We start from the raw sequence: 144,179 nt of genomic DNA, 5'->3' as shown, positions 1-144,179 counted from the left end.
ATAAATTAGTATCAAGGATGACAGTGCAGTTCTGTTGAAGCTTATTCAATCTTACAATTGATTATCTTCAAAAAATGTGAGGCAATAGATTGTCCCTTCGGTCCGCTAAGTTTTCTCTGGGGTTGGGCAGGAGTTGGCAAAAAGCTTGGGCATGTGGATGGCTATTCATGCAAAGTGTTTTAAGAGTTCTCTGCCCAAAAAGAGCTTGCCCACCTGCTTTTATCCTACTCTGGCCTCTGAAAGTTTTGCCATTTTTTTACCTCACAGGATTATCACCCTCAAATTTATTGCCAGATACATGTTATCTGAGAATAAAAGAGTTTAATCTATCGGCACCCGTGAAGACTAACATGAGGGAGTTTATGAAATTAGTCACTTGATACATTGCAACAGCCAATAGAGCTGAAATTGGGGGTGATACGGCTGTCATCAATTACAGCCCAGAGAAAGGAGCTGGAAACAATACAATCTATGGGTGCCTTTGAAAGAGCATGAAGATGATGAAATGTCCAAAAAGGTAACAAAGAGGCGACCAGGAGCTAGGAGAAGGATGTCAAAGAAAGATGAAACAGTGAAAGTTGAAATTCGAGGGGTAAATTTTCTTAGCGTTAAATAAAATGTATGCAAGGCAACACAATTCTTTTAAAAATTTAAAAGTCCTATGGATGGCTTCCATAGGTCTTTGTCAGGTGGGGGTTTGCCCATTTTTACTACTGTCTCAAGGATTACCCACAATATGCCTGCAGGAGCAAGGGTCTGTGTCTAGATTCATTTTCACATCAACTCCAGAAATTTGTGCCACTCGTTAGGCTAGTGTTTCATGATGAGGTAGCAACAACACAGAACCAAACATCTCTGCCCCTCACCCCCAGCGATCGGCCATCATGGTACAGGAAGGAGATTACTAAGGACAAGGAAGTGGAGTTTTCCTTGGCTCTTTCTTCTACTGTCTCCTCTTGAGACAGTCTCCTCTCTACCTCACGCTCTGCCTCTCGATTGGACACAGGTGTCTCGTGCCATGGCCCCTTTCCTTTCCTGTCAAATTCTTCTCTTAAAAACTGAAGTTGATCTGTTTTGTTGACATAGTAGGAGGTTCACAATATATTTGGTAAAAAAAAGAAAAGAAAAGAAAAGAAAAGAAAAGAAAAGAAAAGAAAAGAAAAGAAAACTATTGAAGAGCTATAAAACTTTTTATAAGGAAAAGTAGAGAGAGAAATATTTACAAAAATGTATGTCGAGAGATTCCATTTTTATTATGAATGGTGAGTAGAGCTATCCTGTAGAGTGATGTTAGGAGCAATTTTTCCTTTATTTTTTATGGAGGTGGGGGTACTTGATGATCCATCCATTTTCTAATTATGTAACATAGTTATGTTACTTTCATATTTATTGCCCATATTTTAAATAAAGGATTTGTGTCAGATTATTTATAACATCCGCGAAGATTTTATACTCATCCATGCATTCATTTGTATCAATATTTAATGACCACAGATTATATGGCAGGCCCCTATTGAGACCATGAGTTACTTCCCCTGGGGCTTTGCCATTTACAGCGTATCTAACAGGAGCTGAGACAGAGTTCTCCGCAAAGGACTCTACTCAGAGCTCTGAAATCCTACCACACAGGTAGCAGCTCAAATCCGTGCTCTTGATCTTGTGCCGGCGCTGCCTTGGCTGCGTGTCAGCCAAAGGCCAGAGCCCCAGGTGACAGTTTGGGGATTTTTCTCCCTAGTAATTGTGTCTCTTCTTGCTCACTGGATGTTCTGTAAATTCAATAAGCACAAGCCGTGCTCTTCATAATGATTTTTTTTTCTGTGTCAGCAGCTACAGGTGCATAATGTGCATCGAGCAATAATAATACCCATACAAATACGTTGTAGAGCAAATCTATAATCCAAATCTTTGGATTCCGGGTCTGTATAAGGATATTGTATTTTTCTCTTCTACATTAAAAAGGAAGCTACAACACTCCACCAGGCAAAGTAGCAATTAAGAAACAAAATAAATAATTTGGGGGTTCAAAAACCCCAATCCAGGTCTCCAGAGAGGGAAACTTTATCCATTAGTTGGTGCTAATGAGATCCTTGCCCTCTCTACAGGGGAACTGTTCACAACCACAAAGAAAACTTTTGATCAGCTGAAGTTAGCTGTCAAACAGAAATGCACATACACTATTCGGGTTTTTCCACCATAGTTAAATATGATGCTAGAGAAGAAAATAAAACAGTTCAAATTTTTTCAACCCGTTTAACTAGAAATACAGCAAGAAACATGGGAAGGGAGGGAGGGAGGCAAAAAGGAAGGAGAAAAAAATATTGTTCCTCTACAGAAACAAGCCAGCAAGAGAGCAATCAATTCAACTCAATATCTTCTAAGTAAAAAATGGGCAGAGTTGTCTGCTCAGAATAATAGCCACCGAGTCAATTTATTCCTAAGTAGTTCAGCTTGAAGCAAATTGGCAAGTCTCGGGTAATGGGAAAATTGTGAGCCATAGAAAAGCCTGCTTTAATATTATCTTACATTGTTCATATTAATTCCTTTCAGTATCAACCATCATGGAACTCCTTATTACAACCATACCTCCTCTTCTGAATTGCTGAGTAATAAGTTTCACATTAATTTACTCCCACATTCTCTCCAACCCAGTCACTTCCCCCAGGTAAAAGGGACGAGGCCCGAATTTCATATAATGATGACTCTTGGAATTGCCAGCCCGTGACACTTTTCATTCACAGAACAAGAGGCCCCTCCAGCTCAAGTTCCAGATAATGTTGTAGGCTGTGGCCTGGGGTGCATTCTCTTCCTCTCCCAGGGGACCCAATACACCCACCAGCCCCTCCTAAGGAAGCAACCCAACAGCCCAAACATCTGCAGATAATCAAGGTAGCACCTGGCCTCAAAATGGTAAACCCGAGAAATGAAACTAGAAGTTCAGGGTTACTGTCAGCATCGTTACAGAACACCAGACGTGCACATCCTGATCAGGCTGGGAAAACTTTGCACCCTCACTGGGGACATGGTATTTCCCCCTCCAGACCTCAAATTTTAGTGTAAAAAGGACACTTAGATGAAATAAAGGAATGTTTACAAAAGGGTCGGAAATTCCCTTCTCACTCCTCAAATTCTAACACTCCAGCCCTGAGCTCACACATCTCTACACACCATGTTAGCTGTGATTTGTAGTCATGAAGTTGCCCTCAGTAATTATGACGGCCAATGTGAAGCATATGCAGAATTTAAGCAGCCCCATCCATGCATTCCTTCTCAAAGAGAAATAAACCATACCACACAAGGTTTAAAAAAAAAAAATACCGGGAGGAACAAGGAGACGAGAAGATAGTTTTTGGCAAGAAATTCAGAGTGATTTGGGACAGATCAGAACCTGCAGTTTTACAGTTTCTCGCTATTCTGCTGCTCGGTGCCTGCCTTGTTTTATTCCTGATCTGAAATTGGGTTTCTGAGATATCTTCCAAGCATAAAGCTGATAAGCATTACTTGGTAGATTTCGGCCTAAACTCAACAGGAGAAAAAAAGTCCAATTAATGTCATCAATTACACAGTGGTATTCAGAAGAAAGATTCAGATGGAAGGACTGTTACTTGCTCCCTGTCCTTACAGACACAGAGAAAAAGGGGAGGAGGGGGGATTCCATTGTGTCTGTTCCCCGTGAATCATGCCTCACCTATCCTCATAATTCCCTTCAACCGACCATTCGATTCAAGGTCCTATTCTTCCAAACAGGAAATGATAGAATCTGTTGTTTCTTAGCTGTTTCATCTCCTGGTTAAAACTCACCAATTGAAGGGACTGCCAAAAAGAAGTTTCTCTCCCTGGGCTTCTCCGGCTGGGTTTGCTCAGATCTTGCGATGTCTTCTTACTGGTTCTTTCCAAAGCAACCTCTATCACCGGGCACTTCAGCTGCTTTTAAACGTTGTCAAGTGAAAGGTATTCATTTTCTAGACTTTCCTACTCTCTCCACCCCTCTGCTGAAAGGACCAATCATATCTTTGGAAAAAATAATCTCATCTTATTGAATTATGAGGAGAGATGCAATTTTTGGAAGCTTCACTTTTTGGTGATTAAAAAACCTGCCGCAGCTACCTGGCCCTTATATTGATCAGAAACTAGAATAGCGCTGTTTGCTGACCATGCTTTAAAACATCATATACTCGCTCCTGCTCTTCAGTTTTAAACATCTCATCTTTTAAAATCAAGAATTAAATCCTAAAGCTTTTGTTAATTGTTTGTGTTCTTAGGTCCTTTTTTGTTTTAATCAAAACGTACTCTCTTTGATTACCTAATATAATTGCTTGAGAAAGACCATGAAAATAGGAAAAGAGAAAGTCACACATCATTTTGTACTGACACACTGTGTCCTGACCTGGGTTACAGCCCTAATGGTAGTCAGGATTGAAAACGAGGCATTGGCTCTTTGACATTAAGCAGCCACGGGATCTTATGTCTAGCGCTGAACGAGTTCGCTCACTCCCATAAGAGGCACCGCGTTTAGCGTTTGCCATGCATTGTTCCATATGACACCGCAACAGTGCTCTGAGGAAGGTTTTGTTGGTATCACTTTTGTTGTCAATGAGACTACTGAGGTGCAGAGATATTCCGCACCTCCACAAAGTCATATCGTTCAGCTCCTAGTAGAATCTTGTTAAAGGTTGGCTGACTAAATCAATGAAGCCCTTAACTACACATACCATTGTTTCAAATAAGTTTTCATGGAGAAAAGTGGGAAATTCTGTTAAAGAAAAAAAATGTAACATGTCAATAAACACAATCATTTTAGACAAGACTTCTAAAAGATAAGATGATTTCAGACCAGGTCCCAAAAAGAAATATTCCCAGATTTTCCAATATAATCTGTTTTTTTTGGGGGGGGGGGGGGTGGGGGTAGTTATTTATTTATTTTAGAGAGAGAAAAAGAATATAAGCATGTGAGTAGAGGAGGGGTAGAGGGAGGGCAAGAGAGAGCGAGAGAGAGAGAGAGAGAGAGAGAGAGAGAGAGAGAATCTTAAGCAGGCTCCACGCCCAACACAGAAACTGACACAGAGCTCGATCTCACGACACTTGAGATCATGACCTGAGCCAAAAACAAAACTCAGGTGCTTAACCTACTGAGCCACCCAGTTGTCCTCAATATAATCTGTTTTAACTATCCTATCCTATCAACACTATAATTGTGCCTTTCCAATCATATGTTCTCATTTTTTTATTTTAACTTTATTGAGGTATAGCTGACATACAAAATTCTAAGATATTTAAAGTGGACATCATGGTGATTTCATATGCATAGTGAAAACATTCCCCTTCACTCAGTTAACATTTCCATCACCTCACACACACACACAAATATATATATACATATATATATATATATATGCATATATATATTTGCTAAGAGAATAGCAAATAAATATATTTGCTAAGAGAATAGAACCTCAATGGTCTCACAAAAAAAAATATGTATATGCATATATACATATATATATACATATATACATATGCATGTATACATATATATATATTTTTGTGTGAGACCATTGAGGTTCTATTCTCTTAGCAAATTTCAACTGTCTACTACATTGGTATCAACTAATGTTTTACATTAGATCCTCAGGCATTATTCATCTCATAGCTGAAAATTTGTACCTTTTGCCAACCTCTTCCTATTTCTCCCAACACCCAGCCCTGGCAACCACTTTTTTAATCTCTGTTTCTATGAGTTTTGTTTTGCTTTTTTTTTTAGATTCCACATATAAGTGATACCATCAGTATTTCTCTTTGCCTGGTTTATTTCATTTAGCATAATGCCCTCAAGATACATCCATGTTGTCACAAAAGCATTTCTTTTTTCTCAAGGCTGAATAATATTCCATTACATACACACACACGGTATGTGTATACCATATATATACACATACATATACACTTATATGTGTGTGCATGTGTGTGTGTGTGTGTATAGATAGATAGATTGATTGATTGATAGATAGATGTCACATCTTGATCTGTTCATCCCTTGATGGACACTTCACCTGTTTCCATATCTTGGCTATTCATATGATCCCATTTTTTCAAAGACTCTTGTAAGTCATGCTTCAATTCATCTCTCATTCACCCACTTATGCTTCACCTGGAGCTAAGATACCTAGCTTTCAAAAGCCTGGTCTTAGAGGACAAATTTGTCTTTCTTGGAATATGCGATTTTTTTTTATTTAAAAGTCATTATGTCTCTGGGGAGCCTGGGTGGCTCAGTTGGTTAAGCATCCGACTTGGGCTCAGGTCATGTGAGTTAGAGCCCTACATGGGGCTCCGCACTAAAAGCGCAGAACCTTCTTCTGATCCTCTGTCTCCCTCTCTCTTCCCCTCATGCTCTCTCTCTCTCTTTCTTTATCTCTCTCTCTTTCTCTCCCCCAAAATAAATAAACATTTAAAATCATTCCTCTCAGGGTGCCTGTGTGGTTCAGTCGGTTAAGCATCTGACTTCAGTACAGGTCATGATCTCAATGGTTCCTGAGTTCAAGCCCCACGTGGGGCTCTGTGCTGACAGCTCAGAGCCTGGAGCCTGCTTCAGGTTCTGGGTCTTCTTCTCTCTCCATCCCTCCCCTGCTTATGGTCTGTCTCTCTCTGTGTCTCTCAAAAATAAATAAACGTTAAAAAAAAAACTTAAAAGCATTCCTCTCTTTCATTGTCTCACTGTTTCTCTGCCTCTATTTCTAAAACAAAACACACAAAAAAGTCATTATGTCTCTCCAAAGAATGATGTTGGAATGAGAATAATGAAAAGATGTTTAAATGATGGCGGCGGGGGGGGGGGGGGTAGGTACAGAACAGCACAAAGAACATTGACTTCCCTGATTAGTCTGCAGATGCTCTGCTAATGCTAAACTACTATGCCTTGCGTATAAATTCAGGCTCAGCAAAAAATGAAATCTCTGACCATAGATTCAGCAGATCCAAGTTCCAGGGTTATAGTCTATATGACAAGTTAACTAATGGTTACAGAAAGTCAGAGTTAAGTGACTCCTTTCCTTTCAAGGAGAGGCCCAAATATCGGAATTCCAAGGAAGAAGACACCAATTGTTTGGAAGATGTTGACGTCATCTATGCAATATAATAGTGTCCATATGACAAAAAGGGTAAGATTCTCTCTTTAAAAGAAAATAATATCAGTTTCTCCACTTTGAGCCCAGGATATATGCTGGGTGCTCAGGATACAACTGTAAAAAAAGACAAAGTTTATTCTTGCCTGCACAGAGCTTCCATTTTAATGGACATGCGAGGTCACTACACAATTTTTTTTCTCCGAGTTTTTATTTAAGTTGCAGTTAGTGGGGGGGTGGGGGGGTTGTGGCTCAGTCGGTTAAGTGTGCTGACTCTCGATTTCAGCTTAGGTCATGATCTCACAGGCTGTGAGTACAGGCCCCACTTTGGGCTGTGTGCTAACAGCATGGAGCTTTCTTGTGATTCTCTCTCTCTGTCTCTCTCTGCCCCTCCCCTGCTAGCGCCCTCACTCTCTTTCTCTAAAAATAAAGAAATAAACTTTTTAAAAAATTAAAAAATAGTAATAAAAATTAAACTCCAGTTAGTTAACATACAACGTAATATTACATGTAGAATTTAGTGATTCATCACTTACACAGAACACCCAGTACTCATCACAAGTGCCCTCCTTAATCCCTATCACCTATTTAACCCATCCCCCACCCACCTCCCCTCTGGTAACCCTTAGTTTTTTCCTCTATAGTTAAGAATCTGTTTCCTGGTTGCCTCTCTTGGTGTTTCTTTCCTCATGTTCCTCTGTTTTATTTCTTAAATTCCACAAATGGGTGAAATCATATGCCCTTTGTGTCTCTGATTGACTTATTTCGCTTAGCACTATACTTTCTAGCTCCATCCACGTCTTTGAAAATGTAAGATTTCATTCTTTTTTATGGGTGAATAATAGCCTACTGTATATATATATATATATATATATATATATATACACACCACATCTTCTTTATCCATTCGTCAGTCAATGGATATTTAGGCTCTTTCCATACTTTGGCTAATGTTGATAATACTGCTATTAACATGGGGATGCACATACCCCTTTGAATCGGTATTTTCGTATTCTACTACACAAAAATTTTTAATTACAATGGGACAAGTACCTACCCAACAACCATTAATAGGAATTTAAAATGTCTCCAAAATCTTGTGGCAACAAATCTCTATTTCTGAAATAGATAGGCTAAGGGAAGTGAGAGGGTATGCTTCCTAAGGGTACTGAGGTTGGTAAAAGCATTACACCCAGCACAAAGGTCCCTTTATCAGATCAAGCACCCCCTGTTGGGACCTCCAGTATCCACCCAAGACAAGAACGTGTACAGTGCGCATCTACACATCTCAGGGTCTGTCAAAAGCATCCCAATGCCACCACCAAGACAAGAGTTTCCAACATCTGGTCCGCTAAACTGTGATCCCCTGTTACAAATTCCCTAATAATCTCGAACTTCTCCTTTGCAAACCTGGCAACTACCTTTTTCATGTGTGTCTCTTGTACCTGACAGGAAAATTCATGAGAACAGAGACTATGTCTCTTGATCATTGACAGTGTTCTCAAGGCCACGCATAGTAACAGAAACATACTCTGTAGGCATTCAGTAAATATTTGTTGGATGGTGAAAAGGGGGAAGGAGAAGAGTTCTGCGTTAGAATTAGAACAAGAGGTAAGGCACCAGGATGACATTGCCGAGATCCTCTGCAGTGAAAGATCCTCTCCAGTGTTCACTTGTCCCCTCATGAAAAAAACGAAAGAGTAAGAATCTGAGTTTACTTTTATCTCTTCTCTCTTGCTTCTAAATTCTTCAGATGATTAGTCATGGTGCTATTTTTCTGATCCTTCAATACAGCTTTTTATTTATAAGCTCTGTGTTGAGCCTCGGGCTCCAGAGTTTGATAAAGAAAGATATTCTTGGGGCGCCTGGGTGGCGCAGTCGGTTAAGCGTCCGACTTCAGCCAGGTCACGATCTCGCGGTCGTGAGTTCCAGCCCCGCGTCAGGCTCTGGGCTGATGGCTCGGAGCCTGGACCCTGTTTCTGATTCTGTGTCTCCCTCTCTCTCTGCCCCTCCCCCGTTCATGCTCTGTCTCTCTCTGTCCCAAAAATAAATAAACGTTGAAAAAAAAAATTAAAAAAAAAAAAGAAAGATATTCTTGTTTGTTCATTTTTCCTTAATCTCCTCTGACTGTCATTGACTCACCACCAACACTCAAGCAGATGGTTGCAAGTTAATGCTGCATCCCTGGAATTAAACACATTAACTTGGGCATCAAGAAAGATGTAGAGGGGCGCCTGGGTGGCGCAGTCGGTTAAGCGTCCGACTTCAGCCAGGTCACGATCTCGCCGTCCATGAGTTCGAGCCCCGCGTCAGGCTCTGGGCTGATGGCTCAGAGCCTGGAGCCTGTTTCCGATTCTGCGTCTCCCTCTCTCTCTGCCCCTCCCCCATTCATGCTCTGTCTCTCTCTGTCCCAAAAATAAATAAAAACATTGAAAAAAAATTAAAAAAAAAAAAGAAAGATGTAGAATTGTTCCTCCATTTAGATAAGGAAAGCAATCACTGTAAAAATCCATCTCAATAAATGTTCCTTTCATACAGAAAAAAAAAAAAAAACTATGCAAAAACTAAACTGAGGTAATCCAACTAGTCGCTTGAACTACAATAAATAACATATCTAACAAAATTTTATTTTCACAATGTTAGCCTGGATTCAGTTTCTGGAACCATGGTTTTGAAGGATTCCTTCCATCTTAGTTGTGAAAAAACTTGAATTTATCTAAATCATTTCAAGGGATGTAATAATCATTTCAGATATCCCTGCCCCATAACAAATTACTTGATAAATAAAGTAGTACAACATTTAAGTCTTATGATAGTTACCTATTTTTCATTTTTTAATATTCATTTATTTAGACAGAGAGAGAATGAGGGAGGGACAGAGAGGGAGGGAGAGAGAGAGAATCCCAAGCAGTCTCTGCACTGTCAATGCAGAGCCCGATGCAGGGTTCAATCTCAAGAACGATGAAATGATGACCTGAGCGGAGATCAAGAATTGGACGCTTAAACGACTAAGCCACCCAGGCACCCCATAGTTAACTATTTTTCAATTTTTATTATTTCCTCTTCAGAAATAATAGCCTTCCTTTCTGTGGCTGGAAGGTTCATGTCACAGACATCTTCAAGGATTTCCCTCTCACCTCCCATGAGACTATAAGATTCCTACCTCACTCTAGCCAATGACACGTTTATGATGTGTCCTTCCCTGGCACTACTTTCTGCCTTGAGAGTTTCCACGTGTGACCCAGGGAGGAAGAATCCAGGCTCCCTGAGTTGAAGAGATGGAATTGGTAGGTTAAAAAGCAGAAAAACACCATCTCCAATGAGGAGGTAAATCAACCAATCAAAACTGACCCAGATCTGAGACAGATGTTAGAATTTAGCTGACCAGGACACTTAAACAGTTAGTATGACTGGGTTCATATGTATGAAATATATATCTATGTTCAAAGGTTAGCTAGAGGCATGGAAAACATAAAATATAAAAATATCTCTAACCAAACTTCTAAAAATGAAAGCTACAATGAGATTAAAAAAACAAACAAACAAAGAACTCTGGTTCAGAGTAACAGTGCATTAGACAAACTAGGTCAGAAAAGACAGGTGAATTTGAAGAAAAAGCAATAGAAACTCAAAATAAGGCATATAGAAAAAAAAGAATTTTGGGGCACCTGGGTGGCTCAGTCGGTTGAGTGGCCGACTTCGGCTCAGGTCATGATCTCACGGTCCATGAGTTCGAGCCCCGCATTGGGCTCTGGGCTGACAGCTCAGAGCCTGGAGCCTGTTTCCGATTCTGTGTCTCCCTCTCTCTCTGACCCTCCCCTGTTCATGCTCTGTCTCTCTCTGTCTCAAAAATAAATAAATGTTAAAAAAAAATTTTTTTTAAAAGAAAAAAAAGAATTTTGAAAAAATTCAAAGTCAATAGGCTGTAGGACAACTTCAAATGGCCTAATATATGTATAATTGGAGTTGCTTCGGCAAGAAAATGTTCCAAAACATAGCAACTGATTTTTTTTTAAATTTGAGTGAAACTCTAAACTCATAGAGCCAAGAAGTTCAACAAACTCCAAGTATAAGACACACGAAGAAATACTACATCAAAGCAATCACAACTGATTTTCTTAAAGCCAGTGATTGTGAGAAAATTTTGGAAGCAGACAGAGAAATAGGGCACGTTGTACACAGAAGAACAAAGATAGGATAATAGGAAATTTCTCACTAGAAACAAATGCAAGAGCAAAAACAGTGGAACAGAGTGTTCAAAGTAGTAAGGGGAGACGGATAGTATTTACCCCGAATTCTATGACCAGAGAAAATGCATTTCAAAAGCAAAGGCAAATAAAGACATTTTGAAACATAACAAAAGCTGAAAGAATTCAGCAGCAGCAGACCCACACTACAAAAAATGTTCGAGGAAATCTTTAAGGTAGAAGGAAAATGCCAGATTGAAATACGAGCCTACAAAGGAATGAAGAACAACAGAAATACAATTATAGCATAAATGTATGATACTTTTCTTATTATTTAAATCCCCTAAACATTTAATTGCTTAAGCAAAAATAATAAAAATGTACTATAGGATGTATAGCATATGTAAAAGTAAAGTGAATGACAACGTCACAAAGAACAGGAATGAAGAAATATAAGTATAATATTGTAGGGTTCTTACACCATATGTGAAGTGTCTATCACTTGAAGGTAGACTATGACCAGTTAAAGGTGTATATAATAATTCTTTTTTTTTTAAATTTTTTTTTCAACGTTTATTTATTTTTGGGACAGAGAGAGACAGAGCATGAACGGAGAGAGAGGGAGACACAGAATCGGAAACAGGCTCTAGGCTCTGAGCCATCAGCCCAGAGCCTGACGCGGGGCTCGAACTCCCGGACCACGAGATCGTGACCTGGCTGAAGTCGGACGCTTAACCGACTGCACCACCCAGGCGCCCCTGTATATAATAGTTCTTAAAACAACCACCAAAATAACAAAACAAAGAGTTGCAGCTAATAAACCAACAAAGGAAATAAGAAGATATCATAAAAATAGAAGAGGAAAGGAGGGACAAAGATTAGATGGTGTCTTAGTAAATGTTCTCTAGATAAACCGAACCAATAGGGTCTGTGTGTGTGTGTGTGTGTGTGTGTGTGAGAAGGAGAGATTTATTTTTAGAAATTCACTCACATGATTCTGGAGGCTAAGCAGTCCCAAGAACTCCAGTAGGCAGGCTGGGGGACCAGAAGAGTAAATGATATAGTTCCAGTGCGAGCCTGAAGACTGAGAGCCAGGGGAGCTGATGATGCCAGTTTCAGTCTGAATCCAAAGGCAGGAGAAGATTGAAGTCCCAGCCTGAAGACATGCCATCTTCCTCTACTGCAGGAGGACCTTTGTGATCTATTCAAGTCTTCAATTAATTGGATGGAGCCTATCTGCATTAGGGCGGGCAATCTGTTTTACGCAATATACAGATTCAAAGGTTGATCTCATCCAGAAATACCCTTGTAGACACACCCAGAATAATGTTTACCCAGATATGTGGTACTCTGTGGCCCAGTCAAGTTGACATTAGCCATCACAGATGGGACAGGTGGAAAACAAATAATAAGATGAGAGATATAAACTTAATCATGTCAATAACCACATTCAGTGTAAATGGTCTAAACACCTAAATTGAAAGTCAAATATTGTCTGATTGGATAATAAAGCAAAAGCTAACTATTTTTTGCCTACATGAACTGTACTTTAAATATAAAGACATAAATAGGTTAAAAAATTAAAGGTCAAAAAGATATATCATGCCAACCAATCAAAAGAAGGCTATTGTGCTTATATAAATATCAGAAAAAGTAAATTTCAGAGCAAAGAAACTTACAAGGAATGAAGGTCACTTCATAATGATAAAGGGTTGAATTCGTCAAAAGTACATAAACACATAATTGATAAAGAAGTTTCTCAAATCAGTGACTTACGTTTCTATCTTAAGAAACTAGGATGAAACAAGCAAATATAAACAGAAGAAAGGAAGTAATAATAAACATGAGAATCAGTGAAATAGAAAATAGAAAAACCATAGAGAAAAAACAATAAAACCAACAATGGCCATTAAAATGTTCCCTGAAAGAAAGAACAGTCCGTGGAATTGTGTATCCAATGGCATTTGCCTCATTGAATGATTGAACAGTGGGAGGAAGAAATTTATAATTATGAAAGCTTAGCTCAGTGATTTAAAACTTTAACTGAACATTAGAATCCCTTGTCAAGCTTGTTAAAATGCTTGTACCTGGGTCCCACTGGGGACTCTAATTCAGGTCTCATTATGCATACTTAAAGCACCCCTTGTGACTCTTACGAACACACATCTCATGAGGTAATGAGATAGAGTTCTCCTAAAGCAAACAATTCCCCAGAAATGACTATGTGTAAGCAGTAACAAAACATCAAAAGAGTAGGAAATGGAAAGAGCGTTAGACCCTTCACATCACAACATGCCCCAAGTCATAGCATAAGATGCTATCCATGACTCCCAAGAGGAGAACCCAGTGTCCTCCAGGTAATTGCTTAAAACATGATGTGATAGAATGTGAAACACAACTAACCAGGAAATCATCTACATACATTATGAAATATCAGTAAGGGCCTGCATGTTCTAAAATAATGAGAACAAAACAAATTTCTTATCAAAACAAACAAAGATCCAACAGTACCTCACGGAGAAATTTATCACAACTACCCAAAGAAAATTTCTTTCACCCGATGAGTATGACTAAGATGATAGTTAAAGAACAATGGTGATGATGATAATAATTCTTACTGGTTTTCTTAAGATTTTATTTTTAAGTAATCTCTACACCCACCGTGCGGCTTAAACTTTCAACCCTGAGATCAAGAGTCACACACTCTGTCAGCTGAGCCAGCCAGGCACCCAAATAAGCCCTACTGTTTATCGAGTGGCTGCCCTATGCCCAACCTATACCTGTGTGAGTGTATGCACATGTATGTAGGAAGAGAGAGAAGGACTCTATTTGCTTAATAGTGGCGTTTGCCTTGTGAGTATGAGGAAGGAAACAGTCCCAAAAGCTAAGTTCACAAGCATTTTCCACCCTAGATCAACAAGCCAATTATGCCCATCACAACCATATTTTAGGTTGTTAAACGTTATTATTGCTTGCTTGAACCACATAAAATTCCATGAACTATCCTGGGTTATCAGTTTAAGTCCCAACAGGGAGGTGGGGTAGGGCTGTTCCATCCAACAATCCAAAGAGGAGCTTCTAAAAGCACTCACAGAAGATGAAGCAAGGGTGGCCGGCACCCCAGCCACCAGTCTTGATTCTGTACAGCTTCCTGCCCAATTGAAGCAGCCAGGAACATGGAATCCAAACGGGCTGACGTGTTACTGGGCACACGCATGACTTCCAGTGCAAGTTCCCAGCACATGTGTGAATATGCCGAGTGTGGTGAATAGACGAAACATGAAGCCTGTCAGATAAAACAATTTTTTTTTAACTTGAAAAAGAGCTGTGTGGGTGTGTGTTTTGAAGGGAATTTGTAGAAGTTCTCGTGGAATTGGCTCTTCAGAGATTTGTAAGGAGCAAAGTGTAGAAATACTTCCCTTCACAGAAACTTTCAAAGAGGAAAATAAGGGAGTGAAGTAAATTTTTTTTTAAGACATAGTTATTTTAGTAGCAACCGAAGTTTCCATTCAGGCATCATTGGAGAATCCCTCAGGTGATACTTCTACTCAATGAAAAAATGCTATCACAGGGGTGCCTGGGTGGCTCAGTCGGTTAAGCACCGACCCTTGACTTTTCGGCTCAGGTCATGACCTCACAGCTTGTGAGACTAAACCCCGCATTGGGTTCCACACTGACAGCACAGAGCCTGCTTGGGATTCTCTCTCTCCCCCTCTCTCTGCCCCTCCCCTGCTCTCTCTCTCTTCTCTCTCTCTCTCAATAAGTAAATAAATATTTTTTTAGTGTTATCACATAATGACAGAATTTTTTAAATCTATCAACTCTCAAAATTTATTTTCTTTCTTCTTTTTTTTTAAATAATTTTTTAACGTTTATTCATTTTTGAGAGGCAGAGAGAGAGCATGAACGGGGAAGGGGCAGAGAGAGGGAGACACAGAATCTGAAACAGGCTCCAGGCTCTGAGCTGTCAGCACAGAGCCCGACGCGGGGCTCGAACTCACAAACTACGAGATCCTGACCTGAGCCGAAGTCGGACGCTCAACTGGCTGAGCCACCCAGGTGCCCTGAAATTTATTTAAACCTCAAACTTCCCAACTTCTCTCTTGTCAATCAGGGACATAGCTATGACAGCCAGTCAGCTAATAACAGTGGGTGTCATGAACCTTGACATAATGACTTCTAAACAATAGATTTTATTTACAAATTTTACATAAACTATTACTGCTGTTCATCATATATCTTCCACACCAAGTGAAATGCAAACATTTTTTGCTTATTCCTGTTTTCTAGTTATATTCTCTACATTGACTATAATTTTGTAACAATGTATAACATGAAGAATAAAATATAAGAATAATCAAGAAAAGTCTCTACATTCATACCTATTGATGTGGGCGTGTGCATCACAAAACCTCTTCGATCAGATCTGTGTATCTTTTTACTCTTACTTTAGACAATTCTAACAAGCTTAGTTGTCTGGTTTCCTTGATTGCAAGACATTAAAAGTACAGAGATAGCATAATGTCCTCAAAGTCCATCCATGTTACAGCATATGACAGAATTGCCTTCTTTTTTGAGGCTGAATAATACCCCATTGTATGCAGATACCACATTCTCTTCATTCACTCATCTGTTGATGGACATTTACATTGTTCCCAACTCTTGACTATTGTGAATAGTGCTGCAATAAACAATGGAGTGCAAACATCTTTTTGAGATCCTATTTTCAATTGTTTTGGATAAATACTCAGACATGGGATTTCTGGGTCGTACGGTAGATAAGGACAACTACTGCCCAATCACTTATGTGAGGCTCTGAAGTAGTCAACTCATAAAAGCAGAAACTACAATCGCGGTGGCCAGGGGGGCTGCTGGGAGGTGAAAATGAGGAGCTGCTGTTCAATGGAGATAGTCTTTAAGTCATGCAAGATGAAAAAGTTCTAGAGATTTGCTGTACAATAATGTGCATTTAGTGTATAATACTATCCTGTACGCTTAAAATGTTAAGAGGGTAATCTTATGTTATGTGTTTTTACCACAATAAAAAAGAGTACAGAGGAAAACTAGAGACCCCAGAAACAGAAGTGGTTGCAACAGCTACTTTGGAAGACAAGTTCGTAGTTTCCTACAAAACTGAACAAGCTCTTATTAGATGAACCAGCAATCACACTCCTTATTTACTCAAGTGAGTTAACAACTATTGTCCACATAAAAACCTGCACACAGGGTGTTTATAGCAGCTTATTCATAACTGCCAAAACTTGGAAGCATCCAAGTTATCCCTCATTAGGTAAATGGGTAAAAAACAACAACAACAACTGTGGTACCTCCAGACAACAGAATATTATACAGCGTTAAGAGGAAATGAGCTATCAAGCCATGAAAAGACATGAAGAAAATGTAAATGCATATTACAAAGTGAGATAAGTCAATAAAAAATCACACACAGTATGATTCCAACTATACGGTATTCTGGAAAAGGCAGGGCTATAGAGACAGTAAAAAGATCAGTAGTGGTCAGGAGATATGGGGAGGAAAGGAAGAATAGAGCACTATGGATCGTCAGAGCAATATAACTAGTCTGCATGATCCTAAAATGGTGGATACATGTTGTTGTACGTTTGTCGAAACCCATGGAATGTACAACAGCAAGAGTGAAACAATGGATTATAGATGATAATGAAGTGTCGATGTAAGTTCAACTGTAACAAATGTACTTCTCTCATTGGGGATGTCGATAGTAAGGGAGGTTGTGTCTATGTGGAGTCTGAGGATATATGAGTACTCTGTACTCTCTGCTCAATTTTGCTGTGAACCTAAAACAGCTCTGAAAAAAAACTGAATTTGTCAATTAAAAGAAGACATGATTGCAGGCCACCAGCCAGCAAGGGAAAGACACACATATATAGTATATATTATATATATAACATATATAAATATATATAATATATAGTATATATTATATATATAACATATATAAATACATAATATATATAGTATATATGTTATATTTATATAATACAATATATAATATATTATATATTATACATTATTATATAATTATTATATATTATTTATATATTATGTACTAATATATAAATAATATGTAATATATATTATATATAATACATATATAATATATATTATATATTATATATAATACATATATAATATATATAATATATATTATATATAATACATATATAATATATATATAATATATATATTATATATATAACAAATAAAGAATTTTTTAGAAGATTAAGATGCAGGGATTCTTAGGGTCAAGATAAGCATTTCTGCATATGGTGACAGCACCTGGGATCATCGGTGTTTTCTAGCACAATGCAATAAGGAAATGTTAATATGCATGATTATGATCTTAGTAACTACACAAATATTTATTAAGCATTTTCCAGGTGACAAATATTGAAGGGAGGGAAGATGTGGCTTATGATGATGTCAGTCACAGATGCTTACCTCGATGGGCTTTTAGTCTGGGGAAGGTAAAAAATCACGATGCGCAGTACAATAACTACTCAACGTAGAAAAGTTCCATCGCCATAGTTCCAGTGACATAAGTTAGACACTTGGGATCTCAGCCTCACACGGTCTGAGACAGTTTAATAGGCAAGATAAACTCACATGTGGGAATCTGAAGGGTAACTAAGATTTAAATAGGAATATACTGCAGTGGTTGTAGGCAGAGCTTCTAGAGTCCTAGTTGCTGGCTTCGAACTCCAGCTGCACAACTTCCTCGTATGTGCCTGTGGGCAAGTTTCTTAAGATTAAATGAATTAATGTAGGCAAAAGGTTTAGAACAGCACAAGGAAATGTTTGCTGTCAAAATTTAAATAGGAAAAGAATGAGGATTAGTGATTCCAGAGGATATATACAAAATGAATAATAAACACAATCATGTGGTCAGGCAATAATAAACAACAACCGTGTGTGTGCATCTGCCCGCACAGGTCTGTACACTGAAAATAAGTCTAACACTATAGAGAAAACCTCTCAAACAGAATGGTCACAAAACAAATAGCAATTGAGAAAATGCTCTCAGAGACAAGTGCATGATGGGTTCAAATAACAGGTCTGGCCGAGTGACCTTAAAAAAGATACTAGAACTCTCTAAACCTCATTGCCCCAGAGGCAAAATGGAAAAAACAATACCATGCCTACATCACAGAATAATTGCGAAGAATAAACGATATTTGGCCTGTAACACACACTTTTCAACAAAATTATGTAAAAATTTCTGGCTACCTAAAGGAAGAAAATGTCTTTATTTAACAACCACTTTATTTAAAAGACCTCTGAAATATATTTATCTCCTTTTGAGACTGAATAGACCCAGAAACCTCTTATCTTGTTGTCTAGCTAGAATATGACTTTTGTCAAAGACATGATCACTCTCTGCCTTCTCATATGCTGCAACTGCTTTCTGGAATATTCATCCTCTGTCCCCCAAAACCAGATCAGTGTCACCTATACGTATCACTCCATTCTTATCCTCATACTCCAATAGAAAGTCACTCATTCCTCATTCATTTCAGTTCTCATGGTTCCTGTGCCAACCACGATTAAAGCACGCATCCCATTGTATCTCAGCTAATCCCCTGTGCCCTTGCTGACCCCATGTTACTGTGTAATTCTTAAACAGAGAATGTTATGTTCATCAGGTTTGTATGCTTCACACTTTCACCTTGCCTGCCTCCTAGGAAGCATTCCCCCAAAAAAAGCATATTGAGTTAACAATAATAATAATTTAACATTTCATACTATGTAATACACCAGGGTCCTCATTTCCATTCAACCCGATCTCTAAACCTTCATTGCTGACATCTACATATTGTACGTACATTATAAACTCATGGTCGGAACTCAAGGACCTGAGTGGTTAGGTTTTATGTGAAGAATTTTACTCTAATTGCCTTCTGCTGATTCATCTAATGTGCAAAATGGAAGTTAGCATTTGGTGTGCGACAACTTCCTTAATTTACAACCGTAGACCCCGAGACAATTATTAGCATGATGTCATGGGGGAAGCATTCCTGGAAAGTGATGTTACTCATTCTCATCACCAATTTACCTTTAAAGGTTGAAATCTCAAGCTCATCATTATAGATATACTTCCCAAGGCAATCACCTTGGGATGTATTGACTTTGCCCTGTTCTCATTCATTCTCAAGTAATTCTTTTCTCCTAAATAAACTAATCAGAGTCCAGAGGGACATTTACTTACTTTTATTGTGGCACTATTTTTTACATTAAAAACCTAAGATCCCATTAGCTGTTTGGTCTCTGTTGGTTCTGAGACAAATTCCAATATGTGGGTAGGAGGGTGACTTCCCCCACCACGTCACCAAGCAATCCACCAGATACCGACAAGGTGCCTTACAATTCAAACCAATTCTGTTAGTATCTATCCAGAAACAGTATCAGATTCCACAGGTAACGGGTCGCTCCTACAAGACTGCTGCTCCCCCATTGCCCCCCTCAACCTCAGAGGCCAGTTGAAAGCCAGGTTGTTATCTGCATGTGGGACCAACCCACAGCAAACTGGAAATCCCAACAAGGGGTAGTCCTCCTCAGGTTGGGTTAATTTGCTAGAGCCGCTCATAAAACTATGAGAGACATTTTACTTACTAGGTCATCGTTTTATCATAAAAGGAAATAACAGCCAGATGGAAGAGATGCGCCGGTGCAAGGTATGGGGCGAGGGCACGGAGTTTCCATGCTCTCCCACAGCTCGCCACGCTCCCCAAGTGTGCACGTGTTCACCAACCAGGAAACTCTCCAAATCCTGTCCTTTTGGAGTTTTATGGAAGCTTCATGACATGGGCATGGTTGATTAAACACTGGTCATTCGCGGGGCACCTGGGTGGTTCAGTCGGGTGAGCGTATGACTTCGGCTCAGGTCATGGTCTCACGGTTGGTGAGGTCAACCCCCGCGTCGGGCTCTGGGCTGACAGCTTGGAGCCTGCTTCTGATTCTGTCTCCTTTCTCTCTCCCTCCCCACTTGTGCTCCCTCTCTCTGTCTCTCAAAACTAAATAAATGTAAAAAAAAAAAAAAAAATTTAAACACTGGTCATTCGGGGCCACTCTCCTCTCCTGAGGGGGGGAGGGGGTTAAGACTGGTCACTCCACTGGCAACCAGCCCCCAACCCTAAGTCAAGTCCAAAAGCCACTTAATTAACATTACAAAAGATATCTTTACTTGCTCTCATTACTTAGGAAATTCCAAGGTTTTTAGGAACTCTGAGCCACAAATAGGAATGAAGACCAAGTATATATTTCTTATTTTAAATCACAATCAGAGGTCACAAATACCATTTCAATGAGAATCCAATTAAATGAAGCTCTGGGTCCTTTTCATACCGGTTTATCTGGTATTCTTTTGGAACTAAAATATAAATTAATTTATTAAAGGAACTATACCTTCCTATTAAATTTCTTTTTTTCTAGTTATTACTCTGAACTGTAGCGATCATTTTTATCACTCTTTTGCAAGCTCACCACCCTTCCAAAAAAAGGGTAACCCATAAATCCAATAGGAGATAAATGATTAAACTATGGTACACCAATATCATGGAATACTGGGGGCTATTAATTGGTATTTATGAAAACAGGATACTTACATGAAGAAATGCTTAGGATGTAATATTATACATACAAATTAAGCTTTTCAAGCTTAATAAATGCTCATATGTCACAAATACGTAAATGAAAGTTTGTGGAAGCAAATGTAAAAGGTTGATTCTAGGTGGTAAAATTATGGGTGTTTTTTTTTTTTTTCTATTCGTGTTCTATTTTCCCAAATATCTTATACTCTCCTATTGATTTTTAAATCAAAGAAAATACTCGGTGCCCCGGTGGCTCAGTCGGTTAAGCTTCCGACTCTTGGTTTCAGCTCAGGTCATGACCTCGCAGCTCGTGAGATTGAGCCCCACACTGGGGAGCGGAGCCTGCTTGGGATTCTTTCTCTCCCTCTCTCTCTCTCTCTGCCTCTTCCATGCTTGCTGTCTCTCTCCCTCTCTCTCTCTCTCTCTCAGAAAACAAATAAATAAACTGAAAAAAATGTTTTAAAGAAAATGTTTTTTTAAAATGAGGATGGAGATTTCAGATTATTATTCTGAGAAATCAGAAGAAAGTAATTTCTCCCAAAATGATTCCGATAATTCCCCAGTTCTTGCTGCATTGCTGTCTTCTGCTATATGGCCTCAAATGTGTTTTCCGGTTGATTCTCACCTCCTATTGAAAACCTATAGTGCAGTCACCAGGTATCTCACTGCTTGGTAATTACTGACCTGCTTTTGTGCCTCTAAGCTTTTGCACATATAGTTTGGTCTAGAATTCTTTCTACCATTACCCTTATAATCCTACATAACATTCAAGAGCTACCTCCTTCATGAAACCCCTTCAGCTTGCCCAGCTGGAGATGTCTTTCCCCAGTCTTGATAACTTCCTGTGCATTGCCGCCTCTATGCCTCACTTTTTGCTTGCGCATTTTTCCTATGCCCTTCCCCCATTTCTCCCACGTCGACCCTCGCACATCTATGCACTGATCGTGGGCAGTGAGTTTGTTCTGGGAGAAAGCCTGCTAGAAGAGTGACGCAGCAAGCTGACTTCTTTCTTAATGTGTATGATGGTCCTACTTTGTTGAGGAGTAATGTGCTTATTCCAGGTGGAGGAAAACAGGCTGAAGTTACTCGGAATGAAATCAGTAACAGCAAAACCCATATGATTGTCTCAGGCTCCGTTGTTCATGGGGGAAAATCCAGAGCCCAGGCTGTGAAGCAGGAGGAAGCTCGCCGGAGCCCTCCTTCTTACCCTACCTCCCTCAGATTCTCGGGCGGCAAATTTCAGGAGCGTGTCGCCCTGATCTGCCACTCTTGCTTCTTCTCACCAACGCTGCTCTTTACCTCCAATTCTCTGAGGACTCTTTCCAGTGTCTGTTCCATCACGATCTGCTCTGTTTCTGTTGACCATTTCCAACTCCTCCCCTTTGTTCTGTCTGTCTCCAGCATTGATGACTGCCTCATTTCTTAGCCCCTGACAGTCTGCAGCAAAAAGTTTCCTCAGGTGATGCAACTCTTTCAGCCAGTTTTAAGTCATCAGGCTCTCAGTGGTTTTGTGCCCTCAAAAGGTAATCCTTAGCTTTGAACTTTGCATCTGTTCCCTTGAGGGGCAGTTCTCAGGTCCCATAGAACCTGAATCTCGAAACATTCAAAATGACATTTCCTAACTGACTTCTCAGAACCTGGACCAGTCTCCCAAATAAAATATATATCCCTTCACTCACACTCCCAGGAATCAGACCCAGTTCTTCCACAAGAACCCTTCCCCTCTCCTGCATGTATGCATCTTAATTCTTCTAGTTTCCAAGAACATGACCTGAGCCCAACGTGCCCTTTCTATGTTTCTCTCTTCTTCTCCCAAGCCCTCTGGGGTCCCCAAGGAGAAACAAAATACCTGAGGTCCTGCTGTTACATTCTAGGGTTCTTGAAGCAGCAATGTAAATTTAGCCCCACAAATGTTCAAGGCCATCTGGAATATAGACAGCAATTGGGCTTCTAGAAGTTTGAGGCCGCTGTACATTGACAATATAAGAAATTAAAAAGGCAAATATTTGGAGTGGAAAAACAAAATCCTAACCCTTCCTGAAGTTTCCTAACATGTAGAAATCAATTATTTATTTGCTATTGAAATTAAGGACTAAATCATATTTTTAAAAGCTTACAGAAATGATGACACTGTATTCCAGGTACTTAGAGGTTCATTGTACTATTGTCTCTACTTTTTTCATATATTTAAATTTTTCTAGAATAAAAAAGTTTATATATGTGTATATTCACATACACATATACACACATAACTACTTATTTAAGAAAATTGGACGTCAAAGAATCTATCACGATGAAATATGAGAAATAGAAAAAAATTTATGCATATGTTTGTTCCTCATAGCATTACTTCAAATAATAAAAAAGTAGAAAAAATCTAATTGGGCACATTCATACTCTGCAATTAGTAAGATATGTAGTAGCATATTATTTAATGAAACAAAAAAATATTTGATATATTGCTAAATTTAAATGAGTCAGATTATAAAAAGTATATATGGGATTCCATTTAGTCAAAAACCAAGATATGTATATAGCAGAGATAATGACTACATAGATAGATAGATAGATAGTCAGCTCAGACTGTCATAACAAAATATTATAGACTGAGTGGGTAGCTTAAACAACAGAAATTGATTTTCCACAGTTTTGTGAGGCTGGAAATCTGACATCAGGTTGTGCCAGCATGGTCAGGTTCTGGTGAGAATTCTCTTCCTGGCTTACAGGCAGCTGCCTTCTCACTGTGTCATCACATGACAGGAAGAGAGACAGAAAGCTCTCTGGCGTCTCCCTTAGAAGGGCACTAATCCCCTCAGACCAAGGTCCTGCCCTTATCACTTTACTTCCCAAAGGCCTCTGTCCAAATGCCATCACGGTGGGGATTAAGGCATCACATATATATTTTGGGTGGACACAAACATTTAGTCCTTGGAATACATGAATGTTAAAAGTAATTATCTGGAAGATGAATGACTTATTTTAATATTTTCTGAGTCTTCTACAGTGGCTACAACAAATAATGTATCGTTTATATAATCAAGAGGGAAAAAATCTATAGCAAGTGCTATTTTCTGTGGCTTAGAAAGGCTTTTGCTTCCAGCTATAAAGGTTTAACGTAGAGAAAACCAAATCTACTGAGAATAACTAGGGAAGTTTATCAAATACTAAAAAAAAAAAAAAGAAGAAGAAGGAGAAGAAGAAGAAGAAAGAAAGAAAGAAGAAAACTCTGAATGCAAGTATCAAAATGCTACCCAGACAGCCAGGATTTTATAGGCAGAGATCAAACCTTCTTCAATGTTTTTCCCTATTTGCTGGTTCATAAGTAATACAGGCAAAGAGATAGAAGCTGAGCAAAACTTGGATAATAGAAGAAAATCTGAGTAGACTTTCCAGTGGTTGGAAAGACATATTTCGAGCTCAGGGCTACCAATTCAATCAGAACTTGAGCAACCAAAATCCGATAGAGAGGAAAAGCTCAGAAAAGTGAACTTGACATCTATGGTCAACAAAGAGTACTTGCTAAGAGGCTAATCTCAGCACAACCATTGGCAATCTCATTGTGGTGAGCAGATAAAAACTGGAGTTTACATCTGTGCTTCCTTGAAGAGATAAACAATCCGAGGCTTCAGAAGAACTGCATCCTAGAAATTAAGGTCTTTTAAAAAACTGAAATAAAACTTAGAATCAATTTAAGCCCTGGGTAAATTAAGATGATCTGCTTTTTGGAAGTAGAAAATAAGCATCCAGAACCTCTGGAAGAAAATAATCATCCAGAACCTCTACAATATTTCATACACAATAAAAAATCACCAGGCATACATATGTAGAGAAAAGAAAAGCCATAGGATAGATGATAAAAATACAGGGATACAGGATATTGGAATTAATGGACAAAGTCATTTTAAAAAACAACAACTGTGATTACATGTTCAAAATTTAATAACAAGATAAAGAACAAGAGAACTGGAATCAATAAGAAGAGGTATAAAATGGAAGTTCTAGAACTGAAAAATATAATAACTGAAATTACAAATGCAATAGATAGGGGTGCCTGGGTGGCTCAGTAGGTTAAGTGGCTGCCTTCGGCTCAGGTCATGATCTCACACTTTGTGGGTTTGAGCTCCACATCAGGCTCTCTGCTGTCTGCTCGGAGCCCGCTTGGGATCCTCTGTCCCCCTTTCTGTCTGCCCCTCGCTCACTTGTTCTCTCTCTCTCTCTTTCTCTCTCAAAAATAAGTAAATAAAAATTTATAAAAAAGAAATGCAATAAAGAGCAAATTAGATACTAACATTGCCTCAAATATTTAAAACTGACAGAATTAAAGGGAAAAAATAAAGTTTCCCAATCATAGTGAAAGATCTTAGCATACTCTCTATTTTTTTAATTTTTTTAAAGGTTTTTTTTTTAAATTTCTTTTTAATGTTTATTTATTTTTGAGACAGAGAGAGACAGAGCATGAATGGGGGAGGGTCAGAGAGAGAGGGAGACACAGAATCTGAAGCAGGCTCCAGGCTCTGAGCTGTCAGCACAGAGCCCAACGCGGGGCTCGAACTCACGGACTGCGAGATCATGACCTGAGCCGAAGTCGGCCGCTTAACCAACTGAGCCACCCAGGCACCCCAGCATACTCTCTATTTTTGATAGAACATGCAAAAAAAGTATATAGAACAACTTAGAATTGTGCTGTCCAATTTATTAACCATGAGCCACCTGTGTCTATTGAACACTTGAAATGTGGCTAGTATAGGTATTTATCCAAGGGATACGGGTATGCTGTTTCAAAGGGGCATATACACCCCAGTGTTTGTAACAGCACTATCAACAATAGCCAAAGTATGGCAAGAGCCCAAATGTCCATCGATGGATGAATGGATAAAGAAGATGTGGTATATATATACAATGGAGTATTACTCGGCAATCAAAAAGAACGAAATCTTGCCATTTGCAAATATGTGGATGGAACTAGAAGGTATTATGCTAAGCAAAATTAGTCAGAGAAAGACAAATATCATATGACTTCACTCATATGAGGACTTTAAGACACAGAACAGATGAACACAAGGGAAGGGAAGCAAAAATAATATAAAAACAAGGAGGGGGACAAAACATAAGAGAAATATGGAGAAAAACAGAGGATTACTGGAGGGTTGGGGGGAGTGGGCTTAAATGGGTAAGAGGCATTAAGGAATCTACTCCTGAAATCATTGTTGCACTATATGCTAACTGACTTGGATGTAAATTAAAAAAAAAAAAAAAGAAAGAAAGAAATGTGGCTAGTATAACTGAAGAATTGAATTTTTCGTTTTATATATCATTTGAAATAATTTAATACAAGTTTTATAACCAAACGATGATAATTTTTGTTGTTGTTAAACACAACTGTGTTTTGGTAAAGCTGCATTTCACCTTTAACTGTTGCCTTAAGCAAGATATTATTGCCGTGTATAGTAAATGTGTCAGGTGTTTGGTTCACTTCTAGTATAATACATGAAGATATTGATAGAGTTGGGGTCAATGAATTGGTTAAGTTCGAATGATGGTTTTCTGTAGGCCAATGTAACATTTTAATGTGTTTATTTGAATATTTGATGGAGACAGTAATAATTATTATAGATTGCATCAGTAATTAGTTCTAATGTAATTAAATTATTTTTTACTTTAAAAAAGTCAGCAAGAACAATTTTTTAATTTAAAATTAAGGCATCTTACAGGAGCATCTGGGTGGCTCAGTCAGTTAAGCATCTGACTTTGGCTCAGGTCATGATCTCGTGGTTCATGGGTTCGAGCCCCACGTGGGGCTCTGTGCTGACAGCTCAGAGCTTAGAGCCTACTTCCAATTCTGTGTCTCCCTCTCTCTCTGCTCCTCTCCCACTCATGCTCTGTCTCTCTGTCTCTCAAAAATGAATAAACATTAAAAAAAATTTTTTAATAAATAAAATTAAGGCATCTCACAGAGGAATAAATGACTGTAGATGCAGAAACCAATGTTATAACTAATACAGTAACTTTTTAAAAAATGGGAAAACAGATGCTGCAAATTTCACAATAAATGGCAATTTTAACTTTTTATGACAGAACAAAGGAAAAAAGCTGTTTGTTGGATTTAAAAAAATGTTGAAAGATAAAGTGAAGATATTAAGAGACATGTTCAGCATTATATAAGAAGTTCACTTTCAACAGTCAAAAAAGAATTGGCAAAATTAGCCACTTGAAATCAGAATTGAATGTCCAATAAAAAGTGTTAAACGATTTTTAATAGGAGCTAGACTTGTAACTTTGTCCAGCTATCAAGCAGCTGAGATTTTGCACAAAATGGAAAATCACTTATAGAGAAATGAGAAAATTAAAATTTTAAATATGGAAATTTAGCTAGAAAACTATTTACACAAAGTAAAAGATCTTTGATTAAGCCACCAAACCATTGCCCATAAAATACAAGACCATAAAATGCAAACACTTTTCTTTAGCTTTAGATGAGTGATACGACTCATATATAACAGATTCTGCCCAATTAATGTTTTGGGCATGTATTGTCTCAAAGGACTTTCCAATTAAAAAAAAAAGTTGGAAATTCACAGCCTAAAATTCTGTACTGATGGCATAGATATCCTTTTTCTTTAAAATGTTTTTAAATGTTTTATTTATTTTTGAGAGAGAGACAGACAGAAAGTGAGCCAGGGAGGAGCAGAGAGAGAGGGAGACAGTAGATCTGAAGCAGCTCTGCTCTGACAGAAGAAAATCCAATGTGGGGCTCGAACTCACGAACTGTGAGATCATGACCTGAGCCGAAGTTGAATGGTTCACTGACTGAGCTACCTGGTCACCCCAATATTCTGAAATCTTTTACATCTGTCAAAGAAAATTTTCAATTCAGTATTTAAAAATTAGTTTCTGCCACAGCAGATAGTGCTCCAGTAACTTTAGATCAAAAATCCATATTTATTGGAATTTTAAAGAAGAGATTCACGCTTTCTTCATTTATTCATTGTAATAGCATACATATTGAAAATCTTTGTGCTCACCTTTCTGAAAGAGTCTCTATGATGCATACAAGTTGTTAAAATTGTTCAGGGTGTATATATATATATATATATATATATATATGCAAATGGTAGGATTCATTTATGACCTACTGAAAGAAATAAAAGACAGTGAATTTAATTATCTTGTGTTCTTTGCCAATGTTCATTGTGGAACACAAATGTTGATTGTATGATTAACTCTAATTCAAGATTTCCTTGAAACAAAAGGAATGCCTTTCAAATACCCCATAATCAAAGACAAAAATTTAGGAGTGTGATTTATGTTTTCTCACTGATATCACACTGCATATGAATGAGCTAAATTTTCAGGTTTCAACAGAAGAAACAGCTTATTGTAATCTAGCTAAAAAAGGTATGATCATCTCTGTTAGTATCACAACTTTACATGATACAAGTCAGTAATAGTTTTACACATTTTTCTAACATGAATTAACATACAGAAGTTTTAATTGTAATCAACACTGTTATATAAATTGGCTGCAAACACTAAAGAAAATTTGAATGATGCTTTCCTGGTGTTGATAAATTTTAAATTGCTTTTCAACTTTAGCAATATGTCTTTGAACTAATATTAATATCATTGAGCTGTCACAAAAGTTAGTAAATTTCTTATGAAACTTGAAAAGATATGGTTTTGAAAATTACATACTTTTACCTCAAAAGTTAAATCAAATATTCTAAAACAGAGAAGCCAGTTTTGTTGAAATTAATATAAATATGAAAGAAAAATTATTTTTTGGCACTTAATTAAGATATTGAAAACTTTTAAGTTTGGCTGGAACAACCTAGATATGTGAGTCTGTATCCATTTATTAAACAGTAAATTTGTGAAATCTAAATAAGGATCAAAATCTAGCACTTGCATTGAAATGTGCTATAAATATCAATATACATCAAATTGGAGGATAAATATGAAAAAAATCTCATTAATTTTATACTAATTACACATTTAAATTATGATGTTTTGATTATATTACATTAAATAAAATATATAATTGAAATTAATTTCACCTATTATTTTGTTTTGCAATGTGCTTACGAGAAAATTTTAAATAAGAATTATAAAGAACTTATCAAACTCAACACCCAAAAAACAAACAACCCAGTTAAGAAATGGGCAGAAGACATGAATATACACTTTCCCAAAGAAGACATCCAGATGGCTAACAGACATAAAAAAATGTCCAGCATCATTCATCATTAGGGAAATACAAATCAAAACCATGATGAGATACCACCTCACATATCAGAATGACTAAAATTAACAACACAACACAAGAAGCAACAGGTGTTGGTGAGAATGTGGAAAAAGGGGAACCCTCTTGCGCAATAGGTGGGAATGCAAACTGGTGCAGACACTCTGGAGAACAGTATGGAGGTTCCTCAAAAAACTAAAAATAGAACTACCTTATGATCCAGCAATTGCACTATTAGGTATTTACCCAAAGGGTGCAAAAATACAGATTTGAAGGGGTACATGCACCCCAATGTTTATAGCAGCATTATCAACAATAGCCAATTACGGAGAGAGCCCAAATGTCCACTGACTGATGAATAAAGAAGACGCAGTATATATACACACATGTATATACACATGTATATATGTATATACATGTGTGTGTATATATATATATATGTGTGTGTGTGTATATATATATATATATATATATATATATAATGGAATATTACACAACCATAAAAAAGAATGAAATCTTGCCATTTGCAATGACATGGATAGAGCTCTAATGTACTATGCTAAGCAAAATAAGTCAGTCAGAGAAAGACAAATAGCATATGATTTCACTTATACGGGGAATTAAAGAAACAGAACAGATGAACATATGGCAGGGGCAGGAGAAGATAAGAAAAGGAAACAAACCACAACGGACTCTTAATGATAGGGAATAAACTGAGGATTGACAGAGGGAGGGGGGTGGGAGATAGGCTACATGGGTGATGGGTATTAAGGAAGGCACTTGCTGTAATGAGCACTGGGTGTTGTATGTAAGTGATAAATCTCTGAATTCTGCTTCTGAAACCAATATTGCACTATGTTAACTAAAATAAAAAATTAAGAATTATACACGTGGGCCACATCATATTTCTATAAGGACTGTGCTAACATAGATTTGAATAGCAAGAATGACCAACTTCACCTAATTAACATGTATAGAAGACCGCATTCACCTGCAGAACCCACAGATTTTCACGTGCATTACTAAAATTTATCATACACTGAGCCCTCACGCTAGTCTCAATAATTTTCCAGAACCAGAATTACCGAAAGTATGTTCTAAAGCTTATGAGTATACTTGCTGTACATTTATAATAGTGGAGGAAAAAAAGACAGAGAAAAAAATACCCAATGCCAATATAACGCTCAAGGAAACAAAAATATGCCAGGTGGACATAGATTACGCCATCATTAAAATGGAAAGTATGAAGAGCATAATACAAAGTTACATATGAGAAATAAACTTTGCATAAGAACAGAACTCAAAGTAATACATATACCTACACATATGTAAACAGTATGTATTTTTCAAATAACTATTATACAAAAGGAACTTAAAGGGTGTTTTTGATATTTTTTAGGGAAATTGTTAAAGACTATTTTAAACAATTTTTTAAAACATGTTTTTGATTAGGTTGGAAAAATGGGATCTTACCTAATGGTATTCCTGAGTCACACAAAAACTGAAAGACACGATAGCATCATGAGCAGCTATAATTTAAATGTTAAATGTTCCAATTAGACATTTTTTAAGTTCAACTTAATTTCTAATGGACACTGGTGAGACTTCTGAAATGATCATTCAGTATTAACCTACAAAAACCAGAACTTTCTACCCCTGGAATATAATAATGGGATTTGCTCTGTAATAAATGCATTCACAAAGTATCACGATTCATAAATGGATAAAACATATTTTCTTTAATTTCTGGGTCAATTGGTGGGTAGTTGAAAGGGATTTTCTTTTTTTTTTCCTTCTTTATTTCTTTTTTAAGAAAATAAAACAGACACTACTTTTAGAAAAAAAAAATGAACCATTCAGGTTCATTTGGGTTCAATACATGCAGAGATAGGATAGGAAACAAGCCATTATAGAAACTGACACTTTCCTTTATATTTGCACGTTCAGTACTTGTTTCACAAAGACCAAGAATGTGTGAATATTGTCCACCAGTTGGCTGATTTAGAAGAGCTGTGCTCTCCAAAGTCACTAGTAGCCTAAACTTTTAATTGGACGCTAAAAAAATATCACTTGCAGTAATCAGAAAGTTCAATATTATAAGTAAAAAGGATAATAAGCAAGAAGCCATCAAAAAGCTATATTTATTTAAAGGGAAAAGATTAAATTGGCTTACTAGGGAGAGTAAAGTGAATGTCAGTAAACTTCCCCAGAGAACAGGCTCCCATTAACGCATTGGAAGAGTCTTTGTAGCAAGAACCAAAGAACACTTTTCTTCTTTCCCTGTGACTTCAGGATGGCAAAGAACATGGATTTCTCTGTTTTCTAAATTTCCCTCCAGCTGTCCTTGCTCTATTATCAATGTTTTTCTAGCCTTATTTTTTTTATGTGTATGTTTCTTTTATTATCTTCTTTAGACTACCTCAAATTCTTTGTGGAATAGTATGGTCAATTGGTGAAGAAAAATTTCACAATAAGTGAGTTGAATATATATTAAATTTGCCTCTTTTCCTTACTGTCAAGAGCCTGTAAAATAAACTATTAGTTCTGCTTCTCAGGAAACATTGTTTATTTTTTTCTCTTCTTATCTTGACTTATAACTTATGTTACAAGTTTAGAAATATGGTGATCATCACCATTATGGCTGATGCCTCCTCTTGGATTCATTCATTCAATTCATATTCACAAAGATAAGATGCTTAATTGGAAGGTAGTATACCATGGAGAGTGCTGTCCTGGCCACTGTCTTCTGTGCCGGGAGGGTGTCAGCACTATGGCCGACTGGCCCTATGCATATCCCTTACTCTTCACTCCTTTTGGGGGCTAAGCATTAGGTAAAGAGGCAAGGGTAGGGGTGGGGATCATTGAATAGGCAGTCCTCACAGGTAGACTTACGGAATTGGAAAATGTATGCAGAAGAGTTGGCAAAGAATGGAATGAAGATATGCTCACCAGCACATCACAACTGTGGATGTTGTGGATGTGGATGTGGAAAACTGAACCAGATTTCCAGTGAAAGAATGAAAAAAAAAAAAAAAATCACAGGGGAGACAAGAATCATTGCTGCTGACTTTCAATCAGAAGATAATAAGTGGAGGGGCACCTGGGTGGCTCCGTGGGTTAAGCATCCGACTTCGGCTCAGGTCATGATCTTGCAGTTCAGAGTTTGAGCCCCTCCTCGGGCTCGGTGCTGACAGCTCAGAGTCTGGAGCCTGCTTGGGATTCTGTGTCTCCCTCTCTGTCCCTCCCCCACTCATTTGCACGTGCTCCCTCTCTCTCTCTCTCTCTCTCTCTCTCTCTCTCTCTGTCTTTCTCTCTCTCTCTCTCTCTCTCTCTCTTTCAAAAATAAATAAAAGTTTTTTTTTAAATTTTTAAAAGAAGATAATTAGTGGAGATTGGTGTTCCGGTCAAGAATGCAGGAATGTCATATGAGTGTTGTGAATATTTTTTGTATATTCCTAATTTGTAATTCCTAAATAGTAATAGTGTTTCTGTTTATAAAATGGCCTGATCAGTGCTGCCTGGCATAATAGAAAGATCTAAAGGGACAACTCCGAACATCTTTCTGCCAGGGATGTGTGGGTGGCTCAGTCAGTTGAGTGTCCGACTCCTGATTTTGGCTCAGGTCATGGTCTCATGATTCCTGAGTTTGAGCCCTGCATCAGGCTCTGCGTCGATGGTGTGGAGCCTGCTTGGGATTCTCAGTCTTTCCGTCTCTCTCTCTCTGCCTCTCTCTCTCTTTCTCTCTCTTTCTCCCAAAATAAATAAATAAACTTTAAAAAATAAGTATCATGTTTTTAAAAACTATCTCTGCTAATGGCATGTACCAGTTCCATTAATTACTATCTACTCCTCAACCAGGATATTGTAGACTTCTTTTCTCAGTGGTTCCAGGAAGAGCCAGAACATCTCTTTGCAGTGTGTCATGTCTTTCTTTATGCCCTCAAAATTGACTAAAAAAGTCACTTTGTAACCTCTCTTCGAAAGCATTTGTAAGTCTAGAATTAGTACAGTAATCCTGCGTTCCTGAATCAGTGGATACCTGGGCCAAGTTACCATAGGACCAGAACTCTCATCCTTACCTTCTTGGATTTCCATACAACTTGCTATGAATTTGAACAACTCAGCATGGACTGTTTACCTGAAGAAAGCCCAGCAGACAAAAGATTTGACAACTGCATCAGGCTAATTGACAAGATGCCCCCACCTATGCTCATTCATTGAAAGGCACAAATGCTTCTCTTAAATCTTTGATGATCATCTTGATAGCCAATAACCCGGCTACAAACCATCCATTGAGAGGAGATCAGAAGTTACTTTTTGGGCTTCACATACGTATGCTGAATACTAGCTAGATTTTTTCCAAAGTGTAAAATATATCCTCATATCATTTATAATAGCAAGAGCAGTGTAAATAAATGAATTAATATTAGCAAGAACAGCTTAATGCAAAGAGACATAATTATACCAAATCACAGGACCAGAGTCAGATATGAGACTGACGCCCTGCCTACTGCGCTAAGGAGGCACCTCGGAGTCACATATAAAACTTGGTAACTTCATCAGATCTGAAATGTTAAAGATCATTTTTCATGTGTTTTCTCTGAAACATACTAAAGTCATGGCCAACTACTAATTTTTGTCTTTAATGCTTTAAAGTAATAGAAGTGGGTGGGCTGTCCTTTAAGATCCCTGTAAGGTTTTTTTTTAAATGATGCTCTATGAGGGACACCTGGGTGGCTCAGTCGGTTGTGTGTGCAACTTCAGCTCAGGGCACGATCTCACATTTCATGAGTTCGAGCCCCACATTGGGCTCACTGCCATCAGCGCAGAGCCTGCTTCGGACCCTCTGTCCCCCTCTCTCTTTCCCCTCCCCCACTAGCAAAAATAAATAAAATTTTTTTGGAAATGATGCTCGATGAAAGGGAATAGCTATTTTCAGATATCTGTCCATTTTCATCCCATTATGGTTAAGCAGTGTAACTATTGGGTGTTGCTGGGTTCCCTATGTTCTGGGCTGTTGAAGATCATTTGAAAACTCTTACCACGTCAAAATGCAGAATTTAAAAAAATTAAATACTCTATTCGACAGTCCAAAGAAGGTGAAAAGGCTTCCATCTTAAAAATAAAATTGGAAAATATCCTAAAATAGGAAAGTTTGACTTGCGTTCTTGTTTGGTGGGCAGCGTGTACCGAAAATTGACTTTAAAAATATTTCCATTAACTTTTTATTAAAATAAGCATTTGAGGGAAGTTGATACGGCAGCTCTTTTCCTCAAAAGTAGTAACCTATTCCTTGGGGCGCCTGGGTGGCTCGGTCGGTTGAGCGTCTGACTTTGGCTCAGGTCACAATCTCACGGTCCGGGAGTTCGAGCCCGGTGTTGGGCTCTGTGCTGACCACTCAGAGCCTGGAGCCTGTTTCAGATTCTGTGTCTCTCTCTCTCTGACCCTCCCCCGTTCATGCTCTGTCTCTCTCTGTCTCAAAAATAAATAAACGTTAAAAAAAAAAAAAGTAGTAACCTATTCCTTTTTGGAATAGCATCATGTTTGGTCCATGTTAGTGTCCAGGACTCTTACTCAGTAAATCTTGGTGGTAACTTTGCCTAAAAGATCTTTAAGATTAAGGTCTGTGTAGGTAATAAAATATGACCAAAGCCTACAGAAGTAATTTAAATTAATTTTACATGTTCTCGTTCATGACAGAGAACAGCACTGGTTCTGTTATTTTTTAAACGAATAAATGATTTTTCATAGCTTTAATATTTCTTCCCTCAGTGCTGATTCCTTTTTGTTTTTTTAATTTTTTTAATGTTTACTTATTTTTGAGAGGGAGAGAGCAAGCCAGGGAGGGGCAGAGAGTGAGAGAGACACAGAATCTGAAGCAGGCTCCAGGCTCTGAGTTGTCAGCACGGAGCCTGATGTGGGGCTCGAACCCACACACCGAGAGATCGTGACCTGCACTGAAGTCAGACGCTCAGCTCACTGAGCCACCCAGCTACCCCCTTCACCGCTGATCCCTAAAGAAAGAAACCATTCTTTGTATTTGATGGACTGTTTTCAGAAGAACGTTAAATGTACAATAGTTGTCTAAAATTATATGTTTAGAAGGGAGTAGCTTAAACACTAGCTGTCAGAAGTCTGAAAAAGAGCAAAGAGGACCGACTGGGTCTGGAAAGCCAGGTCTGAAAATTGCTCGTCACATTCTGAAGCTGTGAAGAAGAAATATTTCCACCCTGGATTACAGAATCCCATTTACAATTTTAGAATACACTTGAAACAAAGTGATAATAAATAAATAAATAAATAAATAAATAAATAAATAAATAAATAAAAATGGCACTCTAGGGGCGCCTGGGTGGCTCAGTCGGTTGGGCGGCCGACTTCGGCCCAGGTCATGATCTCGCGGTTTGTGAGTTCGAGCCCCGCCTCAGGCTCTGTGCTGACAGCTCAGAGCCTGGAGCCTGTTTCGGATTCTGTGTCTCCCTCTCTCTGACCCTCCCCCATTCATGCTCTGTCTCTCTCTCTCTCTATCTCAAAAATAAATAAACGTTAAAAAAAAATTTTTTTTAAACGGCACTCTATAGTTTGCATACTTACATGGACTTAAACCTTCACAGAAGTAGCTAATGGCATGAGAAGAATTATAAAACACTCTCTTGTTCCTGAACCGTGAAACCCACTGAAATCTGCTTTCTAGTGACTAACACATATTCTTACCAGAAGTTTAAATGTATGAAATTCTTGAAAGACAGATGATTTGCAAAGATAAACAGGCCAAAATACGTATTGACCCTGGCAGCCACGGATAGCTCCACTGTGCCCCTGCTACAGAGAAGCAGTGTGCCTGAACACTCTCTTGTTTCTTGACTGTGTTAGTATCACTGACGTGACATAGGCTACTTTCATAGCAGTAATGATATTGTAGAATTAGCTACTAACTTCCTCTACCTTTTGACATTGATATCAGTAGGGGTTTTTTTTTTCCCTTTATTGAGATATGCAAAACATTGTACAAGTTTAAGCTATGCAACATGCAACATACAACTTGATGTAGAGATCATTCGTTTTTTGATTGAAGATAATGTAACCAAAATCAGATAAACAACCAAGACATGGTAATGAACTAGGAAATCAGACAGAGGTTCCACCTTCCAACCATGTGACTTTGGAGATGCTTTATGATGTCACTAAATCTCAGTTTCCTCAGAAGGAATTCAATAGGCATTCCCTTTTGCTTTACGTCTTCAACAATGCAAAACTCCCGACGAAAACTTTTCTGAACTAGCAGGACATGAAGATTAGTACATTTCCTAGCAGTTCTGTAAACATGTTAGAACAGAGAGTCAAATGATGTTTTATCTTCCATGATAGACTAAATTCTAACTTCCCAAAGATGCCCATGTTCTAATCCCAAGAACCTGTGGATATGTTCTCCTACATGACAGAAGAGACTTTGCAGATGCCATCACTAAGATAAAGGATTTTGAGGTGGGAAAAGTATCCTGGATTAACCAGGCAGAACCAATGTAAACACAAGTCTTCTTAGAAGAGGGGGACAAGAGGATCTGAGAAATAGAAGCTGTAGTGACAGAAGCAGATCAAAGACAGAAAGATCTGAAGACGCTGCACTCCAGCCATTGATGATGGAGGAAGGGGATGCCAACCAAGGGCTTCAGGCAGCTCTAAGTGCTAGAAAAAGCAAGGAAACAATTTTCCCCTAGAGCATTCAGAAGGAAGGCAGCCCTGCTGACACTCTCATTTTAGGACTTCTAACATCCAAACTATAAGATCAGACATTTGTTTGATTTTAAGCCACTAAGTCCCTGGTAATTTGTTACAACAGCAATACATCTTTCAACATTAATTCCATTCAAATAATTCCACACAGGATGATGCAACATTCTACACAGCTGATGAGGGAAACAAAGGGGGAAAAAAACCATGTAGTTTAAATTAAATCCCCTTGGGGCGCCTGGGTGGCTCAGTCTCTGACTTCAGCTCAGGTCATGATCTTGCAGTTCACAAGTTCAAACCCTGCCTCGGGCTCTGTGCTGACAGCTCAGAGCCTGGAACCTTCTTTGGATTCTGCGTCTCCCTCTCTCTCTGCCCCTCCCCTGGTCGTTCTCTCTCTCTCTCTCTCTCAAAATAAAATAAGGAACATTTTTTAAAAATTTAAATTAAATCCGCTTACAGCTTGCAGCCCACTGATAGATACCTGCAGCGGTAACATTCCTCAATGAGTTCACGGATGCCTTAATGCCTTAATGTTTACATTTCATTAAAAAATAGAAGCAACCTTATCTTGACAATAGCTACATTTTCGGGTTCCTGTAAGACCCTGCTTTCAGCATACAGAAATTCCTTGGAAACTAACATGATCTCTATCCCCACCCTCCATCCCTCCACTAACTTAAAGGTATATCATCAGTCCCTCCTCACAAGCCCAGTGCAGCTCCGTCTGCCCACGGGTCCTCCCGTGCTCTCATCAAGTCACGTGTTTGCACCAAAGATGTCTCAAGAATTCTTTCTTAGCCATTTGCTCACAAACCCCACTTCATAATTTCATCACTCGTGGTTAAGTTGTTGAAAGCAATTGGCAATATATGTCAACAGAGTGAAAATCTTTGCATTATTTGACTATTTGACCCAGGTGTACCACTTCTAGGCCCCACCCCAAAGAAATAATCATAAATTTGGAAATTTTCATCATAGCATTATTTATAATTTTTTTTAAAATGGAAGTAACATAAATATCCAATGATGGGGTGTAGTTACATAAATGGTGTAGCTTGTAAATTGTATATGAAACATTATACAGCAATTTAAAATATATTCAAAGAAATGCTAATGACATAGGAAAATAATTATGGATTAATAAGAAACATAATAACAACACACAATTTTTATGAAGAGTACATATCCTCACAGCATCTTTAAGGAAATATCTGAATAGGAATCAAATGACAATCAGTAGAAAATACAATAAAATGTAGAAAATACAATAAAATGTAGAAAATGGTTATCCTCTAGCTGAGTAATTTTTATTTTTGAAATAAATATCTTTGTTTATTTTCCAAATTTGCCATAATGAGCATGGATTACCTTTACAATTAGTAAAAATAAATGTAACATTATGTTGTCAACCCAGAATTCAATATGGAAACAGATGACTAATGAGAAAAGGACCCCCTGATATATAACAAAAGGAGCCAATCTGAAAGGAATCAAGAGGGTTCACTCCAACAGTAAACACGGGTCACAAACATCTCTCTGGAAAGAGGTCGTACACGTTCCTGACACCCCAGCTTCCACAGCTGTCATCTGCGGAACGGGCCTCTGGATTGCCGAGCTTCGTAGCCAATGGGGCTTGCATTCGTGAGTCCCATTGGACTGTAATAAATAAAAAAGCGGTTCTGACTCCAGGCACGTGCAAGCACTTGCGGAAGCCATGCCTGTAGGGCTCAGTGTAGAAGCAGCAGGCAAAAACACCAATCTCCCAATCTTTCCCTGAATGAGGTTTGAATGAGGTTGATTTACAGGCTGCTGCCTGAGGGTCCACTTCTAATCTAGCACGCATCGCGGGGTTGGCCATGATTCTCTCCGGAGCCCAGAGGAGCCAGTGGACACGTCTACCACCTGCTCACTCCAGCAATAAAACCAAGTTGCCAGTATCTCCCTTGAAGGAGCTTATTCACACACCTAGCACCCCAATTTTTACAACTGCTGCCCAAGGTACAGACCCCCAAATTACATAGCTCTGATAGCCAATGGGGCTTCCATTTGATTCTTCCGGGTCTGTAGCAAACAGAGAACCAGTTTCTCAATAAAAGAAGGAGCACCTCCTGTGGCTATACACTGGGGCCCAGCCCAGAAGGAGCAGGCAAAAACACGCATCTCCCAGTTGCTTTCCGGAAGCAACTTAACTATCTACTTTTCCAGCTGCTGCCTGAGGGTGTGGCATCTAATCAGCCTGCATTGAGGGGCTGATTGAGATCCTCCCCTTCGGAACACTGGCAGATCTTGACTTACTCCCAAATATGGGGAGCCACAAAGAACAAAGGATGTAGCTCGGACCATCACAAAAGTTTGAGAGACAACCAGGAACTCAGTCAGGGGTGACGGACAAGGTTCATCTCCTACATGACACCAGTCTGTCAAGATTGAGAGAGGTGGCTGTTTTTGTCTAATGCTCAGAAACCGGTGCAGTGAGTCAAGGAAAACACAGGAACAGGAGAATATGTTCCAAACAAAAGACCAAGGTAAATCTCCAGAGACTAATCTCAATGAAATGGAGATAAATGATTCACCCAATAGAGAATTCAAAATAGTGATCATAGAGATGTTCACCAAGGTCAGGAAAACAACGCATAAAAAAGTGATGATTTCAACAAAGAGAAAATATGAAAATGTACCAAACAGAAATCATAGAGATGAAGAATACAAGAAATGAACTGAAAAATCCAATAGAAGGGTTCAACAGCAGAGCAGATGAAGTGGAAGAAAGGTCCAGCAAATTTGAAAACAGGGCAGTAGAATCCATCCAATCAAAGGAGGAGAAAAAAAGAATGAAAAAGAATGAAGATAGCTTAAGGGACTTATGGTACACCATCAAGAGGACCAATACAGGCATATGTCACAGAAAGAGAAGAGAGATGGGGGGGGGGGGGGGGGGGGGTTGGGCAGAAAGCTGATTCAAACACATAATGGCTGAAACTTCCTTAACCTGAGGAAAGAAACAGGCATCCAGATCCAGGAAGCACAGTTCCAAATAAGACAAATCTAAAGATACTCATAACGTAACGCATTATAATTAAACTGCCAATTAAAGACAAAGAGAGATATTTATTTATTTATTTATTTATTTATTTATTTATTTATTTTTGAGAGAGAGAGAGAGAGAGAGAGAGAGGACAAACAAGGGAGAGGCAGAGAGAGAGGGAGACACAGAATCCAAAGCAGGTTCTAGGCTCTGAGCTATCAGCACAGAGCCCAACACAAGGCTCAAACTCAAGAACTGTGAGATCATGACCTCAGCCAGAGGAGGGGTGTATAAAAATGTAGAGCTTTTGTATGCTAAGTTAAGTTGTTACCAGTTTAAAATAGACTGTTATAACCATAAGGTGTTTTATGTAGTCCTCATGCTAAGCACAAAGCAAAAACTTACCATACATATGCAAAAGATTAAAAAATTTAAAAATAAGTAATAAATAAATGAATAAATAAATAAATACTCTAAAGAGAAAGGAATCTAAGCATATGACTACAGAAGATAATCAAATCACCAAGGAAAATAGCAAGAAAGGAACAAAGGAACCAGAAAACACTTAACTAAATGACAATTGTGATTTCATACATATCAATAATTACTTTAAATGTCAGTAGATTAAAGGGGGAAAAAAGAGAGAAAGAAGCAAATCATGAGAGACTCTTAAAGATAGAGAACATACTGAAGATAGGGGGATAGGCTAGATGGATGACGGGCATTAAAGAAGGCACTTGTTGTGATGAACACTGGGTGTTGTATGTCAGTGATGAATCGCTAAATTCTACTCCTGAAACCAATATTGCACTCTATGTGAACTAACTAGAATTTAAATAACAATTTGGAAAAAAATAATTTTTTAAGAACAGAAATTAAAATATACAAAACTGTCAATGGATTAAATTCTCCAGTCAAAAGACTTAGAGTGACTGAAATGATTAAAAACAAAAACAAAACAGAAAACAAAAAACAAGACCCAAGTATACACCAATAAGAAATTTGCTTCAGTTTTATAGACACACATAGGCTTGAAGGGAAGGGATGGGAAAAGGTATTCTATGCAAATGGAAACCAAAACAAAGTAGAGGTAGCTATACTTCTACCGGACAAAATAGACTTTAAGCCAAAAAAGAGATCATGATATAATGATAAGGGGTCAATTCATCAACAGGATATAGCAATTGTAAACATTTATGCGTCCAACATTGGAGCACCTAAGTACATAAAGCAAATGTGAATAGATTTGAAGGGACAAAGGGACAGCAATACAATAATCGTAGGGGACTTTGGTGCCCTACAGGGGCAATGAATAGATCATCCAGATAGAAAATCCAGAGGGAAACATTAGACTTTGGTCAAAGAAGAAATCAAAAGGGAAATTCAAAAAAATACCTTGAGACAAATGAAAATGGAAACAGAGCATAACAAAACTTACAGGGTGCAGCAAAAGTAGTTCTAAGAAGTCTATAGTTACAAACACCTACAGTAAGAAACAAGAATAATCTCAAATAAATAACATAACTTTAGAGGTAAAATAAAATGAAATGAAAGGAACCAAGAAATAATCTCCACATTAAGAATTACAAAATAATTTGAGGGCACCTGGAGCCTGCTTGGGATTCTCTCCCTCTCTCTCTCTCTCTTGCTTTCTCTCTCTGTCTCCCTCTGCCCCTCTCCCTTACTTGTGTGCTTGCTCTCTCCCTAAAATTAAAAAAAAAAAAAAAAGACTTACAAAATATTTTTAAAACATAGTGGCACCTTATTAGTCAGGGGACTAGATAATTGAAGACATTCAATTTATATTCTTACTACTTCAGAGATATTAACACGTTTATGGTGGAAATATTTGGATAATGTATTATGCATTTCTACCCATCATTAGATTAGGAGTAAAAACAAATGATTTGTAGGATTATTTGATATTGGACACATCATTTGAGATTTTTGTATTTCTGATTCCTTACCTGTAACCTACAAATAAAAATTTATACTCTGGCTACCATTCAAGGTTTTTGTGAGAGCCAAATATATATTAAAGCGTTTTCAAAACTGTAAAGTACCATACAGAAATAAGGAATGTTAACTCTTAGCGGTGCCTGGGTGGCTCAGTCGGTTGGGCGTCTGATTTTGGCTCAGGTCATGATCTCCCAGTCTGTAGGTTCGAGCCCCACATCGAGCTTTGTGCTAACAGCTCAGAGATTGGAGCCTGTTTCGGATTCTGTGTCTCCCTCTCTCTCTGCCCCTCCCCTACTCATGCTCTGTCTCTCTCTGTCTCTCAAAAATAAATAAATGTTAAAAAAAAATTTTTTTAAGGGAATGTTAACCCTTATATCCTAGGTGATTCGGGGCTTTTGTAAATACCAACATTTTTTGGATACTGGTGTGAACGACGTCTCATGAATTGTCTAACTGCTCAGTGCTTACTTGTTCTTCACTTCATAGGCCAACACACCATGGTTTTGTGAGTTCTAGAAGTCTTCTTTTTAGAATCTAGGCTCTGGTTATTAAATACATTTTAAAAAGGATCGAAATTAATCTCAGCAAAGGACAGTAGGTTAGTTTTACTCATTTCACCAGGAATTACCTACAGCCATTGGACAGTGGGGAATGGTTCAGGCCTGGAGGATAGGTGATAGGCAGCAGGTAGGAGCTGAATGCAGAGGATTGCAGTTTATATGTACGTGTGTGTATACACATACACCCTTCATTTTTGTTATCAACATTCTAACTATATTTCAAAGGGAGCGGTTGTCTCTTCTTTAAAAGAGTAAATGCTCTAGGGGCACCTGAGTGGCTCGGTCAGTTAAGTGTCCGACTCTTGATTTCAGCTCAGGTCATGATCTTTCAGTTCATGAATTTGAGCCCCACATCGGGCTCTGCGCTGACAGTGTGGAGCCTGCTTGGGATTCTCTGTCTCTCTCTCTCTCTGCCCCTCCCGTGTGCGTGCTCTCTCTCTCTCTCAAAATAAACAAATAAGCATTTAAAAAAAAGAATAAGTGTTCTATTTTCTGTATAATTAAAATTTGATTGCAAATTTTAAAATAGCCTATCCTGTATTCTGATGTCGGAGAAAAACGTAGGCTCCGATTTAGTGTCCTGTGAGACTCCTCTTCTCCACCCAAGTTCAGGTCTCTCGTGCTTGTATTTCTTCCACACAGGTGGACTCAGTTCTGAGAAGAGCAGCTATGAGAAATATAAAACCGTCACTGACTCCTTGGGAATATTTTATTTGCACTTTTCTGAGTCATTTTGATTCACACAGGTAAGAGTCAGGGTTTAAATTAGGCAATTTCTGGCTGGGCAAGGTATACTGTTCCTAAAATGGAACCTGGAGAACGGAGGTGTGACCGTAGTGTAAAATGACTCATCAGCAGCCACAATTAGACTTTCTCAATCGCCTGCCAAGTGCCCGACAGGCCTGGGCACACAGCCCCTGTTAAAGGCTCCCTTGACTTCTGGTAATCTTCTTCAGTTACTGAAAACTATTGATCCGGTTTCCACAAATCTCGATGTTAATCGGCTTGTCCTCAAGCATCCCCATGGACACCACAGACCAACTCGACCTGTTAAATAAGCCGAGTTGATTCCTATTAATATTTTCTCTCTTCTAAGTTAAGGGGTTAGACACCACCAACTGAGGCAACTTTTAATTTGTTCTAAAATAGGACAAACGTTGCCAGATGACCCATTCATATGAGTCCCTACATTTGACAGTGATTCAGCAGTATAAATTAAGAGAGATTGGCGGTACAGGGCAAGACCCAGATTGGGGGGAAAAAAAAATCACAGGAGACACAAAATGGGCCATATGGGTTTTAAAATCAATGAATTTAAATCCCGATCGATCACTTTTTAGCTATTCGTGATGGTCTCTTACAACGCACGTATAAAATACAACTATTCAGTTCTCAATATATTCATCTTATGGATGCAGGAAGAAATTTCCGTTACGGCACATCGGCGTCTGGCTGTTGTGTATGTATTACCCGCATAATAATGATAAAATTAAAACTCAAAAATGCCTCCAGGAAAATGATACAAAGAATCAGAAATCAATCTCTGGGTTTTAGTTTTGTTTTCGGCTTTTGACGTGCTGATACTTTATGAAAGTCAAACTCTAGGAAAATAATAGAAGACAGATTTCAACAATATCCATTGTAGCCTGCGCCCCTCAGGACAACACTGACTTTATATGCGATTCTTTCCATTGCTTTCTAACTGAGTCGGCTTCAAGGGCAGACAGTGTTACCCCTTTGTTGTGTGTCCTCCAGCATCCTGAACAGTGCTAGGCATGCAGAGGACCCTCAGCATCAATTGTCAAGAAGGAACTCAGAGTTCTCTCGTTCTCGGTACCTTTGAACACTTCCGATGACAGTAATGTAAATTTACTCCTTTCTGCAGATACCATCACTTGAGTGGCCCTCTCTAAGGGAGCTTAACTCTGTCTCCTGACCTGTGGCTACTCAAACTTCATACTTTATTGTTGTGGAAACAAGATGATGCCTTCAACCCTTATTATTATGGGTAAAGAGAGCTGCAGTCGACATTACACCTGCTTCTCCAGGAATCTTCCAGGACATCAGTAAGGAGGCAGACCGAACAGACACCCTTGGTGTAATGGTGGAGTATGGGAGAACTGACATACTTGGTCTAAGAACATGCCTCCCTTCTACCTACCTACCCACTCCCATCATCAAGGAGAAAAAGGCAGTTCCAGACACCCACCTTCTCCAACCCTACATGGTGAAAGTCTCCCCCCAATCCCTCCCTTGGGTCCACACTGTTCACTTCATCTCTGTTTATGAGAATTGCCTCAAAATCCCCAAACCCCAAAGTCACCTCTTATCTCCCACACTAAAGTTCCATAAGGCCCTGTGTATCCCCAGTTCTGTCCATCTCTGTCACCTCTGCTCTGATCCCAACATCTTTCCACCGTGCTGCCTAGATTCATGACAAGTCATAGAGAATAAATCCTCTCTCTTGTCATTCTCTTCTCCAATGTTTCCTCGCCTTTTCGTTCCAACACAAACCTGGTCCTCGGGGGGATATCCTGAGGTGCCGAAAACTCCAGTATTGGCTGCTTCCCCCAGACCTGGAGGGGAGTAAGTGTCCTCCTCGCCCATGCCCCAACCTCCATCGCTGCCTTCTGGCCACTTGCGTCTCTTCAATTCTGAATCTCACGGTCACCGTCATCTATTGATGCCATGTCATCCGTCATTGTTTACCAAGGATTGCCTCGCTGTCTTGGTCCTAATCCCTAGTAACTTTAATTCACGTGTAGTAGAGAGGTCCTTTCCCTGGGTCACTCCCATGGCAGAGCCTAAGACCTCAGCATCACCATTATTTACAGAGCTGTACAACCTCAGGTGGGTATCTCTCATCTCTGTCCCCTGATGCTTTGTGTCAACCATCCTTCCACCCCATTGACAACTATCATTAATTGATTCTTTTTTTTTCTTTTTGAGAGAGGGAGTGCAAGTGGGAGAGAGGGGCAGAGGGAGAAAGACAGAGAGAATCCCAAGCAGTCTCTGTACTGTCAGCACAGAGCCCGACGTGGGGCCCAAACCCATGACCTTAGGATCATGACCTGAGCCAAAATCAAGAGTCAGACGCTCAACCAACTGAGCCACCCAGGCACCCCCGATTCACTGATTCTTAAACCTCTTTAGTATTCCTCATCTTCTTGATGGTTTCACTCCCCTCCCTTCCAGGCTGACATGCCATAGTCCATCCTTGACCTGCACACTCTGCTCCCTTCTCCATCTCTCCCTTGCTCCCGCATGCTTGGCAAGCCACAAATTTGATTAGAGCCCACTCACTGCCTTCTCTGCCCTCAACCTCTTTCAGCGTAGGACCATGAAAAGCAAGTAGCTCCTATATGCTGCCTGGCAGCCAACAGACACCCCACTCATTCTCCAAAATGAAAGCGCCGTGCATTCTCTCCTCCCAAATTCCCACACCTTCTTCCCCATCTTCCCTCTCACCCAATGACCTTTCTTCCTCTTTCTCTGAAAAACTTGAGGCAACCAGGAAAGAACTTACATAAAATCCTACCATCCCTGCTGCCCACCCTTCAGCATCTATAGTCAATGATGCTGTCTTTGTACTTGCTATCAGATCTGCTACTATCTGAAGTCAACCCCAATCTCTACATACTGGATCACACCTATGAGAAGTGTTATATTTGCCACCCACATTGATATTTCCCAAGTGCAAGAAGCTTCTGAGAGAACTCCCAGTGGACATTTCATAGCATTTTGGCAGACAGGAGATTTTACTATTATTCTTAATAGAGACAACAGATCGAGGAGAGCCAACACTTGTGTGAGCCTTGCAACTGACCGTGGGCAGCTGTAGTGGAAAGAACATTTGTTTAGAGTTTAAATGTTAGTGCTGAATCACCTTGAGAAATGTTCCAGAGTCAGAACAACTTGAGCTTGAATCATAATTCTGCCACCAATTGGTTGTATGCTTTGGGAAAATTATGAAATAGCGAAGGTTTTTTTTCAGTGTCATGTACATGATTGCTCTGCCTCGTGTATTTTATGGAATGATTCATTGAATCACATAAAATGTGCCTTGTATGTATTCCTTTCATGTTGGGTTTCTTTTTCCTGTTTTGATTTGTTCATTTTTTTAATATGGAAAACATTTACGTGGTTTAACTGCTACAAAAAATTATAATATCATTTCCGCACTGTGGGAGGCAAAAGAATGCTCACTCCCACACCTCTCACACACACCAGAAGATGTCCGTGTCTCAATCCTTGGAAACTGTGAATGTGGCACTTACACGGAGAAAAGGCATTACCCATGTGATTCAGCTTTTTTTTTTTTTTTTTTTTGAGACAGAGAGAGAGCAAGAGCATGTTGGGGGGGGGGGGAGGGGCAGAGAGAGAGAGGGAGAGAGTGAATCTTAACCAGGTTCCATGCCCAGCACAAAGCCATACACAGGGCTTGATCTCACAAATGTGAGATCATGACCTGAGCCAAAAATCAAGAGTCAGAGGCTTAATGGACTAAACCACCCAGGTGCCTCATGATGAAGGCTTTTGATACAGGGAGATCAGCCTGCGCTGTCTGAATGGACCCAAGGTAAACTAAAGGTCTTAAAAGTAAAATACAAACAAACAAATAAAAAAAAAAACTGCAGTCAGAAGGAGATATGACTACAAGAGAGAAGGTCAAAGTGACTCCACGGGACATAGACTTAACCCATTCTTGTTGTCTCTGAAGATGAAAGAATGTCTGGGATGTGGGAGCCTTGGGAAGTTGGAAAAGGCAAGGAAACGTATTCTCTCCTAGAGCCCCCAGGAAGGACACAGCCCTGCTGACATCTTGATTTTAGCCCCTGGAAACCCATTTAAGGACCCTGGCCCCCAGAATTGTAATATAATAAATTTATGTTGTTTTAGGCAATTAAATATGTGGCAAATTTTTATAACAGCTACAGAAAAGGAATACCATGCCTGTTAAATTCAACCCATTCCTCACTGCCACCCCACCTATCAACCGTATTTCCTACTTTCTTCTTTATCTTTCCCATGGATATATTTTTAAAAATATATATGTATGTGTTTACTTTAAGTTTTCCTTCTTCCTTATACAAAGGACACTGAACTATATAGAAACTCTGCCCTTTGTTTTTTTTCACTTCTATATATTCTTGGGGGCTGCTTTCCCCTGCACAGTTGTCCAGGGAGAGGGTGTGCCGTAGTTCATTCAACCAGCCCTTTATTGATTAACATTTGGGTTGACTCCAATCTTTTGCTAATACAAATGGAGTTTCAATTAATAACTTGGTAGGTATGTTGTCTGATATTTGGGGAAGTGTTTCCGGGCACCTGAGTGGCTCAGTCAGTCGAGCTTCTGACACTTGATTTCAGCTCAGGTCATGATTCTCACAGTTTGTGGATTCAAGCCCCATGTCAGGCTCCATACTGACAGTGAGGAGCCTGTTTGGGATTCTCTCTCCACCACCACCCCTCCCTCTCTCTGCCCCTCCTCCACTTGTGTTCTTTCTCTCTCAAAATAAATAAACTTCGAAAAAAATATAGTTGAGGAGGTGCCTCATCACACTAAATTCCTCGAAATGGCTCTACAGGGAAAACAGTAAACACACAAGTACTTTTGTCAAATATTGCCTGATCTTCCCCTACATCCAAGTAGAGGTCATACTATTTTTTATTGCAGCCAGCAATGCGTGAGAGTGCCCATTTCTTTACAGCATCACCAAGAACATGTGTTGTCAAACATTTGTATGTTTGCCAGTCTGATCTTTGGGAAATGGTATCTTAGTGTAGTTTTAATTTGCATTCCCCTAATTATGAGTGAAGGTAGGGCTCTTTTTCTTATGTTTAAGGACCCCAAGTTTCTTTATCTGTAAATTCTTTTTTTACATGTTTGTTTACTTATTTTGAGAGAGAAAGAGTGAGAGTATGTACAAGCAGGGGAGGGGCAGACAGAGAGGGAGACAGAGAATCCCAAGCAGGCTCTGTGCTGGGCAAACAGCCCAACGTGGGGCTTGAACTCAGGAACGGTGAGATCATGACCTCAGCCAAAATCAAGAGTCAGATGCTCACTGAGCCATCCAGGTGCCCTTATAAACTGTCTTCTTAAATATTTATCTCATGTCTTTATTTTTTCTTCCCAATTAAAAAAAAAAAAAGTCTTTACATATAATGGAAGTTAGCCTTGAACAGAACTATCTTCTATTCAGTGAAGTACAATTTCTTTAATAAATCATGTCCTTTTTATCTACCTTCTTCTGAATCTTTGATGCTCTTTTGTGTCATTAGAGACTTTTGTTCAATCGATTCCTTTGTTCCCTTCACCTCTAGGCCTCAGGAGACTTGTCTCACCGCTATGTTTCTCTGTTTCCCCCAGACCAGGGCCTTCCTGAGATTACTGTTCCAAGTCACCTCCCAGACTCTTCCCTTTGGCTGACTCCCATTTCCCATTCTCTGCTCACTGGGCTTCAGGCTAGTTGACCCCTGCCCTTTGGGGTCAAATCCTAGTTGACACGATCTGTCCTCTTCTACCACTGAGACCCACTGCCTGTTGGTCTCTTCTGTGCAAAGCCTTCTTAACCAACCTTTCTAATGCATGCTCTGGAAACGCCTTGCTGTTCTTGAATGAATATTTCCCTAGTGGTACATAAACTGAAGATTTGCAGTACTGTCTCTAATTATGTGATAAATGCGGGGTAAGAGGTGATTTCATTTGGCCTCCTTGTGGATCTGTATGATTTGATGGTGGGAAGGGGATGTGAAAAGACATTGATATTTACACCAGCACAAACAAGACCTCTGTGTGTGTGTGTGTGTGTGTGTGTGTATTAAGATCTAAATAAGTGTGAGCAGTTATCATTAATTGTATTAAATAGAAAACACATGGAAATCTGAAGAGTAAGTATGGGGAAGCCTGGATTGCTATGGGCAAAAACAAATAAAACTGGATTCCCACCTAACATCATATTGCTCAACAGTGAACTATAGATCAGAGTTTCTTAACCTTGACACTATTGACAGCTGGGGCCAGGTAATTCTTTGTTGTAGAGGCCATCCTGTACCTCTAGATGCTAGTAGCACCCCCAACTCACACAAATCATGGCCATCAAAATGTCTCCAAGACCTTGTCGAATGTCTCCCATGAGGCAAAATCACACCCAGTGAAGAACCACTCTGATAGGTGGAATAAATGCCTGAAGGTAAAAGGACACCTTTGTGATCTAGAGAGACAAAATAATTTCTTTAAACAAAACTTCAAAAGCACAAACGTAAAGCGGAACATTCCTCAATTTCGTAACATCACTTAGGTTACTTTGTTGGCCACTAGACTGTGCGGGGAAAAGAACCAAATCCGAAAGGACCATTTTAGGCAGTTCTTAGACTAACTGAGGTGTCCAAATTCACACAGCAGGCAAATGGTGGAAAGAGGATTCAGTGGTGGGAGCAGGTGTGTTGTCTGACTTCACACAGATGCTCTGCACCTCCACTTGCTCCTGGTTTCTGGAAAGTTAATATAAGGAAGGTTATAGGCTGGTGAAAAGACGAAGAGAATTAAGTCTGCTCAAATCCCGAAAGGTTTCCTTAGAATAGGTTAACATGATTAAGTTCAGCCTCAAGACTCAGGGGTCTTTATAAAAGTTATAATAATATTATAATAAATTATAATAAAAGTTATGAAAGTTATAAATAATTTGAAAAATTATGATGGAAAGATCTGAGCATAATGTGACCATGTATTTATACCAGCAGGAAGTGACCCACGGCCTATGGGAAAATTGGACTTTTGCAATGACTAGCAGAAAATCAGGTTAGAAGATAAGAGGGTTAAAGCTATGCTTTTGCAGTTGAGTCATATAATCTTTTTTTTTTATTATTGTTTATTTTTAAGAGAGAGAGCACAAGCAGGGGAGGAGCAGAGAGAGAGAGAGAGAGAGAAGGAGACAGAGAATCCGAAGCAGGCTCCAGGCTCCGAGCTGTCAGCCCAGAGCCCAACACGGGGCTTGAACTCACACACTGTGAGATCATGACCTGAGCTGAACTCAGATGCTTAACCGACTGAGCCACCCAGGCGCCCCTGTAGTTGAATCGTATAAAAAGGCCCCAAGGGAAGCAGCTCTTGGGACCATCTGAAAAGGGCCCACTATCCAAGATATAGGTCCTGCTCAAATGCCACAGCTACCAACATGCCTCTCCAGCCTATAGGGACCTTCATAGAGCCTCAGCCAAAGACCTGCATACCCTGTGGGAGGGTGGATTCGCCCTCCGTCATCCTCTGCTCTGCATGCCCCACTACCTTGCACTTTCCTTGTTGTAGTAAAAAACACACCTCATAAAATTTATTATCTTTTACCATTTTAATTTTTAACTAAGATTTTATTTATTTTTTTATTATTTAAATTATTTTAATGTTTATGTATTTACTTTTGAGAAAGAGAGAGCAAAAGTGGGAAGGGACAGAGAGGGAGAAGGAGACAGAGAATCCTAAGCAGACTCCAGGCTCTGAGCTGTCAGCATAGAGCCCGATGCGGATTTCGAACCCACAAACTGTGAGATCATGACCTGAGCCGAAGTCGCCTGCCTAAGTGACTGGGCCACCCAGGTGCCCCTAAGATTTTTTTTTCTTCATGTTTATTTATTTTGAGATAGAAACAGCATGAGTTGGGGAGGGGCAGAGAGAGAGGGAGAGAGAGAATCCCGAGCAGACTCCACACTGTCAGCACAGAGCTGGATACGGGGCTCGAACCCATGAAACCATGAGATCATGACCTGTCTGAAACCAAGAGTCAAAGGCTTAACTGACTGAGCCACCCAGGTGCCGCATCTTAACCATTTTTAAATGTACAGTTCAGCAGGGTGATGCATATTTACATTATTGTGAAACAAATCTCCAGAACTTTCTCATCTTGCAAAACTGAAACGCCATGCCCTTTAAATAACAACGGCCTTTTCCCCCTCCCCCTAGCCCTGATGGGTGCTTTCAATTCTTCTCACATTCCCAGTAACACTAATGTTTCTGGGCGTTTTTAACAGGAGCCACCCTAACAGGGTGGTTTTTAACTCAGCCATGCATGCTAATATGGGCCCAGATTTTCCCTATAAGAAAGGTTAAGGAGGGGTGCCTGGGTGGCGCAGTCGGTTAAGCGTCTGACTTCAGCCAGGTCACGATCTCGCGGTCCGTGAGTTCGAGCCCCGCGTCAGGCTCTGGGCTGATGGCTCAGAGCCTGGAGCCTGTTTCTGATTCTGTGTCTCCCTCTCTCTCTGTCCCTCCCCCGTTCATGCTCTGTCTCTCTCTGTCTCAAAAATAAATAAACGTTAAAAAAAAAAAAAAAAGAAAAAGAAAGGTTAAGGAGTGCTTTCGGGTGGAAACAATGCTATATTTTCACCATATTTTATATGAGTTTGGAAAAGTGTTAGTTGTCTATAACTAATATCGGGAGAGTCAAGGTCTGATAGACTTCATGGAGTAAGGTTTGAGTGAGAGAAAATTACCCCCAGCCATCTGCTGTCACCATCGCTGGCTAATGCTTCCTAGGAAGGTCTCAACAGGCTGCCTATTTTCTGTCACATGTCCTTGCAATAAAATGCAAGTTGAGGTCCTTTTTTCACTGTATTATTTGGCAATCCAATGAATCATTTCAACCTTTTTAAAATCATTTGACCAGAAACCACAGCTTAGTGCCACGCTTGGAGCACAGCACTTGTATTCTCTTTAGGAAATAGCTATAAGCTGAGGTCATTTCAAATCATTTACTGCAAGATTTCAGCCACCAGGTGGCACCTAAGTGTTCTATTTTTTTAATTTATTAAAATCAATTTTCTGCATTGTTGGTTTGCCACATTTTAAATTCATTTAAATTCATTCATGACTATATAGTCATTATATAGTCATTATTTATGATTATATGGTTACAGCTACCATATTAGTTTTTTATTGCTGCTATAACAAATTACTACACATTTACTGGTTTAAAACAATACAATGCATTATCTTACAGTTCTGCAGGTCGGAAGTCATAAATGGGTCTCACTGCGTTAAAATCAAAGTATCAGTGGGCTGCATTCCTTCTGGAGGCTCTAAGAGAGAATTCATTTCCTTGCCTTTTCCAGTTTTTAGAGGCTGCCTATTCTCTTTGGCTTGCAGCCCCTTTTTCCATCTTCAAAGCCAGCAGTCAAGAATCTTCAGATCTCTGATTCTGACCTCCCCCTTCCACTTATGGGAACCCTTGTGAGGATCTGGATATTCCACCTGGATAATGCAAGATAATCTTCTTAGCTCACCTGGATTAGCAAATTTCATTCCATCTGCAACTTTAATTCCCCCTTGCCAGGTAACCTAACATAATCTCAGGTTTCAGGGAACAGAACATAGATCTCTTCAGGGTCCTTATTCTGCCTACCACAGTTACCATATGTTCTGAAATTTCTCTTTTTTTTAAAAATTTTTTTTAATGTTTATTTATTTTTGAGACAGAGAAAGAGCATGAATGGGGGAGGGTCAGAGAGAGAGGGAGACACAGAATCCAAAGCAGGCTCCAGGCTCCGAGCTGTCAGCACAGAGCCCGATGCAGGGCTCGAACTCACAGATCATGAGATCATGACCTGAGCTGAAGTTGGACGCTTAACTGATGGAGCCACCCAGGTGCCCCATATGTTCTGAAATTTCTAATATGCCTTCATTTTTCATATTTTGCCCTGTCATGCTCAAGTCAAACAGTATGGTCCACATCTGACCATCAGATACCACATCTGAATACTCTGGAGTATTCAGAGGATCAATGGATAAATGGATGGGTGGATGGATGGATGGATGGATGGGCAGATGGATAGATAGATGGATGCTTGGAAGGACATGCAGACAAGTGTAAGACAAGTGTAGTCAATGTTTTTTACACACACAAACGCGTTTTAACTTCATAACTTTCCTTATCTCATTTGGAATTACAGACATGAATCATTACCATGGAGTCAAACATCAAATTCTTAGCTTTCAGTTGTGAAAAACCTAGTCTGTGGATAAAACAGAAAGATTTAAAATAGTACATGAAGAATTTATTTTCCAATTTCAAAATGGGTTTATTCCATCCACAGAGTAAATTAGGATTCTTCTGGGCCTGAGAGAGAGAAGAGATGGAGAAGAAGGAAAGTCATTCATTCTTATAAGATGTCTGAGTCCTAGGCCCTGAGGTTAAGTCCTAGATGGACAGATAGTGTGGAAAAAAATCAAATGAGGGGCGCCTGGGTGGCGCAGTCGGTTAAGCGTCCGACTTCAGCCAGGTCATGATCTTGTGGTCCGGGAGTTCGAGCCCCGCGTCAGGCTCTGGGCTGATGGCTCAGAGCCTGGAGCCTGTTTCCGATTCTGTGTCTCCCTCTCTCTCTAACCCTCCCCCGTTCATGCTCTGTCTCTCTCTGTCCCAAAAATAAATAAATGTTGAAAAAAAAATCAAATGATAAGTGTGGGGGGTTCAAGAAAAGAAATACTTTGTCTATAGTCCCACCTGAAATCTTGGAAATTGAAGCCTCACAAACATTCCCTCTGCTATCCTGGCAGAGAGTGTGGAGCAGGCATGGCTATGAAGTTGTCAGAAGGGAGGGATAAGGCAGCCTCTCTATGTTTCCCATGACTTCAGAGAGTCATGGGACCATAACTAAATCCTCTGCTCACAACTGAGGAAAGGGCATGGAAATTAGGAGAAGGAGAAGAGGAGAAAGAAAGTGGGACAAGCCATATGGCCAAGAACCAGATATATTCACAGAAGTCTCAGCAGATGCCAGCATGGAGGATGACTTATGCCCAAGGACCAGATGGTACACAATAGAAGCCAATATATGATAGAGCATGCCTAAGAGTTCAAGGTTTTCTTTCCATTGATGTATGAAGCTGATGGAAGTTTCTAGAACTTAAATGCAATCTCAGGAAGATAGGAATGGGGATGGGATAAGGAGAATATATCCTGAACTGATTGAAATTGGCCTAGAGGGAATAGTTTACCTTAAATGGATATACATATATAAATATGGTTTATATGAAATATAAACTATATACAAATCATGTATAATATATAATAACATATATTTTTACTCAAGATGAGGCAATGCCCCAAAGGAAGATTAAATTGTGATTTTTAAAAAAGCTATTTCTGGTGCAGTTGAGTACGTGGGTTGAAACTATATGTCTATTAGATGTGAATATGTATTAGATAGGTAGACAAACATACCTATCAAGTCATATATCTCAATTTTTTGTTCAAAATTATGCAATCACATTGGCATGCTAAGTGAAAAATGATATACTGGAAAAACTTTGTACTAGCTAAAAAAACCTGAATTTTGATCCTCAGTCACTATCCCTAGCCTTCTTTCTGTAGCCTTTACCCTCTTCTTCACTGAAAGAAATGATGATTTTTTTTCATATTTCTACTGGTCAATAAATATCAGCCATGAAGTCAAGAAGTTACTTGGAGGAGTACATATCTAATGTCCATAAACCTGAAGATTTGAAGTATTTAGCCTTATACTCTATGAGTCTTAATCTTATATATTTCCATAATTGCCCCCACTAATACTTACCCAGGTTTATTTTTTCTTTAATTTTTTGTTATGTTTATTTATTTCTGAGACAGAGACAGAGCATGAGTGAGGGAGGGGCAGAAAGAGAAGGAGACACAGAATCAGAAGCAGGCTCCAGGCTCCAAGCTGTCAGCACAGAGCCTGATGCGGGGCTCAAACTCATAAACTGTGAGATCATGACCTGAGCCGAAGTGGGTCGCTCAACTGACTGAGCCACCCAGGCGCCCCACTTACCCAGGTTTAAAAAGAAAACAACAGGAGCACCTGGGTGTCTCAGTTGGTTAAGCGTCCAACTCTTGATTTCTGCTCAGGTCATGATCTCACGGTTCGTGAGATCAAGCCCCGCATGGGGACACGGTTGGTGTGGAGCCTGCTTGGAATTCTCTCTCCCCCTCTCTTTCTGTCCCTCCCCCACTTGCTTGTGCTCTCTTTCTCTCTCTCTCTCAAAATAAATAAATAAATAAACTTTTTTAAAAAAGGAAGAAAAAACTAAAAAGCGAATATCAGGATTGCCATATAGAGTAAGGCATCAGCATTAATGCTCAACTAAAGACAATCTCAAGGAGAGTATTTACTAAGATAAATGATAGCGTGCCTTTCTCTGAAATGGGGGCTGGGTGCTACTTTGTAAGACCCCAGTAATTCTGACCTCTCCAGCCTAGTAACAAAGTGAGCATTGGATTTACCCAAAGTTAACCGTTACTTGATTCTGTAGCCCCTATGGGAACTATATAGGCCTCATAGCAGCATAGAGGGGACACTAAGGAGGTTCTCAAGGCATTATGTCAGTGTTGACTGCAAAAAAGAGAAGGCTTGAGAAAGCTTTTTAACAAATGCAGTCTCTCTCTCTCTCTCTCTCTCTCTCTCTCTCTCTTTCTTTCTGTCTCCCTCCCTCCCAGGACCCTCCCTCCCTTCCTCTCTCTCAAGCTTCTGAGGTGTTGTCTGTGCATAAAGGAATAAAAAATAAACACAAAGTGGTGCTAACAAGTCTTCTGTGACCTATGCGGAATAGAACGAAACCCTTACTAATAGATGAGTCATAGATAGAAGCTCTCCTATAGCTACACGGATCCAACTCTTAGCAACTCTGGATGCCACCCACTCTTAACGCTGGCTGACATCAGAGTGTAGGCCGCATAAGGGCCACTACTGAACAAGACTCAGTTCTAATATGGTAAAGACAACAGAAACTTGTGAAATCAGTCAAAGTGTACCCTATGACGCCCTAACTATGCTTCATTTATTCAGATAATGAAATAATACGAAAACAGTAGGGCAAGAAAAAGAAATAAAAGATCTAAGTATTAGAAAAGAGGGAGGCTGTCTTTATTTGCATATAACTAGATTGCATATGCAGGAAAAAAAATCTAAAGATAAGCCATTAGAATATGTGAATATATTCAGCAAGGATTCTGGATATAAGAGTAACAAACAAAGATCAATTTTTTTCTTTCTACCTAACAGCAGTTATTTCTACTTAACAATTAGAAACTAATACCTCAAACTAATACCAACAATGTACAAAAAAGACCACACCAAATGCCTAAAAATAAATATAACAGAAAGATGCAAGACGCCTACACAGAATATTATAAAACATGTAGAGAATTTAAAGAAGACCCATGGGAGCTCCTGGGTGGCTCGGTCGGTTGAGCATCCTACTCTTGATTTCGGCTCAGGTCACGATCTCATGGTTCGTGGGTGCAAGCCCCACATTGGGCTCTGCACTGACAGTGCAGAACCTGCTTGGGATTCTGTCTCCTTCTCTCTCTGTCCCTCCACTGCTCTCTAGCTCTCTAAATAAATAAATAAATAAATAAATAAATAAAATATTAAAAAAAAAAAAAAACTTATAAAGAAGATCCATGGACCAAAAGCCTAACATGGGAGGATGAACTCCGCTAATGAGTGAGAAGGCACCATCTTGCAGAGCCACTAAGTCTCTCCCAGGTCAATGGAAGTCCAACCAGAAGTCAGTCGGTTGTTTTCCTGTGAATCGACACACCGTACTTAGACCTGGGGTCGCACAAGATGAGGGTTACTAGTACGGCAAAGTCAGGCTGACCTGGGCTCTAAACCCAGCTCCACCCCTTCCTGCCTGTGTGATCCGGACCAAGTTACTTAACCTAGCTGAACCTTACCTTCCACGTCTATAAAGTGGAGACAACGTCTCCCTCGTAGGGTTTCGAGAATAAAATGGGCCAATGTAGATAACATCTTTTGCAAAGTTATCCACTATTAATATTTTCTAGTGAACTATCTCTTTCCTTTAGTACGCGATAAGCTCCTTGCAGGTGGAGACTGGGTTTGTTTTTTTTTCCCGCAATCATAAACACAATGGAGATGCTCAGCAAGAGTTAAAGTAATAAATGTATTTGGAAATATTGAAAAGGGAAATAGATGGCACTTCGAGCAAATACTGGGCAAGAAGGCGTTCCTGTGGAAGGTCAGGGAGGTTTCTGGGTAATGGGCAGAATTAGTGGTAAAGAACATCTGGAAACAGACATTGGCTATGGTCAGGGAGGAGCTAGAGGAAAAGAGAAGGTTGGAGAAGGTTTGGAACTAGGTGGAGACCCAGCTTTATGTGGGCCTAAGGTCAGAGAAGTCTATCAACACAGGGCACAGGCTTGTTATTAGGCCTGCTACACTGTGGAAAGGAGGTCTCAGGAGAAATGTGGACCCCAGGTGCCACGACTGGGGCACATGGTCAAAAACAAAACAAAACAAGAAGACCTGTTTAGTTACTATTGAATCAGCTTGTTGACACAAGGCTTCTTTCCCCTGGATTAAGAACAAAATCAGTCCTAAAGCCTAAAGCCCGTCTGATCCTAAATTTTAAGATCAGGGGACCACAGTTAGGAGAAAACACCAAAGTCCAAGTAGGTCCATCATGTACCGGAGAGCCTTGCTACCAACACTGATTAAGACATAAAATAATACGGTCTTCTTCTGTTTTTCAAAAAAATCTATTGGGGAGAACTTGTTATTTTTAAGAACTTCTCTACCGAGCTCCGTTCTGGGACAGGGCTAGAAAGCAATAGCAGCTTGTGAGGTGGTAGGGATAAGGATTAGAAGGAAGAAAAAACTCTTTCTTGCAGTATTCGGAGACCTCAGTAGAGAAAGCTAATGGGGAAGGAGAGGAAGCAAAGCTGGGCTGGACCCACAGGGAGTGAGCAGTCATCAGATTCCCAGAGTTCACAGGGGCTGGGTAACAGGTGCTTGACCTGAACCGTGAGCCCTAAGGAGTCTAGGATACTACAGGGGGCAGCAGCCAAACATGCCTGGCAAGGACGATCGATCCCAAGTGGCTGACCAATGAAGCAGGGCTCCAGCCAGGACAGAGGAACTGTCCAGAGAGGAAGTCAGGGCTCTGGTCCTGCAAGGTGGACAAGAGAGTAGGGAACAGTCACGGCACGACAGATGTTCGTTAAACCTGACACCGCTGATCTAGGGGATAGAGGAAATAGAACAGGCTAAGACCCTCAGGACTCAGGACTCATCCTTGGCATACCTAACCCAGACTGATAGCTGCAAGTCCCATGCCCTAAGCCCCAGAGTGCATGATTCTCCGAGCGTGCTTTCCAAAATGGTTGGACTTAGCTTAGACGTGGGCACAACTGAACTGAGAAGTAAAAGGCTTCAGTATCATAGCGACAGAGGCTGGAAGGCTGGGGCTGGAGCGGAGATCCTCTACAGATGGCACAGGTCAGAGGTGGCCCCACTGACCCCAGTGGTAGCAGAAGTAAGGAACCTGGAGCCTGCAGCTTGGGCCACCGTTCCAAGGTTGAAAGGCAAATATTTGCTTATATTTGAGGCACTTGTCTCCGAGTTCCTTTTAGGCATTGAGAGTCAAGATTAGAGGGGAAAGAAACCAAAGACCTGCGGCCTTGGGCCAGAAAAAAAATGGTGTCTTGAGGCTCCCAGTAACATGGTCCAGCCCACTTCCTGGGTCTGGCTTCCCTGTGGGAATATTATTGCCCATTGAAGTGCTGTGAGGAAGGACGCTTGGGTGGCTCAGTCAGTTAAGAGTCCGACTTCGGCTCAGGTCATGACCTCACGGTTCGTGAGTTTGAGCCCCGCGTCGGGCTCTGTTGCTGACAGCTCGGAGCCTGGAGCCTGCTTTGGATTCTGTCTCTCCCTCTCTCTCTGGCCCTCCCCTGCTCACATTCTGTATCTCTCTCTCTCTCTCTCTCTCTCTCTCTCTCTCAAAAGTAAGTAAACATTAAAAAAATATATTTAAAAAAAAGAAGTGCTCATGAGGAAGAGAAATAGCCAAAGCATTCCCCTTGCTTCTGAGCCTCTGACAACAGTTGGTCAAAGACATGGAGATTTGGGATCACAGCCAACCTTCTTTCCTCTTTGTCCACAGTGACAGGTGAGGAAACAGATGAACAGGAAGGTTGACTTTTCTTAGGTCCCATGCTTTGTAGCACACGGGTGCTCTCAAGAGCTCATAGCAGGTTCGAGAGCCTGAGTTTTTCCTTGTTTGTCTTTAGTATATAGTCGCTCTAAAAATCAAGAAAAGGACTAGACTGCTTTCAAAGTGGCCTCACTCCTCGGGTAAGCAACCACATCCCAAAACACGTTGGGTGGCCACATTCAAGGTCCACGTTACAGGGTCCTAGAGCAGCCCGCAAGGTCATTGACTGGCAGCTCTCTAATTATGGCTGAAGAACTTGAAATGTGTGGATCCCAGGTGACTTTGGCTGCCGTGGGCTTATTAAGAAAAAAGTGACACTTCCTTTCAGAGGGCATGACCTATCATTAAATGTTAGAAAATTTTCCCCAATTCATTCCCTCAGTCTACCTTGCGGAAGGCTCAGACTGGCAAATACTTCAACTTCCTCTTCACAAAGAACAGCATTTGTGCATCAGTAACAATAGGAGACCGTGTGTGATGTCATTGGTCACATGTCCGGGAACACAGCCGCTGAGACAGAGGTTCGCTTGCATGAAATTTATTGGGGAACGTTCACGGAAACACCCATGAGGGACTAAGGGGAGCTAGAGAGGGCAGAGAGAGGATCAAACTGTGGTGCAGTCACAACAGAGGCCTCCGCTGATCCCACAGGAAGTCTGGAGGTAGGTAGCCCTTCAAAACGTTCCCAATTTAGGCAAGGGGGCTGGGCCATGCAGCATCACTCAGTCTTTAGATGCAAGTGGATTCCTGCATGACCTCCGGGGAGGCAGGGCACCCTTTGCAGGGCACCGTGAGAGAGGAACCTTGCTGCAAGCCATCAGCCAGCAACATGCCTGGCGGCTGGAGGAGCAAATGTCTCTCTCAGTCCTGAAGGGAGAGTCCCAGTGGTGCACCGCGGCATCCACGACAAATGCTCCCTTCAAGAAGGTACATGGGCGACCCCTTTTCACAGCCAACCTTTTGCAGAATGGCCTCACATAGCCTTGGTCTATACCCACTCCACTAGCTGCTCTGATACTCTTCCCCAAATATTAGGATTAGATTTGTCTTAAGTAAAATCTGCCCCATTGTTGGCACTGTGTTATATTAATACTTCATTCTCCGTATGACACTATAATGATGGATACATCTCGTTGACCATACGTCCAAACCCATAGAATGTACAACACCAAGAGTGAACTTTAATGTAAGCTGTGAGCCTGGGGTGATTATGATGTGTCAATGTAAGTTCATCTGCTGTCACAAGTGTAGTGCTCAGGTTAGGGATTCAGTAATGAGAGAGGCTGGCCATGTGTGGAGACTAGCGTGTTTGTGGGAAATCTCCATACCTTTCTCTCAATTGTGCTGTGAATTTAAAGTTGCTCTAAAAAATTATCTTTTTTTTTTTTTTTAATCTCTGGGCATGTGTATTAGTATGCTAGGCGTGCCATGATACAATATCACAACATGTATGAGGCTTAAACAACAGAAATTTATTTTTTTCACTATTCTGGGGACTAGAAGTTTGGGATTAGGGTGTGGCAGGGTCCATTTCTTCTGAGGCTTCTCTCCGTGACTGGCAGTGGCCACCTTCTCTCTACATGTTCCTTTGGTCTTGCCTCTGTACTTATCTGTGTCCTAATGGTTTCTTCTCATAGGGACACCAGTCGTGTTCGTTTGGGCCCACCTTTATGACCTCATTTTAACATAACCATCTCTAAAAAGGCCCTATCTCCAAGCAAACTGAGGAACTGGGGGTTAGGACCTCAACGTAAGAATTTTTAGGGGTGGGGCGCCTGTGTGGCTCAGTTGGTGAAGCATCCAGCTTGAACCCAGGTCATGATCTCACGGTTCGTGAGTTCGAGCCCCACGTCGGGCTCTGTGCTGACAGCTCAGAGCCTGGAGCCTGCTTCGGATTCTGTGTCTCCCTCTCTCTCTGCACCTCCCCTGCTCATGCTCCATCACTCAAAAAATAAATGAACATTTTAAAAAATGTTTAAAAAAAAAGAATTTTGAGGGGACGCAACTGGCCCAATAACAGCATGTGGGAAGGGCTCATACTTTTACTACCATCCTGTAGCTAGAGAAACTGAGCCCAGGCTATCGATAGCTCTGCACACAGCTCATGTTACCCATGAACTTCTTAACTGTAATGAAGTGTAAAGCCGCCTCTCCCTGAAGAACCCTCAGTACATTCATTAGTTTTAGCACATGGAGTGCCCTTACTGCTAATCTTCCACAAAGCTCGCTTTGAATTGTGGAATTAAGTGACTAAAATCATTCAAGAATGGAATTTACCTGGGTGGCTCAGCTGGTTGAACTTCCGACTTTGGCTCAGGTCATGATCTCATGGTTCCTGAGTTAGAGCCCCACGTCGGGCTTCCTGCTGTCAGCACAGAGCCTGCTTCAGATCCTCTGTACCCCCCCCACCCCTCCCCCACTCATGCTTGCTCTCTCTCAAAAATAAATACAACATTTTTAAAAATAAATAAATAAAAATTTTAAAACAAGTGGAATTTATCTTCTCCATTACTCTGAAAATTATTGTTATCCCACACAGAATCCTTCACTCTCTTGCACCGGGCTCCGGATCTAGTTTTGATTTTTGTTCCTGAAGCAGATCACTTGCTCTGAAACCCTGCCCCATTCTTATCCTATGACTGGGCCAACCCACTAGAAAGACATTTGAAGCTCTCTTCCAGCTCTTGCTCTCGAGTCCAGTGAAAATCCTAGCATACAAGCCCTTGATTCCACTTCTCCAGTCCACACCCCCACCCCACCTGCTACACAAAGCCAAAAGCACCTTTGGAGAAAAGGCAATGTACTCACACTTCCATCCCCAGATGAATAGAAGGATGGGGAAGGGGAACTAACTTTTCTGAAGTTCAAGTCTCCCATCTGTTAAGACACCGAGGAAGGTACTTTCACAGACATCACCTTCTTTGCTGTCCACGATACCATAAGGTACAGTTTAGATTACCACGACTTTAAGGATATGCATTTTATGGAGACCCCTGAAGGCTAAATTACCTGCCCAAGTCACCCCTTAGATGTAGAAAGGACAGAATTGAAACATACATCTGGTTGTCTTCAACACCTGTCTTTTTTCCACTGGTCTACTCTGCATATGTGTAAAGGGCATCCCAGAGCCCCGGTCCACACCTATTCTATCCAAAACTCCCGGGGCCAAAGGCTAAGATATTTACAGTCCCTACTCCCTGAAGGTCACAGCCCATGCCTGTGTCTGAACAAAGGTTCTATCCACTGTCTTAAAACGTCTTCTGTACCTTGATTGTTTCCTGTTTAATGAGTTTCAACATCCTTCATGTGTTTTATCAGCTAAAATGTTTCCTGTGCTGGCTTCTCAGGTCCTGCCCTCAGAACTCTTTAATCTTAGCAAGCCCCCTCCCATGGGAAGTTAAGGGAAAGGGACAGGATACGAGTTCCATTCTCTGGCTGCTTCTTTTAGTGCCACTCCCTGACTGACTATGTCCCAGAGATTCTGTATCTCTCTGGAAACCAAGGCCCCAGTCCCTAAACAGATTGCTACCTTTTGAGGAGCTGGGATGGCAAAGCAAACACCAAATAAAAGCCACCCCTTCTGTCATGCAAACTTTCAGGCACACTTCTAAATGAAATGAATGGGATATGGGAAGGTGGAAGGGGTGATAAAATATCACCTGGCCACATAATGAAGTTGAAAAATGGATTTCTCAATGGAAGTACAACCATTTAGTCACTGAGTTGTGTTCCAAGGTGAGCATTACCAGCAGGAGAAAATTCCTAGGAGAAAATCTGTCTTTGAGCTGAGCTGCTCAGGGCTAAGATACTTCTGCCTAAGATTCTGCCTGGATGTTGGCATATTATATCCCGAATCTCACGTTTCCCATAAGTTTTGTGGGTCTTATTGCCAATTTTGCTTAGTGTGGTGATTTTTCGAAATGAATGTGTTCTGTTATTGCACAATTGGCTACTCGTACCACAGTTCCATTAACAAGATGGAGAGCTTGGGAAAATAGGGAAAAGAAAAGAGATTAAATGCTACTATCATGAGGAAATTATTAATTTGACCTTGACACAATACCAAATAAATCTACCAAACTAAAGGCAATCATTGGGCTTGGAATTACATGAAGCTCTGGAATTCCTAAATCTCGGGGGGTTGAGAGAAGTAAGAAGTTGTTTCCATAATGGCTAGAGTCAGAAAGGAAATATGGTCAAAAAAATAATATTCAGGAAATTTGATAAATCTGGAAGTTAGGTTCATGCCCCTCATTATGAATAATTTATTTTAATTTCAGGAGAGGGGCACAATTTCCAAATGACTGAGATTTTTCATCACTAAAATAATTGCTGTTCGATTTGAAACCAGTACCTGTCCCGGTTCCAAACTACCAACACTAAAGGCTCTGAAAGCAGGCCTGCAAAGAGGTACTTGTTTGTGTGTGTGTTGTGGAAAAACAATGACTTAACAGGTCTTTATGACTTCTGCTTTGGTCAAATTGCACTACTCATGTCCACGTGGCCAGCTTCAGACCTATTGACTTGTTGACTGTTTAAAACCAAAATTGGCGATAAAAATATCACTGAGCATGTCTGAAAAACAGTAATGCTGTTTACCAAGTTTTCCCGGGTTATCACCTTGTAAGCATATGATAGGATTACATTCCCGGGTCTCCTGTGTGTCTGATCAAAGGGCTGAGGTCGATTGATAAAAGGGATGATACCCAAGAATGTTGTGGTACACTGGGGCCATCTACCTTGAGTGAACTCACACATGAGCCAGCTGTGAAAAGTAAATGTTTTTATTTTTATTTGTAAAGTAACAACCAGAATCTGTTTTGTGTATAGGGGTTTAAATACACACACACACACACACACACACACGCAAATAACAATACCTATGAGAATATTTTTTAAGTTTCACAAATGAGGAAACTAAAACCCTAGCAGTTAAACTATTTTATTCAAGGCCTAAAATAGACTAAAATAATAAGCACGTTTAAAAGACCTTTTATTTTGCCTCTGTTGCCTATCTTTAGGAAACCTGCCATAACTTAACTGTTTCCAAAGTACTTCAGTATTTCTGCTGCCACCCCACCCCCAACACCCATGCCCACCCCCTACCCCTGAAACTGGATCTAACTCCCGTCCCCCAAAGTGCCCAGGATCCCTCCAGAGTGACAATGACAGGGCCTATGGAGCCACAGAGCAGGCCTTGGGAGTGAAAGCACACAATGTCCAGTAGAGCCCCAGGCGTGTCCAGCAGGTCAGAAAATGGCTCTTTGACTTAATCTTGCCAAGGCTGATCAAGAAGCCGGACTCTTGCAAGTCATGGGCAGAGTCAGTGGTTCTACCTCCTTGAAGCCCCGTCACCAAACGGTATTCTTTTTCCTCAGCAAACATTTTCGCCCTGACAGCTTAACTGTCACGCCTGGCAAGAAGAGAAAGTCTTCCGGGGAAGCACGGGTTGTCCCTGCATTCCAGTCTCCCTCTCCCAGACCTCAGCTCTCAGTCCAAGACAGGGAACGTCCATGAGGAATGGAGCGGCCTAGGCAAAATGGTCAAAACTCGTGTTAACAGGAAGAACAACAGGCAATTAATGCTCATTCGAATCAGGAGTTATTCTGAGTCCTTAATATGTTAGCTCATTGAGTCCTGAAACCATCCTGGGAGGTATGTGTTATTACTAGCCTCATTTTACAGATGAGGATATGCACCGAGGCCCGGACAATCTCCTCAAAGTCACACAGTAGGGAGGCTGTTCCTCCCCCTTACCCCCCACCCCCACCAAGCTTCATTTTTTCTGCACCCTCTGTCTTCTCCATGCTGCTCCCTTAGCCCTAAACTTGGGGCTCGGTGCCCTTTCTTCCTCTCCAGCTATCTAAGCTTGGTCTCTGGAATGGCTGCTACTCTGAATGGACAACTTAACACAGAAAACGCTGCTGCTTTCCTCGGGGTATTTGTTCAGTCAGTCTCATTTCCCACTGCGGAATGAAGAGTTCTGCATCCTTTGAGGTGAATTCAGGCATAAACAAATATGTGGAAGAGATTTTACAGGAACCGAAGAGACTTCCTGGTGACCCTGGATTAACACTGGGTAAAAACAGGCTCCATTTGGGTTGTAGCAAAGGCCCGCCCTTCCTATGAACAGCAGAGGGCGCTGTGCAGCTGGCTTCACTGTAAGACTGTCTTCTCCCTCCCTCCTCAGCCTCCAGGATGAGATTTCTCCAATTAGAATCTATACCTGAAGCAAACTGCCAGGTCTCCACACCTCTGCAGTCCTTCCCTGACCTCAAGACCTCCTGACAAAACTTTCTGGACCTTATTTCCAAGAGCAATCAAACCTGAGGTCACTGGGATATGAGGAACTGCCCCCCAGGCTCAGGGTCTCCAATCTTTGCAAGTCCCATTATGACTTCCGGCCCCCTTTCTCAACAATGAAATCCTGCCCATCTCCTCAGACTGCATCGCCCTTTGATTTTGTGTTCTGATCAAGGCCGGAAATACTACTCTTCTCCTTGTGATTGGGCCCTGCCTTGGGCTGCAACCTGACTTGCACTTATCAAACACCCTGCGTTGCTGAGCTGTAACTCTGCCCTTAACCCGTGGCTGCAGGCCCTCTGCTGACAGAACTCCCTGGTCCTGCTGGGTTTCCATTCATTGCTGTAAATTTCCTGTCCCTGACCTCTAACTTGTTAGGCCCCTAAGATGGCCTGCCCCAGTGACAGCTGCTGTTCCTGATCTTTCTGGTTTCACATCCATCCAGATCTAAAAGGCACAGCTCCAATTCCTGACAAAATTCAATAGGCACAGAGCCACCTGTGGAGGACACACTGAAAGAATGCAATCCTCGGTTCATCCCCCACCTCACAGGTTCAAAAACAGAAGTTGAAGGGGGAGCCTGCGTGGCTCGGTTAAGCACCCGACTTCGACTCAGCTCATGATGTCACAGCTCGTGAGTTCGAGCCCGCTGTCCGGCTCTGTGCGGACAGCTCAGAGCCTGGAGCCTGCTTCGGATTCTGGGTCTTCGTCTCTCTCTCTCTCTGCCCCTTCCCCGCTTTCTCTCTCTCAAAACTAAAGAAGCATTAAAAAAAAATATTTTTCAATAACAGAAGTTGAAGAATCATGTGCTGAGGATTTCTTTGGGGAGCTGTTAGTGCATCCCCATCTCCTTCCTACACTTCCCCCAAGTACCAGTGGAAGCTTTATGCACCTCCCCGATTCCAAGAAGTCGTGCAGCCCAGATCCTGGATTCTACTGGTTTTCTCCAGTTTCTACTACAGCCAACCAGGTATGCCCAACTGGCTAGAGATTAGACTTCAACCATGCCTGTCTTCTCTAGGATGGTTAGATTTAGTACCCCTCGGGAGGCAGAGCCTCCTCCCCTTGAGATATCTAATGAACTTCAGAAAACAGGTCAAACTGGGACCTTGATGGAAAGGTCAGCTTTTACAGGTCATCTGAATCACCTCTTGATTAGTGACTAATCAAGAATGTTATAGTCATGTTCCACTATGGAGGAGCTCTTTAGGAAATGGGCAGAGGTGGGAGAGTTAACTTTTTTAAAACTCTACAATATCCCTCCTTCCCCCCTTTAAAGTTCTAATACAAAAACCCAAATGTGAGGAAGATTAATTAAGAATAGTATGGTGGTGTTTTCCCGGCCCCCCACACATGCTTGTCAACATATATGACAGAGCCCTCTTTCTCTCCCTCCCTCTCCCGGGACCGTGCACCAATGTTGCACAGCAGCGCAACGTGGGTTTGTGGGACCTGTAACACGGCAGGTCCCTTCATGATCCTACCAACTTAGAATGTCTTTGATTCCATGCGGTTGTTTCAGCTCTTTGCTTTGCCCCGTTGTTCAATAGTCGGCTGTGATTCAGAAAGAGAATGAAATGTAGAAGGAGATGTGCCTGCCGCCAGATGGTGTTTAAAAAAAAAATCTGAGACTCATCTATATCCATGTACAAGGGCCATGAAGACCTTACCAAGATTGATCACCCTTGCCCACACCCGCCACTACCTCTCAGGCTTCTGGCTGCCATGCTGCGACTAATTGCCCTTCATGGATGCCTAATATTTGTTTTCCTTCCATTTCACCTGTGGAGAAATATGTCTTATAGGTTGGCTGTTAGACAGCTAACTTGCTACAGTTCTACCCACACCCCCTTAGGGATGATTTTGGGCTCCAACTTCATTAGGGAGAGACAGGCCTGTTGCTTTGTGATTTCAATCAATTAAGTCTTCCTTCTAAACAATGAGGTTATTCTAAGTGTCACCACTCACTGACAAGATGAAATGAGGGTGTGTTGAGTGCCATAGACAGTAAGGGTGTATGCTACATCAGTACAGATGCGATGATATCATCCTTTCACTGAGGAAAGAAAAGGATTCCTAAGATTTGGTCACATAAGAATACAAAAATAGTAACTCAAAGTGATACATGCACCCCAATGTTTACAGCAGCATTATCTACAACAGCCAAATTACAGAAATAGCTCAAGTGTCCATTGTCTGATGAATGGATGAAAAAGAAGTCAGATAGACAGATAGATAGATAGATAATGGATTACTCAGTCATAAAAGAGGAATGAAATTTTGCCATTTGCAATGACGTGGATGGAGCTAGAGAACATTATGCTAAGCAAAGTAAGTCAGAGAGAGACAAACACCATATGATTTCACTCATATGTGGAATTTAAGAAACAAAACAAATGAGCAAATGGGAGAAAGAGAGAGGGAAGCAAACCAAGAAACAGACTCTTTATTAGAGAGAACAAAATGAGGGTTACCAGAGGGACGGTGGGTGGAGGGATTGGCTAAATAGGCAATGGGGATTAAGGAGTGCACTTGTGACGACACTGGGTGTTGTAAGGAAGTGTTGAATCATTGTATTGTACACCTGAAACCCATATTACACTCTATGTTATCTAACTGGAATTTATTTTAATTTTTTTAACGTTTATTTATTTTTGAGAAAGAGAGAGAGAGAGCATGAGTGGGAGAGGGGCAGAAAGAGAGACATAGAATTTGAAGCAGGCAGGCTCCAGGCTCTGAGCTGTCAGCACAGAGCCCGATGGCCTGATGTGAAGCTTGAACTCGTGAACCGCAAGATCATAACGTGAGCCGAAGTCAGATGCTAACTGACTGGCTAACTGTCTGATTGGCTAACTGACTGAGCCACCCAGGTGCCCCATGTTAACTAACTGGAATTTAAATTAAAACTTTAAAAAAAAAAACGATATGGTCATGTAAACTGAGATGACATAGGTTTTAAATATGTGCATATTTTCATTTATGTGCTGAGCAATGAAGAAGTTTTTAATCTCTGAAAGATATATCCTCCTGTTCCCTCCCCACCTCACTCCTGCATCACATCGTAGGCAATAGTGTGCTCACAAGGAGCATTAAGGAGTTTGTCACAACTTGCAAGCAAAGCTTCTCCTTGAGTTTTTAATACTCACCTGTCATTTTCACCGATTCATTAATTTAGATCCATTGGTTGGGCTTAATGATGCATTCTAAATGGGAGGGAAAAAGGAACACTGATGTCAGTGAATAAGGGCATTGACAAAATGTATTCATATTTATGTATATGCTTGTCTAGAGATATAAATATGTAAAAATGGAAACATGAAAAGAAGTACCCAAACTGACACAGCTACACAGAATTAAATTATCATATTTCACTGAACCTAACATTGTAAGCCACATCATTATTTTTTTATTCCACTAAGAAAAAGAAAGGAAAAAAATCTTACCAATTAAATCATGACATGCCACTGATTGTAAGACACATTCCAATTTTAGAATTGTTAAAAGGTGAAGAAAATGCCTATCTTAGAATTGATGGACTATGGTACCAAAAGTCACACTCAGTAGTAGCTGACTGTAAATGCTGACTCTCAATGTGTGTAGAAAATTTTTTGTTTGTTTATTAAGAAAGTGGCTCTTATTAAGAAACTGTTGGTGGAGTAAATGGCTTCTTTCTAACTAATATAACAATGATGGTAATTTTAGTTGGTACCTTACAAGACAGACAGCTTGGTCAAAAGTCATCTTCAAGATCAATATACATGTACTTCAGCCCAAGAATGTGGCTTACTGAAGAGTCTTGAGAAAGGAGCACGCTAACTCCCATGATTCTCTGGGAGACTTTGGGCAAATCTCATAAGTACACTGGGTCCTGGTTTCCTTACCTATGAAATGACTAGGTTGGACTAGAGTCTCATTTCTAACTCATCTCCCATTTCCCAGCTCTAGTGTTTTATGAGTCTACGATCCTGGTTTCATGTTGTCCCATCTCAACGGTCCAGATGTCAAGTTGAAATACATCCAAGGTGGAAAATTCTCTTGAGAGGGATTTTCTACTGACCTGAAGCTTTAGCAGGATACTCCAAATTTGTCAAGTGAAGAAATGAATGATTGAATGCATGTCCTAATAATTCTCTTTGCTAACAAAGCCTGAGTACTAAGCCATAATATTTGTCTCTTCATGACTCTACTGAGGACACTGACCCTTAAGTATTGAGACTGAGAGGAAGGGCTTACCTCTACCGCCCTTGATCTCCCCTTCAGTGAAGACATCCTCATCCGCAAAGCATCTCTTATCTGAAGAAGCAAGGACAGTGAAGAAACGACAACATCCCCAAAACCCAGAACTTCGAGACCAATAACCCTGGCAGAAGCAACGTCAGAAGCACTATGCTTAGCCAATAAAAGCTGAGGTGTCATTATAATTGGATTTACGATTAAAGTTAAAATTCTGGTTATGGTTTTTATTCTTCTAGATACACTCATACACAACCTCCTGCTGACTTGATTAAATGCAGGAAAGGAAGGAGTATAGTTCTCTGTTTTCCTCCTCTAAGCTGATGCCTGAAGCACCCCCATAAAATTCACACCCAGGGACCAGGCTTTCTTCTCAAAGCTGCTTCATCCCCCTGCTACCTGAGCCGTGTGAAAATGTTTACAGTGAGTGAAACAAATTCAAATTACCTTGTGGTCCATGATGGTTCCAAACAGCAAGATGAAGAATCCCTGTGGCAAAATTCAACCGAAGTATGAGGGACTGTGAGGCAGACAATATCCCAACTGTTATTTTAATATCACTCTTCTAGATATCTTCAAGGACAGTTATTGGGTACTAGAAACTTCAGCTTCTACTGATGCAGATAAAAATGCATTGGCAAGTATTCTCTGTGATTGTACCTCAAAGAAAAAGGATCACCTTCATGTCTGTGCATGAGAGTTATTGATATTTATTGAGTGGCTACAGATGGAAGAGAGTATTTTCTACATTGTTGTATCTGTTTACTTTCCAAACCTTAAGTAGCTGATCTTACTCATAATAACAGCAACATGACACAACATGACATGGAATCTTGTAGTTCACAGTGATAATCATGGAAGGTGTCTGAGAAATGAAACCTGTATTATAGTTTACTTTCAGTTGGAATTAAAAGCCAAGAAATAGCAGGGCCTCTGAGCTGGTGGAATAAGTTTATATATAAAAGAAAGAAAATTACAGAAATATAAAATGCCAGGGTCTGTTCAAGTTTAAATTCTTTGGTTTCCTATGAAGTCATAATAATCGATAGTCAATCCTTCTAAATGGTGGAAGTTGAACTTTCAGAAAATTCTGCATCCTTCCATGAGAGTGGAAGGAGCCTGGGTTTCTGAGGATAGTTTCATGGCAAAGAAACACTATTCAGAAGACTGAAATTTTTAAATGTGAGTCACAGGAAAAGCTTGCTAAGAAAAGTTGGAGTGTATTTACCCAAAAGTTTTTCAGTGTTTTTCTTTTGAAAAAGAAACAGAATAAAACTTTCAGGGTTTAATTAAGTTGCAAAGTAAAAAATAAAATAAAATAAAATAAAACGAGATCATCAGTCACCAAAGTAACTTCAAGAGTTGGGGAGATTTACATGAGTCCAAGAGCTTTTGATTAAAAAAAAGAAGACGAAGAAACAAAAAACAAAAAAAACCCATAAGTCAAAGGTTTCTCCTTAAAAGCCATGCACGGGAAAGAGTGGAATGTTCTCCACAGTTATTGAAGAACGTATGAGGAAGATATATAACTGATCTGAGCTGGCATTTCTTAAAAGCCTGCTTTCTGTTTTATATAACGTTTTAAAATAGGGTACTAGGCACATGCTATAGGAATACATTGTTGCTTTACTCAGCAGTTATATTTATATATTTAAAGCAGCGGTTGGAAATTTTTTTTCTGTGAAAAACCAGGTAATGCATACTTTGAGCTCTACAGTTTCTGTTACAGCTAGCCAACTCTGCCATCATAGCTCAAAAGCAGCCATAGGCAAAATGCAAACAAATGAGTATGGCTCTATTCCAGTAATACTACTTAGAAAACCAGGCAGCAGGCTGTAGTTGGCCAAGCCCTGATTAAAAGCCTAACTAAGGATATGAACTTGCCCAATTTGCTATTATCCGTAGGTATAAAAAGTGGTCTGGCTAGCGACAGCTTCCCAAAAGCACATGCACAGTAGTCACATAGAGTACAACAATTTTTAGAGGGATCATTTTGCCAAACCAAGTGTGGTTAAGGCAAGATAAAGACAGTATAGAGGATTTTAGATTCATATCTTTATCTTACTAAGGAGAAGGCCGAGGCCCAGAGAAAAGTGACATCTCTAAGGTCAGGCAACATGTGCAAGATCCATTTCAGGGAATCACAGCCTACATTTATTTCACAGCAAAAGCAGGGAAGAGGTGTAAGAGCTCCTCACTGGTTAACATTCAAAGAGAATGGCAAGGGTTCTCTCTCCATAGTATGGAAAACGACTGTTTCACTGAATCCCTAAACTCCTTGAGAAAGGATAAAAAAACTGTGCTTGTTTTGAGGCATTATATGTGAGTGTAGACTCACACATCTTTGGCCAAAGACAAGTCTTTGATAAATGAAGGTAACCTTCTTCTGACATTGAAACGTTAGGAGGGATCAGGGAGGACGGAAGGAAGGAGACGCCCACCTAACCAGCCTGATCAGCTAAATCCAACTTGACAACCAATAGGGTAAGGGAGGCCACAGCCAAATGTCACTAAGACATGGAAAGAGTTAAAAAGAACATTTTGTATTCTATATTTTTAAATCATGGTCATAGTTTGTTGTATAGCCAGAATAAGAAATTATGAAATAAAAATATCTTATGAGTAAGACAATTAATAATAATAATTAGTAAAAATAAGTCTCCCTCTTGGAACTTACCTGGAAAGCATTGAGCAGGGCAAAGATTATATGGAATATCAAGGAAGTGCCTTCTATAAGTGTGGCTATTCCAAAACCCCAGGTCAGTCCCAGCAATGGGGTAAGGATGGCAACATTTTTGCTGATCCTCATAATTATGGCCAGATCCTGAGCCTTGGAACTGCCAATAGAGGGCCTCTGAGTGTTGACAGCAACAACCAAAACCACCACAAGGTTCACGGCCACAATGACCAAGGCTGGGATGGCAAATGCCAAAAGGGCTTTGGTGTTGTCCCAGTTAAGCCAGCAGGCGTCGGGTCTCATGTAGCCTTTCTCCGGGACTGTGATAGCAACTGTGGTGCCAGCAATGACCAACGGGCACCCGTAGCCAATGGCAAAGCCGATGGCCATCATGCGGGACTTCATCATCCTGCGGAAAACAACCAATATCCCATAGACGATAAGCAGTGCTTTGAAGAACATCCAGAAAAACAGAGAGAGGTAGAAAAGGTGGCTGAAAAATGTCAGTGCAACACACCAGTTGGAGTCCTGGGCCTTTTTGTGAAAGTTAGAGTTTATGATGAACCACACGTTAGCAATCAGGAGCGACACGGCGATGTTGACGATGCACACATGACGCATGTAGGATATCTCTGTCACAACCACCCGGGACCACACAGCGGCTTCAATGATCAGGCAAAGAATCAAGCTAAAGATGGAGATGCTGAGCCCAATGCAGGTGATGTAGTCCAAGACTTTGCTGTCAACAGATTTGGGGGACATCAGAATGGAAAAGGACATCACCATGCCGGTGTAGTTACACTGGCATTTTACTTTGTTCATGATCTCCAGCGTGGTTTCACACACATTTTCGTCCCACCTCCTTTTCCTGGAGTGCCAGCCAACACACTGGGCCCGGGCATTCTGGGATTTATTGATCTTCTCGAAGGTGAGTAAGACTTGCTTCAATCTTTCTGGTAAAATCACTGAAAGGACGAGACCATTTACAGGTCTAGGAAGACTCACATTCGGCAGGTGGACTTCTCTCAGTATGGCCCCCAAGGTGGGAAAAGCTATGCTAATGGCTTGGGAGGCATTTGGTGGCAACTTCCACAGCTCTTGCCTGGGAATTTCTATCATTCCTATGATACCCTCTGTCATATTGTTCATGCTCGTGGAGAAGTTGAACTTCTTCTCTGAGGTATCATTGTTGATGTGAAACCCCTTTGTCTGAATGAAGAGTTCATCTGCAATGTTCTCAGAATCCTCGTGGATGTGGAGTTGCCTTGCAAACAGATTCATTGACTGCAAAAAATCCGAGCTGGTATTTTTGTCTGGAATGAAAGCCCAATTTGAAATGGCTGCTGTATCGAGGATGTGGTTGGCCACTTCACTATAACTCTGCCATGGACAAAAGTGGAAATTTACACTAAGGATTTACACATTATTGTAGAAAGTCAATTTCTAAAATCTGAAACTTGTGAAGATCAAACGATCTGATCTTATTTAACAAAATTTTCTTCCAATTCCCCATTTATTAGAATTTCATGCTAATAAGCCTTAAGAGAAGGCAAAAAAGTAAAACAATAATTAAACTCAAATAAAAGTCACAGGTATAGTTTACTTGTTTTATTATGTGCCCTGGGGCAGCATTTGTAAACTGCAGTCTCTATAACCCAAGATTCCCGTGAGATAGCAATGATTGCTTAATGGAGGGAATTGGGAATAGATTCTATAAAAACCTACATTTCAGAAATACTGTGTGCCACATCCCGATATCCCCTACTCTTATAAAGAGGGTCAAACTTCGTTAACATATAAAAGGTTCTAAAAAGTCCCGCCATAAGGAAACCTGCTTAACTTTGTTTAACCCAGTATTCCTACATCTGCTATGTACAGAAATCTCCGTTAACATTTCTCGAAATAATTATGTTCTCCAGAATGAAATTTGGGCAACACTAGAGTAGACACAGTCTTGTTCACAGCCATCCTTTTGTGACATTCCCTTGAAAATAGTCTGTACAAAAACATGTATTAAAAATGTGCAAACTTCTCGAACACTTCCATAAACTAGAGTGAATTGATACACCAAGCTGAAATAAAATGCCCAGCATTGTTATGGTTGCCGTGGTTGTCATACCTTGTACCCTGAAGAGTACACTTGAAACTGTTCAAATGCAAGATTTGTTTTAAAAAAAGAAGAAGAAGAAGAAGACTGTCAGTTTTTTCAATGAAACGAACAAAGAATACCTTCATCTTCTCTGGGGTAACATTGTCGGACAAATCCGTAGAAATATTTCTTAATAACTCCACTATAAATGCAATGTTTCCAGACGTGGCTTCTGATGATTTCACAACATCAATTATGCAGGCGTAATCAACTGGACAGTTCCTGCGGATTCCTTGGGCTATACTCTCCAGGGGCTCTGGAGCTCGGAAGTCAAGAACGTACAGAGGGACGGATGCTGCGGCTACAGAAAGGCGTAATGCACTATTGAAGTCCTGTTTTTTTTTTAAAAATAAAAAAACAAAGTTGCTTTGTTCAAATGTGATTAAGAACCTAACATATATCAGAGTAAAGGAGCTAAAGGCACAATAAGCCACATGGGGAAAACAGAGAAGCAAGTGGTCCTGAAAAGTCGTTGGGATGCCGGAAAAGACCGAGAGGAAGGTGGAGTCACGCACAGACCAGAGGTTCCACCAAAACTGCCCCAGAGATCAGGATACTGACCTGTTGCTTCCAGGACAGTGATTTTAACTCGAGTATGATAACAAGACAGTTTTCTCCAGAGATGTGGAGAGATTCTAAAAACAGAATTTGCCTTTTTTATTTTTTTTAAAGGGGGGGTCCCATGGAATTTAGGGGTGGGGTGGGGAATGGGTTTTTGGAGGTTGGCAGGTCAAACGAAGAATTGCTAAAGTGTCATTTCAAGAAGTTTCGAGTTCACTAATTAGGAGAAAGTAAGCACAAATCCATCTTTAGAGCTCACTCTTTAACCTGTAAGCATTCACCATTGTGTGAATGAGTTTCAGATCTTATTTTTAGAAAAGATTCTGAGAGGGAGAAGAAGGGGGTGGGGGGGGGGGGGGGAAGAGTACCGGAGAGTTTGGGTAAGGAAGGAGAAGAGACAAATTTCACCCACTGCACCATTTTCCCGAGTCCAGATGTGAGATTTATTGTCGTGCTGAACAGAACACATGAAGAATGCCTTTACCACATCCTGGGCTATGAGCCCCAGAAGCCAATAATATGCAAATGCATCACCTTAAAGAATGTTTCCACAGATAAGCTTGTACACGTTTCAGTTGATTTTTGCCACTTGTTTTGATGACATGTAAATCCTATTTCTCCGCGAAAGTGCTGAGCACAAGGCAGGCTGCAGTTGGAAGCAGTGAGGCAAGGTCCACGGCATTTCTCTGAAAAGGAAAGGGGAGGGGGCTACTCAGCATTTCTGCACTCTGACAGAGGCAGCTAACATTCCAGGGATTGGGGGATTGCTTTTCAGAGGAGGTGACATGGAACAGTGTCCTCAGCACCAAGTAAGGCTTGCCAGGCGGACTGCAAAGCTGATGTCTAGGCAGAGAGAAAAGCACATAGAAAGTAGAGATCACAGGTCATACAGAAAGGCTAGGTCAGAGCATCTGAGCGGGGTGTAGCAAGAGATAAGGATGGGAGAAGTAAGCAGAGGTCAAGGCATGAAGGACCTTAAATTCTGTGCTAATATGGGGGTTACCAGAAAACATGACTGGAGTCGCTTTTGAAAGATAATTAAAGATAGTGTAGGCAGCCAAATTTTCTGTAAAGGGCCAGATAAAGTTGCCAGATAAAATACAGGAAGCCCAGTTAAATATTGATTTTATTTTTCAGACACACTCGATTCTCATTATTTGCGGTAATTATGTTCTACTGCCACAAGCATCGAATGAGGGGAAATCAAGGCAGGTTCTTACGAGCTTCTCCTCACAGCCTTTTCATCAACCAGTCAGTATATGGGCTTGTTTTGTGTGTTTCTGTTTAAAGACACCTTATTTATGTTGTTGATTCATTAGCATTGAACTCATGGCCAATAGCACCATCGCTCATAACAGCACAGGAACAAAGTTTAACTAACACATGCATTTACTCCTTAAGACACACGACAGGCTTCTTAGGAACACCAGAACTACCCTCAGGAGCCATTTTAAACTGTACCAATCACCAAAAACATCACCAACAAAAAGCACGAAAGGCAAAACATAGGGCACTACATACATCACAAAAAGAACACTTGTTTAGAGTAGGAGACCTGGAACAAGAAGGCAGAGAGCCACCTCGTTTGACTCGGAACTTGCACCTTAGCTAACTCAAATTATTTTTTTTTCTGTCTGTGAATGATCCAGAAAGCGTTGTGAGTAGAGATTGGGGAGTCACAAATGAATTTCAATGAGCAAGAGAATTTGCAAATACAGAATCCACAAACAACAGGGATCCAGTGAAAGCATTCAGTTACACAATGAATAAGTTTTTAATATACACATGACCCATGCAATATCCTTCATTGTTTGTCCGACACGAAAGCTTAACGAGGCAGTCCATATTTTTAATTGCTAAATGACAACTGTGGCCAGAGAGTAAATATTTCCAGCCTTGAAGGCCATGTGGTCTCCGTCAAAACTACTTAACTCTGCCTTTGTGGCATGAAGGCAATCAAAGACAATACGTAAAATAAATGGGCATGGCTGTGTTCCAATATAACTTTATTTCTAAAACTTGGTGGCAGGCCCAATTTGGCCCTGGGGTAAAGTGGATTGACTTGAGGCAGGGAGCCCAAGAATGAAGTTGTTGAAGTAGTCCCAGGAAGAATTGCCTTAGGAGAGTGGTAGTGGAATGAAAAGAGGTAGATCATAAATGAGAGCTGGTAAGGTGTTGAAATCAATAAGATGTAGTGAGTAATTGGCCGTGAGTCAAGGGATGCATCTATATTTGCGGCTGGGACAGCTCCGTGGTTGACTCCATTCATGGAGAAAGGAAACAAGTAAGTTTGCATTTTTCTTTACCATCTACCCAACTGCCTCTGGTTTGGCAAGTTATTTAAGCTGAGTGCTTCTCAATTTCTTTAACCAGACAATTGAAGACAATGCCACAGTCTTGTTACAAACATTGAAGGAAATAGCATCCTGTCCAGCACTTAGAACGCTGTTGTCATAAATACTCAATGAAGGTTACCTATCTTTCTCTCTCTTTTCTCAATTCTGCATCTATGTAGAGATGTGTTTGGGCTAAAAATATAGTTGGCCATGTCTGTGGAGAATCCAGTTATTTCTACTATTTGGGGGAGAACCACATGTTTGCACTATCATAGCATGATTATCTCCATAGTTTATCTCTGACTTCTTGAGAGCAACCAGTCTCACCAACATGATACCTATCTTACATCACTTCAATAGACCTCTCAGAACCAGTGTTACATACATTTAAGCATTCTGAAAATATCTTTGTAGGAAGGAATGAATTCTGTCCTGTTCCTTCTTCTGCCTTGTGAGCTCATTAGTTCAAACACATTTCCCTTCAGGGTTTTAAAGTGAACACTTGCCTTCTACTCTAGAACACACGTGAATATTTGCTGAATTGCATCAGTGACTATGTCATAGATAATGTACAATTGTCAGTGAGTCTATCAATACTGGTAAACAATGAGAACTTGTTAGAGACTGTTATTCTAATTTTTTTTAACGTTTTATTTATTTTTGAGACAGAGAGAGACAGAGCATGAGCAGGGGAGGGTCAGAGAGAGAGGGAGACACAGAATCTGAAACAGACTCCAGGCTCTGAGCTGTCAGCCCAGAGCCCAATGCGGGGCTCGAACTCGCGGACCGCGAGATCATGACCTGAGCCAAAGTCGGACGCCCAACCGACTGAGCCACCCAGGCGCCCCCCTTTTTTTTTAATTTTTTTTTAACGTTTTATTTATTTTTGAGACAGAGAGAGACAGAGCATGAGCAGGGGAGGGTCAGAGAGAGAGACTGTTATTCTAATTGAAAGCTCGTGGTCTGGGACATGCTTGGCGACAGCCAAGTCTTCCTTTACTCTGTCCAGTCTCCATATGGAAGAAGACTGTTCTGTAGACACATACCTTGTATCGTTCCAGTCTTGAGTTTCCCTTCAGGATGTTGATGTTTATCTCCATCCTGTAAAACATAAATTCCCAAAGGTCCGCTTTACTAGACTCTCCTCTTTCATCTCAACATAGAGGCTCCATGTGGATATAAAGTAAAAACGTGTTCAGGACTAGGCCAGAAAACTGGCGTCCATGTATGACATCATGGGAACTTGCAGAGGGAAGCATTAGAGGTGAGCACAGACAAAGAACAAACTATTTTCTGATGAGACCTAGAAGCTTGCCAGTGGTCACTTGGGCTCTGAAGGTCAGGTTAATGGACTGAATCCATATTTTGGAAAGCTTTAAAAAAAAAAAAACAATGAACATTACTCTTTTTTTTTTTTTTAGTTTATTTCTTTTGAGAGAGAGAGAAAGTGCAAATGGGGGAACAGCAGAGACAGAGAGGGAGAGAGAAAGAATCCCAAGCAGGCTTAGCACTGTCAGCACAGGCCCAGTGCAGGGCTTGATCTCACAAACCATGAGATCATGACCTGAGCTGAAATCAAGAGTCCAATGCTCAACCGACTGAGCCACCCAGGGGCCCCTGGAAAGTTGAAGTACCCAGGGAGAACACAGATGTAACAATTGTAACACTAAGCTGGTCTCCATCTGTATTAACTGTAATTATGAAATGGAGCTCATATGACCCTCAAGATACCATTATATCCCCCAGAAAGGTAGAGATGAGCAGATGCTAGGAATAATCAGTAGGTGACAATAATAAAATCACAAACTCTTTTGCAGCTATAAAGGGCTATAAACATTATCTAAAAGAAAAAAAAACAAAACACCCTGTAGGTTACAGATAAGGAAGTTAAGACTCAGAGAAGGAAAGCAACTTGTGCAGCTAATGAGAAGGAAAGTTAAGGTCTGGAGCTGAATCAGTAGCTGCCAGGCTGGTACTTCCTCCTCCCAATGGCTGCCTGTCTACATTCTCTGGGGCTTGAAAAGTCATTTTCCTACTCTCCTATGGTTCCATGTCACACCCTGCAAATATACTGTTGCAAGGCCCAGCCACCTCTCAACGTTTCTTTGTTCCCTTTAAAACAAAGAACAAAAACAAAAAACTATTAGCAAGACTACAACTGTAGTCATTTGAACATTTATTTAAAATCACGTCCTGTATCATAAATTTAGCTATCTGGGAGAACTGACAGATTTCTCTATGGGACCACGTAAGAATGGATCAAACTTACTTTGATGCGCACCTTGGATCTATAGTGAGAACATTCTGTGGCCAGGAATAATATTAAACAGCAAAGCATCGTTTCCTGGGACTTCATTTTTCACACATTAGGATCTTCACCTGAAGGAGAATGAAGGTGGATCCAGCTGAAGGTGATAAGGCCGAACAATGCAAAATTTAGCCGACTAACAAAACACTTGGTGACCCTACAGGGTACTCTGAGATATGCACACCAAAACGTCCTGCTCTAAGAAAGAACACCAATATCTACTTTCAAGTTAGCTAACATGTAAAAACAAAGAAAGAAAGAAAGAAAGAAAGAAAGAAAGAAAGAAAGAAAGAAAGAAAGAAAGAAAAAGAAAGGAAGGAAGGAAGGAAGGAAGGAAGGAAGGAAGGAAGGAAGGAAGAAAGAAAGAAAGAAAGAAAAAGAGAAAGAAAGGAAGGAAGAAAAGAAAAAAAGAACGACTTTTTCTCAAATGTTAACTTTTCTACAAATAATACATGGGAATGATGGAAGCACCAGGAAAGATACATGTTCACCAAGACATCGTTTCTGGTCATTTAATTGATAATTTTCTGCGATAGTAACATTTTTCAAGAACTTTTATTTCTTAGTCACTGTTCTGAGTGCTTCCTTTACTGTCTTCATTGTACCTGTGGAGAAGCTAAGGTACAAAGTGTTGAGCAGCTCTGAGCCAAGTTCATTCAGATAAAAAATGCTGGAGCCCAGAGTTCAACCCAGAGGGCGCAGCTGGAGAGCAGAGTCTCTCGGCAATGGTACCATTGACATTGTAGGCTGGATAGTTCTTTGTTTTGGGGGGGCTGTGCTGTGAATTGTAGGATATATAGTAGCATCTCTGGCCTCTATCCACCAGATGCCAGGAGCAGCCTCCTCTTTAGTAGTAACAGCCAAAAATGTCTCCGGATGTCTCTAAATGTGCCCTGGGAGAGAAAATCACCCTCCGTGGAGAACAACTGTTCTATAGTGTACTGTCTCTCTAGGCATATGGAGTCAAGTAACTTAAAATGAAATGAATATACACTATTGTCTGCTACTGGAGCAAGCACGGAAACTCTCTCATAGATAGATCAACTACTACTCAGAGAAACTAGAAGCACTAGAAGATAACTCTCTGTTCTCTGGCTATGTCTGCTTCTTGCCTGTTTGTTCTTTTTTTTAACATATCATTGACATGTAACACTACATTAATGGAAACATATCATGATTTGATATTTGTATTTTTGCGACATGATAGGTAAGTCTAGTTAACATCTGTCACCACACATGGTTACAAATGTTTTTCTTGTGGTGAAGCCTTTTTCTTGATAGTTCCACCTTGCAAAGACAGATCTCCAAGAATGCATCTTTACAACAGTTGGAATTCATGGACACCATCATGATCATCACCATCATACTTACAGGCTAGTGGAAACTAAGACCATTTATTAGAAACAAAGTTCCCTAGAATAATTTTCCTGGTAGTACAAGTGCAGCAAAGTGAAAATACCATGGGTCTTAGAGTCAGCATGAGTTAAGTTGTTATCATATTTATGCTATTGATGAACTATTTGACCTTCACGGATCCCATTTTCTTTCTCACTCATTTCATAAAATGTAGAGTGATTATTTATTCTACCAATGACCCTTTTTCACGTGCCTCCTAGTTGCCAGGCACTAGGCACTGTACCAGCCACTGGGGTATGGAAATAAAGGTTGCTGTCATTTCCATTAAGGATGTCCAGTGGGGAATACAGACACGTCAAAGCAATAGTGGGAAGAGAGATCATCTACATGCTGCACATGAGGCAGAAACTGAGCCTCAGCAAACGTAAATCCCTTTATGCTCCAATGGAGATGAACGAATTCTGATCCATCTAGGCCCACCAGGCAATCTGTAGCCAGGGAGCAAACAACACTCAGTGATCAGGGATCAAACCCTTCCTAGGTGGAGTCAAGACTACGATGGACTTTCACGACTCCAGTGAGCCTTTGCATGAGACGATGAGCCACAGGCATTTACAGGAAGGCTTCCAAATTATCTTGGAGTTTAAAATTCTTTGAGTTCCTAACCAATGAACATATAGGGAAAGTATTTTGACTTATACTGTCATCTTGCAGAGCAAGTCTGAGCAAGGGAAAGGAAACATGGCAGAATGACAGGCAAAGTGCGGTAATGGCTTTGCATAGTTGTTGGGATATGTGTGTGGAATTCATGATCTTACAGGAGTGGTTGAAAGAAGTTCTCGTGTATGCAGCAAATTGGTGGATTAATACACTAAGCAATTTGCAATATTAATATTGTTTAGGGTAGATTTTTAACTGTCATCACAAAAGGAAATACCAGAAGAACCAGAATAAGTTGTCTTAGAAGTATCCATATGTTTCACATGTATACTTGTGGATTTTAAATTTTTTTTTATCCTGACACAATAAAAAAAAAAAAAGATCTTACATCATGACTCATTGTGTACAGACACATATATGTAGAGATGCCTACATAAAACTGAAAAATACATAACCTTTATATTTCAAAAACTTTTACGTAAAATTACTTATCCTTCCCATCTATGAGCAAGATACTCTGCTATGTCTGTGATTTTTATCTTGCATTCCACTCTACCTGACATTCTTTCAGGAATTGGTTGCCACCCACTAAATTGACTCCACAACCCTCTAATGGATTGTGACCTACAATCTTAGAAGCAGAAATACAGACTAAAAGATTCATTTTCATTATCAAATCGAAAATCGTTCACTTCTCCCACTGAAGTGGTCCCTTTGGTCTATTCTCTTTCCTATTTTTCACAATTCTGTCGAAATCTCCTTCCCAAGATGCGTTCATCGGGGAAAAAAGATACCTGCATTCAGGGTCAAATAATAGGACTGATGCTGAGAGTAAATGCAATTCTCTTCCACCTGGAGAGCATGGTTTGGAATGCACAGCCAAATGGGTGAAGGCAAGCCCACAGGAGGCCACTTATAAATAAGAATGCCTGCTATCTAAGGCTTCAGGAGGAAGATTTTACTGTGTACGGTTTTCAATATAAGAAGTTTGCTTTAAAGTTAATCTTGCTGGAAGAAAATCAGACATCTGGCACAATGATGTGATGTGATGTGATTTAGGAAGTCCAAAACTGTTTTCCCAACCAGTGCTAGGACTTCTAAGTCCACAGCTCCCAAAAGTGTTCAGAGAGAAAAGGATCCAATAGTCACGGCCTTTTCTGTAGATCATTATGCTCTATGTGGAACATTATGAAATAATGATACATTCATTTTTTTAAGAAAAAAATTACTAGCAGACAATCCATATGCAGTGTGAAATCACAAGCATGACCATAAGAAACATAAACTTTGAACTGAGCACAACTAGCTGTTTGGAGAGTTTTGGTTGATAAACTTGCTATTCCATCAACCACGTTCTTATAGTCTGATGTACGCAACCCATCTACCATTCTGTCTGATAATTGTATGGTAAATTTCCTTCAATTATGACAAATGGGAAGGGGGGATGTTTAATAACGTTACCCAAGAGGAGTCACCGCATTCTTATTTGTGTCCATTTTGATTGGCAGGGATGGGTCGGATGGATAATGTTTTCAAGTTAACCCCAACTGGATTGTTTCTCTTCTCACCAGAAAGAGTAGAATGGGATCCATCCTATCACAATTTGGATAGCCGAAGCCAAAATCCAGAGCATTCTGCACGGAACACTATGAGCCAGAGCTTTAGGGCTCTGAAAATGGAGACTTAAAAAATAAAAAGAAGCATTTCCAGAATAATTCATAATCCGAGGCTGATATTTCATAGGACAAAATGGAAAAAACATACTTTCTGAGATTCACCATTGCTAAAGACTTAATTAAAGTGAACTTTGAGTTTTGCGTAATGCCAAGCTAAAAATTTTCTACAAATGAAAAGTACTTCTCCAATACCCAGCACAGTGTCTGCATGTGATAAGTGACCTCTTGAAAGAATGAGGAAAAGAACAAGGACACAAAATCTAAATATTAAATGTGACACGAGTGGACTGTCCAAAAGAACATCAGCAAAAACGCAGACAGTACCGAAAGAGGCAGATTTCCAGTGTGAATCTATTCAAGGACAACTTGCCTGGCCCAAGGGTCTGCTAGTGCCTAGTGAAGAGAGCCTGGAGTCAATGCCAGGTCCTATCCTACCTGGAGAATCCAGAGCTATTCTATCTCCAGTATGCTTAAATTACCTCCGTACCATTTATTGACTTCTGGTTTTACAGTGTGTTCAGTTTAACAGCAAAATCGTGTGTTTTCATAAAATCCCTGCCTCTTTAAACCCCTTGGGTATGGCGGCAGGAAAACACTTTGTTGGGAAGATCTGTCACTGGCTATTTACATCAAGATCCTAGTCCCTGGTGGGGGAACATAAAAATAGTGAGCAGTAACTCTGACAGAATAGCGCTATAACAACGCATATTTATGCCTAGGGTTGACACACATCATCTCCCGCTTGCCTGCCAAGTTCGTAGCAGGCACCAAAGTTGAATTTTAAAAGAATGGAAGAAAAACCTGACGCTGAAGGCATTTTTATACACTGACTTAAGTGTTCTGTGATTTCAGAAAATCTGCCTGTTTTCTTCCTAGTAGGCAAACACTACAGAGTTTCATGTCAATTGCGTTTGGCTGGGATACTGCGTCCTGAAGTAGGTTTCTGTGGAACTCGAGTCTCATAAAACACCAAGGGGTTCCATGGTCAAATGGTTTGGAGAACGTGCCAGCACCAGCACCCCCAACCCCTCACACATACATATATGCATGACACAGTTTCTGGGCATCCTTGTGGCAAAAAGACCTGTTTCATCCCGATTGGACCAAATTTACGCTATCGTCTAAAGTGCTCTGGGGGAATTTAAGGCTATTGTTCGAGGACCATATGTCATCTTGGAACACGTTAATTCACCCAGACTCAGGCTCCACGAGCATTTGTTGGGCGTCTACCACAGGCCAGTCCCTATGCTAATAACTTCATAGGAGGTCATTCACCGTGACCCAAAGCAGCGCAGCCGAGAGGAACAGACCTAGCCTTCAGTGAATCCTGAAAGAAGGAGGCGGTGGAGAGGTCATCTTCAACAGTGAAAAGAGTCAGAATTATCCTGAAACATAATGCTCCGGCTGGAGAGCTGAGGAAAGGCAGGCACAGATGGGGTGGGTGGCAGTCAGATGTTGGGGATGATCACAGGAAGGGGAAGGCAGACTCAGAAATGGATAATTAAAAAGAGGAGGAGAAAACAAGATGCAGAACTTGTGCCTGAGGCCTCCATGGTAATTAGGTAAATAAAGGGTCGTCTGATGCTTAGGAAGAAACAAGGCCTGCATCTTGTTCCCAAAGTGCCTGAAAGATGACCTATTTCAGAGGTGGAAGCAACAAGCAGCCTGCATTGGCAGCTTCTCAGGTTCTAGAAAAGTAGCATCCCAAATTCCTCCCCCCTACTTCCCCAACCTGCCTCTCTTTCCCTGTGCATCCTTATAAAAGCTTGAATTACCGGCTACCATCCACTTTTGTCTTTCACTTGAGAATAAACAGCAATTCTAGGCCACTGAATGGAAGCCAGACTCTCTGCTCTAACAGAGTGATCACTTCAAAGAGAGAGAGAGTGAGAATAGCCTTTGCTGGCCCCAGAGGCTGATGACAACGTAGCTAGCTAGACCCAGTAGTCCCAGTGGCTCAGTCACATCAATAGATGCCTCCCACACCACTGTGTGAGCTCGAGGCCCTGATGACAAGGGGTTAGCAGAGCACAACACTCGGTCCTCCCAGCCCCAGAGCCTGAGAGAAGTTAGCCTGCATTTGGCAGATTAGGACCAAAAAATCAGGTTGTCATTAGTCAGGAGGCGAACACAGAAGGATAACTTCTCTGTCCCCAGCACCCCGCGGACTGTGAGATGCATAATTGATACCCAATAAACATGTGTTGGATAAATGGATGGATCAGTGAATGACCCATGCAGAGAATGATGCCAATTTCTGAAGCTTTTGTTTAAAACTCACAAGGCAACTTCTCTATCTTAGAGGGGAAGATGAGCATATTTGCAACTCTAGATGCTTTTGAAACCTGGTGATTTAAGTAGAAATGCTGCCAGGGGTGCCTGGGTGGCTGAGTCGGTTAAGCATCTAACTTCGGTTCAGGTCATGATCTTGCGGTTCGTGAGTTCGAGCCCCGCCTCAGGCTCTATGCAGACAGCATAGAGCCTGGAGCCTGCATCAGATTCTGTGTCTCCCTCTCTCTCTGCCCCTCCTTGCTCATGCTCACTCTCTCTCTCTCTCTCAAAAATAAATACGCATTAAAAAAACTTTTTTTAATTAAAAAAAAAAAAGAAAGAAATGCTCCCAGCCTACCTCTTTGTTATACTACCTGGAACTTTATGTGACACAGGATGGTGAGGTCCCATCCAGGTGCAGCAAAGAACAACGTCCTGCCAGATTAGTGATGTCTGCCACAGGCATGGCAGGCAGCCATCCTTTCTGCCCAGTCTCCACAGTCAGAACTCACAAAACACTTTCTTGAACAGACCTAGGGGACCCCAGCTGTTCCGAAACACCGTCTCCTATCTGTCCCACCTCCCTTGTCCTAAGAGCTGAGTTTCTGAATGACTTGGAATTAAATAATACAATTAGTCTGCCTGGGTCCTAGGGCTTGTTTCTGATATGCGCTAGCATGGGGTGGGTTGTGGGGAATGACTCATGAAACGGAGGCACCCCACACCTGTCTGGACACGCCGTGTGAGGGCTGGCATCAGGACTCTCAAAGCAAATTAAGAAGGCACAGCCTGGGAATGGTAACCACAGTCAGCCAGGAAGGAACGCGCTGAAAGCCGTGATCTCTCAAACCCCTCCACACAGAACACCCTAAGATGAGCTGGGTGGGAATGTTTGCAAACGAAGTGGACCCTTTCCCAACGGGTTCCCCTCCGTGAACTTCACCCCAAGGTGAGAGGGAGGGCCTACCCACTTGTTGGCTAACCTTCCAGGCAGCAACTCACCTCACACTCCTTGGCCAATCCCTTTGATGGGAAGAACCAGTTCAGAAAGGTTAACTGAGGGTTAGGACCTTAGAGTCTGCTGACCCACATGTTGGGGTGTGTGTGTTTTGTTCCCCTCAGCTGAATTTCATAACCGTGCATCCCATCTACTGCGCTGGTGTAATTAGAACTCTGGTTATATAGTCAGATGGCTAAACAAGTTGTTTGCGCGTTCTTGATCTCAGCAATCAGATGGATTCAGTCACTCTTACCAGCTGTCCCTTGCCATGGAGGAGCTGTTTCATAAGGAGCCTTGGAGGAAAGAAAGATACAAAAGATCTATTAGAATCAGAAGCATCTTATCCCCGCCTATTTTAGATGGCTTCCAGCCCATCTCTTTGTAGCCCAGTATCTTTTCTGAGAGTTGCAGTCTGGATTCAAATGCTGTTAAGTTTCAAGAATCACTTGATTTCAGAGTCCGGAAGGGATCTAGCATCTGGCCAACTATCTTGAGATTTATATGATTTGAAAGTCATTGACAGACGGGGCAATTGCTCTGTTCCAGGAAGAAAGTTCGCTGGAGTACTGCAACACACACAAAATAGCACCTTAGGACGCACACTTGAAAGGCCACACTTGTCCTCAGAATATAAGTTAGATAGGTCATCAAAGGTACTATAGACCACTCAAAACAAGGGTAGGTGCCTTTGCAAAGAGGTTTCAGCAGTAACTGAAGGAAATGTCTTAAGTTGGTATAAAGACAGCTTTATCAGCCCCATTAAAAGAAGAAACTACTAAAGAATGCTTAATTATATATTTATTTTATATATTTATTTATACACACACACACACACACACACACACACACACAACTTTACAATGAGCCTAAAGGAAGGCAATTGAAAGCTGGTTTGCTCATCCACTTTATCCAGCAAGGGACAATCAGAGAACAGAGAGTCTAATCGCCTGGTGCTTTGCATTTTCACTCCTAGGAGTGAGCAACTGGACCCTGACAAATGCCTTTTGAAAGAAAAACAAACACAAAAGAGATCTAGGAAATACTTTAACCTTGAGCTAGCCAACTTGTAAATAATGTTAGGGAAGTTTCCTGCAGCAATCAAGCATTCCAGACAATACCACCATAAATCACACATTTTCCCCATCCCGGAATACATGCCAAAACAATCCGGTCTTCGGTAGGAGAAAGATTTTGTTGTGACATGTGTACTCACCGCATCCAGGAAATCTAGCAGCCCAGCAGGGAAGTCGGCACTGAGTTCCCCACCGCTGTGCCCCACCATCACGCGTGCCTGCCTTTGCACCTCTCATGGTCCCCCCTTCAGTGACTGTGATCTCTCTTCTCCATTTTTGAAAGGGAAATCCAAGAGGCCCCGGTGCAAACCAGCCACCTGTTGTGAGAAGCCTATCTGAGAAGTAAAACCGCCCGGGGTTTCAAGGCTTGTGTAAGTGTGTGATTCACTCCACAATGGGTGCATCAAGCACGCCTAAGAGAAATTACAGGTTTCTCTCGTCTGAAGCAAATCCATTAAAATGAGTCACTTGTTTGTGCTTTAATGCCTCATCTTTATCTCGGATGATCACACGAGGCTGTGTTGCATCTACTGCACTGGTGTAATTAGAACACAGGGGACAGAAGGCGAAGTTGTGCCACTCTTGTAGATGATTCTAGAAGGCTATCACATTTTTGCCTGTATTGATGGTGAACGTGGGGGGAAACTGGCTAGGAAATGGATGGGTAAATCATGATCTAATCCCTACCTTACGCCAAAGAGATTTTTGTTTGACTTATTTATTTTTTAAATGTTTATTTACTTTTGAGAGAGAGAAAGACACAGAGTGTGAGTGGGGGAGGGTCAGAGAGAGAGGGAGACACAGAATCCAAAGAATCCAAAGGCACAGAGCCTGATGTGGGGCTCGAACTCACAAATGGTGAGATCAGACCTGGGCCAAAGTCAGACGCTTAACCAACTGAGCCACCCAGGCGGCCCTGTTTTACTTTTTTTTTTTTTTTTTAATTTTTTTTTTTAACGTTTATTTATTTTTGGGACAGAGAGAGACAGAGCATGAACAGGGGAGGGGCAGAGAGAGAGGGAGACACAGAATCGGAAACAGCCTCCAGGCTCTGAGCGGTCAGCACAGAGCCCGACGCGGGGCTCGAACTCACGGACCACAAGATCGTGACCTGAGCCGAAGTCGGACGCTTAACCGACCGAGCCACCCAGGCCCCGCTGTTTTACTTTTTTAACAACCAGCCAACAGTTGTTACTGAGCCTAGGGCCACGGCCACGGGAAATTCAGACACAGAAGGTAGTCTCCACTTGAAGGAAACGTCACATGGTTTGACTTCCGACAGGATAGACAATTTGGCTTTTCTTCACCACCAAAACCCACACATCCCAATTCTAGTGCCTTCTGTTTACATACCCTCTCAGCCAGAAAATCTAATGCGAACCTGCTTTTAAATATTATGGGGGAAATGTTGACAGTAAGGAGAAATAAGGGAAAGACAGTTTGGTTACATCTTTTTGCCATAGTGATGATTAAGGAGGCCATGAAATAGGTGAAAATAGGTCATTTCTACCGAGGTTGCTAATTAAGCACCAGGTCATTGGGAATCAGAAAAGCCAGTATCATCAAACCTTTGGTTGTGCAATCAAAGGCCTTTATTGAACACGTTCTGTGTGTAAGACGCTTTGCTCTGCACTTTGGGCGTGCAGAAGGGAGTAACATAGTGAGTAAATAAAGTGAGTAATGCCGTCCCCCCAGGTTTACAGAATGATCTGAGAGAGAAAATATATGTACACCGAAAGGCTAAAAGTAAACAAACAATAAAACAATAAATACTAAATCTAAAGTGCACGGCACAGATTATAAATATTATAGGAAATCAGGTGAGGACAACCAGCACTTCTGGCTGGACTCTTCAGGGAAGAGTTCACAGAGAAGGCAAAAAGTAAAGCAGAGCTCAGACATGGTGCACCCTCAATAGAACCCCATGATGTATACTCTTTCTCAGTCAGGGGACTCTGTGTTACAACCACCACGGTAACACTGAATGAAAGAATAGTCTAATGGTAAGCTCGGCAGATTTTGCTGGCTGATACCCTCGATGTTGAACAGACCGAATCAAATGCTTCATTCTTTTATTAAGAAGTCAGTGAGCTAACTTCCATGAGACTATCTCCAGACTCATGCAAAGGGCCACAGTTGTGTGTTTGCTTGGGTTTGTGTGTGTTGTGTGTGTCCGTGAATTCACAGGTACTCTAATAAAATTAAACAGCTGACATTGTAATGGCCAAGTACTATTCTAAGTATTTTATCTACACTTATTCATTTAGTCTGTACAACACCCCTATGAGGTAGACTCTACTGTGTTCAATTTATGAATAAGAGAATCAAAATCTAAGGAATTTAAAAAACTTTCCCAAGGATCACCATGTATTGAGTGTCTAACAATGAATCTGCCTTAGACACTCTTAGCACCAATCTGTCCTTGAGCCATCTGACCAAGCCCCTTCCTCCGTGAGGTGTGAGTAGGACATTGAAAATGTCTCCACTCAGGGTCTTCCAAAGTCAACCTAAACATGCGGTTCACTGACACCTTTCAGGAGGGGGCAGACCAGGTTGTGTGCTATAGGAGCGGAGGCACACGTTTTTTCAAGGGAGTTCCAAAAACTCCTGGAGTTTCTCTGTTAGCATCCATGGGCACTTTCCTGGTTAAAAAGAATCCCAAGACAGAAGATCTTCATTATGGCCGTCCCATCCTAGGAAGTGAGCACCTTGGAGCAGAATGTGCTCTCATACTAGATGTGACCGTCAAGTGCTTAACACAGAATACTGACGAAAGACCAATCTCTCTCTCTTGCTAGTGTTCAGAGTTCCCGTCTGCAAGATGAGGCCATTGGACTCCACCTTTTCTAAAGTTTATCCAGATTTCTAATTCTATAACTATCTAGTTTCATGAGCTTCTGTCCTCGCTTCAATACCTTGGCTCTGGGTAAGTCACGTTTCTTGGTACTGAGATCTTTGTGTTACAAAAACCAGGACTATGCCTGCCCCACTCTCTTCCCTTGGAGAGACTCTACAGAAATACCAGGAAATGTCAAATTAAAATTCCTTTCTGTCTTCATTTGAGAAAAATGCGATTATTGTCACAAGATAAGCCATGCCACTGGAAAGATGACTTATTCTCCAGGTTGGTGTATTTTTCTCCCTTTGGATTGACTTCTTTATTGTATTTTTTGTTTTTTTCAAGCTTCCTTACTTAGAGAAAGTTTTTTACAGTAAAAAAAGAAAGATGGAGAGAGACCCCTACTCATTCACAAGTGAGTCTCATTTTCCCATTTGTAATATAACATCATTAACACTGGCTTTGTGGTAGGATAATTAGGGGCTACTCGCTGCTTCCTTTTCCTTTATCCACTCATGTTGGTCTCATGCATCAGCCTGGGTGCTTGCTTTATAAAGGAGCTTTCTTTTTCCCTCTGAAGGGGCTTCTATCTATTGTACTTCTCTCTTTGTTTGAATGTCAAATTTGTTTACATACAACATTAAGAAGATGAGCAGCTCTCTACTTGAAATATGATGGTTCCTCTTCCTCATCACTGGTTTCAAAAAACCATATTGTTGGTGAGGGTTAATCTTATATCATCAGAGTTGACAGCGTCCCTCGGTGGCTCCATGTCTTCAGGTGACATGAGTCCAGAGCTGGGAGCCTGCAGACTTGGGTTTCTAGCTCTGGCTTGAGCCTTGATTAGCTGTGGTCCATCACTCCAGGCTCCAGGCTCCTTAACTTACAATGAGCATCTTTCTGGTTCAAAAGCTCTATGTTTTTCACTTGTCTCATGGCCAAGTTGCCTCTAAGCCCAAGCCAGGCTAACCGTGTAATCAATTTAAATTTGGACAGGTGGACTGTGCTGGCAGTTGGATTCCTTTCGTACAAAGAACCAGCCATGACCTACTTAGAGTCAGCCCAACTGTTGGTGGCTATTCATGAGGGCCCCTCCCTTGGCAATGCACAGAATCCAGCCAGGTGACATCCTAGGCCACCTTTGCCAAGATGAACCAGACTCTCTTCCTGAGGATAAACATGACCCAACAGCATGGAGCTGGAGGCTCCACAAGACCAAGGCTCTGCTGCGGCCCACTGTGTCTTTCTGTCCCGTTGTGGACGCCCGGCATCGCGTATATATACATTGATAGTTGGTGGGGAGAAATGTTCAGCATCACAGAGCAGCTTGGACAGAGGGGTCTTCCACCCTCCCCATACTTCACATCTTCCTCCATCAGCACCACAGCATGGGAGGCTTCCTTCATACTCCCCAGAGGCAAGAAGACAGGAGTAAGCACATTTTTCCTGGGGCTCTGCCATTCCCGGGATGTATGACCTTGTCAAGAACAGAAAACCACAACTTTAATGAACAGGTGGCAAGACCCGAAAGCCTCACAGCAACTACACTACAGGCTCACTCTTTCTGGAACAATAAGCCCCTTTGGGTAGAGCCTCCTTAGCAAATGGAGAGTCTCTTTCTCTTAAGTCACTCTGGAATCCAGGGAACAGGCTGGTTTTCCACAGCTTACAAATGCTGAGCTACAAACCTTGTCTTTCTGTAAGCAGGACTGATTCCTTCCCTTTTGGAAAGGACCCCTTTCTTTGTACAAGGCCCTGGGCTGCCACCGAAGGTCTCAGCCACAGAGGCTCATGGGAGCCAGGAGGTATTGGGATGGGGGGAGGGGAGGGCCTCTGTCTATGTATCTGAATGCCTCTCTCTGCATCTGTCCTCATTTCTGTTGCTGTCACTCTATGTGTGTCTCTGAGTGAGGCTCAGTCTCTGTGTATATTTCTGTTTCTTTCTGTTTTCTGGGTCTCTCTCTGTAACCCTTGGCTTCTCTCTGTATCTCTCTGACTCACCGCAAATGTGGGCATCCTGTTGTGGGTGTCTCCATCTCTCTGTCTGATCTTCTCTCTCTAGATCTATAGAGACTTGGACACAGAGGATTGGAAGACTTGCCTGCACATGTCCACATGTCTGGGTGGCTCTCTTACGACCCAGAGTCACCACGCCCCTCGGTGTCTCTGTACTTGTTTCCCCTGTGACTCCCGTCTCTCTGTTTCTACATCTCTGTCTCTCAGACATTACCTCAAAAGTGAATTAACTTCTGCATTATCCCTGAAGCCTCTCACAGGTGGTGTTTACGATAATTCCTTGATCTTTCAACACTAGGGAACGAGAGGGGCCACAGCAGGATGTGTGGGGACATTATTGATATCATGTCCTGGGGATGGGGAATTAGAGAGAGAAGAGAGGCAGCAGTCATGTAGAGCTGTGCAAATGCCCCCCTTTAAATATACTCAGGCTAACTTACAACCATTCTCAGACACGCCTCACTGTTTTATAGCGACAACAAAAATTTCAGGAATGCAAGAATTAGAAGTGTGAATGTAACTCCAACCATAGCTAGAGGAGAATAGATTGTATAAGAAGAATCCTTTCAATCAAGAAAAAAAACATTCATGGGCACCTGGGTGGCTCAGTCAGTTAAGTGTCTGACGTCAGCTCAGGTCATGATCCAGAGGTTCATGAGTTCGAGTCCCACATCAGGCTCTGTGCTGACAGCTCAGAGCCTGGAGCCTGCTTCGGATTCTGTGTCTCCCTCTCTCTCTGCCCCTTCCCCCTGCTCGCATTCTCTCTCTCTCCTTCTCTCTCTCTCTCTCTCTCAAAAATAAATAAACTTTTAAAAAGCAAAATTAAAAAAAAAGAAACATTAAAAAAAGAAAAAGAAAAAACATTCTTAATTACAATGTCATGAATTTGGGAGCCCCTTCCTTTGCACTCACCTCCCAAATTAGGAGTATAGCCGGCTGTGTTAGCTTGGCCCTTTCGTGGGGTGACCAGAGAAATCAGTAGAAAGATTCTGTTGATGACAGAGGCATAATTGCATTTATCATTATTAGTCTGTTTTCAATTATCACAACTAGTCAAAGCACATAGAGAACTGTGACCCATAGCAATTTATTTCATCCCTTCACTCTAACCCCCTCCTTCTTTGTATTAGCACCGCGTACAACACAGGAACAGGCCCCGTGTGAGAGATCCCCCGGCTCCCACCTGGCCTGGCTCCCGGTCCTGAGGGGTCTCTAGTTTGGGAGGGAGATGGGGAGAAGGCAGCTGAGTGGCATGGAGAGACAGAGCAACACCAGAACGCCTCCTAGCCCTCAAATAGTTTTTCTCAGCAGGCCTGCTGGAATCTTCCATGATACAGTCATCCTTTTATAATGTACCTGAGTCTAAAAGATCCTCGTGTTTTAGGTAAATGTTGCTTAAGATGCATCAGCTCTCTGGTGAAATGATTACCGCATGAGCGTGGACTAACTCACCACACCGGATATCAAAAGAACACATTTCTTATCCTGAGTTTGGGGAGCTGGGACTGATGCCCCGCAGGCAGGTGTGACAGGGGAAAGAGTTCAGCCTGGCCTGTAGGAGATTGCTACACGGGGAGCAGAGGTCTGCAAAGCAGGAGAGAAGACAGACAATAAGCCCTACTTCCTCTGAGGAGGGCTGATAAAACCGACTTGGAACAGCCTACAGCTAGCGGGCAGGGGAAGGATTGTAAGACATTAGGATAAATTTACCAGGTTCCTAGACCAGTGGTTCACAGCCTTGGCAGCTCTTCGGAATCACTGGGAAACTTTAAAACAAACCAAAAAAAGTGACAGGCCCTACTCCCTGCTTTAAATTTTCTTGGACGTACGTGGTATTTTTTAAAAGTTCTCTAGATGTTTCTAAGGTGCAGCCAGCATTGAAAACCACTGACTCAAACAACCAACAAACTGGTAATAAAGTTCTGGGTATAATCCTGACTTGTATTTAAGTACAGACACAAAGAGAAGTGGGCCAGATGATCAGAGAGCAATTCACCCTTGTGGTGGCTGAATGGATCAGTACTAGAAATGCATAAGGAAAGGAACAGTGACAGACTGGAAGCGACTGGAAGAGCCAAGCCTCTCCTGAGAGCAGGGGACAGACCCAGTGAGGTGGTAGGGGGATACTTATGCCAGGCAGACTGATCGGGGAGGCAAATATGTACAATGCTAGGTAGGGTCTCAGCATCGGCTACGTTAGAACCACCCGGGGAGCTTGTAAAACTCCCAGACACATCGCAGACCGATCCAATTAGAATCTTCAGGCGTGAGACTCAAGCAACATTTTTTGAAGCTTCCTAATTGATTCTGATCTTCGGGTCGTGTTGAGAACCACTGTTTTGGGTAACTATTGACGTTCATTCTCAATAAAACTTAGCTTTTGAAAACTTCAGCTGGAAAAGATATAGAGAGGTCAACAATCTGCCAGGTTTGGAGACCAAGGACCAAGTTTAGGTAAGAGTAACAGGAAAGGAGGCAGGAAAATAGAGGGAACAGAAAGGAGGGAAGATAAAAGGGGGCCTAAAGAGGAGAGAATAGAAAGGCAAAGGACATATGGGGGGCCAGTGCTGCTACTCAGGGCCATGGGTACCAGGTCTACAGTGATGGGACACCCCTCTCCATGCACATCTCCTGCAACCCAGTCCACGCAGGGCGGTATAGATCCCATCCGATGTTGGCATGGAAAACTCTAGATTGCCTCTTCTCTTGTGACTCAGTATGTTCCCTGGGCCAACACGGATCCCCTCGTGCTGCCATTTAAACATGTTTTAGTTCTTCCCTCACTCAGAAGAGCTGAGGGAGCGAACCTTTGCATAACAATACATGATGTCTACACTGTAGGAAGTGAACATCAAGGAGAGGGCTTGTGGGCTACTAAACTGTAGAGCCTTCTCCACAACACCGCTGAGCAGCCCCAAACCTTCTCTTACAATTCCGGTAACCATGGCAGTCACCCTTCTTGAAAATCAAGCTATGAGGAAGTTCTTTGTGGAGGGTCAGAATTTGTTTCCCTGGACTTTCACACTGTGGATGTGGTTCAACCGATTGGAGTCATGGAGAACGAACAGCCTATCACGGGAAGCTGAGATTTTCCCTTCTCTCATTTCCCTGCCTCATCACAGGCTTGCTCTCCCACTGCGTGGGTCGCGGTTTGTCCCTCCCGGCCCCCTGCCGACCCTCTGCCTGGCCACTCTCCTCTAAATGCATTTAAGTCTGCTTTCCTTTCTTTGGATGTGGTCCCAGCACTCCGGAAAGAATCTGAACAGCTCAAAGAGGTGCTCCCTTGGCACTTCTGAAAAACCCATACCACAGAGCGTTAAGGCGCTTGGTTTATTAACAGTCCATACGCCAGAAATGCCAACACTGTTGTCATCTTGTCAAACGTCTAAATGCAATAATGCACACGAAGGCTTTACCTCTGAGATTCTGGAGATCCATTTTGCAGAAGTTACTCGACCCTTTAAAGCTTCTCTTATCTGGATAGAGAACAAAAGGGGTTAATAATTTAAAAAATTACGAGAGGCCATCACACGTGCCGGGGCCTGGCGAATACTCTGGCAAGGGAGGGCGTTACCAGCTGGGTCCTGTCGGTGGGTCATGGAGGGATCAGGAACTTGGAGGAGTGGTTCGGGAAAAGGTGGAGAGAGGGGGAAGCACAAGGAAGATGAGGCTGGCACAGGACACTCATACTCAGGGGCCTTCAACATGAACCCAGTGACTGAGAAACACATTTTGCCACGGGTTAGAGCAATCTTTGACTTAGCACTGGGAGTAGTTTTTTTTGCAGCCCTTGAATAGTTGAACATTTCCCATAGCTGCCAGTTATTTAAACCCTGCTTTCTAGAGGTCAATCCAAAGCTAAAAAAAAAAAAAAGAAAAAAAAAAGAATGCTATGCAACATGGCAAAAGCCCACGGAATGGAGAATAATAAGAATAATAAATAACAATTCTGTTTTGTTTTTTAAATATATATTAAATAGATTTAACGTACATATAAATATGAAAGGTAAATCTATTTAATATATATTCAATACTATATAATATATGATGATATATTCTTTATTAATACTAATATAATATATAATATAAATTAACAGAATATTAATATAGCATATTAGTGTTAAATATATTTTGTTTCGTTAATTGTATTTTATTGTATATTTATATTTTGTCTTGAAAAAGCACTTTAAAGTCCTTTTCACACCTGCCATCTCATTTTATCCAAAAAACAGTCCTGTCAAATAGATACTATTATTTCCATTTTATAACCGAGGACATTAAGTTCAGGAGATGAAGGGACACCCAAAGTCAGTTGACTGCTGAGAAGAGCCAAAAAGTCAGTTGACTGCTGAGAAGAGCCAAGACTTGAATTCATGTCTCCTGACTCCAGACCAACCTGTCATTTTCCCTCAATCTCTCTGGCTGAACGCAGGCAGTGTCTTCTTGTTTTTACTCTATCTTCCCTTCTGCTTTACAAAATGCTACTCATCTTCCAAAGCCTTATAGTTCTGTCTTGACAGTTAATGGATGCCAAAGTCCTCCAGCTCAGAGTGACTTCACCCTTCGCAGAAAACGTGATATTCTTTGCCACACACAGGCTCTGGAGAGGAAGGAGTACCCCCCGTGGTTTGGGGGCTGTGCCCTCAAGGGTCCATGGGGATATGAGAAGACATACTGGAGGTTCTCTTTACAATTCTTTCTTTTTATGTTTCACAGTGTGCAAAATACATACTTTGTAAATTAATAATAAACACATCTGGGGACACATGCTCACTGTTTTTTACTGATGTAAAAATGTGACTACTGGCATATACAGCTTTGTATCAATTAATCATGTATGGTCCTGTGACATCTTTGAGTCTTTACCTATTATAATTTTAAATATAAGAGGTTTTGATCTTGATAGAAAGTTGTAGGTCTTAGAGTTCTTTGCACATCTCATAACACCTGGTAAATCAGTAAGAAAAAATGTTGCTGCTGATGCTTTGACAACAATACGAGTTGTGGTATTATGGTTAATAAAAAAAAAAAACAAACCACAATCATACGGTATGCAACTGTGTACCACCTTAAATGCTTTGTGTGTTTTTTCACTTGCAAAATCACATTGGTTCTCTACCTCATCCAGCAGAAGAGGCAGGAAAATCATCATTATCTCTACATTCTGTTTAGGGGATCTGGGTTCCTGAGAGTGAAGGACTCCCCAGTGTCTCAGAGATAGTACATAGAAAGACTGAAACACTAATACTCTGCCACCTCTAAATAATTTTTGTTAGGTTGATATGGTATCCTCATAACAAAATGAAAGGACCGGTGTGAATTGCCCCTTTCACAAACCCCAGACATTAACTTAATAATAGAATAGCATAGATAAAAAATGAATTCATTAACCGCCCCTGCAGGGAAAGCATTTGCATCTACATTTGAGAGGGTGGCTTGCTTTTCTCACTCCAGGAGGCAGGGGGTGAAAGAGGGTGATCTTAGAAGGCTGGGTAACCATTTGATATTTTATTCATGTTTAGTCTTTATGTGTTTTCACCACTCACCACCTATACACACTCATCCGTATTTGGGAAATTCCCTTCTCTGGGTCCACCTCTATAAAGTAGAACTCACTGTCCCAACTTCCCTTGCAGCTAAGATGCAGCCATGTGACCTGGACTCAGCCAATCAGACATGTCAGTGCAAAGAAGCAGGTGCCAGGGGGCCCCAACAGGCAGGGTGAAGGTGACCTCCAAGACAACAGTAGCAGCAATTCTAGCTTACCATCTGCTACCTGACCTTGGCCTGGCAAGCTGTGCTATCTGGGCCCAGGAAAATGAGGAGGAACATTGGTTCCATGCTATGGATGGGGAACTGTGCCTGGGATATAGCCTCCAAGGCTCTAAGCCAGAGGGACGTCCCCAAAGATGATATTGTAAGATTTCATGAGTCCTCTTTCTGCTTCAACTCGTTAGAGTGGGTTTCTGTAGAGATCATGGGCAAGTTTAACCACTCTGAGTCTCAGTTTCCTCATCCATAAAATGGAATATAAGAATACCCAAGATTGTTTTAAGGATTAGAGGTAATGCACATAAAATGCTCAGCTCTATAAGAGTTTGTAAGATAGATATTACTTCCATCATAAAAAAGAGTGATGCCCTGTTTGAGTGTGTGCACAAATGACTGAAGTCAAAGATGCTCAGTAAAGGGTCTTTCCAAGTGAGGATTCCAGGGCCAAATACAGTTAATGCAAGAGGAGGAGGAGGAGGAAGAAAATGGGGGGGGGGGGAGAAGAAGAAGAAGAAGAAGAAGAAAAAGAAAAAGGAGGAGGAGGAGGAGGGGGAGGAGGGGGGGAGGAGGATTTACACTACCTTTGGATCCAGGATTGTTCCAAACACCAAGATGAAGAAGCCCTGAGAAAGACAGAAGAGGAAAGAAAAGCCATTTACAATAATAATAATAATAAATATTGGTATTTATCAGTCCTTTTCTAGTTTAAAAAACAAACGAAATAAAAACAATTTATTAAATCTTTGACTCTGTTAAGGCCACACGACCTGGGTTCATACACTCAATGAATATTCATTGAGCCTCTTCCACCTGCCAGCCACTGTTCTTGACACTTGGGATATGTCACTAAACCCAACAGACCAAGGTCTGTGATTCATACAAGAAGATTATAGGGATTTCTTTTTAAGTAGGGCAAACTAAAAGCATTTAGCATTGACCAGGAGCTCGGCAGAACGTATATCTCACTAGAACACAACAGTCTGAGCAAGACTCAGGAGATGTTAGGCCATGGACAGCAGTTTTGCAGTCCTTGGACAAACTACAATGAAAGAAACTTCCATACAAACAAAGCAAAGCAGCTATGCTCAGCTTCTGTTACCACTCTCAACTTCCTTCCCCCATCCACAACCAAAGAAAATTATAAAACTTGAAAAGAAAAATCAAGTACAGGGGTGCCTGGGTGGCTCAGTCAGTTAAGCGTCCCATTCTTGATTTCAGCTCAGGTCATGACCTCACTGTTCGTGAGTTCAAATCCTGCATCAGGCTCTGTGCTGACAGTGCAGAGCCTGCTTGGGATTCTTTCTCTCCCTCTTTCCCTGCCCCTCCCCTGCTTTCTCTCTCTCTCTCTCTCTCTCTCTCTCTCTCTCTCTCTCTCTCTCAAAATAAGTAAACCAAAAAAAAAAAAAAATTTAAGGAAAAGTCAAGTATATGGGCCCTAAGACATAAAACAGATTGAGCTTCTAAGCACATAACAGGTGCTCAGAAACAGGTGCTCCAAATATGACATAGAGGGAATTATAGCTCTCATATCCCTTACCATCCATTCAAAAAGAGACCCCATTAAAGTCAAAAGGAGGCTGTTCCTCTATCATTACAGTCCATTTGAATTGGCACAGAACCCCCCTGGAAGAAGGAAGAAAAAGTATTCATCCCATTTTTCAGACAAGTAGAAAGAAATTCAGAGATTCAACTTTCAAAATGTAACAGATAGCGACATTCATTAGATAGTTTCTCCTGAAGGCGTGGTTACTTGAGTCCTGGCCCACCTGAGAGGAGAAGTGAGATAATGACTTTGATTAGCAAGGCATCCCTCTGTTAAGCTGCTTTGATCTCATAATCGAATGTGAACCCTTAGCTAAGCAGATGCCTATGAGGACACATGGGTTTAATATAAGTGGTGCCATAAAGATGTTGCAACTCAGTAGCAGCAATATCAAACCCACTGCTACCTCTATTTGTAAAAGCTTAGCTGACAGGTGGAGGATTTCACAGGGACCAGTGCTGACCACGAAGCTCATCCAATCCCCAAACATACTAAATCCACCTCTCCATTCAGCCAGTCCAGCAAGCACTCCAAAGCTTGGAGACCTTCTATCAGATTGCTTTTCTGTGTGACACTCTTAGCCTATAAGGTAACTATTGAAATCTGTCGTGTCTACCAAGAAAATGTCATCACTTAGCATGGTCATATAGGTGACAAAGCATCATTCGTATAAAGATGCCTGGAACAAATACAACCAGGTCTGGTTTGGGTACCGGGAATACATTTTAAATCAGAATCTCCATGAATTTTGCCCAGGAGTTAAATTTTTAAAATATCTAGGAACCATACGTTTAGCCCTTTTCTTCCAAAACATGCATTCCTTTGGCTAAAGGACTGAGAGGAATTTCTCTCCTTGTTAGATTTTCAATCTCTTGAGGCTAAACCAATTATATTCATATCTGCAACATTTAGCATAATGCTTGACACACAATAAGTACTCAGTAAATGTGTGTTTCTCTTTGTGTGTGTGCATCTGTATCTGTGTTTGTGTGTGTTTAACTGCTTTATTATGCAACCTGAATTTGTACACTCATAAATATGTAACAGGAACATATTCCAGTAGGATCACTTTTTATGGGTCCCACCTTGGGAAAAGTTACACGAAATATCATTCAGAAAATTTGGATAGATTATTAGTCAAAAGTTTAGTATCTGATTGATAAAATACACTGGTAGAAGCTTCTTTGCATTTCTTTTAGTAGATAAAGCTTAATTTGAGCAGATAAATGTCAAGGTGTTCTCCCATGTTTTAAAATACATGCTTTACTGCTATGGAAGGAATGTTCACATCCTCTCCGCCAAAATGTATATGCTAAATCCTAATGCCCAAAGTGGTGGCATGCATTTGGAAGGTAATTACGTCACAAGGGTGGGGCCCTCATGAAAGGGATTAGTGCGCTTACAAAAGAGACCCCAGAAAGTTCCCTTGCCCCTTCTGCTATGTGATGTTCTAGCAAGAAGATGGTATCGATCTATGAGGCAGGAAGCAAGCTCTCTCCAAACACCACATTTGGATGTGCCTTGATCTTGGACTTCCCAGCCTCCAGAACTGTAAGAAATAAATTTCTGTTGTTTGTAAGCCACCCAATCTACAGTATTTTTGTTACAGCGACTCAAATGAACTGAGACATTTATTTTCTCTAGCCACAACAGCTATGAGGGGGGGCCCCACAGCTTACCCAACCTACAGTTACTGCTATGGAAGGCATACGAAAGGAACTGTATTTACAGTTGTATTCAGTAAATACGAGAGAGGATACCAACCAGAAGTTGTGGATTACAAGTGAGCAGTCAAATCAGCAATTGACTACATAATAATTATGATTATGGGGATGATTGAGCTTTAAAACCAATGGAGGTGCTCACATGGGGCTAGGACCAGGAAAGCTTCAGAAGAGTCTTTCTCCTACATCTTCTGGACCTCCCAGCGTGTTTAAGAGTCTCTGTCCCCTCGCTGCTCTATCAGCCCCAGCTGCCCCTCATCTTGGCTCTTCCTAGGACTCTGCTTGTCCTGCTTCCTTCTGCTCACTTCATTGTGTCTCCCACCTCAACAGATCTGTGGCTCTCCTTTCTCTCCTCCGACACTGGGCATCCTCAGGATGCCCTGGTCCACGGGTCTGGTAAATAGCAATAACCAGCTCTCCTAATTTGAAGCACTTACCAGTCTCCATTTAAATACTCCCACCCTGGCTGATTTAAGTCTAGCAACATGACATCACTGAAGATGGAGTTAGAAAGGGATGGACACATCATGATACAGGGTTTTCACCGTACAGATACAGTAGATGCAAATACCCTCACAAGCATAGTAAAATGTAGACAAATAATTAGGAAGTAATGCATTTGGAGGATGTAGGACCTTAAACAGAGCCGTTGTTTTATTTAATTAAAAGTTTATATGTTTAATTTTTAATGATGTCCCTTTGCAAAATTCCTAAAAATAGAAGTCATTTCTCTTGAGCCAGGACAAACCAGCTTCAGCACACCGGTGCCTAATGCCTACCAGTCCTCGTGCCCAGGGTCTACCCTTCACCTACACCCTGCCCTCAGCTTCTCACCTCCATCAGTACTGGCATTTGGATGAGCTCCATCCCCCTTGCCAGGAGTCAAGACAGAAACTGAGTTGAAATTACAAGTTGATCCTGTCATGACAGGTAAAGGAACTCATGGCACCGAAATACAAGTGCTCTGAGCCTAGTCCCAACAAAAATCACAGTAAAGATCTGTGCCCCCAACACTGGGTGACAAGGAAAGGGAAATGTTGAGGAGTAGATACATCAACTCCTTAAGGGTTCCTGACAAATAGCCATAGGATATACTGAACAGAAATTTAAGAACACTAAGTTGTTCTCCCAGCCCTATCCATGACTAGCCACATAAACATGGATAAGAGCTATACAAAAATTATAGGATACTATTCATACTTTCTATAGAAATGCATAAAAACAGAGATCCCAAAGACAAGGAACCATTATTATCATTATTATTAGCTTTGTTCTCCAAGGCATCAAAATGCTTATTATAAAATGAAATCACTGGGGCCCCTGGGTGGCTCAGTCGGTTTAAGTGTCCGACTTAGGCTCAGATCATGATCTCACGGTTCGTGGGTTCAAGCCCTGCGTTGGGCTCTGTGCTGACAGCTCAGAGCCTGGACCTTGCTTCAGATTCTGTGTCTCCCTCTCTCTCTCTACCCCTCCCCCACTCACACTCTGTGTCTCCCTCTCTCTCTGTTTCTCTTAAAAATAAACATTAAAAAAATGTTTTAGGGGCACCTGGGTGGCTCAGTTGGTTGAGCGTCTCACTTCAGCTCAGGTCATAATCTCACAGCTCATGAGTTCAAGCCCCGCATCAGGCCCTGTGCTGACAGCTCAGAGCCTGGACCCTGCTTCAGATTCTGTGTCTCCTTCTCTCTCTGCCCCTAACCCACTCGCATTCTGTCTCTGTCTCTCTCAAAAATAAATAAACATAAAAAAATTTTTTTAAATAAAAATAAAAAAAATTTTTTTTTAATTTTTTTTTCAACGTTTATTTATTTTTGGGACAGAGAGAGACAGAGCATGAACGGGGGAGGGGCAGAGAGAGAGGGAGACACAGAATCGGAAACAGGCTCCAGGCTCTGAGCCATCAGCCCAGAGCCTGACGCAGGGCTCGAACTCACGGACCGCGAGATAGTGACCTGGCTGAAGTCGGACGCTTAACTGACTGCGCCACCCAGGCGCCCCAAAAATAAAAAAATTTTTAATGAAATTGTTTATACACAAATCTTAAAAGAGAAAAATGAGAAAATATTTGACCCAAAATCTCCATTATCCATTAGGTAAAACATTTATTTCCGAATAAGCATACACTCAGAAGAAAGGATTATTTTGAAGGTCTTTAGAAAGATAAAAGCTTTCTTATCAACTAGTTCCTATCTACATATTTAGCATTCAGTGTAATAAATTTTGGCTCCTTGGTACCCAGTGACAGAAAAAAAAAATGAAAAAAAATTCAGTCAAGTAGAGGATTATTGAATACGGCATACTATCCTGTCATATTTCTACATGGTAACCTGGTAAGATGCTACAATGTATTTTTAAGTGAAAAAGTAAGGTGCATAATAATGTATATTTTAACCCCTATATTATGTGAAAATATATTTGTATATAAGCATAAAAAATTTGGCAAAGATACCCATGAAGCTGTGAACATTGCTTAATTCATAGACATGAGAGAGGAGAAGAGAAGCCATCTTTAATATCACTCTGTATGACTTGCCTCATTACAATAAGATGGTTTCCAACGGGAACCAGAAATTCTAAACGGAAAGAAATGCCACGAATGTGCACATTTTAATACCTCCAGTTAGGTACCTAGATTTGGGGGAGGTAGTGGTATTTAGTTTCTGAACAGTAGCAGCTCAGCCTACTGTAGTGCTATTCATGATATTTAGGTCATTTTTGAACTTGATGCTTTCCACCCACTGTTTTATTTCAGTATTTCAGGCAGGCAGTGGTAATACCCATTTTATAAGTGAGAAAAATATGGCTCAGAAAAGTTAATCAAATACCTCAAAAAGAACGTTATATATCAGTAAATGAGAGAGTCGAGATTTGCATCCAGGCCTTTCTGGGGGAAAAAAGTTTATTTCCTCACTTAATATTCTATTCCAAATCTATTGTCTTTTATAAAGAAATATGATTCTATGGGGCTCCTGGGTGGCTCAGTCGGTTGACTTTCCAACTCTTGGTTTTGCTCAGGTCATGATCTTCCGGTTCATGAGTTTGAGTCCCACATCAAGCTCTGCACTGACAATGTGGAGCCTGCTTGGGATTCTCTCCCTCTCTCTCTCTCTCTCTCTCTCTCTCTCCCTCTCTCTGCCTCTCCCCTGGTCGTGCTCGCTCTCTCTCAAAATAAATAAATTTTTAAAAAAGACAGAAATAAAGAAATATGATTCCAAAAGCTCCTGGTCACAAAACTTCTTCCTGAATTCTCTCACTTAGTACTTGGCCAGTAGCATCTAGACTTACCTGGAATGCATTGAGCACAGAGAAGATAATGTGGAAGGCAAGGTTGCTGTCATCAACGACCATGGCTATTCCAAATCCCCAGGTCAGTCCCAGCAGCGGTGTGAGGATGGCGATGTTCTTACTGATTCTCACAATGGCTCTCACCTCCTGGAACATGGAACTGCCAATGGCGGGTCGCTGGGTCTTGACAATCACGAGTGTGACTGTGACCAGGTTCACTACCACAATGGCCAGAGCTGGGACCACAAAGGCCAAGAGGGCCTTGGTCATGTCCCAGTTGAGCCAGCAGGCCTCAGGCCGTAGGTAGCCTTTGCTGGGCTCAGTGGCAGCAACTGTGATAGCAGCAATGACCAAGGGGCACCCGTAGCCGATTGAAAAGAGAGCTGCCACCAGGACCGACTTGGGCAGTGTATGGAAGACAATCAGGATTCCATAGAGGATAAGGAGTGCTTTGGCAAGCATCCAGAAAAACACAGAAAGGTAAAAGAAATGAACAAAAAATGTTGCTGCCACACACCCACTGTGATGTGTCACTGGACCACTGAGAAAGGAAGCCACAACGAACCACACATCAGCCATCAGCAAGGTGGCCGCAACATTAGCGATGCATATATGGCGTAAGTACGAGATCTCTGTCTTTGTCACTTGGCCCCAGACCAAGGCCTCAATGGACAAGCAAAGGATCAAGCTGCAAATAGAAATGCCCAGGCCTATGTATGTGATATAAGTCAGGATCGGGCTCTCCAAGATGTGGGGTGACATAAGAATGGAAAAAGAGGTAAACAACTTGCTTGGCCTACATTTGCAAACAGCTTGCTGGGAGTTTTCTTGAATTATTTGACAGGCCTGCTGGTCCCATCTGCTCTCCAAGGAGTGCCAGCCAACACACTGTGTCCTCTTCTCCTCTGACTTGTTGATCTTTTCAAAAATCAGTGAGATTCTTTTAAGTTCCTTGGGCAAAATGACAGATAAGACAAGCCCATTCACTGTGACGTTTTCCAAAAAACTGGCTTTTAAGATGGCCCCAAGAGTTGGAAATGCAATGCTGATGGCCTGAGAAGGAGCGGGCACCTTCCGAAGTTCATCTCTACTGATCAACACCCGCCCAGTGATCTCACTGCTGGTGTCATTAACTCTCATTGAAAAACTGAAATTCTTCCCAGTGTTGTCTGGGGATATGGCAGTGCCCATAGTATGAATGAAGACATCTGATATGTCAATCGGATATTTATTTATAAATAGCTTTCTGGCAAAGGAGTTGACTGAGTGTAGCAGGACACAGCTGCTATTTCTGTCCGGGATGAAGGTCCAGTTTGAGATGCTTTTGCTGTTAAGAATGTGGTTGGCCATGATGCTGTAACTCTGCCAAGGAAGAACCAGCATTAGTACTGAGCTGCTCTGGGCATCTCCCAGAACAGTCAAGAGTCACTTGCATAAAGTGTGGTCCTCCATCCAACAGCATAGACGTCCCCTGGGAACTTCTTAGAAATATGCAATCTCAGGGCCCACTCTAGACCCGATGAGTCATAATCAGCTCGTAATGAGATCAGCATCGTACCCACACACCACCAAAATGTGAGCTGAGGGATAGAGCAAGGAGTGAGTTGCCCTTGTTCACATACACAATGTCTCCCTGTGAGGCAGCCAGGTGGGCAGCTCATGGACATCATCAGTCCCACTTCACATCTTGGTGAAGCCAGCAACTCGCTTACCCTGCTCAGCGTACCCATCATGCAATTAACATCTATTAAATCCCAACTGTGTGCAAGACCCTGTGTGGGAACATAGCGAATTGACAAGTAACCCCAGAGGCTGAACCTGCTTTTTGTCCTCTGCCTCAAAGATCAAAAATAAGGGGTGTCTGGGTGGCACAGTCAGTTAAGCAGCCGACTCTGGATTTTGGCTCAGGTCATGATCTCACAGTTTGTGAGATTGAGCCCCACGTCAAGCTTTATGCTGACAGCACAGAGCCTGCTTGGGATTCTCTCTCTTCCTCTCTCTGCCCTTTCCCCACTTGCATGCACTCTCTCTCTCAATAGATGATAGATAGATAGATAGATAGATAGATAGAACTTTTAAAAAACACATTATAGAAAGGAAAGGAAAGGAAAGGAAAGGAAAGGAGGAAGGAAAGGAAAGGAAAGGAAAGGAAAGGAAAGGAAAGGAGGAAGGAAAGGAAAGGAAAGGAAAGGAAAGGAAAGGAAAGGAAAGGAGGAAGGAAAGGAAAGGAAAGGAAAAGAAAGGAAAGGAAAGGAGGAAGGAAAGGAAAGGAAAGGAAAAGAAAGAAAAGGAAAGGAAAGGAAAGGAAAGGAAAGGAAAGGAGGAAGGAAAGGAAAGGAAAGGAAAGGAGGAAGGAAAGGAAAAGAAAGGAAAGGAAAGGAAAGGAAAGGAAAGGAAAGGAAAGGAAAGGAGGAAGGAAAGGAAAAGAAAGGAAAGGAAAGGAAAGGAAAGGAAAGGAAAGGAAAGGAAAGGAGGAAGGAAAGGAAAGGAAAGGAAAGGAAAGGAAAGGAAAGGAAAGGAAAGGAAAGGAGGAAGGAAAGGAAAGGAAAGGAAAAGAAAGGAAAGGAAAGGAAAGGAAAGGAAAGGAGGAAGGAAAGGAAAGGAAAGGAAAGGAAAGGAAAGGAAAGGAAAGGAAAGGAAAGGAAAGGAGGAAGGAAAGGAAAAGAAAGGAAAGGAAAGGAAAGGAAAGGAAAGGAAAGGAAAGGAAAGGAGGAAGGAAAGGAAAGGAAAGGAAAGGAAAGGAAAGGAAAGGAAAGGAAAGAAAGAAGGAAGGAAGGAAGGAAGGGAAGGGAAGGGAAGGGAAGGGAAGGGAAGGGAAGGGAAGGCAAGGCAAGGGAAGGCAAGGGAAGGGAAGGGGAGAAGAGAAGAAAGAGAAGAGAAGAGAAGAGAAGAGAAGAGAAGAGAAGAGAAGAGAAGAGAAGAGAAGAGAAGAGAGAGAAGAAAAAAGAAAGGAAAGGAAAGGAAAGGAAAGGAAAGGAAAGGAAAGGAAAGGAAAGGAATGGAAAGGAAAGAAAAGTCCAATTCCATTTCACACTTCTGCAGCACATACGTATGGCTGTTTTCTTTGCATTCAGTCATCTTCTATTTTAGCAATCTGTTATTCTGACTCAAAAATAAAAGTAAGAAAAGTCTCTGCAAGAACCAGAATGGTTCTTAGAGGTTTCCAGTAGCTAAAATACACATTGGAAAGCTTATTCCGGTATCTGATCCAGTACCCAGTAAGTGCTGTCTCTAAATGCTTACTGATGGAGCATGTTCACTTTTCTATGTCTTTTGTTCCTTGTTCAGTGAACCTTTATTGAGCATTTATTGAACCCTTATTGTTATGCTACGCATTACAGATACTGATGTGAAAGAGGTGGTCCTCGGACCCCAAAAGCCCACCGAATATTCCAATCAACCTGCATTCCTTTCCACTGAGGTATCATTCTGCCAAATCAAGGCTACTCACCTTCATCTTCGCCACGTCAACATCTGTCAATAACACCGTGGATATGTTGTGTAAGAGCTGCACAATGACAGCGATGTTTCCCGGGATCCGGGGAGACTGCCGAATGTTCCTGATTACACAGGACAAATCCTTCGGACACGTTTGCATCAGCCTGTCTGTGATGGTCTCAGGCTTTCTGGCATACTCATCTACTTTTGTATTTCCTCCTAGTGGTTGGATCGAATATAAATTTGTCTAAGAAATGGCAAAAAGAAAGTTTTGATTATGTTACTTTTGTTTTGAAAATAAAAGCACCTTTACTAAAACTGAGGACAGCCTTATCACACAATTGTGTATCGCAGCGTGTTTTTCAATTTCACATCTTCAAAGTCACATCTGCTGTGGAATAACTTGCCCAATACCAAGGCACATGGACAGAAAATGAAAGTCCCAGCTTGCCAACTGCCTGCTCCTTAATCCCCTCCCTCCAGAGAGTAAATGTTATCTTTAGCATACCACTTCAGACTCCTTCTGTGTCTCTATATCGTATATATGTCCTGTGCACGTAGATACATTTCTAGTGTCATTTGAGCTTATTTTTACTATTCCTGAGGGGCAGAGCATGAGGCACGAGCGTATTTTAAAAAATGGAAATTCTGAACTAGATTTAGATGAATCAACTGACACCAAGACAAAAGAATGACTGAAAATAATGATCAACAGTATCTCCTACAGATTCAGCCTCTGGGGCCCACACCTCTGTGTAGGAGTGGCAAACAGGGCCCCCGACTGGCTGCCTGTTTTTTGTAAATAAAGTTTTATTGGGACCCAATCTGCTCATTTGTTTAAGTATTGTCTATGGCGGCTTTCATGCCACAACGGCAGGGTCAAATACTCGCAATAGAGACCCCATGACCCACAAGGACTAAAATATTAACTGTCTGGCCCTTGACATAAAAAAAAAAGAAAAACAAAAAACTGCCAGCCCTTACTTCAAAGGACCCCTTTCCGGCCTCCTCTAGCCTGGCCCTTCACAAGACAAAAAGTCTGCGTGGGCCTAGAGGATACGCCTACTCAGAACTCATGTCCCTGCATCTAGACACTCAAAGTCCCTGCTTAGCAACCCCAAGTCCACTTCCAGGGCCTGCATGGCCCTCCATCCAACAGCATAGACATCCCCTGGGAACTTCTTAGAAATGCTACCAAGGATGGACCAAGCCACCGGGGTGCTAGCCGCTAGGCCCCACAGGTGGCACAGGGACCTCTGTTTCCAGGGTTATGAACAGGTGGCCTTGGCTTTCCACCACCCTACAAGTGCAGGACGGAATCTGGGATGAAAGGTCAGCAGAATATATTCTACTTAGTGGTCTGTAAGCTTGATTGAAAGCATTTAGATATTAAAGTGTGCGGTACGTGGCTTTCTGTGAGTATCTTTGCAAAGGTCCCTCAAATTAGGGGTGGGCCGGTGACAGACACCCTGGAGAGGGCAGCCTTTGAAGTCTGCTCAGGGACTTCAGGCGAAGAATCCACTGGCACTCCCCGTGGCCACCTGCAAAACCACTGAAGGGGGATGTTCCTAGATGCTAAAGCATTGACTCCTCTGAAGGAATCAGGAGCTGAACTTCAGAAAAGGTAAAGCCTCTAGGAGAAAAAGAGTACAAAAGGGACACCTGGGTGGCTCAGTCTATTAAGGGTCCGACTTCAGCTCAGGTCTGATCTCACCATTTGTGAGTTTGAGCCCCGGGTCGGGCTCTGTGCTGACGGCTCAGAGCCTGGAGCCTGCTTTGGATTCTGTGTCTCCCTCTGTCTCTCTCTCTCCCTCTCTCAAAAATAAATAAACATTAAAAAAAATTTAAAAAACAAGAAAGAAGAGGAGTAAATGAAACACAAAGAGAACAAAAAGTATTTGTCCTGATTTTATCAAACATGTGATTTTTTTAAATGTGTAATTACTTAAGTATATATGGAAATGTGCTCATTTGTTTGATGACAAAGTCCTTCCCTTTAGGTCAGCTTGCTTCTCATGCTTTACTGAGTACAGAAATCACCTGAGGTGATTGATACCATGAAAATTCAGATTCAACAGATCTGGGATGGGGTCTGAATTCTGCATATCTAAAAGTTCTCAGGGTTGCCCGTGCTTCTGGTCAGCGAAAGCTATGTTAAATATCACAGCTGCGTATTAAAAAGCTAAAAGCTGGGGTGCCTGGTGGTTCAGTCGGTTAAGCATCCGACTTCGGCTCGGGTCATGATCTCACGGTTCATGAATTCAAGCCCCACATCGGGCTCTGCACTGACAGTGCAGAGCCTGCTTGGGATTCTCTCTCCCTCTCTCTCTGCCCCCTTCCGACTTGCACTTTCTCTATCTCAACATAAATAAATAAAAATATTTTAAAAAGCTATGAGCAAAGATGGAGAAGTAGGCCATGATCCTTCCAGAAAGCCCTTCTAGCTCTGAACTCAGGATCAGGTTTCTTTGTGTCATGAAGCGTGTGGGAGACCAGAGCACAAACTTTTAGATGCCCACAGTTAGGATCTCCCTCCTTGTGCAGGGAGAGAAGATGAGCGTGTGTTTATGTATTCACGTACAAACACACTCGCCTACCAGCCCTGCCTTGTGCTCTCCCTCTCTCTTATTGACCATGCAATGCATTGCTAATGTGGGGACTCCACTCTGTGTGCGAGAGAAAGGATATTACCTCAAAGATGTTGAAGGCATTAAGAGTCTGACAGGTTTCAGTGATCTTGTGCCATTTCTTCTGCCTGCATAAGAACCCCATATTTCCCTGCGAGTCTGGAGGGCAAGGTTGACTGCAGTGGGAATTGTCCACACAGACGCCATCGCATACGCCTGGGGAAATAAAAGGTATCAGCATCAGATGGAGAGGCTGGGGCTCTGGGCTGCACGGGCCAATCACCAAGATGTCAGCACAGCGAGGGCACGTAAACCCTGCGGACATCAGGTGTGATTTCTTTGCAAAGTGGGGGAAGATGGAAATAGATCAGTGATTGTCATATTATTTCGGTGGCAAACACCTATTGCTTCCAACAAAACATTATCCAGAACTCACACATATAAAGCAGATAAAAGTGGAACTATCCCAGTTGAAGTGAGAAGCAAGAGCCCGTGTTCAGTTCACTAGGTCTGTCACACTCCACAGGAACCCGCTGGACACGTCCTGTAACCCCTCCAGCTTCCCAGAACACAGTATGGAAGCCACTGCGCTCGATGTTCTTGGAGAAAGCTCCCAGCTCCGGAATGAGTATGTTATCAACGAATTCTCACAGACCTGTTCCTAGCCACTGCTCCCATCTGAGTTGGCTCAATTGAAAGAGTTTATGGCAAAGAATTCTCAGGCCAGGATGGAGCAGAAGGTGCTGAGAGGAGAGGGGAGCAGGGGTCAAAAGTAAAATTTAATAGGAGAAAGATAAACAATCCACATGCCAGCCATCCAGGCGTCCCGTCTGCCATGCCAATAAACAGAGAGCTGAGCCTGGCTATTACAATAATAAACATAAAAACTTCCATTTGATTACTAACCGCTGCCGACATACCTTGTGGCCTGGGAGACATCTCCTTGCTTTTGTTAGCAACCTAGAAAGGGAAAATCAAAATTCACATGAAAATTAATTATTGATATGCCAGCCCAATGATTCATTCTAGTCACAGACTAACAGCCACATCGGACTCAGCTCTGATGCCAAGATGCCTCCAAATGCTGAGACCATGAAGTAAGTCCCCAGTGGCCCCATTCCTCATCAGCCTGGATGGCTTTCTCTCCCACTGCTACTCAGCAGGAGCAGTCTGGCAAGAAGGATCAACATTCTATCCAAGAAATGCACCAGGAGCAGAGGTGAGCTTACGTGGAGATTAATGAAGGTTAGGCTGTAGAATTCCTTGTGTGTACGGGCCCCTTCCAAGCACTGAGAGAGGGTTTAGCAATGTGTTCACATGATCGTGTATTTTATTAAAATTTCAAAAGCAAAATAGCTTAACCACCATCTGTTCAGACCATTATTTTTTGCCACTTCACCTTTCCTTACTTCACACTCTCCCTCATTCTGGATAGCACTAGAGAATCTAGAGAAGTAGAAGTTGCGTTGGGGATACATCTAGTTTGAATTTAATAGCATATATTTATGTAATTTGCAGTCATCAGCCCAGTACAAGGAGGACATCAACATATGAATGATATTTACTTTAAGAGTAGTTACAATTAGTCACAGAACAAGAAAATTCTAAGTGTTCTGGACACTTCGCAGGTCATATATGAAAGAAACTCGTTAGATGTTTTCCCAAAGCTGACAAAAGTCTTACATATTTACGTGGCGTTACCAATAATGAAACGAGAAGCTGAAAGATATTCTTCTAAACCAGCAATAATAAAAAAACAAATTGAATCAGCAATGCTAGAGTGAAAACTGAATAATTTTTCTATTTTCTCTCTAGAAAAAAATATTACAAAATTATTGGCATGCAAGTATGCAGCTAAAAATGTAGAGACAAAAATGTGGGCAGTTCATTAATTAAAATATTGCTGTTTTACTGGATTTATTACTGAATAATGCTGAGTAATTACCGAATCTAATTCTCTTCAGCATTTCTAAATTTGAAATTTGTTGCAATTCCTTTCCTAAGTAGATTCTCACTTTACCCTCAATCTTGTATTTGTAATTTTGTATTCTTTTTCTTTAAAAAAAAATGTTTTTAATTTTATTTTGAGAGAGAGGGCAGGAGGGGCAGAGACAGACAGACAGAGAGAAAAATCCCAAGCCGGCTCCACACTGTCAGCACACAGCCAGACTCAGGGCTCAATCTCACAAACTGTGAGATCATGACGAAATCAAGAGTCAGACACTTAAGCAACTGAGCCATCCAGGAACCCCTGTATTCTTCTCCTTTTACAGAAGTCTCTTCACATCTGGCTTCCCCCTATCCTGAGCGTTTCCCACCCCTCCTGATTAAAAACCCTTCTCTAGCCCACCCATTCATCAGACTAGACCGCTCACTGAGCAGCAGTATCATATTGTGGTCGAAGGGTATACTCTTGGAGCAGACCACCTGGGTCCAAATCCCAACACCTCTACTTGAGACCTTGAAAAAGTTCGTCTCTCTGGGCCTCAGGGTCCTCATCGATAAAGTAGGGCGAGAATGATACTATTAGAATTGTGTGATACCTCAGAGCACTTTAATGAAGAATAAATGAGATCAGCTATGGAAAACACTTAGAATGGGGCCTGGAATATCGTAAGTGGTATTTAAGATTTAGCTCCTGTTACTATTCTCTGAATATGAACTTACTATTACATACAAAGCTCAAGTTCATCCCTTCCAAGAAGTCTTTCCAGTTTTAAATGGTACATCCTTCCCTCTCTGTCTCCTGTAGGATTTGTTGTCTACACCACTATATCTCTCATTCAATGCTTCACATATACTCACCTTCCTGCTTTTTACTCTCTAATCATTTTTATATATGCATATTATCTCCTCATTTAAATTATATGTTCCTTAAGAACATGGGTTTTGTATTGTGTTTTTTATACCCCCCTAAGATGCTAGTTCTGTGTCTTGTACATATATGTGTATATACATATTAGCTTGTATGTATATACTGACATACATGTGCGTGCGTGTGTACGTGGGGAGAGAGAGAGAGAGAGAGAGAGACTGAAACTTCCTGTATTTGTACCAGAAGTTTGCTCTCTAGTGGCTGGGAAGAGCCATGGTCCAATTCTCCAACTTGCATTCCAAGATCTAAACCACTAGGGAAGGAATTAGAAATTCAGTGACTCAACGGTGTGACTAACATGTAGAGGTCATGTCCCTCTCTCCTTCACTATATTGTTTCTCTCTGTGTTATCAAGAAGCAAGCCTGACACTTCCATTTTCTCTATCAAATAAGAATTTAAGAGAATCTGAACTGAGCATTTAGGGTCTGTCTAAAGTGAAGGGTATCACTGCGGACTCGTGAGTCACAATATCCTTCAAAGCACTGAGGCAAGCTGACTTCCCATTTTACGGTCTACAGATTCAAACCTTATTTCATACCTGGGAGACTCAAAGGCTTTTGACCCCAACAAAAATAATAAAATGGCATTTTTTTTTTTTTTTAGTTTTGAAAGACCTTCTTATTTTATAAATAAAGAAAGCGCGTCTTTGATAGATGAGGTGATTTACACAAAACCAGGCAGGGGGCTCCTCTTAGAGTTGGAACTAGAACCCAGCTCTTCTCAATCCTACAACACTGTTCTTTCCACCAAGCCATCCCATATGCATGTGGAGAGAGCAGAGGAGGATGTAGGGTGTAGGGAGGTGATGCTCTAAACTCATCCTGAGAGGGTCATGGTCTCTAATACACCACAATAAAGCACTTAAAAGTGAAATTCCAGGGGCGCTTGGCTGGCTTGGTCAGTGGAGTGTGCAACTGTTGATTCTGAGGTTGTAAGTCCGAGCCCCAGGTTGGGTGTAGAAATTACTTAATAAAGCCTTTTTTAAAAAAAAAAAAGTGAACGACTCCAGATAATACTTGGCCCATTATACAGACTCCAGTGACGTCACATTATATTGATCACATATGTGGGCAGAAGACCGTGGCATGCTATTTACAAAGAATTCTAGAAATTCTACCTTCTTAAGTGAAAGATCTGATTTACTTCTTCCCAGTGAATTTGCCAAAGCACATCCATATATGACTCCTGGTCATTTCATTTCTAGGGTGGCATCCTATATGAGCCACTTGAGCTTCAGATGTCCTCAATCTTCAGGAGCGCCTGGGTGGCTCAGGCGGTTGAGCGTCCAGCTCTTGATTTCAGCTCAGGTCATGAACCCAGAGTCATGGGATTGAGCCCCGTGTTGGGCTTCTCTCTCTCTCTCTCTCTCTCTCTCTCTTTCAATACCTCTGCCCCTCTTCTCCACTAGTGCTCTCTCTATCTACAAAAAGAAAAAAAAAGGTCTACAATCGTCAACATAACAGTAGGAAAAAAACCCTTTGAAAACCTGTAATCTGCTCAACTGAAAAGCTGCCTGAGTGCGTAGACAGGTGAGGAGAGGGGTAGCACTCAGAAACTCAGCATCCAGCAACTTCTAAACTGAGAAGAAAAGGATGGAATGCTCATAACTTGATCCCCAATAACCAAGAAAACAAAGTCAATCTCCCAGGCTCTGCCTACTCTTTAAGTTCTGCCTTGTGGGAAAATATGGATGAGGAAATGAAGAAGGGGAAGAGAACCAAACTGTGGGGTCGGGATGTCTTCTGAAAGAGGTCTTTCAGAAAGAGTCTTTAGCCTCTCCCAGAAGCCAGACACCAGTTCAGTGCTGGGGAAAAGGGAAGTCATGGAGAAAATTCCCATCCGGTGGCACACCACTCAGAAGATAAAGTAAATATCATTTGGAAATTCCCAGAAAGAATTTCCAAAGTCATTCTTTCCTAAGGAGGCTTTCGCTAAGAAGGCACTTATTAAAATGGAAAGAACAGGAAACAGAATCTGAAGAAACAGGGGCCCTGGCCTTGGTCCTGTGGCTGGGTAGATATGGAACCTCAAGAAAATCACATTCCACACCATGGGCCTCAGTTTCCCTATCTGAATGTAAGAGATGGAACTCCTGTCCAGAACTTGTAGTCCAATAATAATACACTGTTCCTAAGAAGGTCAAAGTAGTCTTAGTCCTTCTCTCCCTCTCTCAATCGCTCAATGATTCTCCACACCTAATTTGAAGTAACTGTTAAGGACATTAAAATGACTTATGGTATGAGTGAAAATATTCTAGAGAGAGTCATAAGGCTCACTGCCCCACAAAACTTACAAATAGTACATTGCTACAAACCTTACCCCAGTTAAACCTTGATTAACCATTGGCTGTCAGAGTTCCTCATTTCTCCTTCCGGCCCATCCACTGTGTTCACTCTCACGATTCTCATTCTGGGTGGGACAATGCCTCATTGAGCCAGACCATTCCCAGGGCCTGCCCACTAAACGCCATTAAGTATCTCCCAGTCATTGTGACATCCCTCACCGCCCCCACACTTTCAAGTGCCTCTACGGAAGTAGCACTGTCCAGTGGTGAGCAATGAAAAGTCATCACCGTCAAAGGATATGGAAAAAAAAAAAAAAGAGTTTATCACCCTTAAATCATTTGAGCCTCATTGAATCTCGGAAACTTGTAGAAAAAAATCAAAAGAAAAATAATCTGAGGCTATTAGCTAAAACAGGTTTTGGTTACCCATAGCTGTAAGTTCTTCTGGCTGGACCACTATCTTCTCCCTACACTTGAGCACAGGTAACTACAAGCTGCCTGACAGATGGGTTTTCGTTTCCATTTGCTCTCTCCCTACCGGTTCCTTCTCCCACCTCCCTTTGCTTACCTGGCATAATGTCCTGCAGGATTCTGTGGGCAACAGAAACACTAAGCAGTAGAGCAAAAACATGTGAATCATCGTCTTCCACACCGTTGCCTTTCTTGCTTCTATAAAAATAAATGAAAAAGCAAAGTGTCTCCAATCTGAAGCTTTCAAAGTCTCTCACTGCAGTCAGCCCGTAAGTATGGGTTCTGTCCTGAGTGCTGTCAACTCAGACTTCTCTGCCCCAGAGGTGGCGTCCCTGTGGCCTCCCATGGACCTCACCAGGAGGCTGCAGGTGTGAGCGGCTGGTGCCAGGAAGCACAGGCAACCTGACACCTGAGGTAGGAATCCTTCCAAAGGAAGCTGCCTGCTGGGGTGTAATGAATAATAGCCCGCGTTCAGGGATCCAGAAGGATGGTTCACTCCCTGGGTTAGGCAGGCCTGAGAAACGTGTGGGTGGCTGTGGTGGAAGCTGAGTTGGGGTGCCTATGTGCAAACTCAGCCCAGAGACATCTTTCGAAGGAGAGTAAGCACCAGGCTTGGCCTATTATCTCATTCCCACCCAACTGGATTTTCGTAGGTAGGTAACAAACTTCCCAAACTGATCTTAGACAAGTCCTGCTACTGTTATTTCTGCCAAAATTGATCTCAAAACTAAAATGATTCGTTGGCACCTAGAATAGCGCTAGAAACATGGTGGTGCCCACAATATACTCATTGAGGAAAGAGGAAAGAAGAGAGGAAGGCAAGGTGGGCAAGAAACACTGATGATTTATATCAGATCTGTGCTCTATCAGATCTGATCTATATCAGATCTCTATTTTTTAATAGTAAATTTTAATAATTTTAATATTTTTCATTTTGGGTGAAATCCTCTTTGAAATGTATTTGATATTTCTTTGCTTTTAGACGGCAGGGTTCAGAAGACTTGGACGTCATCAAGAAAGGCCGGGAGCTTTTGCAATGGCTGATATTTGCTCTTTGACCATTTTTAGCCAGAAAGGAATAGCTTTTATCCTATTTGTGCGTAATTCTACAGCAAATAAGGCCATTATTTTAAAGACTAGGCAAAATGTCTTTTTAGCCATATTTCCTATGTTGAAATACTAACCTAACTGAAATTCCACTGAAATCTAAAGGTTATTTACAATATTCTACATTGCCTGCTGCAGCCTCTTTCAGTGGTTTTCGAATTGTGAGGCTAACGACCAACCTATTTCTACCTATGTGCAGTCTCTTTGTTTTACTAGAAATGGAATCCTGGCCTCTTGAAAAGAAAAAAAAGTCACCATTCTGCATTTAGCTGTATTCAGATATTGCATTTCCATATGTATTTTTTTTGTTTGTATTGTAAAAAATTCACATAATGGAGCGACTAGGTGGCTCAGTCAGCTAAGCGTCCAACTCTTGATTTCAGCTCAGGTCATGATCTCATGGTTCGTGAGGTTGAGCCCCACCTCGGGCTCTGAGCTGACAATGTGGATGCAGCTTGGGGTTTCTGCCCCTCCCCTGCTCACTCCCTATCTCTCTCTCTCTCTCTCAAAAATAAATAAATAGTTTTTAAAAATTCACATAATAAACAATGTTGTGATATAGAAAGAAAAAAAAGGCTTTCTGCTGAAGGTCCCTAGTTCTTTAAGCACAAGGATTATGTTGTTACTCATCAGTTTTAAGTATATTTCGTTGCAACCCACGTGGGCATACAATTTCAAATAAATTTCAGCCACATTGGGGGTGCCTGGGTGGCTCAGTCGGTTGAGCTTCCGACTTCGGACCAGGTCACAATTTCACCGTCTGTGTGTTCGAGCCCCACGTCGGGCTCCGTGCTGACAGCTCGGAGCCTGGAGCCTGCTTCGGATTCTGTGTCTCCCTCTCTCTCTCTCTGCCCCTCCCCCACTCATGCTCTGTCTCTCTCTGTCTCAAAAATAAAATAAAACATTAAAAAAAAAAATTTCGGCCACGTTGGCATCCTTTTTTTCCAAGTCTTCCAAATGGCTAACAATTCAGTATGAAAATCATCAGTCTTACCACAATGATCACCAATGTAGTTACTGCTTTGGGTAAAATCATCAAAATTAAAAAAAAAATTAAAAGCCACTGATGAATTTGTTAACATAATTTTCATAAAATCAGAACATGAGTCCTTGTTTTTCTGATTTACACACATTTAATTTCATTTTTTTAATGTTCATTTTATTTTTGAGAGAGAGAGAGTGAGACAGAGCATGAACATGCGTGAGGCAGAGAGAGAGGGAAACACAGAAACGGAAGCAGGCTCCAGTCTCCAAGCTGTCAGCACAGAGCCCAACGCGGGGCTCAAAATCACGAACCTCGAGATCATGTTGGACGCTTAACTGACTGAGCCATCCAGTTGCCCCTATTTTACTTCAGTTTAAATAGGCTCCATGCCTAATGTGTGGCTTGAACTCACAGCCCTGAGATCAAGAATCACATGCTTGGGGTACCTGGGTGGCTCAGATGGTTAAGCGTCCAGCTTCAGCTCAGGTCATGATCTCACAATTCGTGAGTTTTAGCCCCACAACAGGCTCTATGCTGACAGCTCAGAGCCTGGTGCCTAGAGCCTGCTTCAGATTCTGTGTCTCCCTCTCTCTCTACCCCTCCCCCACTTGTGCTCTGTCTCCCTCTGTGTTTCAAAAATAAATAAATGTAAAAAAAAAGAAAAGAAAAGAATCGCATGCTTTACTAACTGAGCCAGTCAGGTGCCCCTTCATTGGTTTTATATCAAAATTCTCATTATACAGAATGTTTTCTCTTTAACTAAAACTACTTTTTAAAAAGATTTAAAGAATGATAGAAGACAACAACCTTTCACTGTTCTGCCCAAACACTCAAATAGATTTTTTTTTAAGGGCTGGGAAGAAGTTGAATAACTAGACAAGTTCAACAAAACAATATGAAAACTACTGTTTGCTTAAAATGTTAAGGTGTTATATTGAAAAAAGATCCTTATTTTAGCATCCCATTGTTTTAAATTTTAAACATAGCTGTTTTAATTTTATCAATATGCATTTTGATTATTAATAAAATTATTTTTATGCATGGCAAAATGAGCACTTTGTGCTATATGTGGCAATGACCTTCACAGACCTTACAGTATGGACTTTTTTGATAGTTATTCTGCTATTAAAATTTTGGAGCCCAGAATTTTCTAACAACTTCTTTGCTATCCGGGACTAGCTTGCCATGGAAGGACTGGAGACCACAACTCTGGAATGCTATCTTTGCCCAAGTTTCAACAACAGTGGAACTCTAAGTACATTCTGAACTTTTTCTTAATTCTTTTACTTAGAAGAAACAGTTTCTAAAGTTGGCTTTTTTGGCATTTTGCTTAAACACGGCTCTTTAAGTAAAGTGGACTTCAATAAAATCAATTTTCTTCCAGACTTGTTGATATTAAGCCATAGTCATTAGCTCTTTTTCCAATCCTGTGAAAGCAAAAAGTTTGAAAGAAGACAAAAGTATAGGGGCAAAACAGCAGCAAGAATCCAATCTTTGGACCCCCACCGCCTCCCACCTTCTTCCGATTTCCTTCTGAAAAGCTTTTGGCTTCTAACGGTTCAGACCTCCTTCCACCAGCTCAGCCTCACACCTTTCTGAAATGCAAGGGGGGGGGAGAGGGGGGGGAATGTAACTCTTCCCTCTAAAACAAATGTTTGTAAATGTTAGCTTCGTGTAGCCCAAGCCAAACAATTTGCTACAGACATTGACTTCAGGGGAGGCTTATCTCTCAAGAACATACAACCTGAAAAAACAGTCATCTCATGCGATTCACACCAAAAAAAAAAAAAAAAAGGCAATTACATCAGCACTGACATTTCACAAGGTAAAACGTGCCAAATACAAAATGTTACTTTTTTTTTTTTTATTGTTTAGTTAAGAAACCACTTCCCTTCTCCTTTATAAAGGAGGAGGAGGAGAACAGTAAAGGTACTGGTAACTTGGCTAGATCTGCAAAGAGATAGTATTTCCAAAACATCCAAACAAGAAGATGTTTTCCCATTCTCTGCTGTCTGCTTTCGAAATCTGAAAAAGGTGCCTAAGATGTTTAATGTATGTGTTTATTCAACAGAAAATGAGCTCCTCATTTGCAAGCAATGTCCTAACAGCTCGAAATTAAACAACCACAAAGATAACTTCTTTCCCTGTCTCCTCACTACCTTGGGGAAGCCACAGGCTAATGAGGCTTCTGAAACATCTCCAAGGGTTTGGGAACTTGGATGGGCTTTGTTCCCAGAAGTCCTTCAGACTCTAGGAGTCAAAGCTAGTCAAACAGGCATGACAGCAAGGATTCCAAAGTTCCAAATTTCACAAAAAGATTCTCATCTTTGCTAACAATTTAATTTTGAAATATCTCTTCCTATCTCTATGTCAAATTCCTCCAGCCCAAAGCCACGCGTTGACTGGCAACAGGCACAGGTCACTAATGAAAGACAAAGCAGGCAGGAAGAGCAGGTGAGCTGCACGCTGGGACATGTTCTCTGTGTGGCTCCATCAGAAGCAAATATTTGCTTAATTTAAACGCACACACATCAGCGAGGGAGACCAGAGGTATTTTATAATAGCTTGATTAGGGAGTAACAAATCTTGATTAGGAAAAAACAAAGGTATACTGGAATACGAATGAATCGTGGCAATCACGAACAAAAGGAAACAGAAGTCCAGACAGGACTTTATCAGCCACTCAGGAGTATTTCAATCACCAGCTGTCAGCCGACAGTCTGCAGCTATTACTTGCATAATTAGGTTTTGCAGTGAGTTGCTGAGGCTTCCAGTGGGATCTGCAAAATGCTGTCAAAGCTCCCAAACAGCCTGGGAATACACTTCGGATGATCTCAGGGGTGGATGATCCCATTGCGTCTGTCGTTTAGCCATCCCACTGTCTTACCTCCTAGTCACTCACCAATCCCACCTGTCCTGCCTGAATCAGACATCACGGAAGGGAAGAGGAGAATAAAACAGTCACTGTCTGTTTACTCTGTGTCTGGCACTATGTCTGCCTTGACTCTTTTATTATTACTATTATTATTTTATTTATTTTTGAGAGAGAGCGTGCACGCACAGCAGAGAGAAAGGGAGACAGAGAATCTCAAACAGGCTCCAAGCTGTCAGCACAGAGCCCTACACGGGGTTCAAACCCAGCGACTGGGAGATCATGACCTGAGCCGAAATCAAGAGCCTAACACCCAACCGACTGAGCTACCAAGGTGCCACTGCATTAACTCTTTTAATGTCATCAAGTAGTTCTGTGACATTGAAGTGACTTCATGTTTTTACAAAAGTAAGGGGCTAAAAGTTGACCCTGACTAACCTCACAGGTACTAAGTGGCACACTTGGGATTTGAACCCAGGTCTGTGATTTTTTTTTTTTTTTTTTTTTTGGTATGTCATATGGCTTTTCTAATAGAAGAAAGAGTTGATCTTTGTATGGGGTTAATTCTCTCAGAACATTTTCACAGGTAACTTTCATCTTCCCATCATAAAATTTTATGAGCTAGGCAGAGAAGTTATCATTTTCCTTTTTATCAAAGAAGAAATTGTCCAGATACCAAGTAGCTTCCCCACAGTGGCACCCCAAGTTATTGGAAGACCCTGACTCTTTTCACCCCGATCCAGGCTCTTTTAACTACATCATTCTGTCCTTTCCTCCTTCTTGTCATGAAGATATAAAAAGGCTGGCCATCATCTCTAGCAAAAATAATAATAATAAATTGATTGATTGGTTGATTGATTAATCGATTAGATAGAAAGATAAATGGGAGAGATCTAGGTTTAAATGACCTTAAATAAACTTAAAAATTAAATAGAAGTGCCTTCAGAATTCCTTCTGTCCTTTTCCTGAGTCATGTCCCATGCTGTGCCCAAATGCTCAGGCTCTTGCTTTCAGCTGCAGTCTAGAAGCTCCCTCCTTGGACAAAACTCCTCACTCTGAAGCAACCTTTCTCACATCAAGGCCCTCTTTCCTAGGTCTTAAGAAATTCATTTGACTGACAAGAAGGAACAGTTAACCAATCAGATAAGCTGACTCCCAGTGAAGTGAAAATGAATACCAGTGGTGATGTGATTTAGTCATCCCAGGTAAGTATACATTTTAACAGGGTTTTTCTAGAGGTAACCTCTCCCACAGGAGGAAATAAAGGCAGGGACCCAGGTCAGTAGGCCAGATTCTTGGGAGTAAGGATGGCTCTCCATGCCCCAAACCACACCCACAGAGCTACATACTCACATGTTTAGATGAGCCCTCAGGTTTCTCCTGAAACCCAATTTTTTTTTTTAAACTTTAAATCATTTTCATTGGTTTCCCCAAACCTTGGCCAGCTTCTCTAAACCTTTTTTGAACTGGCTGCTTTCCTCCTTAGGCATGTAGGTTTCAAGCAGTGCTAAGTAATGGATGATTACTCATACCTGAAAGATAAATAGTAAACAGGGATGAAGGTGTGCAGAGGGCATCGATGTCAGGCACTCGGTATAGGTGTGCCCTGAGAATCAGCTCCCTCATGAGTCACCACAAAACCAAGGAGAGGACTTATCTAATAGTCAGAGGCTGCCAGGATGAGTTAAAGAGATCATACAAGTATACAAAATGTGGAAAGGAATGCTGAAAAGCCTGGTAAACCCAAATCATTGTAGGACTACAACACTTCTGGGACCCTAGCATATAGAAAGAGCTGGTAAGGCAAAAAGCATGGTGTGCAAATTTGCTGATGGCACTTGTACATACAGTAGCCGAAAAAAGAATATGGGAACAGTATCAATGTCAAACAACAATGAAGGGGCTAGGAAATTATGATAAATCTGTATAAAGGCAAGTATAATATTTTGTCAAAACACTGGAAGGACACCAAAGTATTAGCAACTACCAAAAAAAAATGATCAAATAATTTTCCACATACTCCATTCTTTATTTTCCACAAATAATTAGATTTATAATTGGGGAAAAATAAGTTCTTTAGCATTGTGGCAGAAAGAGCATGAAGTAGGTTGAAAGTCAGAAGATCTGTGTTCTTCCTCCAATTCTGTCATGATTCATGTTCTGAAATTTGGCAAGATCTTGAATTCCTCTGAGCCTCATTTCTTCACTCATTCAGAAAACATTTATCTTGGGTCTGTTTCATGCAAATAAACTTGAGGATCCAGAGACAGTTATGAAGGAAGACAAACAAGACAAGGTCTTTGGGAATCGGAAGTCTAACTACGGAAGATGGAAAATATAAAGGGTATACATTAATGCTATAAGTATTCCCTCTGAGGTCTACAAAACATACTTTACAAACCTATGGCAAAAAGTCATAAGCTCTCCCTCCAGGGACTTTGGGGAGCATCACAAACAAGGTGGCATTTGGTGTGGATCTTGCCAGGAGGTGAGGAAGAACAGTATTCCAGACAGAGAAATAGTAGGTCCAAAGCAGGAAGCATGAAACAGCCAGGCATGTTCGGAGATGACTGGGAAGGTCACAAAGTTGAAACAACAGGTGTGTGATGGAAAAGCAATATATGTAGCTCATCAGCTCTGATGCTCTGATGCCAAAATTAGGTGGGTTATGTGCCACAGGAAAGCAATGGGATTCTTCCATGGACAATGAGGAACCATCAAATCCTTTAGTGACAGCATCAGAAGTCATTTAAGAAAATTATTCTGCCAACAGTGTAGAGGGTAGGAAAGAAGGCAGAGATGAGGGCCAGGAAGCCAGTGGGGAGGCCGTTCCTTAATCCAGGAGACCAATCATAAAGCCAGGACCATGGCAACGGCATTCGGATGGATTCAAAAAGAACCCAATGACCAAAAGAGCAAGAAGAAGGGATGAAGAAGTGACTACTATTAAAACTTAGGTTTAGAAGAGTAAGCAAAAGTTTAGGAAAGAAAGCATTTGTGAAAAAGGTAGTAGAGAAAAACATGAGGTGGATGTTTCTAGACTAAGCATCCGGGTGGGTTGGGGTGACCTTAATCAAGAGAGGAAGTACAGAAGGAGAAGCAAGTCTGGAAGACAAGAGAAACAAAAGAGATAGCTGAGCTAATATTCAGGTAGTACATACCTGGAAAAATATGTCTCAAGAGTTATGTATTTCCATTAATGTGAATTTGCTCCCAAAGCACTTCTATCAGCTTTCAGCTTTCAGGAGTCGTCAGCATTTTTTTCTATAAAAGCCACACTACTGTCATGGCTGTGGACCACATGGAGCCATAAATGCTCTATCCTTCTGCAAAAGCCTCCCAGAGCTGTATCATCACAAGACTGAAGGCTCAGAAGTGAACAAGCCCAGCATAAAAGTGCGTAATAACTAATCGTTATAAAACAACTCTTAGATGATTAAAAAGCATAAGTCTCATCACCTAAGAATGATTTCTGAACTATGGATGTCAATAAAAGCATTAAATTTGAATTTTGTACAATATAAACCCTCATAATTATGCTCCTTGATGAGTAATAATTCAATTTTCTTTTCACAAAATGAGAATATTAAAGTGAGAAATTTTTTAAAATTTTTTTTAACGTTTATTTATTTTTGAGACAGAGAGAGAGAAAGAGCGTGAATGGGGGAGGGGCAGAGAGGGAGGGAGACACAGAATCTGAAGCAGGCTCCAGGCTCTGAGCCATCAGCCCAGAGCCCAACGCGGGGCTTGAACTCAAAGACCGCGAGATGGTGACCTGAGCTGAAGTCGGAGGCTTAACCGACTGAACCACCCAGGCGCCCCCTAAAGTGAGAAATTTTAAAGAGCATTCTTACTCTGATCAACATGGTAGTGGAGGGATTAAAAATGTGGATTTCTGACTCAGTGCCTTAATAATTACATTAAAATATGCACACTCATTCAACCAGAGATATTTTTCATTAGATCACAGGTTGGAGTTTTAGATTATTTTTTTTATTTACTTATTTTTGAATGTTTTTATTTCTTTCTGAGAGACAGGGAGGGAGAGAGAGAGAGAGAGAGAGAGAGAGAGAGAGAGAGAGAGAGGGAGAGAGAGAGAGAGAGAGAGAGAGACAGGATGTGAGTGGGGAGGGGCAGAGAGAGAGGGAGACACAGCATCTGAAGCAGGCTCCAGGCTCCGAGCTGTCAGCACAGACCTTGAACTCCTGAATTGCAAGAACCTGAGCTGAAGTTGGCACTTAACCGACTGAGCCACCCAGGAGCCCCTCTGATTACTATTTCAAACTGAAAATAGTTATTTCAGATGAAAAACGTCCGTGCTTTTTTTTGGTGCTCTTTATGTGTCTCACATTTGACATTTGGTACCCTCTCACTTATATTACATATATTCGAAAGTAATTATCTAGGGGCGCCTGGGTGGCTCAGTCGGTTAAGCGGCCGACTTCGGCTCAGGTCATGATCTCGCGGTCCGTGAGTTCTAGCCCCGCGTCGAGCTCTGTGCTGACAGCTTAGAGCCTGGAGCCTGTTTCAGATTCTGTGTCTCCCTCTCTCTGACCCTCCCCAGTTCATGCTCTGTCTCTCCCTGTCTCAAAAATAAATAAACGTTAAAAAAAAAATTAATTAATTAATTAATTTTAAAAAAGTAATTATCTATAACTCATATGTATGGAAGAGTCATGAATTATTCTTTTCTAACATAAATAGAAAAAGAAAAATGTCCTTGAGTAGATCTTCAAAAACTATAAAACAGTAATAAAACAGTAAAAAAAAAAAAAACAAAAAAACACTAAGAAACGTGAAAGGGTATTTCCATCCTGCTTAGTTCTACATATTGGACAAAAAAATCTTTCTGGGGCACCTGGGTGGCTCAGTTGGTTAAGCGTCCAACTTCAGCTCAGGTCATGATCTCACAGTTCATGATTTCCAGCCCCGCATCGGGCTCTATACTGACAGCCTAGAGCCTGCTTCAGGTTCTACGTCTCCTTTTCTCCCTGTCCCTACCCCACTCACACTCTTGTCTTTCTCTCTCTCTTAAAAATAAACATTAAAAAATTTTTTAAAAAATCCTTCCACTTTTGGTTCCTTACATTTTACTTTCTTTCTTGTGTTACATGCCTTTTCTCTATATTCACTTCATTTCTTGCTGGAATGTATCTTTTTGAACTTCCTTTTTTTTTTTTTTAAGTTTATTTATTTTTGTTGAGAGAGAGAGAGAGAGAGAGCCAGCAGGGGAGGGGCAGAGAGATGGAGAGAGAGAACCCAAGCAGGCTCTGGGCTGTCAGCACAGAGCCCACCGTGGGGCTCAGACCCACAAAGTGTGAGATCACGACCTGAGCCAAAATCAAGAGTCTGACGTTCAACTGACCGAGTCACCGCGGCACCCCTTTTTAAACTTCCTTTGATGAAGATGTCTGCATTGCAAACTCTCTTAAACTTTGAATGTCTAAAAATATTCTTACTTTATTCTCATTTTGGATGATTCAATGAATGAGTAATGATCAAAGCATCAGTGTTTCCTTTTTTTAAATGTTTATTTACTTTTGACAGAGAGAGGGGCAGAGAGAGAGGAAGACAGAGGATCTGAAATGGGCTCTGTGCTGACAGAGAGCCCGACGTAGGGCTTAGGCTCACAAACTGCGAGATCATAACCTTAGCCGAAGTCAGATGCTTAACCAACTGAGCCATCCAGGCGCCCTAAGGCAGCAGTGTTTCTATTCAAAGGGTGATTTGTTTCTAATTTGGTTCTTGGACAGAAAGAGACTTGCACCAAGTAAGTTTTGAAATGGCTTTCATGGAGGAGATCCCCCAAGAAGGACAGCAGGCAAAAAGAACCAAGGCACAGGGAGCTCAGGTGAATGAGGCAGAGCGTCTCAGGCGCAGCCAGCATTTTGGAGGAAAGCAAGATCTTCTGGATAAATCCATCGGGGAGGAGTCAGCACTTTCTATATTTAGGACAAGCACACCATGACCGTGATGACCATGTGTAGCAGGCACACAGTTAGCAGTCATGAAACCAGGTTGGCACGGGGGTAACTATGTTTTGCACTACAATTGAATGTAAACAGCACCGGAGCCCTATTTGAACCAATGATGGAAAATTTGCCCATACAAGATCAACTCATCGATTTTCAGTTTAAACTAGGTCTCTTTTGAGCAATTCAACATTTGCTCCTTCTTTTCCTCTTCCTTTCTCCCCAGGGCTGATATCCTAGCATCAGAAGAGAGGCATGCAAGGCTAAGCCTCCAGCCACGCTACTTTCTGCTGCTCTGGACAATCACGGCTGGTCTTTGGGCCTCGGTGTTCAGCCTGCACATCTGTGCCCCCCTCTTTTCTCTGGCAGCCAGGTCCACAGAGATCACACTGATTATTTTCTCAATGTTCAAAAACTACCCAGATCAGGTCCGGTCTTTGCAACTTCCCAGGGACACGGGGAACTGCTCCTCTCTCTCCCTGCTCTGATTCAGAACACAATCTTTCTCTCCCCTAAGGTCCAGTTCTTGCTCGAAGAAGCCCAGTCTTCTTTTTGGAATCAGCTGGAAGCAGGACACCATTCAGCCATTTTGCATTGGCTTTGTGCATCTCCTGCTTTCCTTCATCAGTTATTCTCCCTCCCCAACCCCCACACCCCAGAGCACAGAGACTCCCTGGACATTGGCAACCCAGTTCCCCTGGAGGTGACAGGACCTTCCATGGGTACTCAGGGGCAAGGAGCACTAAATGCTGAGATACCCAGCATTAGGGACCGTCACAAAACATCTGCACGACAAAGCTTGCACAGAAGTGATGGTGCCACTCTCTTTCCAGCTATGAGACAATCCAAGACTGCTTAAGACTTTCAAAATTCTTGCCAGACTCTTCAAGAGGGAACCCCTTCAAAGACAAGGCTGAGATAGAAATTGCTGCAAGACAATTGCAGGGGGAGGGGTGACTCAGAGACTGCTAACCGATTTAGAGAATTTCTATATGGAAACATGAAATCTTAAAGACCAGATGTGTTCTGGGGGAAAATGTATGCTTGCCACAACTGGAACATTGTGCCCAAGAAGGGGCCTTTAATGGTATTTACTCAAACACGTTGTCTAATGCATAGTAACTTATAAGGCCTGCTTTGATATGGACAGAGTTTTCATTTTGTTGTTAAATAGATTTAATTTGTACTTTCCTATACAAAACTCTCAAAAGAACAGAATCATTCTCCATCATTCCATTCTTTTAAAACAATGACATATAATTTGAAAAATACCGACAATAGGAAATAATGGCTTTGACTTCTCGACAGTCAGGTGTTCTTGAATGTAGCCTTTCAGAACTCAACGTGCATTTCTTTTGGAGGAATACACTGGACACCTATTATGATTATTGTTATTAATAATTTGCCTAGCCGTCCCCACAGCACTCACATATGTCTGGAAACTGCTTATGTCATTCATGTTTACTGTTCATGCAGCCATTTTGAAGATGGGCCAGGCCAGAGCTGAGCCTGTCTGGGCCAATCAGTCCTCACCCCAGGGACTTTCAGGCTTCGATAGGAGGAAGGGAATGGGAGTCCCTCATTTCTAGAGAAGCTGAAAAAGAAAGCCACCCATAGCAGTAATTTCTAACTTTGGTTGCACATTCCCAAAAGAACTTTTTAAAAAATTGCCAATTTCTAGACTCCAGTCTAGACCCATTGAATCAGAACTTCTGGCAGTAAGGCTCAGCACTAATATTTCTCCAAAACTATTTATTTTATTTTGAATAATTTCGTTACTACTGGAAAGTTGAAAGAATTATACAGTGAACACTAATATACCCCTTCACTTAGATTACATTAATTATTAATATTCAGAATGAATGAGTGTTTAAAAACTCCCCAGCTGATACTAATATACAGAAATGAGATCACACCCCCTCCCCGCCCAGCGATCTGTAATTGAGAAGAATCCAACTACAAAAAAGGCACAGTACAAAATGAAGCAGATATGCCAAGAAGGAAAAAGATTTTAAAACAAGAGAGTCCTGGTAATGCTCAGAATTTTGTATTTCATGCCCTGGGTTCCATGAGATACCCTAGTATCTTTATAATAAAATCACCTTTGGGACTTAAAGTAGTATGATTTAGGAGCCTGTTCAGTGCAATCAAAAAATTCAAGAATAATATGCAAAGACAGTGTGATTCTACAGACTCGCCCCTAACTAAAAATGAAACCAGAGTTTACTGACTTGAGAGATCAAATACATTAAAACACATACACGCATGCATGCACGCACGCACGCACACATGCACTTAAGTCATGAATTCCCGAGATAATGGGATCACAGATAATAACACATGCTAACCTAGGGTTCTGTGGAAGAACCCACTGGTGTTCTAAAGCAGATTGTTTTTCCACTGGTGAATTAAGTCCCGTCTTGTACAATGCAGACACATTACTAAAGGGAGGGAGGGGGGTGGTGGCTGTGGGAGTACCCTGCCCCAATGGTGGGAACTAAGTATTCTATCAGTGAGGTGGTTCAGAACCACCAGAACATGCTGATAATAAAAGGGAGACTGAATTTTAGTTGGTTCTATTATTTTTTTAAGACACAGTTACAAATATTATTCTCCATAGATATTGCAACCCATTATCTCCTGGACCCAGAACCACTTCCACCCCAGACCCTGTGCCTCTGCTCCCTGGTCCAATTTTAAATATTTATTTACTTTTGAGAGAGAGAGAGAGTGCAAGCAGGGGAGGGGCAGAGAGAGAGGGAGACAGAGGATCCAAAGTGGGCTCTGCGCTGACAGCAGAGAGCCTGATGTGGGACTCGAACCCACGAATCGCGAGATTCACGAGCTGAGCCGAAGTCAGAGGTTCAACTGACTGAGCTACCCAGGTGCCCCATTCGTGATCACGTTTTAGAAAGACCAAGCTGTCACCAGGCTTGGAGCTGTTCCTCCGCCCCCCCCCCCCAATCTCAATACATTTGAATAAGAGTTGTGGTTTGTATTACAGATGTTCATTCATTTTGCAAAAAAAAAAAAAAAAAGGATGCTGTAACTGTATATCATGCAAATACAGGGTTTGGACTAGTGCCATTTTAGGATACTAGCCCTACAGGCATAACGTACAAGTTTTGCAGTCTTTTAAGACTAATTATTTGCCTTGCAATGTACTTGAAATCATTTCTCTGAGCTACAAATAAGTTGATGTTTCCAAACTAGAAGAATAAAAATAAACTCTGAAAGAGATTTAACGCAGTTAACCAGAGATAGTGTGAGATGAATTCAAGCCTCGCTCTTTCATCTGTGCGTTTACTGTAGAAACACACACTTTGTCAAAATTCAACGGATAAGAGTTTTTAAGCAAAACTAAACTCTCAAAATTCACATTCAAGAAATAGCGATAAAGAATCCTTCTGAAAAAGGCAGGAAGAGCTAAGCAGCCACCACAGTAATTTACAGCAGGATGTGAAAGTCAATGGAAACAGAGGGGTTTGGGCATCCCCTGCCCACTGTGGAGATTGACGCAATGCAGAAGAGCTTATGAGCTGAGAGAAATGTCCCCAAAGTTTACAGGCCTCCTGAGAAAGTCTGATCTGAGGAAAGTAAGATTCAGGATCAAATTCTCAATGCCATAGGTTAATCGTTGGAAGTGCAGGATCTTTTTTGTAAAAAGTGTAAAAATACTCCTGTTTTCAGAGAGACTTTGAAAGCTGGTGATATCCAGTAATAAGTAAAATTATAGAGAAAACATCACAAAGGTTGATGAGGGGAAATAATGATTTAATAAATAGTGAATTCGCTTCTCTTATTTGCACTTAATCATTTTGAGGCCATTAGAAAACAAAATGATGTCTTCAAAGAATCCAATTTCCTGGACTCTGATACTTGGATGGAATCACAGGAGCAGAGGGTAATAAAAACAAAATATTTTCTTACCGGACTGGAGCTCTAAATGAATTATGTCAAGTGCCTTCAAATGATCAAATTCCTTTTTAATACTTATTCACCGTGTATGTTATTAATTAAATCCCAAATTACAAAGCCTCTAAAGTGTAGAATCATAATGCATGGCTCATCTCTGAAATCCTCTCCGAAGGAAGTCACTGGAGGGAGAAGGAGGACGTGGGAGTACTCACTGTGGCTAGCCAACAGCAAAGTCACCAGCACATTTGCCCCACTCCGTGGCAGCTGAAGACACAGGTGTCAATGGCTCTCCTCCGTTGTATCTAGCAACAAATCAGCACGCTCCTGTACCTCTGACCAGTTAATTTAGCCCCGAATGGCGGATACTCAAGCTGAGGCATTCAGGCTGGGCCCTGCCCTAGTGCCAGTCCCAAATACAGGGGCCCCACAGCCCGACAGACGAGTCCTGCATAGGAGTAGCTCCTGCAGTGGGAGGGGCACAGTACCGGAGAATGGATGAGTCACACACTAGATGATACACTCACAGACTCTCACAATAAGCAAAGGCTTCCCTTTTTGGCAACGGATCCAGGACTACAGTGGTGGCCCAGGATCCTTCGTTCTTGACTATAGCTATTGACATCCTTACGGATCTGCCTCAGCCTGAATATGAGGAATGGAAAACACAAGTATCTATGCCTGGAGCTCTGTCTTTGGCTGACTTTCTGGTCACTAGGGTTATGGGACTATGGGTCTCTGCTTATTTCTGGTTGTCCCTAGATCCAGGCACAAGGTAGCACTGCAGTTCCTAACCTCTCTGTGGGTCGATGGGGTCATGCATGTTTTTGGCCATGGTGACCAGCAATTCAAAATGGTAGCCTGGGTCACTGAATGACTGTGAAAAGCAGAGGGCCTTGCTGACCTCTGATGGGCATGAGCAAAAGTTATTCCTCATTGTTCTTAGTCACTGAAATTTGGGAGCCATTTGTTACCTCAGCATAACCCAGCTTCTATTCACTGACACAAGGACCAAGGTATTTGGAAGGCAACATGGGCAGTGATGTATCTTTCTAACTTCAAAACACTCTAATTTTTTTTCTCTTTTTCAGCATTCATGGGCTTTCTAGCTCTTCCAAGCTTGTGTTTCAAAAACCACACTTATGTTTATTTACGGAGTGCCATTTTTCAAAACCCTAAGAAGTTCTTATAGTGTTGTGGAGACATCCCTTATTTTTAATCCCAGCAGCAAAGTCACCGGCACATTTGCCCCACATTTGCTTCCTGGCTAGTTCTTGATCTTCTAGGGCGTGGCAAGAGATTTGAGAATGCCCTTTGAGGCTGAAATCCACTCGAGTCCATCCATCGAATGGGAAAATCCAGCATTTTTGTTGTGTATATACAACGTGCCCAATGTGCCATATTGTGGTGGATATATTGCCTTACATGAATATGACCCCTGATGTCTCAGGGCTCACGGTCTAGTTTGGAAGAGAAGAGACCTACACGTGAAAGTGGACAAGGCCTTCTCTGCTGAGAGCTGAAGCAGTTAGTCCAGTGCAGGGGAAAGTTGATGGAGGCTGGGGGTCAGGGCCGCTTCCTGGAGCATGCAGGGCTGGGCCAGGGCACATCCATTCATATGGATGAGCAAAGTTTGGGCAGCAGGAAAGAATGAGGCTTGTTCATAGTTCATTTGCTCAGCAAACTTTTATTGAGCCCCTACTAGAGACCAGGAATGTAAAGGCTGGAAGTGTTCCCAGAGATCATCCAAGCCCAACCTCCACTGCACACTGAGAAACCAACTTGGCTCTTCCTACCTGGAGCTCTTACCTTTTTAATAGGTAAGTCCTGGCCTAAACTAAATAAAGCAGCGCTCACAAGCATGCCTCCAGCCTCATCACCAGTCATGCCCTGCCTCATGTGTTGCACGCTGGTAATGCCTTACTGTTTTCATCATGTTTCAAGGGTCCAAGCCTCTGGGCATACTGTGTCCTATGCCTAGGACAACTTACCCACTTCTGTTCGCTGGCAAACTCCTTGTCCCGAGTGAGGATTCAAACTCACTGTCTCTTTCTTGAGCAAGTCTCCTCCAGAGCCTGAGGTGAAATGAGTACGTTTCCTTCTGCGTACATCTTTATGGCTAATTTTGCGATGGCGGAATCTGAACCTTCCCCTCTGAAGTCATCTTCATCAGAGTTGCAACCTAGCCTGTCTTGTTCATCTTGCTCTAGCTGCCAAATTGGTTCACATCCCTTTTCCGTTCTATTAGCCTCTTCTGCAGCCTGAAAGGCATCCGGCTATCCCCACCCACAGCTTCACCTGGATGACTCACTCCTCACTCTCATCCCCAGTCTCCTCCACTGCTGGACCTTCCAGGACCAACTAGCCCGGCCCGGTTCCCTGCTTCACACCACCGTGATCCGTGGCACACAAGACCGGCACCACCTCATCATTTAGGTTTCAGTTCAAATATCATCTCCTCAGAGAAGCACTCCCTGATTTGGCGGTCATTACCCGTACAAGGCCGTTCTGTCCTTTTCCTTGCCCAAAACCCACATCTGATGACTCATGATTATTTTCAATCAACTGTGCCAATACGGGTCCCCTTTGCTAGTCATCGAATCAAATGTGGGCAGGTGACTGTGTTCAGTGAGTTTCGGGGGAAAGTCCACTGGGAGATGACAGAGTTCTAGGAAGAAGTTTCTCCTGATAAAATGAGGGAGCTACTGTAGGAGGAAAAAAAGTTATCTTTTCTCCTTTCCCCCACCTCCTTCTCTCTCTGGTTTTGGGAGCCATAAGAAGATGTGATGTCTGCAGCTATGGCAGTCATCTTGAAAACATGAGGCTGAAGAAAATGAGGAAAATACCAACATGCTAAGGAGTGGAAATGAACGGAAAAAAGCCTTGACCCTTAATGACTCCACTAAATTACTGAAATCAATAGCATCTGCCTTTTTTAAATAGTTAAGGCTCCTAAGTCTTATGCCACTGTTAGGTTTTCTATCACTCATAGCCAAAGTAGTTTAACTGATACTCCTAACTCCCTATCTTAAGTAGCACCCCAATCATTCTCTATTATATTCCATTTATTTTCCTAGTATATATCACTAGTCAAGATTATCGTGCTTATTGGGATGCTATCGGTTAATTGTCTTCCCCCACTAGAAGGTAAGGACCCTGGGGGCAGGAACCTTGTCAATTTTATCACTGCTATATTTCCGGCACGTAGAATGGTGCCTGGCACTTTGTAGGAGTTCAAAAAATATGTGTTACCCAAGTGATTAGATGAATGAATACCTCCGGGGACAACTCTGTTTCTTCTCTGTCTCTTATAGCAGACTGTGAGCTCCTTTAGATCAGAAATCCAGATTGATTGATTGATTGATTGATAATACATTTTTTCTATTTTTATGTTTTGAGAGAGAGAGCATGAGTGGGGGAGAGGGGCAGAAGGAGGGGGAGGGAAGGAGGGGGGGAGAGAGAGAGAGAGAGAGAGAGAGAGAGAGAATCTTAAGCAGGTTCCATGTTCAGAATGGAACCCAGTGTCGGGCTTGATCCCACAGCCCTGGGATCATGATCTGAGCTGAAATCAAGAGGCAGATACTGAACCAACTGAGCTACTCAAGCACCCCAGATTCTATTTTTCCCCCCCAAACAGACTGCTTGAAATACAGCAGGTAATTAATAAACATTTAACGAATAGTGACATGTACTCTCTAGACCCTTCTTAGTAACCACACTCCAGTTAGGATACAACTGGTGAGTTTCCAATATGGGACACCTTGGTAAAGGAAATCTGGAATATTGTTTCATGATAGTTAATATTACAAGAAAATTTTATGATAACGTCTTAACCCGGCGAAATATCTTAGGGATTGGCCTCGTAGACCAAACTTCCAGATGAAATACTTCCAATAATGAAGAGCAGATCACCTGAGGAACCAGTGCTCACTGTGACATTTCAATTACATTATTCCCCGAGTGAGCTCAAATAGGCTTCTTTGCAACTGACAGCTATTGACAACTGTCACGCTGTTATCTATGTATGTTGTCTGTGAAACCCAACCCCAAAAGAAATGCCTTTTCCATGTCTGCACACAAGCAGATGAACCTGGCAGGGATAAAACTGTCATATGTCACTGACTCTAAGATGCCACCGATTCTAAGATTCCCATTATTTTATGACCCACTAAGAAAAAGCAAAGCTGATGATGAAACTCTGAACAATGATATAAGTCTATGGAAGTGTCAGCCGAGAGAAGGAGGCAAAACTGAAAAAGAGCAAAGACCTTTATTTGTGGCCTCAGAATTGCACTTGGGGGGAGCACAGATTCCAGAGTAACCGGAAAAGTGCCCCACTCTTGTGGGAAAAGGAAGGGGGGGGGTTATGAGAGAGAAGGATAGGGTAATTATATGGGTTAAATACAGAAAGGAGAAAAAATTAATTTGGTTCCAGCCAGTTGACCCACTTTTGATTACTGTGTTATTATTTTATTGGTGCCATCAAACAAAACTGTCCCTGGCATGTATTAATTAAATGTACTGTCCTCATATGATCACAGCACCAGTTGCTTTGTTGAAACTTTATGAGCAACTGCTTGTGGAACAGGTGTTGCTTCCGGCCCATTTCAAGAGTCCATTGGTCGGAAAGGAAGATGGGGTTTCAAAATGGAGTCTCTCCTGTCCTGAAACTCTATACAATCCCATAATACCCCCTTTCAATGAAGATTTTTTCTTAGAAAACGATCAGAGATCAACATTGTTCCCTCCTGGCCAGAGTCTGTTCTGTTCTGGACCTTAGGTAAGAAGCCTGTTGCATCTCTCATTACCCACTCAGTCTTGGTCTTGAAAACAGCTCAGTTTTGTGAAACAGTTTGTCTCATTTTAGGAGGTGGTCCCGCAGGTAGGCTCCCAAAGTTAGGCCTTTCCTGTACAAGTAATCAGGTAACTAACAAGAGGCATTTCTCTGGAAACAAAAGAAAAACAAAGTTTAATGCTTGGAGCAAATGATAAAACCCAGTGTCTGAGTCGTGAGCACCGCCAGTAGGAGATTTCCAGTGTTGGGCTTGGAGCATCTTCAGATGCAGTGAGGGCTGTCACTGTGGTCTGACAGGCATGCCTGGTCTTCAGTTTGAATGTCTCTGGTGATCTTTTGTATAAACATGGGCCGTTTGGGCAATTTCTCTGAAGTTTACCTCAAGTCATCTAGCTTCTGTTTGCAGAGCTTCTGGAAAGAGGGAAGTTTCCATTCTCAATGATTCCAGCTCAAAAGAATGGGAGAAAATTGGAGACCTTAGCTTGGAGAGTCATAACCGGATATTTGAGGAAACCAAAGAATTCAGGATCCAGCCCAGTTTTAGAGGCAAACAACAAAACCCTCAAAGACGATCAAAACCAGAATCTAACATCCATAAAGGTGTGTTACTGAAACATGATTTTTCTCTCTAAAATCACCCTCATTACTAGCAAAGATAGCCAAAATAAGACTGCTTTGTTTATAAGTCTGGTTTCAACAAACTTGGCCTGATTATTTACTTAAGCACAGCAAGAATAGTGATTGACCATATAGGTTCTTCTAAATTGGCTTTGCTAGAACTTTTCATAAGGAATTTCAGATTGAACTTTGAACAGCCTCTCAAGGATAATAAGTCAAGCCAAATATTTGCCATCAGACTCACCTGCAATACCTATAGATTTGGGTGACTCTTCCCGAGGTCCCCCCAAATATCCTGAGGTTCTTGAGCCTGCCAGGAAGTGACCTTCTTTACTTACCTGGTGAGACTCCCAGAAACCCTATAGGCAAAGTATCAGGCAGATTTTTTGAAGGGATTCTATGGGCTTCATGCTTCATAAAGTCAACCTCAGTTCCTTAAAGCTGTATGGTCATATCTGAGTCTATGCATGTCTCTCTCAAATATGACATTCCAGGAGTACCTGGGTGGCTCAGTCAGTTGAGCATCTGACTTCGGCTCAGATCATGATCTCATGGGTGGTGAGTTCAAGCCCATGTTAGGCTCTGTTCTGACAGCTCAGAGCCTGGAGCCTGTTTTGGATTCTGTGTCTCCTTCTCTCTCTGCCCCTCCCCCATTCATGCTCTGTCTCTCTCTGTCCCAAAAATAAATAAACGTTGAAAAAAAAAAAAAATCAAATCCTAGAGGGATCAGGTAGGGAGAAAAAGAGATATGTCTTATGTTTGTTTACAAAGGAATATTTTACCAAATTTCTGTAAGTCGTAGATAGCTTAAGAGAAAACATTTGCTAAAATCTAGAAGAGCAAACGTTAAGGAACCAGCAAGGTTTCAAGCAAAAGTCGCAGAAATTATAACTACCCTCCTGATCAAATACAGGCTTAGAAGCCTGTATTTGTCCAAAGTGTTTTCCAAGAATCTCCTTGAAAACGGAACACCTTTGCAAGAGCATCAGGGTAAGACAGTAACTGCAAATGACAAAAAACTCAAAAATGGTCATGGTTACAGATCCAATGAGAGTTCACTGTAATGCAAATGAGAAGGAAATATGGTAATTTCTGTGACACACAACGCTTAGAATTAACACAATAATCAGAATTAACAAGTGGTAACATTATACCAAATATATCAAAAATTTAGGAATTTCATGTAATTTCTAGAACAGTGATATTAATAGCATTCACCTATACAGTATAATCTAAAAAGGTTTATCTTCATTTATCTGACAATGCTTTCCATGTAATTTAACATACCAAATAAATAAGCCTAATTAGTTAAAAAGACTTCATTTAGAACTTGAATTTGGGGAATTTTGTTAAAAATATCAGAAGATTTTAAAACACATGCCTAAATAGGATCACAGATCATTGCAAAACTTAATACTTAATTATCCATCTAGCCAAGGTGACAATAGAAAATTCTAAAGGCAAGGGGCTCCTGGGTGGCTCAGTTGGTTAAGCGTCTGACTTTGGCTCAGGTCAAGATCTCATGGTTCATGAGTTTGACCCCCGCATCAGGCTCTACTCTGACAGCTCAGAGCCTGGAGCCTGCTTCGAATTCTGTGTCTCCCTCTCTCTCTGCCCCTCCCCGACTTGTGCTCTGTCTCTGTCTCTCAAAAATAAATCAACATTAAAAAAAAACAACAAAACTTTTTTTTACAAAAAGCAAATTCTAAAGGCAAATACTGAAGGTCACATAGTTGTTAGTAAAACTTCACTTTTTATTTTTATTTTTTTGAGAGATAAATAGAGAGCAAATTGGGGAGAAGCAGAGAGAGGGAGTCAGAAGCCCAAGCAGGCTCCGCACCATCAGCACAGAGTCTGATACAGGGCTCGAACTCACGAACACAAGATCATGACCTGATTAGAAGTCAATAGTGAGACACTTAACTGGCTGAGCCACATAGGCGCCCCAAAACTCCTTTTAGTATTAAGATTCAGTTTTCATTCCCAAAGACCTGATCAAGACAAAACACGGTAACTTTGTTTTTCTAGGCAGATTACATTAAAAATGAAGAAAAATCTGTGTTAGCAATTTCTTACTAAGGGCAGACCAATAATCTAAGAAAATTTTGTCATTCTAACAGAGAAAAATGAAATTTTAATCTTGCACCACTGTACTTTTGATATCAAGACAACCAGAACAGCTCCTTCATTACAATCTTCGTCAGTGATAACCATGCATAAAGTTCTTTCCCAAAGATGCCTTTTCAACGAACTTTCTACAACTTCTTTTTTTTTTTTCCATTCAGATTTTGTCTGTGTGTTTCCTCTTAAAACAACCAGCCTCATTTTAGGATAAAATTACTCTTTTCCCTCAGCAAAAAACGCATCTCCATTGCTCCTACTTTTCTTACCAAAAAGTACACATCTTATTCTCTCTCCATACAAAGATGGTTCTCTCATCATTTCTAGTAGTTTTATTATATTTTTTAGAATTTTTAACTCTTAGAAACCTTAATTACTAACAAAAGCTAAGAAGTAAGCAATTGTGAACTGTTATACCATGCTTCTTTATATTGGCAAATGTATGAATACATTTCACAATTTTTAGAAACAAAGGCCTTCTTATAGTACATTTCTCAACATGGCAGAAAACATGCTTATTAATTGAGTTTCTCTGTAATAGGAAGTGAAAAGGAGATAAACCCATGGTTAGGAATGTTGCAGTATTTCATCATCTTTGGAAATAACCTAAATATTTAAGGATTATCCATCACGCAATTTAACCTGGCAAAACTAAGCTTTTAAAGTTACCAAAAAATTATTTGGAGAAACTTTTAAGCAGCACAAAAGTTGCTGAAAAATTGTTATAAACTTTTATCTTACTTATATTTATCTAATTCATTTATTCTCCGTAATTATTCTCAGATTAGTTAGGAAAATTTCATGAGACATTAAACAGTTGACTGAAAGGGCGGGCCTACGCCGGCCGACTCCATCTTGTTCTGTGTCCTTCACCTAGACCACACCTCCTCCCCTGGAGTAACCTCCCGCTCACCCGTTCAAACTTCCTGATCAAAACATGCCCAGCGACCTGCGTAACAGGACTCCGACCCTTCCCCAGCCAATCGGCTGAGGCCACAGCCATTACCTCACCAACTGCCCCCAGGCCCCAATAAAACCTTTGTCCTTTTGAAATTCGCTCTCTTTCCCTGGTATCTCTCCGCTGCGTTGGTGCAGGTAGGGGATTGAGCTCAAGCTAGCTCGAATAAAGGCTCTTTTGCTTTTGCATCGGACTTGGCTCCCTAGTGGTCTTTGGGGATCACGAATTCTGGGCATAACATTAACCATCACCTGTAAGTTATCTTTCTTGCTAACAAATTCTGTAACAGAGATAACATGAGCTTGTTTGACTTTGGGTAAACCTAAGTAGAATAAAAAGTAATGTGGGAAACAAAGGCAAAAGAAAAAAATTAAATTTCCTTGCAATTTACATCCCATTGACAAGTCCTTGAGACAGGCAGAGTGGACCTTCCTCTAGAAGTTCAGCTGCCTCCATGAGGAACTTTGCTAAGGGCAAAAGGCAATCTTAGCCTGATGCCCCAGGATTCTCTGAGTCTACTTTATTACTATTTTTTTTAAGTTTATTTATTTTGAGAGAGAGAGAGGAGAAAGAGAGTGAGCAGGGGTGGGGCAGAGAGAAGGGCAGACAGAATCCCAGGTAGGCTCTGTGCTGTCAGCTCAGAGCCCATTGTGGAGCTTGATCTCAGGAATCTTGATATCATGACCTGAGCCAAAATCAAGAGTCAGACACTTAACCGACTGAGCCACCAGGCACCCCATAGTCTACTTTAAACATGGAAATTCCTTTGGAAACTGCCTTTATCTCAAACCCCCAATCTGTATGTTGGCAGATATACTCCAAGCATCTGGCCCCCTGATACACATCTGAAGGGCCTCATGACTGAGGTTTTGCTAAACAGTAACAAACGACCCTTTCCTAACAATAGCTAGCTGCCTCAGGGCCCTGGAAACCTTGTTTCCAAAGTATCTTGGAGGTGTATGCCATCCCTAACCCCCTCCCAACTTGAAGGTATATAATCAGTCGCCTGTCACAACCCCAGTGCAGCATTCTCTGCCCGAGGGTCCTGTCCATGTGCTTTAATAAAACCATCTTTTTGTACCGAAGACTTCTCAAGAATTCTTTCTTGGCCGGCAGCTCTGAACCCCAACATTTCCACGTGAAAAAGTATTATAATGCTGACAACTCTAAAAACACGCCAGTGTCAATTCAACCAACAAACTTCAATTCGCTTTTATTTATTAAAGGTTAATCCAGATCACATGAATTTGAAACTCACTTGGGTTGGTCTCTATTCTAATTTTGAGAATTTAATTTATACGAGTGCTTAACTTTCTTTAAGCTAATTAACAGAGCTCTTTTACAAGCTAATTTTGGCAATACCATCCAGAGGTAGGAAATAGCGCACATCCACATACAGACAGACACAAACAAAAAGCTTATAGCTATTTTGTCACCTTTTTAGCCACGAGACCGGGACAATGATGCAGAACTCACTAGTTTGTTTATAAAACAACAGTTGGATCCAAACTATTTTTCTGGCAGACAGAATAAGTTAACGTTACCTGTTCAGATGGCTAAAGCTTTTTTTTCTGCTAATATCTGTGGAGAAGACACTTAGGTTTTGTATTATCCTTGACAAGTAACCTTATAGAAGCTGTGGGCTAATTTGGGCAGCGATGCTGTATTTTTAAAAGGTCTCTTTTTTCCCTTTTGTATTTTTTTTTTTTCTTCAGTGTTAGGACTAGGGGATGATCTAGGTAAGGGTTCCCAGAGGGGTTACAAGACTTTTGAGCCAAATGGGAGAGGTTTGGGATTGGTGAAAAGTATAGGTTGAAGGCCTTTGAATTATTTCTGGGATTGTATCTCTAGTTTTGCCAAGATTTGTAAGACAAGGACATTTTTAATCCTTTGAGGAATCGAGTTGCAATTTAAATAATACCATAAGTTGATCTATTCATCTGACTACATTATAATCAATTTCTTTCTTTCCCTCTAGGTACACAGTTCTAATTTTAATTTAGGGGAGAAGGCTTTTAAAAATTTCTACTGGGGCTCCTGGGTGGCTCAGTCGGTTAAGTGTTGGACTTCGGTTCAGGTCATGATCCCATGGTTGGTGGGTCTGAGCCCCACATCAGGCTCTGTGTTGACAGCTCGGAGCCTGGAGCCTGCTTTGGATTCTGTGTCTCCCTCTCTCTCCCTCTGTCCCTCCCCCGCTTGCCCTCTCTCTCAAAAATAAATAAACATTAAACAAAATTTCTATCAGGCTCTGAATATCAGCTTCCAATGACTACAGAGCTTTTTTTTTTTTTTTTTTTTAATTGTTGATTTTCAGTCAAGACAAACAGTAAATATTTCAGTATTTGAATATGACAGTATTCAATAAATAAGTACCCACTGTCTGGAAGACAGGTTGCCAAAGAGGGTGCAAAGGGTAGTACCTTCCCAAGATCCAGAATCACCCCCAAAGATAGCCAGAAGAAAGAACTGACAACCTGCATGTTCAGGCAGGCAGACAAAATGAGACAAGTAGGGAGGCCACGGTTATTTCTCGAGCCCACAGGGTCTCGAGTGCCTTTGATGTGGTTTGAAGTTTGGGTCCATGAGCCAATAGCCAAGAAAGAGTGCTTGAGACCTTTTCGGTGCAAAAAGGTGGTTTTATTAAAGCACAAGGACAGGACCCCTGGGCAGAAAGAGCTGCACTGGGATTGTGAGAAGCAATTGACTATATACTTGGGAGTTGGGGCAGGTAAAGACAAAGGAAGTTCCCTGTAGGATTTTCATGTGCTACAGAAGAATCCCTGGATCCTGGAGGCCTAGCCATTGTCGAGGTAAGGTTGTTTTTCCCTCTAGCAAGGCACTAACGTTAAAATAATTGGGAGTCCCTGGAGGAATGTCATAGTCTGCGTGCCTCAAGTATTTGTCAATGGGCTGCAGGTTATAAGGAAGTGTAGTTTTATCTACATGTCCTTTTGTCTCTTTGTTCTCAGCATCATTCCCTCCAGAACAGTTTTGACCCTTAAGTGTTTAAGGTTGCCGAAGGTGGAAGGTCTTCTTTTCTGTAACTTCTTCCTGCTGGATAGGGCATAGAGAGGTCCCTACCTATGGGTCAACATTGGTGTGTTGTGGAATTTACATATAGGAGTTACGGAAGGCAGAGGCAGCCAACCCAAGGTAGACGACATATACGAACCTCCTCAAGTAGAAAGAATGATGTCAGCTAGAAGTTATGACAGTGAAGGAGTCTTGTCACCAGGCAGGGAGACAGCAGAAAAGACAACAAAATAAGGTTACTATTATTAAGAGAAAGAGAAGCCTGAATAAATGACCTTTGACAGTTGGCCAAAATTTCCCCCCAGTCCATGAGCTTAACAATCACTAAAGGAAAGCGGGAGATCGTGTAAAGCACCAATTTCAGTATCCACGTCTTCTAGCAATCCTGTTACATTTTTGTGTTATCTGGGATACATACACCCTTCTGTTTTTAGGATAGCACATTTTCCACCTTGTGTGGCAGTTAAAACACGTAATGCTACTTTGAGAGGCCTTTGAGGCCTTAATGGTGTTAGCCATCAGATACCCTGTTTGGTTTAGCAAGCAATCAGGTAATTAACAAGAGGCACTTTTATAGAAACAAAATAAAAAATATATAGGTTAATAGTTGGAGCAAATTATAAACCCAGTGTGTGGGTCTCAAATGCTGCCAGTGAGAAGATTTCTAGGTGTCAGGCTTGAAGCATCCTCGTTTGGAGTGGGAACAGGCAGCGGGAATCAGAAGGGCTTTTCTGTTTTGTAATTCAAATGTTTCTGGTGATCCTTTTGAATGGCCCATTGTAAGAAGGAATTGTCAGTATAAACAGGGGAAAGGAGAATGAAAAAGAAAGGTACAGCTGGTGAGGGAGCCAAAGGCAAGCCTGGAGTAAAGCACAAGCTAACAACCCAACTGGTAAACACCC

General features: G+C 41.4%; 2 protein-coding genes across 7 annotated transcripts; both read right to left on the bottom strand.

Moving 5' to 3' along the window:
* Nucleotides 1-64,547: 64,547 nt before the first annotated feature.
* ADGRF4 (adhesion G protein-coupled receptor F4) lies at nt 64,548-88,424 on the bottom strand. 5 transcript variants are annotated; one of them, XM_019830698.3, is made up of 11 exons: nt 88,167-88,424; nt 87,207-87,246; nt 79,964-80,061; nt 78,729-78,783; nt 75,881-76,032; nt 74,866-75,117; nt 72,637-74,016; nt 70,407-70,479; nt 69,960-70,019; nt 68,873-68,929; nt 64,548-64,953 (listed from the first exon to the last, which is right to left on the bottom strand). In XM_019830698.3, the coding sequence occupies exons 3-10, from the start codon at nt 80,036-80,038 to the stop codon at nt 68,898-68,900; spliced, it is 2,079 nt and encodes a 692-aa protein (XP_019686257.3). In that variant the 5' UTR covers nt 80,039-80,061; nt 87,207-87,246; nt 88,167-88,424; the 3' UTR covers nt 64,548-64,953; nt 68,873-68,897. The 5 variants fall into 5 exon arrangements, with proteins under 5 accessions (XP_019686257.3, XP_019686256.3, XP_019686255.3 ...); XM_019830697.3 differs by having other exon boundaries at nt 86,956-87,246; nt 88,167-88,423; XM_019830696.3 differs by having other exon boundaries at nt 79,952-80,061; nt 88,167-88,422.
* Nucleotides 88,425-89,595: 1,171 nt separating this feature from the next.
* On the bottom strand, nt 89,596-132,236 carry ADGRF2 (adhesion G protein-coupled receptor F2). 2 transcript variants are annotated; one of them, XM_023254048.2, is made up of 10 exons: nt 131,968-132,236; nt 116,999-117,099; nt 112,191-112,230; nt 111,335-111,486; nt 108,657-108,890; nt 105,206-106,567; nt 99,235-99,276; nt 96,298-96,357; nt 93,794-93,870; nt 89,596-92,342 (listed from the first exon to the last, which is right to left on the bottom strand). In XM_023254048.2, exons 2-9 carry the CDS (start codon nt 117,068-117,070, stop codon nt 93,823-93,825), a joined length of 2,010 nt encoding a protein of 669 aa, XP_023109816.2. In that variant the 5' UTR covers nt 117,071-117,099; nt 131,968-132,236; the 3' UTR covers nt 89,596-92,342; nt 93,794-93,822. The 2 variants fall into 2 exon arrangements, with proteins under 2 accessions (XP_023109816.2, XP_044913563.1); XM_045057628.1 differs by lacking the exons at nt 116,999-117,099; nt 131,968-132,236 and adding an exon at nt 116,466-116,733.
* Between the last annotated feature and the right edge of the window lie 11,943 nt (nt 132,237-144,179).

The sequence above is a fragment of the Felis catus genome, chromosome B2, assembly GCF_018350175.1.
Source record: "Felis catus isolate Fca126 chromosome B2, F.catus_Fca126_mat1.0, whole genome shotgun sequence".
Lineage (NCBI taxonomy): Eukaryota > Metazoa > Chordata > Mammalia > Carnivora > Felidae > Felis > Felis catus.
This window is presented reverse-complemented; position numbering and strand designations above follow the sequence as displayed.

What these genes read in the sequence shown, in the direction of transcription:
- ADGRF4 (XM_019830696.3), bottom strand. Translation starts at nt 80,038, where the DNA reads ATGAAGTCCCAGGAAACGATGCTTTGCTGTTTAATATTATTCCTGGCC. An exon ending in CAAGACTGGAACGATACAAG is followed by an intron (nt 76,033 to 78,728) that starts GTATGTGTCTAC and finishes TTTCCTTTTCAG; the next exon opens with AGAAATGCCGTGGACCTTGC. An exon ending in CCCTGCTCAATGCTTTCCAG is followed by an intron (nt 70,480 to 72,636) that starts GTAAGTTCCAAG and finishes TCTGCCTCACAG; the next exon opens with TCCCTCATACTTCGGTTGAA.
- ADGRF2 (XM_023254048.2), bottom strand. Translation starts at nt 117,070, where the DNA reads ATGATTCACATGTTTTTGCTCTACTGCTTAGTGTTTCTGTTGCCCACA. An exon ending in GAACAATCCTGGATCCAAAG is followed by an intron (nt 96,358 to 99,234) that starts GTAGTGTAAATC and finishes TTCTCTATCCAG; the next exon opens with ATAAGAGAAGCTTTAAAGGG. An exon ending in GGATCTCCAGAATCTCAGAG is followed by an intron (nt 93,871 to 96,297) that starts GTAAAGCCTTCG and finishes TGTCATCAACAG; the next exon opens with AATCTTTCTACTGATTTCTC.